We start from the raw sequence: 121,896 nt of genomic DNA on the forward strand, positions 1-121,896 counted from the left end.
ACCGGGTATGGATATTGGCCGGGATACATCATCGGCGGTTGCGGATATGGCTGACCGGGTGTTGGGTACCCCGGTTGAATGTAGTTCACCGGCTGTTGGGCGGCTGGGTATGTGTTGGATGGATGTGGTGGTGAGAGATTGAGGTTGAGGTCCATCGTCTGACCTTGTTGTTGTGTCGTCTGGTGGTCGGATGAGCTAGCTGCATCCGCCTGATCGTCGGCAAAGAGGTTTTGTGCCCACGGATACATTGTTGATGAAGGATCGGGTGCTCGTCAAGACGTTTGCTTTCTTGCAAGGGTCCCCACGGACGGCGCCAAAATGATACTGCTAATTACTACGTAAGCAACAATTAAACAAACACGAGACCAATTAAAGCAAGTAAATATCTTTATTGATCCCGGTGAAGGCCCTAAGTACAATCTACTTGGTTGCTCTGAGTACCGACTGACTGCGGTCGGGATTCTCTAACAACAACCTATCGATCGTCCAAAAGTCCCTCACACTGTAGCTACTGTGGGTATTTATAGCCGCTGCGCCGGAGACACAAATCCGGTCGTTCGGCATGCTCTCCACGTAGCCACCACGTGTCATCCTCCCGGGTGCCCTGTCTGTCATCGCAAGGAGCCGCCACGTGTCATTTATCAGCTCTCTCGCCAAAGGGCTACCGTTCGGTGGTCGACACTGCCGTTCGGGCGACTCCCGGTCGGACCCCGACCGGGTTCTTCACAAGAAGCCCGACCTGTTACCTGCAAAAACAAGAAGAAAAGACAAAGGCAGACCAGTCGAGGTAAATTTATGTCGGTTGGGATATTCCCTACCAATTATTATTTGTAATAACAATTTGAGACTGCGAACAACAACAAGGTGCTACTATTTGCAACCCCAAATTGTTGTTACGAATAGTAGTTCGCTATTAATTGGATAATTGTTTGCTCGAATTCAAGCGATGTTAACATCAGAAAACATAATCGATTCAACTCAATTCTTCAATTGCACTATATAATATTCGATGTTATAATTTACACAATTATATATCGATCCAAATATTCTTAAAATATTATAACAAATCTATTCCGTGCAATGCACGGGTGAAAATACTAGTTTTAGTTAAAAAGCAAAAAAAATTTCAGGTAAAGGAGAAGGCAACCAAACGCTGGAGAAAGCATCGAGCAGTTTTGGTCGGCCGTCGGCGGAGGAGAAGAGCGTGATAAGGCGCGAAAGTGTGCGCGGGGAAGATAAGGCGAAGCCGGGGTTTGCGGCGGGAGTTCCTTCCTTTGGGGTTTTGAATGATTGGATTGTGGAGTTGACGTAGATCGACTTGCGAGTAGTATTTGGATTCACAGGGAAAGCTCGCTCTGTCATCCACCATGGCGGCTGCCCTGAACATAAACAAAACACTGTATTAATGTTGTAATCTTACACCAAACAGTTCAAACTGTGTTAAAAATACACAAGCATGAATGCAATTAGTTAATACTTGTCCTTCCATGCCCATGCTGATATGATATGATACATCTATCATTTCTGTGCTTCCTGCAAATGCAATGCAATATCACTTACCAAAGCAGAGTGAAGTGATAAACAAGATCCTAACACTAGTATATTTAGATTTGGTATCCTCCCTCAGGCCTCAGCTCAAGTCCAGTTTCACAAGCATGTATCTCGAGAGAGCTGCACTCTCAAAATCATCTTTTCAAGAAGAAATATATAGCTGTGTGAAAGAAGAATGAAGCAACAAAGAGATTCCTCTGACCAAAACTGCATTTCATGGATGTGCAACAAAGAGATTCCTCTCTGCAACTCTTCTTCATGTTTGAACCATAAGGCAAAGGTGATGCAGGGTATTTTATTTCATACATAAAAGTAGTAATACAAAATTTTATCTGTAAACTGAATATCTCATTTTATTTCATACATAATGGGGAAGGACATTTGATGTAAAACAAAACTAGAATGACTACTTGAAATGAAAGTTGCATAACATACATAGGCCGGGACGTACAGTTTTGTAATTAAACTAGGAACTCTTATTATCTCACATACTCATCCTCTCCACTCTCCAAGCTCAAATTTATTCCGAATCAGAAAGGTATCTCAGTTTTTTATAAGAGTTCAAAGTACACATTAATTAGCATGTAAATATAAAATTAACATACCCACTCATAATATAAGCACCTTCCTGACTTCCATCCAGGTCAGGTTGTGACTCGAGGCTGCTTTAACTCTTTAAAAAATTTAATTGATGTAAGGAGCAATAAATTTTGAAGCAAATTAGGATACCATACACAATTACACATCCACTAATATATAATATTCAACTTGAAAGAAAATAATAGACTTACTGCTTCTAAATGTTGAATCACAAAAAAAATCATTTCTCTAGTTTTCCGACAAAGTTGTAGTTACATGTTGATGTTGATGATTACCCCACAATGAAAAGCTGTTCCACATTAACCTTGTTGGTTACTTAAGCAGCTGTCAAAAATTATACAGCCCAAGACGACGTGGTTTTGGAGCTGTATTATATATATATTATTTTTAATTTTCCTTATTTCAGATTTGAGATTGCACGCTCGTCACTCCTCGTCTCTGCTTCTCCTGTCTCTCGTCTCCGTTCATTGAATCGTCGCCTCTCGGCCTCTCTGCCGGCTTACCGCCTTACCGCCTCAACGCCTCTGCCCTCTCGTCTCCTCTGACTCCCAGGTTCTTATTTTTGCCCTAAATCCCTAATTTCTCCAATTTTATTTTTAATCAATTTAATATATGTGCTTAAGTGATTTGTTGAATTTGTTTATGAATAATGAATGTGAGCAGAGAGCAGTTCGCCAGTTTGGTATGGCCTAATGGCCGTATTTGGTATACGGTATATGGCAATTGGCAGATTGGCAGGTCATAATAATGAATCATGAATGTGCTGTTTGGTAGATTACTAGATTGTTGATTTGTTCAATTTGTGAGCAATTTGTTGATTTCTTGAATTTGTGATTTTGTGAATGAATGTGTGAGCAGTGAGGTAGTTATATCAATTAGAGATGATTTAAGCACCTAACATCAAATCTACACAATTTTGCAATGAATCATCAGCTCCGGCTCCAGGTGGCAAACCTGTAAATTCGACCAATGCCACCATTCCATCCTTCACTTATTCCATTCTCACTTGACACTTCAAAGCTTCCCGTACATGCAGTTATAGCTCAGATCACTGCTTTTAAGTAAAAAACTCTACTCTATATTGGAATTAATTATATAAATAAATAAACAAAAAATTCTTCTATGTATAAATGGGTGGGAGGGAAGAGTTGTACCTTTCATTTTTTAGGATCAAACTACACCTAATGTTATACTCCCTCCGTCCCATTTTGTTTGTCTGGTTCGTTTAACGAGGCTTGACTGAAGCTATTTTTACTTCATTTTTTCATAATATTAAATTTATTTTTAGTATATAAAATTTATATATTTAGAAACTACATTAAAAGTACTATTAAACATAAAAAATCAAATTTAAAAATAATTAAAAATTACTAAAGAAAATAAGCAATGAAGAAAGAGTTGGATTGACCAATGAATAGTAAACAGGACATGCAAAATGGGACAGAGGGAGTAACTATTTTATTGGATTAAAAAAAAAAAGGATGAAGTAAACAGTGTGTTTGATCAAGCTGCATTCAGATCATTTAACTTTTTTTTTTTAAAGGTACAAATAATATTTCTTGAATATAATATAAAATTTTTTAAAAAGGAAAAAAAGGGTTAAATAGGATTTCCAACTTTATACGAAAATGCAATTAGCCACTCAAACTTACAAAAAATGTAATAAAACATTCCAACATAGTAAAATGGGTTAATATATATGCCATCGTTGACCACCATCGGTTGCCTCGATCGCCATTGACCATAACAATCGGAGAAAAATTGACAATCGACAACCAACGATCGATCGTCGGTTGTCCTCTTTGAAAAAGGTGATCGGTTGGTCTCCCTATTTTGCGTAGAAGTGTCGCACTATCTGGCGGAGAAGGCAATCACTGCCTCACTGGTCGTCATCTCTAGGCAAAGGCCACCATTGCGGTTGCCTTCTGCTCGGATGAAGTATGTGACCATCGTTGACTGCCCGTCGTCGGAGTATCGTCTGAATTCTGGGTGACTTGTTATCACATTTCATTAATTAATTTTAAAATTTTAATGTACTAAAATAACAAGTTTATGAGTATAATTACATTTTTAAAAGTTTTAATAACACTTTTACAAAAGTTGGATGGTCTATTTTACCTTTTCTAAAGCAAAAAAAAAAAAAAAAAAAGACAGGATAAATTATAGTACTCCGGTCTTCGTATTTGTCTATTAACATGTTCTCTACAGAAACAATTGCCTTAGGACAAACGTGTCTCTCTTCGACATCTTCACTGTTCACGTCTTTTTCCCTTTCTTCCATTGCTCGTCTGTGTCTTTGTTCTTTTCCTGAATTATTATTTTTTTCCTAATTCCCTTCCCCTTCTGTTTCTTTCTTTAGCATGAGACAACAAACCCTCTAAGACAGACTTGAAGAACAAATCTATATCTCCTTTCACGCCCACCGGATCTCAGGTTTTGATCACATGCAATACTCTACTTATTGTCATTTATGCGTTAATCAATTTTATCAATTCCATTTCTCATTATCTTTGGTATTTAAATTGGGCATTATTAGATGCTAGTATAATAAATATAGATTGATGAACTTGTGATTCAGAGGTTGCCGGTCTTGTGGCAGGCCCAGTGAGAAGTTGTGAAGTGACAGGCTATAAGTATGTTGCGAGAGAGGGTCAGGCGAGCCATACTCCCTCCTGCTCAGGAGGTAAATAACCCATCCAATCTAATCCTACTCTCCTGTGATTCTCAATTTTCTAGACATTTTTCTTCTTCATTCTTAATTTGGTATTTTATGGTTTTTGCCATTGATTGGATATGTGGGAAACTTCATTTCTATTAGTTTAATTTTTTTTTTTTTTTTTTGGTGGAGATTGTAGAATATTGACAAGTTGGAGAAGGTTCTGAAAGATGGAAACTACTATGGAGCTCAGCAGATGTTTAAGTCTATTAGTGCCAGGTTCCATTGCTGACATTTCTCCTTTCTTTAGATTTTTTTTACTCTAATACTCTATTATTGATCACATCTTGAATTCCCGACATTTACTGGTTTGTTCCAGATATGTGGGCGCTGAGAGGTTTTCTGATGCATTGGATTTTCTTCAGTTTGGGGCCTGTGCACAATTGGAAAATGAACAGGTTATACTTTTCTCACTTACGTATTTGCTATCAGTTTGGTTAATAATTAGCACAAGCCTTTTGAAATGTGTAACCTCCAAGGGCCTTTATTGATTGGAAAAACAATTTTCTATAATGAAACTGATAATGAGGACTGGAGTTATCAACTTGATAAAATGGTTATTAGTTATTATACCTCAAGCACATCGTACACACATCCAGATATGAAGGTTTAGTTAGCTTTCTAGCATGGATATAATCGTTAGTATTAAACCTTTTAAGAACCGAATGTTGTGAAAAGCATTCAATTTAGGGGTGATTTTCACCATCTGAATAGCACAAGCTAGAGGAAAAGGTGCAGAAATCAGAAAACGAGTAGGATATGAAAAGAATCCTAACCCTACAAGTAACTTCTTTTCAAATGAATTGCATTTGGTTTCTTCATCATGTAGGTTACCTGTGGGGGGGAGCTTGCTGTTTTGTTTGTGGACACCCTCGTAAAAGGAAACTTCTCTTATGATGATGACACTCTTGGTTAGTATTTCTTATGTGAATCAAGCTAATGTAAATCTTTGTATTTTCTTTCACGCATTATACTTCCTATTTGTGTCTAATATGATTGTTCTGATTTATCATGGGCTAGTTGTCTCAACTGGTATTCTCTTAGTCCTTTAGAAGGGAAGAACAATGTATGATCCCCCCAACCCCATATACCATTGTGTCAAAAAGTATTCAAACTTGGCTTTTGTCCACTTGCAAGTTATAATTTTCCCTCAGCAATTTCTGAAAGAAAGTGAGGCAACAAAATTTTTTAACATGGGGGATTATTCTTTTAAAGAGTGGTACAAAGAAGAAATGCTCTAAAGTGAAGTTTTCTGCTTTCTGCGGACCTGTATTAGTTATAACATGAATATATTCCCTCGATTTGAGGAAGTAAGATTGTCACTGTAAATGTTCTTCACAAATTGTAACTGCAAAATCTATCCACAGTAAATAGTGCATCTATCAAGAGCCTTGCACTTTTTCTTTAATCAAACTCCTCTCCAAAATATTGTCACTTTTATTTATGTCTGAGCTACATATATCATATATTGAATTGATGTGGCTCTTGAAGAACTTCTAAGCGTTTTGGTTTTGCACTTGGTTATGACATATTTTAATCTTTAGACCGCATAAGGAAAATCTACAAGAAGTTTCCTAGAATTACAGTGCCACAAAATTTGGAGCTAGCTGATGATGATGACATGCAAAAAGTTGCAGAAGCCCTCACTGCAGCAAAAACACGAGTAGAGGCTTGTACATCCTTTTTGAAAGCTGCCCTCAAGTAAGACTCTAATTCTTTCTATGGATGCTTACATGAGTATCTATCAATAACATTTTGAGGCAGTTCATCAGAAACACTTGGGAAATACACCAAGGAATTTGCTTCTTCTTCTTTTCTGTGTGTGTGTGTGTGTGGGGGGGGGGGGGGGGGGGGGGGGTTGTAAATATCTGGTCTAACATTTTGAGGCAGTTCATCAGAAACACTGGGGAAATACATCAAGGAATTTGCTTATTCTTCTTCTTTTGTGTGTGTGTGTGTGTTGTTGGGGGGGGGGGGGGGGGGAGTTGTAAATATCTGGTTTATTATTATTATTATTATTATTATTATTTGTTGGAGGCTTGTATTACTGTCGTATACCCTGACACAAATATGGGTTAATGGATCAGGGTATGGTTCAAATGGTTGGTTTGGTGATGAATTGGGGCTGGGATTGGACCTACTTGTTGATTATTTCTTTTCTATAATGTATGCAAATGACTCTTTAAACTTTTGCCTCAGGTGGTCCCATGAATTTGGAGCACATAAGTATGGATCTCCAGAGCTTCATGACATGTTGGCTGAATATATATTCTCAGAGTCACCTGAGGTGGTGCGTTTCTACTTTCTAGTACTGGTTCATTTCCTCTTTTGCACTTCATTCTAATATATGCATACATTTGTATGCGTGTGTATATATGTATAATTGATTGATATACCATTGACATATTATGGTGATTCTGTTCTGTTAGCTATTGCTAATTTCTTTGATTAATGCTTCACTGGACATGCAAAATTAGTATGAAATACGGAGTAATATATTAATGCTTCGTGTTCATCTTGTATCTAACATATTTATGCTTCATAGGACATGGGTAAAGTATCTTTCCATTTTGTCAGAGGGAAGAATCCGAAGAAATTCACTTCAACTGTTATCAATTTCATGGGCAAGGTTAAACTTCATCTTCTTCAATTTAAAATTTCTTTTTATAGGTTCAACTGAGAAAATGCTATAAACTTCATAAAGTTGATGATATGTTATTTTGTTATATGCATAATTTCTCATTTTCTCTTAATGATTTGTTTGATGGACACGTGTGAATTGTATTTCTCGATTTGCAGTGTTACCCTGGAGAAGAGGATTTGGCTATTGCTCGGGCAGTTTTAATGTAAGTTTGAACATTACTTACTGATCTTGCTACTCTGGCTGCCGTATTTTGAACTTTGGTACCAGAGTTCTTAGGCATGAATTTCTGTATATTCTCAACTTTACGATTTACATTTTCAGTTTTTAAAATTTTAGAATGTTTGCATTGTACTTACGGAACTTTGTGTGCTGCTATTCCCTTTCATGTTTATTCTTACATCCAGTCTTGTGAAATGAGAGATGATGTTTGAGATTTGTGAAGAAAATGAGTATATATATTTTTTAAATCTTCCATAAATGTTAGATAGGACATGGTAATTTACTGTGAACTTTTGATGTTCTGTTTTACATGTTTAAAATATAGCAGGACCAATTTTGCCTATGGAAAACTAACTATGCAGTACTGCCATAGTGCCGTGTGTTGGGCATCATACTTGAGCCATAAGTATAAGTGTCAGTGAGAATGTAAGGATACAGAATATATGGAAGTGGCTCTATTCAAGAATCTCACAGCTATTATCCTATTATATTTATGGGAGCCATTTCCTTACTGATTTTGTAATAATGTCGGATAATAAAAATAGTAACGGTCTAACGGATGGGGTACATTTTGTAATTTGTCAAAAAATTTTAATTTTTTGTATCTGGCATTGTTAGTTTGTTATGGATTGGCATAGAAGAATTTTCTTGTATTTATATGCAATCAAGATTGGTTACTTGTGGTTTTTTCTTACTGCTAGGTATTTATCCCTGGGCAACCTACGAGATGCCAACTATATTATGGATGAGTTAAAAAAACAAGTCAGCTCTAAGGAGCTTGAGTTTCCTGAATTAGAATTAATGCAGTTCATCAGTTATCTTCTTCTGACGTAAGTTGATTACATTATCATTATTTTCTTCCAAATTGTTGAAACACAAAAGTTGTGTCTGTAGAAATATAGCTGTTGAAGTTGTGTAGGGTTGTGTCTATTAGGATTGTGTCTCTTAGTTTGTATATATATTTATCTATTGTCTCCTCATTGAGACAAGCAAGTAATAAAAACTTCTTCTACATCTTCTTTCTCAACATGGTATCAAGAGCCAAAAGTCAAAATTTGAAATTTTTTTTTCCGGTGAACAGTACATTTACTGTTCATTCGAAATTAATTTTTCAAATTACTTGCTATTGGTGAGATATTTTATCAAATTAGTACTACAGCCGCCTTACCCATCCTCCGGCGACCATTACCCATCAATTTCGGTCGCCGGAATCTCCTCCACGCGCCACCGTGTCGCCGGCGCTCCGACACCACGCGCCGGCGCGTGAGGCCATCTCCGGCGGCCTTTTCCGGCGAGATTTTCCAGTTCGTATCGTCGGCTCTCCTCCTTTCCTTCCGTGCAATCAGATTTATTTTTGGTCACGATGTCTTCCGACGGAAATTCTGATAATTCGGGTACTATTTCTCCTGCCAATAATTTATCTACTTCTTCGAGCTCTGTTTATGTGCCTAATCTGTCTGGAAACCCGGTAATCACTTCTGAAAGATTATGTGGTTCTCAAAATTACCACTCTTGGTCGGATGCCGTAGAATTATGGTTTATGGGCCAAGGTGTTGTTGACCACTTGCAAAAAGAAGTGGATATGATACCGGAAAAAGAAAAGACAGTTTGGCAAAGGTTAGATGCTCAACTTTGTAGTCTCCTTTGGCAGTCTCTTTCTCCACAATTGTTGCCTTTATTCCGGCCCTTTAAGACATGTGTCGGGGTGTGGAGTCAAGCTCAATCTCTGTACACTAATGATGTCTCTCAATTCTATAATGTTGTTGACAATTTGGTTAACTTGAAGAAAGATGGTATTGATATGGAAACTTTTCTTGGCAAAGCCCAAAGTTTGATTGCTGAGTTTGGTACACTCATGCCTATTGGTGGTACACCCGCAGAGCAACTTACCCAACGAGAGAAATTCTTTGTCATACTTCTCTTAACCAAATTAGGTCCAGAATTTGAAAGCATCCGGAATCAAGTTCTTGGAAGCAACATTGTCCCGGGGACCACCGAGTTGTTCAAACGGCTCTTGCAGGTCACCTCCATTCCGGGTACTCACACATCCACTACCGAACAATCTGCTCTAGTCACACAAGGTGGTCGTGGACGAACTAACAATCGTGGTGGACAGGAAAACACTAGAGTGTGTGATTATTGTAATAGAACTGGGCACACACGAGATCAGTGTTGGAAACTTCATGGGAGACCGGTACGTACGCAAGCAAGTGTTGCTCAATCTCAACCTGGGGAACCAAATTCTCGAACCATTTCTGCTGCTGAGTATGAAGAGTTTGTCCGATTTAAAGCCACTCCCAAAGCTTCTGGTTTAACTCCTGCAGCCTACACTGATGGAACTCATACTGCCCTTGTATCACAATCTGGCCTGAGCGGACCATGGGTTATCGATTCAGGTGCCTCTGAGCATATCTCTGGTAACTCATCTTTATTTTCTCATTTCACCAAGTCTAAGTCCCTTCCATCTATTGTTTTCGGTAATGGGTCCAAGAGTACGGCTACTGCAATTGGAAAGGCTTCCCCCCTTCCTACTTTGCCTCTCTCTTCAATTCTTTATATACCTAACTGTCCTTTCAATTTAATTTCTGTTCATCAACTTACAAAATCTTTGGACTGTACGGTCACTTTTTCTTCTGATTCTGTCATTATGCAGGACCGTCGTTCGGGGAAGATGATTGGCTCGGGGTATGAATCAGAAGGACTTTATCGATTATCTACCCCAAACCCTTCTACAGTTTGCACTGCTACCATTCCTCCTTCCCTTGCCCATGACCGACTAGGACATCCTAGCCTTAAAAAATTACGGCGACTTGTCCCTAGTTTGTCTCACTTATCTACCCTAGAGTGTGAAGCCTGTCAGCTTGGCAAACATTCTAGAACATCGTTTCCTAATCGTGTTAATAAAAGAGCTGCTTTCCCTTTTTCCTTAGTTCATACTGATGTTTGGGGACCTTTTCGTTATAATTCAATTCTTGGTTTTAAATATTTTGTTACCTTCACTGATGATTTTTCTCGTTGTACATGGGTCTTTTTAATGCAAAACCGTTCTGAAGTACTTAATGTTCTTCAAAAATTTGTTAATGAGATAAAAAATCAGTTTGGGGTGTCTATTAAAACTTTACGAAGTGATAATGCTGGAGAATACTTTACAACTCCTTTATCTAACTTTCTTGATTCAGCGGGCATCCTCCATGAGTCATCTTGTCCCGATACTCCACAACAAAATGGGGTATCTGAATGTAAAAACTGGCATCTCGTTGAAACAGCCCGCACCATGATTCTCCACTATAAAGTCCCTCCAGAATTCTGGGCAGATGCTATCCTTCATTCCTGTTATTTAATAAATCGTATGCCTTCATCTGTTTTACATGGTAAGATACCTTATAATATTTTATTTCCCGATAAGCCTCTTCATACTCTTCCTTTAAAAATTTTTGGGTGCACCTGTTTTGTCCGGGACACTACCCCACGGCGTGATAAATTTTCTCCAAAATCCTTAAAATGCATGTTTGTTGGGTACTCTAGGTTGCAAAAGGGTTTCAGATGTTATTCTCCTGATAAGCATCGATTTTATGTATCTTCTGATGTTACTTTCTTTGAATCAACACCTTTCTTTTCGTCTAGTTTACCGACCTCCATCTCTCATTTTCCTGATGTTTTTCCTGTTCCTACTTTTCAAGGAGGGACCGAGGTACATTTACCTCAAGATCCGTCATCACTTAGAAATCCTAGTCCCTCACCTACTGAACCTCCTTTACAAAACAACGGTGTTACCCCCTTTCCTTACACTTATCATCCCGCTCTCGACCACCCGCGACAGTTCAAATCGATGAAATCCCAACTGATTCATCTCTCGAGCTATCTATGCCCTCGAACCCGGTTCCGGCAACAAGCTCTCCTATTGCAAGTCGTGTAGGTAACAGGTCATCACGAAATCCCTTTCCCATATACAACTTTATTTCATATGATAATCTCTCACCTTCATATAATGCTTTTATCACATGTTTATCTTCTGTTTCTGCCCCTAAATCTGTTAAAGAAGCCCTTTCCCACCCTGGTTGGCGTCAGGCTATGATTGATGAAATGGCTGCTCTTCATTCATCGGGAACTTGGGAGTTAGTTTCATTACCCGAAGGTAAAACAACTGTTGGTTGCCGATGGATCTATACTGTGAAAGTTGGGCCCAATGGACAAGTTGATAGACTTAAAGCTCGACTGGTAGCTAAAGGATATACACAGGTTTTTGGGATTGATTACACTGACACCTTTTCACCAGTAGCTAAAATTGCTTCGGTCAGAATCTTTCTTTCTATGGCTGCCGTTCATCATTGGCCCTTGCATCAGTTAGATATTAAAAATGCCTTTCTGCATGGAGATTTAGAGGAAGAAGTCTACATGGAGCAACCTCCTGGGTTTGTTGCTCAGGGGGAGAGTAACTTGGTTTGTAAGCTCAAACGTTCTCTCTATGGTCTAAAACAATCTCCTCGTGCCTGGTTTGGACGGTTCAGCATAGTAGTGCAAAATTTTGGTTTAAATCGAAGCAAAGTTGACTATTCCGTCTTTTATAGACATCAACATGGTAAGAGCATTTATCTTGTTGTATATGTTGATGATATTGTCATTACAGGAGATGATGTTGAAGGAATACAATTGTTGAAACAACATCTATTCCAACATTTTGAAACAAAAGATCTGGGGAAGTTAAAATACTTTTTGGGAATTGAAGTAGCACAATCCAAGCAAGGAATTTGCATATCACAAAGAAAGTATGCATTGGATATACTAGAAGACACAGGTATGATGAATTGCAAACCTCTTGACACTCCTATGGATCCAAATATCAAACTCCTACCAGACCAGGGGGAGCTTATCCAAGATCCGGGAAAATATAGACGATTGGTTGGAAGATTACTTTATTTAACTGTAACTCGACCTGATATCTCTTTTGCGGTAAGTGTTGTTAGTCAGTTCTTGGCATCTCCACGTGAAAGTCATTGGGAAGCTGCCATTCGGATTTTACGATATATTAAAAAATCTCCAGGCACTGGTTTGTTATACAAAGACCATGGAAACCTTGAAATTATTGGGTACACAGATGCAGATTGGGCAGGTGCATGGGATAGAAAATCAACATCTGGATATTGTATCTTTCTTGGTGGCAACTTAATCTCTTGGAAAAGTAAAAAGCAAAATGTTGTTGCTCGATCAAGTGCAGAAGCCGAATATCGATCTATGGCCGTTGGAACATGTGAACTTGTGTGGTTGAAAAACCTCCTTACCGAACTGCAGATTTTTACAAAGGAGTCCATGAAGCTCATTTGTGATAACCAAGCAGCTTTGCATATTGCATCAAATCCAGTTTTTCATGAAAGGACGAAACACATTGAAATTGATTGCCATTTTGTTCGAGACAAAGTTACTTCTGGAGATATTACTACATCTTTTATAGGCTCAAATAATCAATTAGCTGATATATTTACTAAAGCTTTAAGAAGTCATAGGATTGAATACATTTGTAACAAGCTTGGTGCATATGATATACATGCTCCAGCTTGAGGGGGAGTGTTGAAACACAAAAGTTGTGTCTGTAGAAATATAGCTGTTGAAGTTGTGTAGGGTTGTGTCTATTAGGATTGTGTCTCTTAGTCTGTATATATATTTATCTATTGTCTCCTCATTGAGACAAGCAAGCAATAAAAACTTCTTCTACATCTTCTTTCTCAACACAAATATCTTATAAAACATTGGTTTCTTTCAAGACCTTGCAGAACTGTCTCAAATGCTATGCTTCATCCACTTAGAATTTGGTTTGAAGACAACTGCGTTAATTCTTTTAGTTTTTGTTTTTTGTTTTGTCATTTTTATGGTTGAATTCTTTTTAATTACCACCTATATTTGTTGCAAAATAGCATAGTAATTATAGAAATGTCCACTTAAAGGTGTCAGTTTGCTCTAGTACCATCTGATTATGAGAGCATTGTGGTTTTATGTAATGAATTAGACCATCAACTCCTTTTCCTCTCTGTATTTTGCAATTTAGAGTCTAAAGAGCTGTTTGCTACTGCATTTGAATTATAATTATAATGCAGGTTGCAGAGAGATGCAATCCCTCTGTTTAATAAGTTGAGGGTGGTCTACAAGCTGAGTATAGAAAGAGAACCAACATTTAATGAGGTCTGCAATATCTCCTACTTGAAATACTTTTCCATCTGTTAGATATTTTGGCTAAAACATGCTTGGGTCAGATGAAGCTTGCAGTTATTTGCCTCATTTGTCTTGATGCTATACTTGCTGTGTAGTTGTTAGATGAAATAGCAGAGAAGTTTTATGGATTACGACGCCAGAGCCCACTGCAGGGGATGTTTGGAGATATCTTTAAGGTAACATTCCTGTTGAAATGCTTTTATTCTCATTCTTGGGCTTTAAACCCGCGAAACAAACAGTATCCTAATGCTGATGAAAAATCTCCTTCAAATCCTAATTCATCACACGGTTTTCCTCTTCCCAGATGATGGGAGGCGATATGAGTGTTTGAGTTGCGTTTGCTAATGAGCTACAACAGCAGTTGGTTCCTTGAAATCATGTGCAGTGCAGTGCAATTGAGTTCAATATGTATATGCAGGGGGTGTCTGCATCAAAATAGTGGGCCATTTATGTATTGACTGTTTTGATGTTTCACTTGGCTTATTATAATTCTATGTGAAACGTCATTCTTTTTCTGCGTTTTATAATGCAAACATGCAATGCACTTTTCATTAACAGAAGAATTTGGTAACAATTGTGGTGGAGCTGGAGTGGATTTGGGGTTTTAAGTAACTTAGTTGTAGTTTTGTCTGTCTTTATGTCCTTTTGTTTGATTTCCAACTGCCACAAAAAAGCTTTTGATTATCTAAAATTTTGTGGCTATGTGCCCACCGAGTCACCTACGCTTGAATTTTTTTTTTTTTTTTTTTTTTTTTTTTGCTTTTTAACTAAAATTTATTAATGATGCTCGTCTAAGTGTATTGTCCAGTAAATATCTTTAGCCTTCATTTTTTTTTTTAAAGAATATTAGCACATGGAACAACTCGCAAAGTTAGACAGATGTACATATCAAAAGACAATGATGAATGTTAGCATGAAAACTAAAGCACTTATTTTATTTTATTTTATTTTTTAGGGTTATTGAAATAGAATTTCAATCGAAATTCATGTTTTTCAATTTTATTATTGTTTCTGTATACAGAGCATGTCATGAATTTTGACTATAATTTTATTGCATGCATTAAATTTGCTCCAATTTAATCTCTATCCACTCAGGGGGTGTTTAGTTCACGAAACGTTAGATACCTTAAGAAATATTAGATTGATAGGAATGTTAGATTATTGAAAATATGTAAATAAGACAATGGTAAAATTGAGAATTTTATATTCCAAAATAAATATAATTTTAGTTATCTTATTTAACTTGCACTAAAATCCCTTAAAACCCTCTGGAAGTGTTTGTCATTAGTGGATTGAAAATTAACATTCTTGTATTTGAGTCATCCTATTTGTTATTAGTGGATTGAAAATTAAGATTCTTGTATTCGAGTCATCCTATTGAAAATTGTAATTAACTAATTGGATTTGCATTTGCATTTATTACTGAAGGTATGTTTAATTAACTAAATTAAGGGTTTAAAAGTTAATTATTTACTGGACAGTTTAGTATGTAAAATTGACTAATTAACTAAATTATGTAGTGGTTTAGAATCCTCCTTCCTAGGATAGCTACTGGTTCTGTGAGAGTCAGACCATCTGGGCCAACCTGGGGAGGTTCAATTTGGGCTTGCCTCCCACTGGGCCAACCTGGGGAGGTTCAATTTGGGCTTGCCTCCCACTGCCAACCCTCCGCTTGAGCTGTGACACATGGAAGACCGGGTGGATTAAGGCTCCAGCTGGTAGTTTTAGTCTGTAAGCAACCTGCCCTGCTTTGTCCAATACTTCATAAGGTCCATAAAACTTAGAACTGAGCTTGATATTTTTCCTGATAGCCATGGTGACTTGTCTATAAGGTTGCAGCTTAAGGTAAACCATGTCCCCTACTGCAAATGCCCTCTCAGTTCTATTTCTGTCCGCATAGTGTTTCATTCTCTGCTGTGCTACCCTCAGATTTTCTTTAAGTACTCTCATCATATGCATTCTCTCTTGAACCCAACTCTCTACATTCTCATCTGCAACCCTTGTTGCATCATTTACAGCCAACTGTGGAGGTGGATACCCATACAGGGCCTGGAAGGGAGACATTCTCAATGAGCAGTGGTAGTTGGTGTTATACTAGTGTTCTGCCAAGGCAAGCCAATTCTCCCACTCTTTAGGTTTGTGAGACCTCATGCACCTTAGGTAAGTTTCCAAACACCTATTAATCCTTTCTGTTTGTCCATCTGACTTGGGGTGATAGGAGGAGCTCATGTGTTGCTGAGTCCCCATCCTTCTAAAGGCCCCTTTCCAAAACTTGCTGAGAAAGATCTTGTCCCTGTCTGACACAATCCCTTGTGGTATCCCATGCAACTTATACACATTTTCCATGTATAAGTTAGCCACTTTCTCTGCAGTGAAGGGGTGAGATAAGCTGATGAAATGAGCATACTTAGTGAATCTGTCCACCACCACCATTATAACATTTTTATTGTTGGACTTAGGTAACCCTTCAATAAAATCCATGGATACCTGTGCCCAAGCTTGATCAGGAATTGCGCTGCAAAAGACCAGGAGGGTGTATATTCTCAGTTTTGTTCCTTTGGCAATTATCACATTCCTTAACAAATTGCTTGACTTCCTTTTTCATGCCCTTCCAGTAGAAGAGTGCTTTCAGCCTGTAATAAGTCACTTGAATTCCAGAATGACCCCCTAGAGCAGAGTTGTGAAATTCATTGATCAATTTCTCCCTTAGTTCCCCATGAGAGCCAATCACCAGCCTGCCTTTATGTTTCATCAATCCATTTTCCATCCTCATAGTTGGAACAGAATTTGGGTCCAACAGAAGGGTAGTGGCTGCTTCTTGTACCCAATCATCCTTAGTGTAGCTTTGCAGTACCTCTTCTATCCAAGCAGGTTTTAAGCTAGATAAAGCATTGTAGTTTCCTAGTTCTTATTTTCTAGATAGTGCAGCAACTGCTGTATTGTCTTTTCCCTTCTTGTACACAATAAAATAGTCTAAGCCTAACAGATTAGTTAGCCCCCTTTGTTGAATGACTGTGGTGATTTTCTGTTCCAGTAGATACTTTAGGCTTTGGTGGTTAGTTTGGATGACAAAATGTCTTCCTTGAAGGTAAAGCCTCCACTTCTCCACTGCATTAAGTATGGCCAAGTATTCTTTTTCATAAATGGACCACCCAATGTGTTTAGGTCCCAACCCTTTACTGTAATAAGCTATTGGCTTTCCTTCCTGCATCAACACGACCCCAATTCCCCTACAAGATGCATCGGTTTCCACTACAAATTCCTTCTCAAAATTGGGCATAGCTAGGACTGGGGCTGAACACATGGCTGTCTTTAAGTGTTCAAAAGCTTGTTGTGACTCATTAGACCATGAAAATTCATTCTTCTTGAGCATATCTATCAATGGCTTGCAAATGGCCCCATACCCTCTGATAAATCTTCTATAATAGCCAGTGAGCCCCAAGAAGCCCCTTAATGCTTTAATAGTTGAAGGTTTTGGCCAAGACATCACAACTTCTACCTTGGTAGGATCAGTAGATAAACCCTCTCCTGACAGAATATGTCCCAAGTATTCCACTTGCTTCTGAGCAAAAAAACATTTACTTCTTTTGGCAAATAGGCTCAACGACTGCAGAGTAGTGGCAAGGTGTTCCAGCTGGGCCTCCAACCCTGGACTGTAAACTAAGATATCATCAAAAAATACCATGATAAACCTTCTCAAGTGGGGAAGAAATACCTCATTCATTAGGACTTGGAAGGAGGTTGGGGCATTAGTAAGACCAAATGACATTACCTTAAACTCGCACAAGCCTTGGTGTGTTTTAAATGCAGTCTTGAATTCTTCTCCTTCTTTCATTCTAATCTGATGGTAACCGGCGGCCCTCAAGTCTATTTTTGAAAAGTATATGGGACCTGATAGCTCTTGAGAATAAATCCTCTACCACTGGGATATGGTATTTATTCTTGATGGTGATCAAGTTCAATGTTCTATAATCCACACCGAATCTCTATGATCCATTTTTCTTTGGCACTAACAGTACTGGAGATGCAAAGGGGGAAGTAATGGGGCATACAATTCCAGCCTGCATCATTTCAGCAATCAGCCTCTCAATAATGTCTTTTTGATCATGAGTGTACCTGTAGGCTTTCAGATTAACAGGACTTGCATTAGCCACCAAGGGAATGGCATTTTCATGCAACCTAGCAGGGGGGTAATCTTATGGTTCATTAAAAACATCAGCATATTGAGATAGTAAGTCCTTCACCTTAGTGTCCATAATTTCAGTAGGGGACAAGGAGGACTCTATTGCATTGCAGGAACCTAATAGAACATTAGGTCTTTGTTCTGAGGCACAACAGTAGATTAAGAACCCCAAGGCCCATTTCTTAGCCCAATTAGTCCTCTCTTTGTTAGAGGCCTTTAAGATTTATCCTTCCAAAGATTCCTTGTAATGTGATTTCCCTTCCTTCTTTACAGAATGTGATTCCTAGGGGTCTAGTGTGCAGTTGGATGGGAGAAAATTGGTCCAGCCAGTCCATGCCCAACACCATATCACACCCACCCATTCTCAACAACATGAAATCCCTTTGGAACTCTTCTCCTTGCACTGTCCAAGTAAACTCACTGCAGGCTTCTTCACATGCCAAGGTCTGCCCATTGGCTACTGTAACATAGAGGGGATGGGTCTTGTAGGTGTGAGTTTTGAGTCCTTGGACCACCACAGGATCCAAGAAACTATGTGTACTACCTGTATCCACAAGAATAATCAATTTCTTTTTTCCCACTCTTCCCAACAACTTGATTGTACTCAGTCTTTGTCCTCCTAGCATAGCCAAGAGAGAAACCTCAGCGAGACCTTCATTCTCCTCACTCCTAATTTCAGTGCTTACTGGTGGCCCTCCTCAACACTCTCTCTTTGATCAAGGTGGCCCTCCTCAATCCCTATAATTACATTGAATGTCTTAGGTCAGCATTTGCGTCCATGTTTCCACTTTTCTCTGTAGTAGAAACACAGTTTCTGTTCTTTGAGTTTCTCTAATTCAGCCTGACTCAGTTGCACCATAGGCTTGCTTTTATTTACACTCATGGATCCGGTAGAAGATGCCCTAGGATTGATAGTTGTCGACTTGTTCTGCCCCTTCCCTAGCCCTTTAGTTCCCATCAGGCCTTCTTCAAACTGTCTAGCGTAGACATATGCATCTATCAAGGTTAATGGGTTGGCAGCCTTGACAAAGCATCTTATGTGCCCCTTTAGCCCACTGATCTAGTTTCTGATGAAGTAGACCTCTTTAATGTGGGGTGTGCAATCAACATCTGAATTTTTAGCTCATCATACCTGTGGTTGTACTCTTCCACCATACCAGTTTGCCTAAGCAATTTAAATTCTTCTTCCACATATTCCAGATCTAGAGAGCTGAATCTCTTGCATACATCCTCTGCAAATTCATCCCAAAATACTTTTCCCCCATGATCAATCACATACCTCTCAAACCAGGCATCAATTCCTCCCTTAATATAGAAAGAGACATATTCCATTTCCAATTCATCAGGAATACGGTATAACAAGAAGAATTTATTGCATCTCCTAATCCAACCCCTAGGGTTTGTACCATCAAATTCGTGGAAATCAATCCTAGGTTTAGGGAAATCGTTGCTACGCAATATGTTTCTAGGTTGATCCCAGTTATTAACTTGTATTCCAGATACAGCATCACTATAGGTAAGAACTGGACGGTTACCTCCATGTGCGCGATTCACAGATGCGCTTCCTCCTTCTGTGTGCTGCGTATGTGCCCTGGTCGGAGACGGAATTGTAGACGCTGGCGGTGGATTAGCCGCCGCTTGAATTGTCATCGCTACCATCCACTGTCTTACTTCCGCTTGGAATGCTTGGAAGGCTCCTAATGCCTCTGCGTTAGCCCTCTAGGTGTCATTCAATTGCGTTTGCACCGCTTGCATGTGCTCCTGCATCTCGGCGATTTGTCTGGCAGCTTCATCGTAGTCGCAGCGAGTGTTAGTCATCGGTTTGGAAGCTCTGATACCAGCTGTAATGGTTTTGCTTGAGTGGTAATAGAATACGGAAGAAGAAGAAGAGAAAGTGAATAAAAGTCGGTAGATTATTCAACGAAAGATCTCTCTGCTTACAAGAAGTGACAACAATATTCTAACTAATCAGGGGTACAATTGTCCTTGCATACTCTAACTGCCTCTAACTGTAAAACGCTGCGTTTGACAATGGGGTTTGTTACAAATTAGTAAAAAATCTAAAAATTAATAATTTCTTCCTTATCATTTGTAATCTTTGTATCACCCCTAACCCCAGTCGTCGATTCCATTTTATCATAAGAACGGAGAGGGCATATACATCTGCAAAAATGGTGGTTAGGCTGAGATTGTCGAGGTTCGGGTGCAAGAACAAGCCATTCTACAGAGTGATGGCTGCCGACGGCAGATCTCCCAGAGACGGCAAGCATTTGGAAGTCCTCGGTTACTATAACCCCCTACCAGGTAAATCCCTAGGCAACACCCGCTTTCAATTTCGCCGCACCTACCTATTTGCTGCTGTAAATTCTAGATTGCTTGTAGTTTCTTATGTAAAGCGACTAAATTTATTGGACGCGTGAAAATTATTTAGTTTATTTGCTTAAATATTGCTTTAAATTTGGCAAATCTATCAAGTAAACTTTGATTGTGAGACTAAGGAGGGAAATTTATATACATTACAAATTTTCATATTTTTGAGTGACAACCACCATAGCTGGCAAAAATACTAGGTAAATCAACCTAGGTCGCTCATAACTAACTCAAACCAGTAACACTAATAGACCGCTCCAGTTGAAAGTCAAACTTGTAATTTTGTGGTTATCAAGTCCAGTTGAGTTTTCAAAAAAAAAAAAAAAGTCATGGACCCTTACGTGTGCAGGTGGACTGTAGTCGCGCGCTGAGATTCCAAATTAAAGTATGTGCTCCATCTCAACTAAAAGTCATAGATGGATTGCACATTATTAATGGCTATATGTTCAACAAGCTGACAGGCTCAAACCAATAAGGCCAATAGACCGCTCCTAGTTGTGAGTCACTTGTAATTTTATGGTTATCAAGTCAAGTCAAGAGTCACTAATTTGATTGGGTTACCCCTAAATTTTCATTTTTTGGTTGACTAGGAGCAAGTAATGTGGCAATTGTCAATGTTATTGAAATTACCAGTATTTTGTTAACCCTCCTTTTTCAAAATCACCAAAGATTATAGTTTCATCTAGTTTTTTGGAAGAAGAAATTGAAATGGTGTTGAGGTTTTGAGTAAAAACCTGGTCTTTTTTCTTATTAATATTAGTTCTTTTGTTTGATGATTGGAAGGATTTTTTTGGTTGTGTTTTTGCATTTGAGCATTCTATTTGTTGGTTATGAGCTGAGCAGGAATGATAAGTTAGGCAGCCATCAGCCATGCTAGCTACCATTGTCATCATGCATTATTTCATCTCAACCCATGTTGATTATACATTGCGTTCTTCATCTTTGCATCTGTATTGACCTTTGAGGACATTGGAACTGCATAAATGATCAGTGATCACTAACCACTCATTTTGGATTTTGATCAGTTCTTGTATGATCTTTATTATTGCAATAGATTTTAAGTTTCTAACATTTCATTATATGATTTAATGATTTATTCAGGTCAAGATGGTGGGAAACAAATGGGTCTTAATTTTGAACGGGTGAAGTAAGTGGGTTTCCTTTTACTTGTTCACATGCTCTCTTTTTCTGACTTCTCAGTTCATCTAAGCTCGTGCATAGAAAGAGTAGGATCAGATATGAGAAATTAAATCACACTTACATTTTGAAGAAAACTAATGCAATCTTGCATAAAACCATTGATTTGGGAGGCATTAATATTAAAGTCAATGAGCTTTTATGCTATTTATGTATTCCTTGGAAACGGCTTATGTTTCATGTAGTTCATAGTTTTGTATCTGGTAATCGAGAACAAAGGAATTCCATCCTGATTGTAAATGGGACAATGTAAATAATTATGAATTTTGCAGTGACAGTGCTTGGCAGTCCTAAACAAACACACAAATATCCCGGTTTTATGTAGCTACTTGCTTGAGTTATTATCATCTGAGGTCCTCCGATTATAGTGGTTTTGCCACGTTTAGTCCTAAATTTTCAAATTGACCATTATTTTTGGTCCTTCGACTTTCAAATTTAACCATTCGTGGTCCAAGTTAACCCCCCATGGTCCTCCAACTTTCGAAATTTAACCAACCATGATCCTTTCAAGAGGATCACGGGTGGTTAAATTTTGAAAGTTGGAGGAGCATGAGTGGTTAACTTGGACGACGAATGGTTAAATTTGAAAGTTGAAGGACCACAAATGGTCAATTTGAAAGTTTAGGACTAAACGTGGCAAACCCACTATACTCGGAGGACCCCATGTGGCATTAACTCCTACTTGCTTTCTCTAAATGCAATTTCTGGTCTGTTCTTACATACTGGTGTCAAAACACAATGCAAAAATGGCAACTAGGTTATTCTTTGACCGCGTATAACTCTATGTTCTGCAAAATGCTTATTCCAAACATGTTGTTCTGTATTTTGAATCCTCATTATAATTAGAACGTGTTATTGTGGAATTTGCTAATTTTGGGCATATATAGATACTGGCTATCAGTTGGTGCACAGCCATCGGATCCAGTTGAGCGTCTTCTCTTTAGAGCAGGCTTGTTGCCACCACCACCAATGATGGCCATGGGACGAAAAGGTGGACCGCGAGACAATCGTCAGGTTGATCCTATGACGGGGCATGTCACATTTCAGAACTCTAAAAATGATCAAAAAGCTTAGCTTCCCATGTAGCGAATGAAGGTCTGTAATCTATTCCTGAAAATCAAAGTATTGGACTATCCTAAAAGATGTACTTCTCTTTTTAGAATTCAATTCCAGCTAGTGAATATCATTTTTCACCCTTTTGGTGTTTGTTTTCCTCTTCTTTTCTCATTTTGAATACAAAATCTGCAATACTGTGATGAGTTTTCATTTGAAGCAGGGATTGATGTCTTCCCTACATTTTAGCAGAAGTTAATGTTATTGCATTCTTGCATTTACAGCTTATTGCATGAAAAAATGACATGTCATCATAAAAGATGAAAACAGGACATTTTAGGCTCCTAGGCTCTCCTCACTTAAACCGGGAGATTGTGGAGGTTCGGGTGAAGTAAGTGGGTTTCCTTTTACTTGTTCATTGCTCTTTTTTTTTTTTTTTTTTTTTTTTTTTTTTTTTTTTTTTTTTTTTGACTTAGTTCATCTAAGCTCGTGCACAGAAGAAGTAGGATCAAATATGAGAAATTAAATTACACTTACATACTGAAGAAAACCAATGTAATCTTGCATAAAACCATTGATTTGGGAGGCATTAACATTAATGACTTATTTATGTAATATATACTTTTAAAATGTTTTACTCATCATCTATCTTCAAATTTTAAAAAAATACAAAAGTAAAGCATTTTATGTTCTTGTTTCTCTGGAGTACCCTTTTTTTTTTTTTTTTTTTTTTTGAAAATAAAGAGCTAATTCATTAATCATAAGTTGAAACAGTTACAATAAAGATCAATAGAATGATAAAACATTCTTTACCGTCAGACATAGAAACAACTCTTGAAGCTGAATTCATTGTAGGAACCTGAAGCTTCTTTGATGTTGGTAATGATCTGGCTATCCAAGATTGAATTTATTTGAGAAGTCTTGCATAACACCTGAGTAACTATTGCGGCTCTTCTGTCCGTAGACAATATCTTCATTAATTTGAACTGGATATCATGGTTCAGATCTCCTTCGTTGCTCAGGATAAGATAAACATACGCCATGATCAATTAAATCGTTTCACCTTAATGAAAAAAGAACTCGCCAAAGAAATGAGAGGGAATAACTCGCCAAAGAAGCGAGAGGAAATAACTTATCAAAATAATTGATGGAAAAAGTGAAAAACACATATATGTAGATAAAAAAAAAACAGAACTCCACGCCTTCTCCTGTCAAGAAAACACCACGCCTTCTTGTCCTTGATCAAAGCACAAAACTTCTTGTCCTTTTTCAGAACTCAAAGCCTTCATTGCCTAGATTCAAGAAAAAAATACTGACACAAAGTCTTCTTTTCCCTTTTTGTTGAAAAATAAGCGTTGACAATGGTGAGGGGCTTCTTGATTAGATATGGTGCTGGAAGTTGTGAAACTAAAAAACAAAATACAAAGGAACTATGAAAGTATGAGACCGCTGGCCAAGGACAGAGTCGGTCAGTGGACGACGGCCACACTATGAAGGAATGACAAGATGCAAGGTTTGGGAGGGCATAGAGGTTTTTTTTTGCAGTTTACGGGGGGCAGTTTATGAAGATAAAAAAAATAAAAAATTATAGTTTACAACAATACCATACTTATATATTGTAATATAGTGCAATTTTAATTAAATATGCACAATGAATAATAATGACATATGTAAAGGTAAATATAAAATTTTAACCATAACTGATTTTATAATAACATAAACTTTTTTACATTGTACATATACACATTACACACTACAAAGCCCCAAATTGATGCACTGCATCACATACAAACATATATATGATATGAACTTTCTCCCAAACAAAGGGTAAAAGTTGTTTGTTTTTAGGATCATATATATAATTATTACTATTATTTTTTTTTAAAGAAAATTATTATTATTATACAAAACAAAATGAAAGATCCGTTATATATTATGAAATGCGCTTGCTTCTTAGCTCTTAGAAGCGGACGCCGCCATACCTCGCCGCCGCCGCGGCGCTGTCAACGGTTCCATAGGATTCCCTCCGAGGCGGTGGCACGGTTCCCCACCTGCCGTACCGGCTCTTCGCCTCTTCGCTGTCAATGGTTTCTCGCCTACCGTAATACGGCGGCGGCGGCACCTCCACCCCGGCGGACGAATATTTCCCGGCCGGCGAGCCAAAGTGCAGAATCTGCTGAGTTGCCGTGGCGGCGGCGGAGGTAGCGGCAGCGTACTTACCGTGTTCCTGCATGGTGTTCCAGCTGCTACTCTTGGGGCGGCTCACTTCCCTCCTGATCTTCTCGAACAGATCTTGATCCTCGTCGCCGGCGACGTTGGAAGCATAGGCATGATGGCGGCCATGGCCGCCGCCCCTGATGAGATGCTCGCTCAATTGATCGATGCCGCCGCCTCCCTCGGCCGCCTTAACCACATAGCCCTGCAAGCCGTTCATGTTGCTCATGTATCCTAGAGGCGTTCTTCTCCCCTGAGCGTCCACTAGGACCGGGCGGCACACGTGATCGCCGCCGCCATTGCCGTTGCTTCCGCCTGTTCTGCAACTGCTGTAGTCATAATAACTAGCCATAATTTGATGAGCTACCAAAAGCTTTCTGTTTTATCTGCTCTGTTGTTTTGTCTTTTGAGTTCTGAGAGGGTAATATAAAAATCTATGTGCTTATATAGTACAACTGGAAAAGGGAGTCTCCAATCCTGACTAGACATATTTCAAAAGCATCCAACCATGTGTTCCACGTCGACTTATTCTCCTTTGATTTACCCACGCAGTATACACTTTGAGTTGTTAGGAATCTATAGTCGTAGTTATAGTCAGGCCTATTTTTATATTTTTGTTGTCCTGTTCGGATAAATAAATGAGGCCCTACAAAAATCAAAATTACTAATATCATATTTTTTTATTAAATTTATACTATTCTAATCAGATATCAACCAAGGAAAAGCATATTCGGAGAGACCGTTTCTCTCTAATGTAGAAACTGTCCCCATGTCCGTTTCTGCTCATACGAAAAATTTCAGTAGTGTTCTGCATTGATACGTATTCACACGTATTTGAATGAATATTTAACAAAATTTGAAAGGATTAAAGAAATAATAACAATTTTATTACTGATAGTGTTAATTGCCACGTAAGCGATAATTAACTAACACAAGACCAATTAAAGCAAATAATCTCTTTTATTGATCGAGGTGAAGGTCCTAAGTACAATCTAAATGGCTGCTCTGGTACCGACTGACTGCGGTCGGGATGCTCTGATAACAGCCTATCGATCGTCCAAAAGATCCTCACACTGTCGCAATGGCGGGTATTTATAGCCGCGGCGCCGGAGACACAAACCCGGCTTTCCGGCCAGCCCCACACATGGCAGACACGTGTCGTCCTCCCTGGCGCCCTGCTGTCAACGCCTAGCGTCGACACGTGTCACTCCTCAACTCTCTTGTCGAAGTGTTACCGCTCGGGATTGACCAGCTCGGTCGGGCAATGCCCGGTTGGGAACCGACCGGACCTTCCTTAAGCATTTCGCCCCGTGACCTGCAAAACGAGTAGAACAAATATAAAGGCATACCGGTCGGGAGGGCCAAGGTCGATCGGGGTATTCCCTATCAAGAGCCCCCCAGCCCGTGCCTTTTTGACCGTCCAGGAAAAAACGGGGCGGGATGAAGAAGCCCAACCGTCGGCCGCCAAACCGACCGGCCAGCTGTCATTCCCCCCCACGCCACGTGTCGACGACTACCGGCCTCTGCGACCGCAACGGTCACCTCGGAGTCAGGAACGGTCGCGTCACGCACGTGGGTTGGTTTCCCGCCTAAACGCTCTCCTATAAATAGGCCTTTGAGGCCCTCATTTGAACTTTCTTCAACCTACTGAATCGATCGGTATACTCAGAGAGCCCCGAGCGAAGCACTTCAGCAGAGCAGTCGAGCAAAGAGCTTCCAAGTTTTCTCATCCAAGCATCTTCAATCGGTATGTTCTCTAGTCCTTAGCTCTTACTTAATGCTTTATGTTTCGTAGAGCGGTTGGTAGGTTATAACTAACTGACCCAAACGTCCCGAGTCCCATACTAACCCCGACCGACCTTTAGGTAGATCGAAATGACAGATTCTGATAGTCAAAACGTCTCGGTCGCGGACTACGACGAGGAGGTCGAGTACATCAGCGACGAAGAGATAGACATCATATCTTATTCACCCGAGGTCGTCCAACGACCAGGAAAAACCCCCGAGCAGCGGGAGTCATCGAGCTCGTCCGGGACGTCGGGGTCTAGCTCGCGCGGGTCGGGAAGCTCAGACCGAGAAAGAGGGGAGACCTCAACGAGCGGGCGAGGTTCCCCGGCCGACGACGTTAGGGAAACGCCGACCCGGGTGATAGGGGATCACCCGAAAACCGTCCCTCGCGGGGGCGATCAAGAGAATGCTCCAGGGCCGACCGAGGAAGAAACGGCTGAGCCGGCTGCAGCGGCGGCCGATGAGTTCGAGTTCTTGAACAGCGAGAATGTCGAGCAGCAGATGAGCCGACTGACTAAGGGAGAAGCGGCCAGGATTGCCGAGAAACTCGGGGGTCGGGTGGAGTTTGACAGAAGCCGGAAGCTCGGGAACATCATCGACCGGCATCTGGGAAAGTGGATCGGGATGCACTACGACTCCCTGATGGCCCCGATCGCTATTCCCTTCCCACCTCTTCTGACGGCCTTCTTGGGGTATTACTGGGTCGTCCCGGCTCAAATCTGCCCCAACTCGCACAGGATCCTCGCTTGCTTCCCCCAGATCTGTGCTCGGCATGAAGCGGCTTGCACGATGGAGTTATTTAACTTCATCTATCAGGTAAAGGTTCTCCCGGCCAGCTATGGAGGTGGCTTCCTGATGCTACAGTCCCGGGCGGAAATGTGCTCGATCGAGGGGTTGCTCGGGAACAATAAAGGATGGAAGAACAGGATCTTCTCGGTCAAGTATGACCCTTGGATCCTCCCGGTTGAGAGAGTTTGGAGCACTCATTTCCGCAAGCAAGTTACGCCGGTCGAGACGCCGGCCCTCAAGGCCACCGTCACTCGGATCTCGAGCGAGATTCACGAGTACACCATTTTCCGGACGGCCAAAAGCTACGAAGCGGCCAAGCTCCCGCCCCCCGTGTATTACCTCACGGAGAAGTACTTGCCCGTGCCGATGGGCGTGACGGTCGCGAAAGCTCCCAAACGAAAGAAAAAAGGTCTAACATAAACTAATTTCTCCCGATCCTAACTCCCCGAAAGATACCTCGCTTCCCGATCCAACCAACTTCATTTTCTTTGTTTGCAGCAATGGCAGGTCTTGGAGATGATGAGGCCCCTCTTCCCCCGGTTGCCAAGATCTCGCTTGGCAAGAAGAAGCCGAAGACTAAGCCAACAGGGCAGAAGGAGGTCCCACTTGCCCGACCGATTGACACCTCGACCATCACTACGCCCGAGGGCGGCGTGGTCGAAACGTCGGACATCTTGGTTGCCCGGGCGGTGGTCCCCAAGGGCAAAGAGAAGGTGCCCGAGAAGGGCGTGGCGGAGAGCGGCGGTCTGAAGCGCCGCAGAGAGCAGTGCAGCCCGAACCCTTCGACCGGGGGAAGCAGGGGCAGTTCGTCCGTCCTCGCCCGGATCGGCAATGCCGGGCCAACTCGGGAAGACCTGAGCAAGCTGACCCCGACCCAAGTGGCCGAGAAGATTGGCCTCGACTTGGCCGAGGTAAAGCCCTTTCCCCCTTTTCTTCTTTATGCACCAAGTATTCTCAGTCGAGCTAACATAATGTGCCTTGCAGATTTCCCGAGCGGCCCAGCTCCTTCAAGGTCGGGCCATGCTGGCCGACGAGGCTGAGCGACACAAGAAGGCCGCCACCCGACGACTTCAAGAGGTCAAGGACATCCAGGCGGAGCTGGAGAAGGTCCAGAAAGACCTCAAGAAGAGCGGGGAGGATTGGGACCTAGCCGAGAAGGTCGCGCAGCGGGCGATCGGAGAGGCTGCCGAGTGGAAGACGGCGGCTGAGAAGGGGACCGGGGAGATCGCGGAATTGAAGGCCCGGTTGGACAACCCAGACGAGTTGGCCCGGTTCCTTTTTCAGGACAACGGATCGGGTACACAATTTCTCAAGGCGGTCCGGGGAACGACGGTCGGGGAAGAGCTGATGTTGTCGTTCGGTCGGTGGGCCTTCAAAGCCGGCCAGAGGAAGATGCTCGAGAAGACCCAAAAAAGGATGGAACAGGCGCTCGAAGGAGAAGACCTTCAGCTGGTCCTATCCGCACTTCCTCCGGATCTTCCCGACCCCGGTCCAGCTCCGTTCGACCCGAAGGAGAGAGCGGCTGAGCCGAGCGGGTCTGCTGCGGCCACCCCGGGCGAGAAGGAGCCTCCGAAGAAGTAGTAGGTTTAACTTCTTCATTTTGTAAGTGACTCTGATCGGGAGCCCGGTCCCGAATTTGTACCGGGCACCTTTTGTTATTAATGAAATTTGTTATTTGCTTAACTTGTGTCACTCGTCTTTATTTGCATGCTTATTCTCAACTTCAAACAATCCGAACGCTTAATGCTCGACCTTGCGGCCTTATGGCCTGGTCGTGCATCCCTCGACCCCTCTGTTGCCCGACCTCGTGGCCTTATGGCCTGATCGTGCATCCTTCGGTCGACTCGTTCCATGACCGACCTCGTGACCTTATGGCCTGATCGTTCATCTTCCAACTGGACCATCGACTTTAGAATGGCCTTCCCGTTCGGGGTTTACCCGATCTATTGGCCCTTGCCGATTTTATCCACTAAGCCTCTTCGATCGGGGTGTTCCCGAACGACGAGCTTACAACGCTTCACCGGACCGGAACATTGACGACTTGATGGCCCGCCCGATCGGGTTTATCCGACCTTATGGCCTTTGTCGATTTCGGAAAATATTAGGGCACTTTGCTCGGGGTGTTCCCGAGCGTGGGACCTATAATACTTCTCAAGGGCACATCGCTAGGGGTGTTCCCGAGCACGAGACCTATAATACTTCTCAAGGGCACGTCGCTAGGGGTGTTCCCGAGCGCGAGACCTATAATACTTCTCAAGGGCACGTCGCTAGGGGTGTTCCCGAGCGCGAGACCTTGCAACTCTTCCTTCATCCTAGCCCCCACACCATTGTGCGTTCGGGCACGAGTGGGGGCCTTAACGAAAAGAAGTTGGACGGATCGGGGGATTTTGCCGTAGCTTCGGCTTTCCCGATCGATGGCGTGACTTTAGTGTCCGCCGAAGAGGAGTGCCTTTGACCGGTCGATGACTTCGCCCGGTTGAGAGGATGCAAGGACGAACTTGGCCTACGTTTAACAAAGGTAAGGAAAGAACCGATCGGGCCGCCGTGTGCACACGGTCAAGCAATCACCGACCGTACATACATTACCAAAATTAATTTACAATCAAACGACGACCGAGGCCGACTCACAGGCCGAGCCCCTACTTCACCTAGTATTTACAAAAGGAAAATAGGATAATGCCTAAACAACACGAGGTGCTCAGAGTTCCAAGTCCCCTCGATTATCTGACCGGTTGTTGTCTCCAACCGGTACGTTCCCGGCCGCACAACAGCGTTGATAACGTACGGCCCTTCCCAATTCTGAGCTAGCTTCCCGCCTTCCAAAGGTTGACTGGCTTCCCGTCGGCGTAGGACATAATCTCCAACCTGGAAATACCAAGGGTTAACCCGAACATCCTTTGTACTCTTGACTCTTTTCTGGTATTCGGCCATACGCCGAACGGCTAGCTCCTTCTTCTCTTCGACCGCAATTAGATCCACGACCATCGCGTGTTCATTCTCCTCTACATTGTAGGTTCGCTCTCGGTCGGTCGGGATCCATGCCTCGATCGGGAGTCGGGCTTCGGCTCCATAGACAAGGGCGAATGGTGTCTCCGAAGTTGCTTCTCTCGGGGTTGTCCGATAGGTCCACAGAATATAGGGCAACTCATCGGCCCAACTGCGACCAGCCGAGTGTAGCTTCTTCTTCAGACCTTCCATGATTGTCCGATTGGCATTCTCCACTTGTCCATTTCCCTGTGGGTAAGCCACCGACGACCGGACGTGGGTCGTCCCGATCGTGGCTAAGAAATTCTGGAAGTATTGGCTCACGAATTGGCGGTCGTTGTCGCTGATGAGATGCATGGGCACGCCAAAGCGGGAAATCACATTGCGCCACAAGAACCGAGCACACTGCTGAGAGGTGATCGTGGCTAACGACTCGGCTTCGATCCACTTGGAAAAGTAGTCAATGGCGACAATGACGAACTTTCTTCGGCCGGTAATCTGAGGGAACGGTCCTAAAATATCCACCCCCACCTCGCGAAGGGAATCGCAGTCGTGACCGGCTGGTAGAAGGTAGCCGGTCGTCCGGGCATCCGGGCGAACAATTGGCACGTTTCGCACCCCCGAGCGAGCTTCTCACAGTCCAGCTGGAGGGACGGCCAATAATACCCGATCAACATGATTCGACGAGCCAATGATCGGCTTCCTTGATGCGATGAACAGATGCCCGAGTGCAATTCCTTCATCACAATATCGGCCTCGAATGCGGTCAAGCAGCGCATAAGAGGGCCTCCATACGATCGCCTGTACAGTCGTCCGTCCAAGACTTGGAACCTCGGGGCTCTAAGCTTAGCCTTCCGAGCGCGCTGAGGGTCGCTCGGGAGCCGACCGTGCTCAAGAAACTCCTTCAGATCGGTGATCCAGTCATCTTCTGCCGGTTGGATTGGATTGACCGGCAGCCGGTGGATGCTGTGCCTCGGGATCACCAAGATCCGAGCGATCTTTGACATATGTTCCGGGGCATCTTGGGCCAACTTGGACAAAATGTCCGCGTCGGCATTATCCAAACGGGGTATGTGCCGGACGGTGTACCCCCGGAACTGGGCAAGCTTCTCCAGGGCCAGGTCACGGTACTGCTGCAGTTGCTCGCCATTCACTTCATAATCACCGAGGACCTGCCCAACCACGAGCGCGGAGTCCGTCTGGGCCCGAATATACTCAGCCCCCAAGTCCCGAGCACATTGTAAGTCGTTAACAAAGGCTTCGTACTCGGCTTCGTTGTTGGTCGGGTGGAACTGATACATAAGGGCGAAGTAGACCTTGAAGCCCTCCGGGCTCGTGACTACCACTCCTCCTCCTGCCCCTTTCTTGCTGCTCGACCCATCGGTAGCTAGCGACCACCACTCGACCTCAGGGTCTGCGACCTCAGGGGGTCGGGTGTCCCGAGCGGTGCACTCGACCAAGAAGTCTGCAAGGGCCTGGCCTTTGATGGCCGGCCTTGGTCGGTACTCGATCGCGTACTGGGTCAACATTAACGCCCACTTGACTAGGCGACCGGATGATGCGGCGGTTCGGAGGACTGGCCCGATCGGCTGATCAGTCAATACGCGGATTGCTCAACCCTGGAAGTAGGGAGCCAACTTCTTCGCGGCGATGTATAGAGCGTAGACGACCTTCTCAAGCTGGGAATACCGGAGCTCGGGACCATGTAGCGCGTGGCTTACATAGTACACCGGTCGCTGGACCCCTTCCAGATCGGTTCGGCACAATACTGCGCTTACTGCTCAATCGAATACGGCGAGGTATACATCTAGCTCTTCCCCGAGCTCGGGCTTCGACAACACGATTGGTGACATGAGGTACTCCTTCAGCTCGTCGTAAGCCTCTCGGTACTCATCGTCCCAGACGAAACCAGTAACTTTGCGCAACATCTTGAAGAAGGGTAGAGCACGCTCGGCTAACTTGGAGAGGAACCGGCTGAGAGCGGCCAGCCGACCGGTCAATTGCTGGACTTCCCGAGTTGCATGTCCAGAATTGCTTGAACTTTGGCAGGATTGGGCTCGATCCCCCTCTTGGTCATCATATATCCGAGGAACTTCCCGGTCTGAACCGCAAATGTACACTTGGTTGGGTTCAGCCTCAACTGGTACCTCCTCATGATCTGGAAGCACTCCCGAAGATCCCGAGTGTGGTCGGATCGGTCCCGACTCTTGAACAGCATGTCATCAACGTATGCATGTCATCACTGACCTCAACGTTCGGCCTAGCAGATCGGCGAAGAACATATTGACCATCCTCTGATAGGTCGCTCCCGCGTTGCGGAGGCCGAACGACATCACTCGGTAGCAATACAGCCCGTCCGGGGTCACGAAGGCTGTTTTGCTCTCGTCTTCATGGTGCATCATTATTTGATGGTATCCTTTGAATGCATCCATGAAGCTCATCAGTTCGGATCCGGCCGTCTCGTCGACCATCTGATGGATACTCGGCAGCGGGTACGGGTCGAGCGGACAGGCTTTGTTGAGGTCAGTGAAGTCTATGCACATCCTCCAGGCTGGGGGCTTAGGAACGAGGACAACATTGGCCACCCAGTCGGGGTAAATCACCGGTCGGATGTGCTCGATCGCCGCCATTTTCTTGACCTCCTCTCTGACGTATTCGCGGCGATCGGATGAAAGATGCTGGGTCTTCTGAACGACCGGCTTCGCTGCGGGATCGACGGTCAGCCTATGACAAATCACCGTTCGGTCGATCTCGGGCATATCTTCAGGCCCCCACGCGAAGATGTCGGCGTACTCCCGAAGTACTGCCAAGGTTTTCGCTCGGAGCTCGGGGGTGAGGGCCCGGCCAATTTTAATCTTCCTGTCTGGTCGGTCCTCGGACAGGGGAACTTCTTCTATTTCCTCGGAAGGCTCGGGTTGTTCCTTCCGGTCTTTAGACACCTCCTTGGCGATCGTGTTCACCCGGAACGACGGACCGGAGTCATGCCTGTTGACCGCTCGGGTGTAACACTTCCGGGCGGATTGAACATCGCCACGGACCACACCGACCCCGTTGGGGGTGGGAAATTTCATGCACAGGTGGGGCATTGAAATAATCCCACCGATCTGCATAATCGCGGGTCGGCCCAAGATGATGTTGTGGACGCATTGCAGGTTGACCACAACAAATTCCATCTCAGTCTTGATCGACTTCGGTGGGGTGCCGATCTCGACTGGGAGCACAATCTTTCCTTCGGGGTAGACGAGGGCCCCAGTAAATCCCGACAAGGGTACGCTGACCGGAGTCAGTTCGCGCTTGTCAAGGTTGAGCTTTTCAAACACGTCCAAATAAAGGACGTTGACGTTGCTCCCAGTGTCCACCATAACCCTCTGGACGTCCGTCCCTTTGACATCAATAGTGACCACGAGCGCCTCCATGCCGTGGTCACCGCTAGCAGGTTGATCGTCGATGGAGAAGGTTATGGGCTCCATTTTCTGTCTCTTCCCTGTGTCTCGGGAGTCCACAATGGCGACCGGACGGTTCTCCCTCGGTCGGGAAGCGTCATCCAATCCACCAAAGATTAAGTGGATGGTCGGTTTTCCTGCTGGTCGGCTGCTGGTCGGGGGGTCCGGGTCCTGCCGGTCATCTATCCGGCCCTGACCCGACCGATCAGAGCGTCCTTCACGGTCAGAACGATTGGAGCGAAAAAGAGCACGCCAGTTGCTCCTTCGATCGGTGCTTTTCCCTGTTGTTTTCTCTCTCTTCCCCACACACTTGTCCAACTTCCCCCGGTTGAGAAGATCCTCTAATAGCTGGCGCAAGTGGGTACACTCATCGGTGTCATGCCCGACACAACGATGGTAAGCACAATGCTTACTCCGGTCGGGGCCGTCTCGATCGGGATGGGGGAGTTTGATGAGATTGCAGGACTGGGCGTACTGCATGGCCTCCGCTGCGGATCGATTTAAGGCCGTAAAGCCGCCAGGCCTGGTGCGGGGTCGGGGACGATCGTCACCCGATCGCTGCTCCGCCCGGCCGGCCGGTCTACGGGAGGATGACCCGACCTCTTGCGAGCGTTTAACGCCTCGCCAACGTTGGCATAATCAGTGACCCTTCGGAGGGCCTCTTCGTACGTGGACGGGGGGTGAAGGATGAAATCCTGATAAAGATAGCCCGCTCGGAGCGAGATATGGAGCATGTGAGTGGCGGTCGGGTCGTCCATTGGCTCGACTTCCCCGACCGCTGCCTTCCACTTGACAAGGAAGTCGGTCAAGCTCTCCCCTTCGAGCTGCTTGGCCTTCTCCAGGTACATATATGGCTTCCTCACCGCCTTGGAGGTGATAAACTTCCTCACGAACTTGATCGCCAGGGCATTGAAATCAGCGATAGAGCCCGGCTGCAACGTTCGAAACCACTCTGCCGCCCGACCGGTGTGCGTGGAATAGAAAGCCCTGCACATCACGGCGTCGGACACGCCTTTCAGCATCATGTTGCCGTAGAAATCGTTGAGGTGGGCCTCAGGGTCGGTGCGGCCATCATAACTCCTCTCCCCCGAGACCTTTAGGTCGAACGGGTATGGCTGGGCCATTACCTCTGCTGTAAAGGGCGTCCTCAACAAGGTCGATTGGTCGACCGGGGGTCGGACGGGATGCTCATTTCTGAATTGAGCAAACTCCACCTGGAGGTTGTGAAGCAATCCTCGGGTCTCGATGAGCTCGGCCGTCGGGGCTGGGTTTGCCTCCCGAGCGCGTCGTCGACGGTGAGGTCTCGACCCGCTATGCCCGGACGAAGCCTCCTGGCTGGCCTCCCGCATCTGTACCTCTTCCGGCCGCTGGCTCGGGTCTTGGGGTCCCAAGCATTGTCGCATCGCCGATCGGAGACAGTCGAAAGCTGTCGCTCGTGTAACTTCTTCGGGGTCCTCCTCTTGGATCGGAACCTCCGGTGCTTGCGGGACCTGCCGTGGTGCCTCCATCGCAACTGCACCCCCCGACCCCAACCGCGAACGAGCCGAGCGTCGAGCCCGGGAAGAGGGCTGATGCTGCGGCTCTACATGAGCGGTCGGGTAAACTGGAGGGGCGGCGGCTGGAGCCGTGAACGCAGGCGTGTAAGGTGGGTAGCCAACCGGCGGTGTATAGTACATCGGTTGACCAGGCCAGTACCCATACGGTTGAGGAGGGGTCGGGTATGGATACTGCCCGGGGAACTGGGGTTGTGGCTGGAACTGCTGACCGGGCGCATAGTATCCCGGTTGGATATAGTTCACCGGCTGCTGGGCGGCCGGGTATGAGGTAGATGGATGTGGTGGTGAAAGATTGAGGTTGAGGTCCATGGTGCGACCTTGTTGCTGGGTCTGCGGAGGATCGGATGAGCTGGCTTCATCCGCTTGATCGTCACCGACAATATTGTACGCCCACGGGTACATGGTTTAAAAGAGACCGGGTGCTCGTCAAACGATAGCTTGCTTGCACGGATCCCCACAGACGGCGCCAAAATGATAGTGTTAATTGCCACGTAAGCGATAATTAACTAACACAAGACCAATTAAAGCAAATAATCTCTTTTATTGATCGAGGTGAAGGTCCTAAGTACAATCTAAATGGCTGCTCGGGTACCGACTGACTGCGGTCGGGATGCTCTGATAACAGCCTATCGATCGTCCAAAAGATCCTCACACTGTCGCAATGGCGGGTATTTATAGCCGCGGCGCCGGAGACACAAACTCGGCTTTCCGGCCAGCCCCACACGTGGCAGACACGTGTCGTCCTCCCTGGCGCCCTGCTGTCAACGCCTAGCGTCGACACGTGTCACTCCTCAACTCTCTTGTCGAAGTGTTACCGCTCAGGATTGACCAGCTCGGTCGGGCAATGCCCGGTCGGGAACCGACCGGACCTTCCTTAAGCATTTCGCCCCGTGACCTGCAAAACGAGTAGAACAGAGATAAAGGCATACCGGTCGGGAGGGCCAAGGTCGATCGGGGTATTCCCTATCAATTACCTAAATATATAATAAAAAATTTTATCCGTGCATTGCACGGATAATTGGACAATTATTTGCTCGAATTCAAGCAAGGATAACATAAAAAAATATAATCGATACAACTCATTTCATCAATTGCACTATATAATATTCTTTGTTATAATATATATTTGTATATTGATCAAAATATTCTTAAAGATTATAACAAATCTATTCCGTACAACGCACGGGTAAAAATACTAGTAATAATAATAATAATAAGGAGATCACCAAGGATGAAGGAGAAAGAGGGAGGAAGCTAAGGGGGAGGTCAGAGGAGAGGAGAAAGACAATGTACTCTTCATTCCCAAAAGTGCTCTGCTCTGCTCTGGAAAGAATTAAGGAGAAAGAGAGAGGAAGGAGATTAGAGGAGAGGATTGGAGTCTTCATTCCAAGAATTGCCTTATCTTATGGTTTCCTTCTTTTGCTAGCTTTTGGAATTTCATTCCCAAATTAGGAGACAATCAATTCTGACCCGCAAATCATCAATGACTTATGTGTAATTTTTTTTTATTTTTTTTTTTTGAAAAGTGACTTATTTGTAATTTGTAAAGCAACTATTTCAACAATAATTATTGATAGAAAATTACAGCCTACAACTAATTAAGTTTAAAACAACAATTGTGAATGGACGAGGTAGAAGAACATAAATCAAGATGCCTAATGAAAAATTTAACAAAAAACAACTTTAATTTTATTATCTAAATATATAATAAAAAATTTATCCGTGCATCGCACGCGCACTGCACGGATAATTGGACAATTATTTGCTCGAATTCAAACAAGGATAACATCAAATCTAAGTTATACTACTCAAACCAAAAAAATAAAAAATAAAAATCAACTGAACTGTACTATTTAGCATGTGAAGCATTTATTATAAATGTATTGCATTACCAAAAAGGCAAGAAAGAACGCCATGTGAAACATTACGAAGAGAGGAAAGCAATACGAAGAGAGGAAGATAATTGCGGTGGTTAGTTCAGACATCAATTGTTGATGCCATCGCGGAGTAATTGATTATTGATTGATTTTTTTTTTTTTCCAGAACAAGGACACCATATGCAACTAGCAAACGGCGAGTACCTTATTTTTCGTCAATAAGAATGCATGAAATTCCTTGCTAATTACGAGTTTACGACATTTATATTGATGTTGACATATAACATATTCCTAGTCGTCCTAGTAAGTATAATGACAAAATTTGCAAAATTTCTATTTTGAGTATTCAAATCAAAATATTTTTTTTTAGTGTGAAAATGATAACAGACAATTTGGCCTTGTTTGGCAAATAGCGGTTAGCGGTTAGCGTTAGCAAATTGTGTTAGCGGTTAACAAATAGCGGATTGTGTTAGTGGGTTTGACCAGCGGATTATATCAGCGGTCTGTAAACAGATGTTTGGTAAAATTAGCGGTTTAAATTAGCGGTTAACATGTAAAATGACCAAAAGGGTATACATATTATAATAATAATAATAATAATTATTATTATTATTATTATTAATTAAGAATTAAGAATAATAATAATAATCAAAATTTTAAAATTAAAAAAAAAAAGAAAAAAAAAAGAGAGAGAAATGTGATGTGGAATCTGATCCCACATCGACAATAAATAAATAAAAAGGGTGTTGAGCTCCCTCATTAAAAGGGGAGCTCAACGCCCCAATTTGCATCCCAGGGCAGGGAATTAGAAGCCTCAGGCTTCATTATTAATGAAGCCTGAGGCTTCTCATTTTAATTAACAACAACAATGTTAATTTTTTTTTAATATATAAGGGCGTTTTGGGCTTTTGCCCAAAACGCCAAAGAGAAACGCTGCTATATGCAGCGTTTCTAAAATCAGCGGTTTGGAGCAATTTGTTGCTCCAAACCGCTGTTAACCAAACAATGGCTTTGGCGTTTTGACCGTGGTCAAATCGCCAAAGTCGATGGATCCGTCAAAATTTTGGCGGATCCGTCAATAACCAAACATGCCCAAGTTAAAGAGAAATTAATTATTGTTAAAAATCAGTTCTATTTATTACGCAAACCAATTTAAACAGAAACATAGCAAGATTGTTTTACTTGTTCTATTTGTTTAATATGATAGCATGTACGTGCAGTAGAGTGGGTGGAGATAAGAAAGGAAGAGAAAGGGAACAAAATGGAGTGGGTGGAATAGTAGATGAAAACAAAAATAAAGATAGAAAAATATATAGTTCCCATTTCTACATGATGCAATTTTGACGGATTTCAATCCAAGTAACAACCTGCTAGTAGAATTCCCGAATCCTGCCTCAACTATATATGTTACATCATTAAACCATCATATCATAAGTTGCTCATGACCGTACCAACTCAAACCAATAAAACTAATAGGTAATTCCCGTAAGAAATTAAACTTTACCAAATCGAAAAAAGTCAATAAATCGCTCTCAACTTGAAATGTTGTAGTTGTTAACGCGCAACTCCCCAACCAACTTGAAAATGATTAGTGTATTTACTAGCTCGACCGAGAAGGTGTTAGCTCAAACCAATATTGATCTCTTAAAACAAGAATTGCGTTCCACACAATTTTTATTTGTGAAAACTCATAATTATTATCCGATTGTGTGCCCTAGAATAAACCCAGTAATACCCATAAAATTTATCAAAAATTTAATTCTGATCTTAATCACTTTGAGTTAAGATTTCTAACAATATATAATATATTCCATTTAAATATATAAAGTAGTTCAAATCGCATATAGTTGGTATAAGTACATAAAAATATCTTGAGCTAATCTATACTCCATTTTAATTATTCATCCCTTTTGCCAATCTTTATCAGCAAGTAATCCCTCACTTCCTATAGCTTCACAGTTACATTTTAATCTTTTCTGATTCCAATGTAAAGATTACATATGGGAGAATCCTATCTGGATATAGATATCACATAATGCTTTATACACAACATTCCAAAACAGTATACATTCCACAATTTGGGTGTCAATGTAAAAGTACACCGTACAAAACTACAAAATAGTACATTTTTCTTGAATTATACATTTATATATCATAGTTTTTGAGTATAATATACTTTTTAAATATCACATGATGCACTTTGTAAAGTTGTGTGATATATATATATATATATATATATATATATATATATATATATATATATATATATATATATGATGTTACAACTATATATATTCATCAACTTTGGATTTATTCTATATATGTATAGTGAACTACTTGAAAGAACCATATTCTATGCCACTATGCATGCTGAGCCAATGAGCATACTGCAGCCTCTAGTGAGAAGCATAAAGTAGAATTCTAAGATATATGAAACAAATGATAATAAGCAGATTCAAAGTGTAGAGGGTTTTGTGGAATCTGATTGGATAATTAGTAATTGATTATTTTTATTTACAGAAAAGTTTGCAATTACGTTGCTACATGAAGATTTGTTTTAAAGTGAAGTATATATGTTTTGCGACTCTAGTCAGCAAATAATTAAAATGAGGTAAACTTGTCTATGTTGTCTGTTGAGCATGTAGCCATTACTGTGCAATTCAACTATCAGCTTAGGCTTTTAGTTGAGATAGAGCACATGCTTCAATTTGGTATCAGAGCCAGACCAAAGGTCATGGGCTCGAATCTCACTACTACCCGATAAGCGACTACATACGGTTCACGTGTTGCTTGGAACCCACCTCACACGTGAGGGGGCGTGTCGCACAGCTGATCAGTTCCAATCAATTAAGAAGGATAATAAATAACTTTTTATAGAAAGTCAAATTTGAAATCATGTAAGCCAACTATTATATTATTACTGGAATACTTGTACATGAAGAAACTTGAATAGTAGGAACCTGGCCTGATATTTTCCTGCTTTGATTCTTGGCCTTTCTATGCAACAAGTAGACACTTGACGCACATATGCATTATGGCTACTTAAGTTTAAGAGAATAACTCATTCCAAAAAACAACTTTAATAGGTAGTGGGGATCAGAGAACTCAGATAACTCTAAGCCACAATGCTCACACACTTATCAATATATGATAGGTATTCAAGGCGTAATCCCACTGCACACAAATTGGTTAAGTTGTTGACTTGGTAATATAATCACAATATTACAAGTCCCAAATTGATTAAGTTGTTGATTTGGTAACCACAATGTTACAAGTTTAATTCCTAGCGGACTGACTACTTATTAGCTTTTTTGATTTAATTTGAGCTAGTCAGCTACTTAGCTATAGGCCGGCAACTTAAAGCCTTTTATCTCTTTGTGATTGTCAACTTACACACTTGAATAGTAACTACAAATTTTCTTCATCATTCAAAAAAGAAAAAAAAAAAAAAAAGAAGAAGAAAATAGGTATTTGATCCCAACAAACGCGTGAGTTTATCCTAATATACTTATATAATAATGGTGAAGTGCTACTCAAACTTAAATATGACTCCGTAATTTTTTGTGGAGCCAATACCATACTACATGTCTCCATGTAATAGTAATGGTTCGTTGGATTCTCGGGGGGCATTTGTAGATTAATGCATGACATGCATATATTACCACACTAGCATTGGACTTTAAAACTTTGAGGAATCCCTAGAGGAGTTGAGCCCTTGTCTCTCAATCATTATTGTGTGGACGTGGTCCACACAGCTGTGTAGATCATGATCTAAAAACACATAAAAATAATATTATTATAACTCATAAAATATATTATTCTAACTCATAAAATACATTATTTTACCTTAAAAATTTCATTATTTAAATACATAGTACATTACAAAATGTTAGATATATTAAATATAATATATTTAATATAATGTATATTAAATATAATATAATATATCTATAATATATATTAAATATAATATATCAATATATTATATTTATATATTGAGAGAGAAGAGAGAGGAATGAATAATGTTATTTGAAGGGATGATTAACAAATGAATACAAACCACATATTTATACTAAATGAAAGCTACTAATCAGGAAGCTAATGCTCCATGTACTAATGCTATAATTTAGGCCACTCTTCACATACAATGCATGACCCACACCCATTACTTTCATTATTTCCAACAAATTAACTAATTATTAATTACTTGCTTGGTTTAATAATTATAATAATAATATTATTATAACATTGCCTCCTTTAAACCAAGTTGGATATATTGGTCATTCCAATTTCCTTCTTCAATTTGAGAAATGTCTCTGTCTTCAGCGGCTTCGTAAAGATATCTGCAACTTGACATTCACTTGAACAATACTCAATGTTGATTTGCTTTTCAGCAACCAACTCTCTAATTTTGTGATACTTGATATCAATGTGTTTGCTGCGACCATGAAAGACTGGATTTTTGGACAACGATATTGCTGATTTGTTGTCACCAGAATCCGTGCATTTGACATACAAAGTGTGTTCATGAGGACATCTCACAAAACCACTTTCAACAAAATATGAGTCAATGCAACCATACCACGCCCTAGGCGCTTGCTTTAAGCCATACAAGGCTTTTCTCAACCTGTACACTTTATTTTCCTCCCCTTTCTTCAGAAATCCTGCAGGTTGCTCAACATATATTTCTTCTTCAAGAAAACCATTCAAAAAAGCAGACTTGACATCCATTTGATGCAATTTCCAATCATTTTGAGCAGCAAGAGAAATAACCATTCGAACTATATCAAGTCTACTTACAGGAGCAAAAACCTCAAAATAATCAATACCTGGTTTCTGCTTGTAACCCTTTGCTACTAACCGTGCCTTAAAACGGTCAATTTCTCCATTTGACTTGTACTTCTTCTGTAAACCCACTTCACTCCAATTGGCTTCTTTCCAGGAGGTAAATATGTTAACTCCCAGGTACCATTCTTTTCAATGGCACGGATCTCCTCATCCATCGCCTTAAGCCAATGAGTTTCTGTAGCAGCCTCCTCAAAAGTTAAAGGATCACAATCTGCAAAGAGAGCAAATTGAACAATTTCTTCATCAGACAGGTCATTATCATGACCCAAAACATAATCTTGCAAGCGAGCTGGTAAGTGGCGCTCGCGCTGAGATCGTCGAACTGACGACTCTGGCTGTGAAGGAGACTGGACATTATCTGGAATCGGTTGCTCTTCAACAATATTTTCAATAGCAGGAATAACAACTGAACTTTCATCTTTAGCTAACCAATCCCAGGCACCATATTCATCAAAAGTGACATCACGACTTATAACAACCTTTTTAGTTTCAGGATTGTATAGTTTATAAGCCTTTGAAGCGTCACTATAACCAATGAATATGCACTTCTCACCTTTATCATCCAACTTCTTTCTCAATGGATTCGGCACGTGGGCATATGCCAAACATCCAAAAACCTTGAGATATTTGATAGAGGGTTTTCTCCCACTCCAAGCTTCTTCAGGCGTCTTATCACGGACACTCTTAGTTGGACACCTATTCAACACATAGACAGCACAAGCAACAGCTTCTGCCCAAAAAGGCTTAGGCAGATCCTTAGATTTCAACATGCACCTCACCATATCCATGATTGACCTATTCTTCCTCTCAGCCACTCCGTTTTGTTGTGGAGTGTATCTAGCTGTCATTTGGTGCTGAATACCCTTTTCTTTCAGAAAATTATCACAAGCAATATATTCTGTACCTCTATCAGTTCTCAAGATTTTAACTTCATAACCACTTTGCTTTTCAACAAAAGCCTTAAATTGTTTGAAAACATCACATGCTTCAGACTTTTGCTTCAGAAAGTAAACCCATGTTTTCCTACTGAAATCATCAATGAAAGTAATAAAGTACTTACAACCTCCATATGAGGGAACCTCCAACGAACACAGGTCTGAGTGAACAATCTCCAACTGTTTTGTGGCTCTCCTTGACTTGCCCACGGGAAAGGGATCTCTATGCTTCTTCCCAATCACACAAATCTCACAGATACGATTAGGGACATTCACAACAGGTAAATCAGAAACAAGTTCCTTTCTCGCAAGATAGTTTAACCCAGAAAAATGAAAATGCCCAAACCGCATATGCCATAACCAATTATCCTCACAAACTTCAGAATTAAAGCAAGCAAGGAGAGTATGCTTAATTTTCAAAGGAAATAGTCGATTTTGGGACATATTTACCTTTGCAATCAAAACTCCTTTAGCATATGCAATGGTACAACACCTCTGAGCAATATGTATCTTATATCCTTTTTCTGACAACTGACCCATACTCAACAAATTTTGGTGTAGTTCAGGAACATAGAACACATCGGATATAAAATTGTGAGTACCATCCTTCAACTGAATAGAGATTTTACCTTTTCCCAAAATTGGCACCTTTGACTTATTGCCAAACGTTACTTCAGACCGGACTGATTCATCTAGTTCGGAAAACAATTCTTTCTTCCCACACATATGGTTACTACACCCAGTATCCAAGAACCATATGTTCTTATCTGCAGAAAAACTATCGCTGGCCAAAAGTAAAGTTTCAGAACTCTCACCAGACTTTTCAGCAATGTTTGCTTGATTTCCACGATTGTTGTCCTCATTATACCAACAATCTGCAATCTTGTGCCCATACTTGCCACAATTGTAGCAATGAAATGGAAATTTACCTTGTTTGGTATTACCTCCACCTCTTCCTTGGTTGGAGTTACCACGTCCTCCTCCTTGGTTGAAGTTACCACGACCTCTTCCACTAGAACCTCCTCTTCCTCTTCCACGACCTCTACCAGATCCTCCACCTCTTTGATTAGTGCCAGTCACATTAAGGGTGACTTGACTCTTCAAAGCATCTTCTGCTAGTGGTTCCGATTTTGACGCAATCCTGTCAATATGACTTTCTACCATACCTTTCAGCTCTGCAATTGATAAGAGCTCGGTTTTGTGTGACTCTGTTATTGAAGCCACCACATGGTCATACTTCATCGGCATAGTTCGAAGAACTTTTTCAACCACTGCACCATCTTCAATCGTATCTCCATATAGCCTCATCTTATTCACCATATCAATAAGACGAGTGAAATACGCATCTACTGTTTCTGTAGAGGTCATCTCACAATTATCGTACAACCTTCTCAACGACTGCAACTTAGACTTCTGCGCCCGATCGACTCCTTTGTGTGACACCTTTAAGATGTCCCAAGCTTGTTTTGCTGTTTGAGCACGAGCTAATTGCCCAAAAATGGAATAATGAACACCTTGGTGAATCTGACCCAAGGCCAATTTATCTCGCCGTATAGCGCCTGCATCAGCTCCTTCGGGTAGACCGGGATCAACAAAGCTCCAAAGATTTTGAGCTTGCAAATGTGTGGACATCATAATTTGCCAATAATTGTAATCGAGGTTCCCGTCCAATTTGGGACCCGACCATACAATATTGAAATTTGTGGCCATAATTCACTATGAAAAATACCTCGGGGTTGAAAGGTTGACTGGCTCTGATACCAAATGTTAGATATATTAAATATAATATATTTAATATAATGTATATTAAATATAATATAATATATCTATAATATATATTAAATATAATATATCAATATATTATATTTATATATTGAGAGAGAAGAGAGAGGAATGAATAATGTTATTTGAAGGGATGATTAACAAATGAATACAAACCACATATTTATACTAAATGAAAGCTACTAATCAGGAAGCTAATGCTCCATGTACTAATGCTATAATTTAGGCCACTCTTCACATACAATGCATGACCCACACCCATTACTTTCATTATTTCCAACAAATTAACTAATTATTAATTACTTGCTTGGTTTAATAATTATAATAATAATATTATTATAACACAAAATAATATACTTTTTATTTACGGTCTATACAACTAATAGTTATGCCATGGATCCAGGTCCACCTTGCAAGGTAGACCCGGATCAAAATACACAATTTATATACTGAATATTCACAATTTACATACTGAATATTCACAATTCAAATTGTGAACATTCAATATGTAAAGTGTGAACTTTCAATATGTAAATTGTGAACATTCAGTATATAAATTGTGTATTTTTTGACTCAAGTCCACCTTGCACGGTGGACCCAAGTCCACGGCATAATTTGCCCCATACCGCTATGTAGACCATATAATGATGACAAATTATAGCATGCACCAGGGCACACAATGCATTGTGCACCCTGACCTAAAACAACGCTGTTTTTAGGGATGGCAATAGGGCGGGGTGGGTGCGGGGGATATATCCCCCGCCCCCGCACCCGCACCCGCATTCCCAACCCACTCCCCATAGCCGCACCCGTCCCCGCTGGGATTTTGCGGGTGCGGGTAATACCCAACCCGCAACTCTAATTCTTCATATTACACTTAAATCTAATAAAAATTTTATACTACAACTCTAATTATTACATGAATTTTTTATAAGTTTGAACATATACCCGTTGAACATAAATTAATTATTACATGGATTTTTTATGGTCCTTCCGTTAAACTTGATCATCTAATGCCGTTTTCTCAAGGATAATTCAGTCCTTTCATAATTAATTTAGTAATTATTATGTTTGTCGAGTCATACCGAGATATCCCGACGTCGTTTTGGCACAACCTTCGTACCAGCTTTTGTACGCCATTTTGATTCACGAGCTGGTTTTGTACACGCTCATAGCTGGGGAAACCATTGTTTGACTATTCTGATGAGGAAATTAAGCATAATAATTAATAAATTAATTATGAAATGACTGAATTATCTTTTAGAAAACGACATTAGATGGTCAAGTTTAACGAAAGGACCATAGATGGCTAGAAACAAAAAGTAAGATGACTAAAAGTGGTTAATATAAAAGTTGAGGACTAAAAGTGACAGTGCCACCAAAGTCGGAGGACTTCCACCGGTATTTACTCAAAATTTAATAAGAGCCAATGAAGTTAATCCTTGGACCTAAAATTGTGTTGGTAGTATAAATTGTATTAAGTGTTTACTCATTATATTATTTGTGTTGTTCTTATTCAATTTTAATTAATAAAAAACTAAGAAGTTTAATTTATTATGCATTTTTAATTATAAAATATGCATAAACTTATATAATAAATGAATACTAATAACAAAATATATAAGTGCAGGTGCGGGTGCGGGTGCGGGGCGGGGATACCTCCCCGGCACCCGCCCCCATACCCGCGCGGGTATACAAAATTCTCCCCATACCCGCACCCATTACCCAAATTGTGCGGGTATTTTAAAATCCGTAGGGGCGGGGATGCGGGGAACCCATTGAGTGCGGGTAGAATTGCCATCCCTAGTCGTTTTGTATTTGTTTCTCCTTTCTGTTGTTAACTTTTAAAAAAAATAATTAAATCTTTGTTTCGTATGTACAGAATTGTATAGTAGAATACACATAAACTCCTAACATAATACACATAATCTAACATAATACATAATGCACATAAACTCTTAACATAATACACATAAACTCTTAATATAATACACAAACTCTTAACATAATATACATAAACACAAGTGTTAAAAAAAAAAAAAAACTATAACGAAATTAAACAGACAGAACGGTGTCCGTCGCATCAATTTCTCACCAACTTATAGAAACATCGTCGTTTTGTGTGCCTTGTTGAGCATATAACCATTAATGTGCAATCCAACTATGAGCTTAAACTTTTAGTTGAGATGGAGCACATGCTTCAATTTGGTATCAGAGCCAGACCAAAGGTCATGGGTCCACGTGTTGCTTGGAACCCACCGCACACGTGAGGGGGCGTGTTGTGCAAATTATGCTGTGCAACCGTGTGCACTATGTATGGTGCACACGGTTGCAAAAACGACGTCGTTTTGACTAAAAACGCGCGTTCCACTTTAAAAAAATTCAGGTTCGATTCCCGACAATATCATTTTTTTGTGTATAATTTGAATTATATATCCACAAATTCAGAACTATATATCCACAAATTCATAACTATATATCCACAGTAAATGAATAACACAAAATCCAGAATGAATGAACTAAATATCCAGAATGAATGAACTAAATATCCACACTAAATGAACTAAATATCCACAATAAATGAACTAAATATCCATAAATTCATAACTATATATCCACAAATTCATAACTATATATCCACAAATTTATAACTATATATCCACAATAATAATGTTGAGGGGAATCAAAAATGATTTTTTTTTTTTAAATGGGACGCACGTTTTTAGTCAAAACGACGTCGTTTTGCAACTGTATGCATGATGCATGGTGCACACAATTGCACAGCATAACTATTGAGCGTGTTGAAACTTTTAGTTGAGATGGAGCACATGCTTCAATTCGGATTGTGTACGACGATTGTATAATGATCGACATCAATTGCTAATTCTCCAAAAGAACAAATTGCACTTTTGGTCCTGTGAGTATTAGGGTACTGACAATTTGAGTACGTGACTTTCAAAAGTTCCAATTTAAACCTTTAACTATGCAATTTCTGACAGATTTGGTCCTCCGGGCCAAATTGCCGGTCAATTTTGGCCGGAAAAATTAAAACTATTTTTAATTATTTAATTATGAGGGCAAATTGGTCATTTTAGAGTCTTCTTCATTCACCCCTTCTTCTTCATTCTTCTTCTTCTTCGTTCTTCTTCTTCTTCTTTATCCTTGCACTGGGAGCCAAATTAATCTCCGATCCGATCCGATCCTCCTCTTGGACTCATTAGAACAACCAGACACCATAATATCATCCATTTTTCGGGGATTATGAAATCAAAGTGTAAAAAGCATCAAATCCAATAACCGGTGAGATTACCTGTTACACATCTCTCTGACTGTGAGCGTGAAGATCCTTTCGCCGCAAGATTTCAATGTGCGACGCAAGTCACCATCAGTAAATGTGCCCAGCAGATGATAATCATGATCAATAACGAGGAGGCATCCACATCCTTTGCTCGTTAATTCTACTAACTGGTCCATAATGAGATCTCCTTCATTGCAAATTGGAAGTTCTTCTTTCTTCTTCATTACATCTTTCACCTGCAAAAGAGTATCTTCTGTCAAGTCTAGTTTTTCCTTCCTATAGATACACAGAATTCTTCAATCTGTGTTCGTTTATTCATCAATTCAAGTATTCAACAGAACAAAATTCTAAATGTATTTCAATAGCAATCAAATCTATAGAATCATAAACTAACTCTTCATGTGATTAAACTTCCCTGTTAACTTTCTTCCATATAATTTAATGAACTGGATTGAAAAGATTTCATTTCTAAGGTTTATTGCAAAACTTAACCCTATATCAAATAATCAGAATTTCTAAGCACAAATATGAACAGGATTCTATCAAAGAAACCAAATCCAAACAGGCAAATCAATAGATAAGAGAATTCCGATCAAATCTTATGTTCACATTTCATAAGCGATGAAGGTTTGAGAAAAATTGTCTCACCTTGAAGATCAAGCTCTTGCCAATCCTGCCAGAGGGGTGGTTAGAGGCGTACTCGTCGCGGCTCAAATTTTTCGGGGGCCATCAACGCAATCGCCACCGTGTCTCCGAACACCATCTGGATAGCGGTGGAGGTGACGGGGGCCAAATCGAAGGGGCACAATTCTCTCTATCCACCACCGGGCTCCCAGTGCAAGGATGAAGAAGAAGAAGAACGAAGAAGAAGGGGTGGATGAAGAAGAAGACTCTAAAATGACCAATTTGTCCTCATAATTAAAAAATTAAAAATAATTTTAATTTTTCCGACCAAAATTGGCCGGCAATTTGGCCCGGAGGACCAAATCTGCCAAAAATTGCATAGTTAAAGATTTAAATTGGGAATTTTGAAAGTCACGTACTCAAATTGTCAGTACCCTAATACTCACAGGACCAAAAGTGCAATTTGTTCTTCTCCAAAATTCATACGGAGTACTTGCTTAGTTCTATTGGGCCCAGTATTTTTTGTTAAAAATCATTAGTTTGGAAGCCCAAAATTTAGATTTTGTTTGTTCTGAAATAGGCTTAGGCCCAACAACAACTCATCGAAGTAGAGCTCCGTTCCCATCTCTAATGGCAAATTATATTATGCACCGCGCGTCTTTTTTTTTAAATAAAAATTAACGCCGTTTCGCACCCTTTTACAAAAAGTAACTCTGTTATTCAGTGTCATTTTGTATATACTGCAGTTTCAGTTGAACACAACTACAGTTTCATTTCAATATAACTATAGTTTCATTCGATATTTATAGACTCAAATATGTGAAAATGTTATTTAATTTTATTTTATATACACTATAGTTTTATTAAAACACAACTACATGATCATTTTGATATAATTACAGCTTCATTGTATAATATACACTCAAATATGTGAAATGTTATTCAGTTTCAGTTTATATACACTGCAGTTTCATTTCACTATAACTACAGTATCATTTTGATATAACTGCAGTGTCGGTTTGAATATACTGTAGTGTCAGTTGGTGTTTAATACATCAAACAAACGGACTCCGTTAACTCTAACGGCGGGCCGTTTCTTTACTTAAAGAAACGGCGCCGTATATGGGCCGCGGTGCATAATCGATTATGCACCGCGGTCTAGAATATAACAACTGATCTCTAATTCTCTACTCCAACTTCTCCGGTCGTCACTTGCCTCCCCGCCACCACCCCCAACCACCGCGATCCTGGAGGTAACTCAATACTTCTACTAGCTTAACTTTTGCATTTCGATTTTTTCACAAACGACATCTTCTGTTAGAAATCTTAACTCACGACAGAGTGAATACTGAAATCTACAAGTTATTTCATTGGCTGAACTTAGAGTAATCGAGTTTTGGTCCAGAACGAAGGAGACGATCAATCGTTATGCTCTAAATTGTGGATTTGTCAGTTTTATTTGTTGATATATTCCCTTGCTGTGAGAATTGTAGCTTGAACAGCAAACGAAATTTGATTTCAGTCAATGTCTGCTCAAGCGTTTTTCAAAACTGTGAAACAAGTTTTCCCCAAGAAATCTGATGCAGAAATTGCCAGTTCCATCTCCAAAACCCTAATAAAATCTACCTGGAATGGCCTAGATATCAACCCCTCTCTAATTTCCAGTATCAATCCCCAAGTGGCCCGCATTGTTCTCTCCAACCCCCATGTCCCACACCTTTCTTGCTTAAACTTCTTCAAATTCCTCCAAAAGAACCAGTCTTTGACAGTCAGCAAACCTGATCTTCAAGCACACATAATCCTTGTTTTGCGGTTGTTTAGAGCCAGAAAGTTCAATCATGGGAAGGATATATTGAATGCTGTTGCTGCTGATGATAGTCTTAGGCGCCCGGTGTCAGAAATAGCAGATTTAGCGAGGGAGAATAATGGAAATCCAAAGATGGTTGTAAAACTGATGGATATGTTGCTTCGGGTTTATGTTGATAACATGAGGTTTAAGGAAGCTGAGGAGGTTTTTGACTATTTGAAGAATAATGAGTTTGAGATTGATGACAGATCTTGTATGGTTTACTTGCTTGCAGTTAAAAGATCTAATCAATTTCACTCCATGTTTGAGTTTTTCCAGAAGATGGTGGAGGCAAATGTGAAGATTACAGTTTATTCAATGACGATGGTGATTGATGGATTGTGTAAAAGGGGAGAAGTGGATAAAGCAAGAAAATTGATGGATGACATGCTTTGTAGAGGTGTAAAACCTAATGAATATACTTATAATACATTGTTGGATGGGTATGTGAAGAATTCAGACCTTGGGGCTGTAAAAGAAATGTTAAATGAGATGGAGAAGGAAGGAATGGAGCTCAATGCAACAAGCTACACGGTTCTAATAGAAGGTTATTCAAACTTGGGGAATTTTGAAGAGGCTGAGAAATTGTTCGAGAAAATGCAGCAGAAAAACATAGAGCCAGATGTTCATCTGTACACTTGCATGATTAGTAGTTACAGTAAGTCGGGTAATCTTAAAAAGGCGTTTTTGCTGTTCGACCAATTGGTTGAGAGAGGCCTTGTTCCTAATGCTCACACGTATGGATCTCTGATAAATGGCCTGTGCAAAAATGGGCAAATGGATGCTGTGAAAATTTTGCTTAATGAGATGCATTGCAAAGGAATCAGCATAAACCAGATCATATTTAATACAACAATGGATGGGTATTGTAAGAAAGGAATGATAGATGAAGCATGGAAACTGCTAGAAATTATGGAAAGCAAAGGACTTAAAGCTGATGCTTACGTATATAATATAATAGCCACAGGGTTGTGTAAACTGGGTCGGCAAGAGGAAGCTAAGACTTGGTTGTTTTCAATGGTGGAAAGAGGTGTGAATTCCAACGTCGTTACTTATACAACTTTGATTGATATTTATTGCAAGGAAGGAAATTTTGTTGAAGCGAAAAGGATGCTTCGCGAGATGGAAAATAAAGGGGTGAAACCCAATACCGTGACATACAATGCTCTGATAGATGGGTATTGCAAGAAAGGTCTGATGAAGGAAGCTTATAAGATTAGAGATGATATGGTAAGTAAGGGACTGAAGCCCGAAGTTTATGCGTACACCTCACTTCTTCATGGGGAATGTATATCTGGAAATGCAGATGCTGCTTTGAAACTCTTCAATGAGATGAGTGCAAAGGGTTTGGTCCCAACAGTAGTGTCTTACACAGCACTGATTTCAGGTTTGTCAAAAGAGGGCAGATCAGAAGAAGCTTTCAGATTGTACGATGAAATGATAGAGGCAGGCCTTACACCTGATGACACCGTATACTCTTCTCTTGTGGGTAGCCTTCATAGTTCTGGACAAATCTCATCTTTGAGGACCACTTGATGTTACCTTTAGCAAACCAAAAAGGAAACACTTAAACCACCTTTGTTTGCTTAAGCCTTGAGCTCTTGCATGGAGACAAAGACACCATCGTTCCTGTAACTCATGGAGGATTCAATCTGTGTCACTTCCATACTTAAACTCAAAACACAATTTGCCATATCTTGACGATTTCAACAGGCACTTATAAAAGCCTGGCACTCAACTGTTCAGCTGAACTGCAGGCTAAACACTTCATTGCATCATAGGGCCCTTATGCTTAAACAACAGGATGATTTATTAGGGGTTTTGTGCTTACATGTTGACCATCCTCATTGAGTTTTGAGTACATTTTATGAAAGAAACTATGGTGTACTAGTTTGTGCCATTAGCTGTAGTCTTCTTTTTGACGTTTATTGTAATTCTCTGCTGAGTATAGAATACCCGAGCTGTGAATGTAGGTTACTGGTTTTTGTTCATATATCTACACTGGATAGGGCGGCTTATAGTCGAGAGATGATGACATTGTCATATCATACGTCATAAAAATGTATACAGGTGCAATTATATGATGCAGCAATTTGACAAGTCAATCAAGATCAAAAGTGGGAACTTGATCAAAAGGAGCAGAGAATGCCCTATATGCAGTCCGGTCAGCAAGGCTTCTGTAAGGATCTTCCTCTCTCTTCTTAAGTAAATACGCCATACTATTTTCAACCTCTGATTTTATCCGCAAGTATAATTCACTCGCCTTTTCCCTGTCCTTCAACATTTCCCGCTTCCCCTTTGTTGATATAGGCTTTCCAAACAAGTAGTACAAGCGGCCAGGGATCTTCGGCAACAAGCCCGGGACATACAAAGTTTGGTTGGCAACCTCCCCGGTCTTATCAGCCCTGCATAAAGACAAAGATTAGGTACGTAGATCACAAGAATTATTGTAGAGAGCTTGGAGGAAACAAGAACAAGTAGTCAGCAAAGGACAACTACCTTAGTGCAATACCCATTTCCTTAGCTTGTTCATTCTCATTCCTTATCCGGTCATTTAATACAGGGATTTTCATCAGATCATCATAGTCGAGAACTAACTGCAGATATCACGAGCACATCAAAATATTAAGTTGCGGTTCACTTTACATAACATAAAGACACATAGACAGAAGAGTACCATACTTGTACAATATCATCTTCTCCAACAACACCAAATGGCACAATTGTAGCCCCAAACCTCGCTGCCATTCTTACAAATTCTGGTTGATCTGGCCATATCAACTTGTACTCTTCTCCCTGGTAGTAAAACAAAGCAAGAACTAGAACATTTTATGAAATTTTTATAGTCTTTACATCCAAATTTGCACAATGAGACATGATAATTTGTTTGCCAATATGCTAAATTGTGAATAAACTGCAATGCTAGAATCTAAGGGATAACTACTTTGAGGGGGTAAGTATCATTTACAGACCTGCAGATGAGCAGTTCTTCTTTTCCATCATGAATACCAAACTATATTAAGAAATGAACATTTGAACAGACTAGAAATGTATATAACTGTAATAGGTTTCCCATAATGCAGAGAAGAACAAGAGGGAGAAAATTCACCTTTCGATGTAAGGCCTCACGAGCACCCCCGGGATAAAGAAGCACATGCGATTTAGTTTGGAGCAACTTAAAGAGGTTGCTAGGCGAGACAGGTAGTCCCCCGAATAGTCTTATCAAATCCACGAACGAGTCTTCGTTAGCACTTCCGCCCTCAACTAGCTGAGAAAATAGTGTAGGATGTGCAATACCGCGAACTAATATCTTTTTCACCCTCAAAAACTCCTCAATTAAGGGCACGAGTTCTAACCCCATAAGCATATGATAACCAACTAACAACACTGGGCCTTCGTCAGGAACCCCTGCTATCCCTCTTACAATTCTCCCATCTTCCATTGTGGAGAACATCACCGGACCAGTAAAATTGCGGTAATTCCTAAAATTGAAATTATATGAAACATTACTTAGACCCCATAGAATTAAGTATAAAACACAACATTTACCAAATCCCTAGCATCAAATCATATAAACTAAAAAGGAAATGGAAAACCGGTAAAACAGCAAGCAGAATTATTCTGAAAGAATGACAGCATGGTTGCTTACTTATTGTTATCAATTGCTTTCTTGCATTCTGACCCACTAGGTGGCAGAAAATCCAAGACAAAGTCGTGCTTCTTTGAACGACGATATTTGCCTGTACGTTTTATGATACTTAATAGATTGACATTATCTTCCTGCACAAGTTGAAATGGCAACAAAGTGGGTATTAAAATTTGTTCACCCTCTGAGATTCACATAAAGAGTTATGAATGCTAATAGCATAAAATTATAGACTCTAAATATAATGACTATGATAAGGCTTGGATTTCTCAAGAGACTTTGAATTGATGATAATCCATCCAAGCAACGGATTCTTTTGGGGTGTGTTAAGAGTCCCATATTGAAAAATAAGAGAGAAGCATATGTGCTTATAAGGCCATGTGTTAGACTAAAAGTAATTGATTGGATTCAAGCTTTTAGTATGGTTTGGTCTGTGTGCACAGCCCAATTGAGTAAACTCAACTCAATCTTAGATTCTAACATGATATCAGAGCTGCCACAAAGTTCTGTTTTTGAGGAGCGTCTAATCCCAAGCTTATTCGGTCCACTTTTGAGGGTCCAATCCAATTGAAAGTGGTTTACCAGTTAGATTCAGAATGGCAACCATGGGTTTTAGAGTGGTTTGGCCTATGTGCATTATAGCCTGCCTAGTCGAGTGACCTCAACCCAATCTTAGATTCTAACATAGGGGAACTAAAACAAGGCTATCATTATCAAATCTAGAGAGCATAAACATAACTTAGGGATAATAAGTGTTATAGTAGGACATGGGAAAAGGAAACAAAATAATCACGCTAGAAGCACCATAATATTCAGAAAGACATTAAATATAGTGTCACCTACCAACAAAATGGTATGTCCATTGTTCTTAAAATATCGTACTTTGCAGTTTCTTAATGTCCTTGCTAGCCTCCCGCCTTCATTTTCACTTGGAAGCATGCCGTCTTTTCCACTGCAATTGAATCACATTTTCAGCATATTTTACAATGAAATACTCCATAGTTGTTAGAACAGCATAATCTATGCCTCATATATTCAAAGGATATTGGCAACAGACAGTGTATGTCTTACATTTGAAGATCAACAAGGCTCAATGTCGAAAAGTATAACATAGTATATTATTTTTCAGCACGTACAGATTATAATCGAACGCCTATCTGCAGAATATGGTTTCAAACACGTACCGAGATGCAAAGGTTAATGTGCTTGTTATCTGTTTAACCACTTTCTTATAAAGAGAAATTATGCAGTTTATATATAGAATGGTTGGTGAATGGTGGCAGACATGTTAAAAGCTTAACGGCATGGAATGAATATGGAAATCTTTAAAACTAAACAAGATAGGGTAAGTAAAGGCTGCACAACATGGTGGCAGACATGAATTTAGTTTTAAAAAAATCAAATGAATATAGACAACCTTAAACAAAACAACATAGATGCCAGACCTTGCAAGCACAAGCACTTCTGCTGTGACAGCATGTAGACGAGAATTGGCATATGCAGATCCATGTTTAAGCAGCTTCAGCTTCCACATAAGAGTTTCTTTCGGTATGATATCAGCCAAGCCCTAAAAAACGAGAAAAAACAGACACCCCTTATTTGTGCATCATCTTAAGCAGTAAGCGGTCTACATAGCAGCCGTGCACCCTTGTCCCTTAAGAGAGGTCGGGAGTTCGAACTGGAAAAAACCAATTTTGGCCAGCACTTTGCCCCTTAATTGGGCCGGCCCGGTGCGAACGGGAATTAGTCTGAGTATGGTACGGGCTTAAAGGTGCCTCCTATAGTTAGGGCTTGCTCAGGACACCTCGTGGTCTGACCAAAAAAAAAAACGGTCTACATAGCACTTCTCCAGATAATTTCACAAATGTTCAACAGAGAGAAAGAACGAAGAATAAAGGTTAAAACATATACTTCAACAAAATATATTAAAAGCATATAATTTGAATAAACACTTCTCATGGAAATGGAAATGGAAAACTAAGACGCAGAAAATGTGTACAAACTGCAAGCATGACTCACAGAAAGAAGGGGCAGTAAAGCGGTAAGGTTGCTCGACAGTTGTTCAAGAACTACGGTAGGAGGAAGTTCAGTATCGATGCCAACCATTGCCATTTTCATCGGTTCACCTAATGCAACCAAAACACGCAGCTTAAAGATGGACAAAAAGAAAGAAAATCACTACAAAACCTCATTGAATAACATAAACATCATATATTGGCAACTCTTTGAGCAAAAACCAACCAGTTCATTTTGATCGGGCCAGTTTCAACACCGACCACTATAATGCCCCCAATTTTATTTTATATTTTTAACACTGTAAAAACCAACCATCATGAGCTATAACTTTGAATAGGAAGCTGTGGTTTGGAAAAACCAAAATATGCAAAAGACGAGAAAACATACCCATAACTGAGCTCAGAAGATAAGGGATTGTAAACTGGAGTTCACCAGGCAAAGCTTCTAGGAAAGGAAACAAGGGTTGCAGCTGTGATCGGCCAAATGAAGTCGCTAAAAATAATAGTAGAAAACATCAGAACATAATAAGATTTGGTTTGTACTATAATTACCAAAACTAAGTTTATTGTAACCTGGATTAGCTAATATCACGACAAGATCAATCTTAGGATTACGAGCAGCAACAGCAAGAGCTAAGCATCCTCCAAATGATTCTCCTAGGAGATAAATTGGCTTGTTTGGAGACGAAGCATGCTTCATCCTCACAGTTTGTTCGACAAGTTTTATCAACCCTAAAAAACCAAAGTAATAGAACCCGCATTACAATTTCTACACTTACAGCTGAACATGAAATGTATTAACCTCTTCAGATTACTATGCTCTGAAAGATTTTGATGATTTAGGATTTAGCGAGGTTATTTCAGTGACTGCCGGGAGGGGCGAGACAGTTTTAAGATCATTATTGTTTTAGAAGGCTCAGCTTTGTCTAAGCTAAATCTACCACTAAAAAATAAAATAATCCTACAGAACGCACTACTCAATGAAAGAAAAGTATCAAGACCTTCAAATGGAGTTCGATCACGCACAGGAATATGAAAGCACCAGAGTTCAAAAACTCTGCAACAGAGAATTTTACGATTTAAATCAGTCAAGCATAAGCAAAATAAGTTCAATTTGTCAAAGGAAAACAAAATTCAATTCTGAGAAAAGAGAAAATATGACATATATATTGTGGGTAGAAGACCATAACTTTCTAATTTGATCTTCTGTTTATGTGAACATGTATAATATCCATGTTATCGATAAGTAATATTAAATATAAGACATCTGTAAAATAGTAGAAAAACAGAAGTCATAGAGAGTTTCAAAAGAAACTTTCACAACCAAACGTCCCATTTGTGAAGAGACTACAAACTTAGGTTCATTCTGCTTATCGACAAAAATAGCATTTATTCATTAACGTGAAATCAACATTAGTAGTTCTCTGTCTTCCATTTCAAATAAGACATTGTGACATAGTGTAATAGAACCAAAAATCCACAATATGAGTTCCAAAATTAAGAGATAATGGTTAACCCAAGTAAACTAATAAGACTAGTCTAATTAGAACTAGAAGCAGTTCAGTTTCTCCTAGTGCTAGACTAACTGCAACTACTATATCATCGAGAGCATATCATTACTGACACAGAGACACGGAGATATATAATTTCATAAAAAAAATGTCAGAAACATACTTCCCAAGTGCCTTATGGTGCAATGTGAGACCTAATCCTGTTCCATCGGCTCCTGCAAAAATAGAATGAAAATTTAGGATGCTAACAAAACTACAGTATATACTAAACCTAGAACAGTCAACTTGAAAACTTGTGTAACCCATGGGGATTTTGAGCATAACAATTGCACCATAAAACAGTAGACTGAAGAGAACAAATATTGTATAAAAATGTAAGTTTTTGTTTGGTACATGTTTCAGTCTAAAGTCTTACCAGGTAAGAAGAACAGAGCAGGTGAGTCTTTTAAATGAGGAGCACAAGAGACTGGTGCAAACCACCTTGGAGGTCCACCATCAGGCTCAATAATCTCTTTGGCTAATTCAAGATAATCCTTCACAGTTTGAGTCCCATATCCATCATCCCAGTAAACCTCCAACTTTTCTTGACCACAATCCTTCTTCTTCTTCTCCTCCCTAACACTAACACCTGACCTCAAATACCCATTTCCCACATCAATTGAAGCCCTACCACTTCTCCCCTTCTCCCCCACAGGTGAAACACCATTTACTCCAACAGAATCAGACAACAAATCTGCTGAATCCCCCCGGCTCGCTATACACTGAATACTAGTTCTAGGTTGCAGCTTAGACTCCAAATTCAAAGAAAAACAAGGTGATATCTTGAAGCTCTGCACAACTAAAGCCATGATTTTTGAAAACCAATCTTTTCAAACTGAAGATAAAATGGGAGAGGATGAACTCTCAAGAATGAAATCATGAATATGCCAAAATTGAAGCAAGCTCTCAACCAGAGCCTTTCGAAAATGTGATTTTCTGTCTGAACTAAATTAGAAAGTCAGGGCTGCCCAGCACATGGAACTTTTTTCTCAAGTGTTTTAAACCACAAAAAGAAAGGTGAAAGTGAAATCCCAGAATTTTGTGATACCTCAAAGTTTAAAGATTTATAGGAATATGAACAAGCAAGAAACAGACTGTGTTTGTGTGTGGATTCAAAACTTACAACAATCACAGGCAAACTTGGGATTGCGCGAGAGTTATGTTGAAATACTAAAGTTGTGTCTGTACAAATATAACTGTTAGGGGGCGTTTGGTTCAGGTTATATAACATAACTAAGGGAATGTGACATTTCAAAGCTCACATTCCTATGTTTGGTTCACATTATCTCAGGGAATCTAACATTCCCCAGGAATGTCACATTCCCTCCACATAGGATTTTGAAGGGAATGTGATTCCCTTCAATTTCTAAGGTTATGTAAGATAACCTTGGTTATGTTAGTTTATTACACACACACACACACACATATATATATATATATATAATTATTTTTGTAACAAGCTTGGTGCATATGATATACATGCTCCAGCTTGAGGGGGAGTGTTGAAACACAAAAGTTGTGTCTGTAGAAATATAACTGTTAAAGTTATGTAGGGTTGTGTCTGTAGGATTGTGTCTCTTAGTCTGTATATATTTATCTGTTGTCTCCCCATTGAGACAAGCAAGTAATACAAACTTCTTCTACATCTTTCTCAACAAGTTATATGTGCGGACAGGCGAGCATTAGAGCATTATGGCCACTGAAACTGCAGTATAAACATGCTCGTTGTTAAGTATTACGGAGTATAATACTCGTACTATCCACTATTACATTACATATGCGGATATGCCCAACTCCATTCATTTCTATACATGTCAATTTCCGGATAACTTGTACTGTAAATAATTAATAAATAAATAAATAAATAAATAAATAAAAACTCTGTTTCTCTTCAGATATGAATGAACTCTCAAACATCAATTGATAATCATGATCTAATATGCATATTTTAATCTATTGTTTCTTGAAAATTTATATTTAGATTAATACTATGAACTATTATGTTTAAATATAAAATTTGCAAAATAAAAACACGCATCAAATATAAATAAGAACAAATGGTGATAATAACAAACGTAATAACCTGTTTGATGAAATGATTGAATCAATGATATGGTGATAATGCTGTAATTGTAATGTATGGCATAACAAAACATATCCATAAATCTAATCTAGAAGTATGATGATTGATAAGATTTTAAAGTAGATTACCTGTGAAAAGGATTGCTCTTATTATCATTATTACAGTGCTCAAAAAGAAATGTTTAATGCAAAAGGGAAACGCCACCCATTAATGTGGAATGACTGATTGCGTCCCTGGCCTAAAAGGCAAAGCCTCATCCTTTGTTTATAAAATTTTCATCACATTTAATGACTTATTTTGATCCTATAGCCAAGCCTCATCTTTTGTTTATTTATATATAAAAAACAAAGGATTCAGGTAAAACTGTAAAAATATAGAATAGCTCTCATTTTTTATTAAAATTCTCAATTATTGTTATTAATAAACTTAATAGATGATTACATTATGACCAGATGAATAAACATACTACAACATTACAATTCTCTTTTTTTTTTTTGTCTTTTTAGTGCATTTTTCCTTCTTCCAGTGCACAATTTCCTTCTTCGAGTACAGAGTGCACATTGTTATCTCTTATAGAGCATGCAATTTCTCCTTTTGAGTGCACATTGTTCTACCTTTCACTGCACATTGTTGTGTTTGACACTTGACAATGCACATTGTTAAGCGTAGGTGTCAATTTAAAAAAAAAAAAAAAAAAAACAGTTGAACTTGAAAAAATCACTAATTATTAATTTGAGTTGATTGTGTATTGTTCGTTTATGATTTGTGTTAATAATCCTATATTAAATTTAATCTTTTCAATAATTATCTTCCGCACATTTTTGAAAATCATAAAATGACAATTTTTTTTTTAAAGAGTAATTGATCTTAAATAAATCAATGATTAAAAATTTATTCACATTTTCACCTAAAAACTCCTTTACACCTAATCCTAAGCCTATACATATACACACACATTATGGTGAGATGAGTAAATTTACTTACGTTACAACTCTCATTACCAAATTTGTTGAGATTTTAAAGATTATAATAAGATGAAATTGTACAAAATGTCGTAGAGAATATATAATATATAGATAGATTTTTTTAAATAACAAACATTAAAGTAAATCACTTGAAATAAATAAAGGCTATGATTATAAATAGAAGGAATAAAGTTCAAATTGGCCACTGAACGTAACCTGAAAGTGCAATTAGGCCACTGAACGAAAAAAAAGTGCGATTAGGCCACTGAACACTCCAAAAATGTGCAATTTCACCTGATAGCAGGTTACCCTCAATTTTAACAGGTTATCTGCTTACGTGGCAGCTGAGTTGGCATTTTTAATAAATTTTAATAATAACTTTTTATTAAAAAAAAATTAAAAAATAAAAACGACTTTATTTTATTTTTTATTTAATTTTTTCCAATTTTTTATAAAATTTATTATTAAAATTAATTATTAAAAATTATTTAAAAATTATTAAAAATGCCAACTAAGCTGCCACATAAGCAGGTAACCTGCTAAAATTGATGGTAACCTGCTATCCGGTAAAATTGCATACGTTTGGAGAGTTCAGTGACCTAATTGCACATTTTTTGAGTGTTTAATGGCCTAATTGCACTTTTTTTTCGTTCAGTGGTCTAATTGCATTTTCAGGTTACGTTCAGTGGCCAATTTGAACCTTATTCCTAAATAGAATTTACAGCACAACTTTTTTTCCTGTATCTTTAAAAAAAAAAAAAAAATATAAGATACATATGATGAACTAGTCTGGCAATGAAAGGGGGAAAATATTTTTATTTGGAAGAGGAGAAATTAAACAAACTTCAGTACAGTGTGGTCCTTGCAACACAAATATACCCACCCACCCTTCACCTCCTCGTTTGGAAATATGTGAAATTAACCCACGTTTGAAGAACTTCTGCCTCATTCTTTTTATCTTTATTTTCTTGATGGTATTATAGACGAAAAAGCAAGCAGATAATAACAGCAAAAATTCAAAACTAGAACTAACACCTGCGAGTGAGGAGGGAGGAGAGGATGATTTAAATTGACATGAATGAAAGCTAAGCGTATAGTAATGCATTATGTTTATTATATATAATTTATATATATACTCTTAAATTACTTACCAATAATAGTTGATAGTTGCTTGATAGTGAGCTTACCATCATCCCTTGCATGAGAAGAGAAGTAAAAGAAATTAAATGCATGCACGCATGCCCAAGTTAGGCCAACAAATTAAACATTTATAGATAGAGATAGATCAGATAGAGAATATATAAATTAATTAGTATGTATGTAGCATACCTTGACATCCATTTTCAAATAAGGATTCCCTTCTTTCGAATTTATGCAGTAACATCCCCACTTTCGAAATGCAGTTCCTTTATCTCCATAAAGGCAGGTGTATGAGGAGGATAGAGACAATTGCAAGTAGTCGTGTAGGATGCTCCACCCCCACATGACCGTAACAACTACATCTTCTTGCCAGCTACCCGGTGAGCTATTAGGGAACCAATCATTATTAACAATGAAGGCATAGTTGCTGACATTATTATTATTAGATGCTCAGTTTTACATCATCATCGCTGTGTAAATGAGCTTAGCAATAGTTTATGTCATTGCAAGGTTGTTGAAGTTGCGTGGTTTTGCCATCACACAATGACGTGCAACCGCCTAGTATACGTTGACCATGCGAAAAAGTAGAAGTGAGGAGAGCGTTGCCACAACCGAAAAGCATGAACCTGTTGTAACTAGTAGAGTAATAGAATGGGGTTGCAGATAAATTAGTGTAACCCCCAATTAGGGAGAATGAATTATTGTCTCCCACCATGAAAGGAGTGATTGACTCTTCTAAAACACACAATTTTTTTCTTTGAGTGCACATTGTTCTACTTTCTATTGCAATTTTTTCCTTCTTCCAGTGTACATTTTTATTTCTTCAAGTGCACATTGTTATTTCTTCTAAAGCACACAATTTTTCCTTTTGAGTGCACATTGTTATTTCTACCCATGCACATTTTTAAACACAGTAGGTGTCAAAAAAAAAAATTTAAAATCATGTATTAAATTTAGTCTTTTGTATTGAATTTAATCTTTTCAATTATTGCTTCACATCTTTGTACTTTCCAATATATATATATATATATATATATATATATATATATATATATATACACACGCGCACACACACATATTACGCATTTACTTACATGGTTAGATGAATGCATTTACTTACGTTACAACTCTCATTACCAAATTTGTTGAATGAAATTGTACAAAATGTCATAGATAATATATAATTTATAGATTTTTTTAAATAACAAACATTAAAATAAATAAAGGCTATGATTATAAATAGAATTTACAGCACAACTTTTTTTTTCCTGTATCTTTAAAAAATAATAAAAATATAAGATACATATGATGAACTAGTGTGGCAATGAAAGGGGAAAATGTTTTTATTTGGAAGAGGAGAAATTAAACAAACTTCAGTACAGTGTGGTCCTTGCAACACAAATATACCCACCCACCCACCCTTCCCCTCCTCCAGCCCCTCTCTTTCTCTCTCTTTTTCATGCACAAATCTACATCACCAACAACAAGCTTGAATCGTTGAAAATTTCCTCCATCCTTAAAACACAAATTCTTTCCACCACCAAAACCAAGCCCGGGCTTATAAAACTACTAGTAGAATAATCTTGTAATGGCATCACCGCACCTCCAAAAAACAGAAACTAATGTTCTAATATCCAATTATTCATATCAAGGGAACTGCATGTAAAAATATATTGCCAATCAAAGCAAATATATGGTTCCCATTTCTACAGGATGCAATTTTCACGGATTTGAACCTGCTAGTAGAATTCCCGAATCCTGCCTCAACTATGTTACATCATATCATTAAAACTACCCCTCCTTGGCCCTACACAATAGAGGGAAGTTGATTAAAAACAAACACACGACCAAACATTAGTGAATAATATATATAATACATCAAGAAAATAGAATAATAAAAAGAAAATGCTACCCGACATTCAAATACCTCTAGGCTAGGTCACCTGACTGGTGTCAGCCGATAGTTGAGAACAAGGTCTTCAGGTTTCTTCCATATATAAGCCCGAACTGTGGCTAAGCTCATATCAGGAGATAATACCTAAGAAAGGACAAGTATGTTTTATTAGGAAAGAAAGGGATTGTCCAGCCATCTCTAAACAGCTCATTGAGAACATAATAATAATAATATTAAAACATAAAAACAAATAAACAGAGAAGATGAAGAAAGAACTCTGCACATAAACAACATTACATTCTTGAATGACCTAGAAATACAACATAAATGTCATTCATTCCCTAAGGTAGATGATAGTATAAAAGCAAGCCCGTTCAGTCAGTAGCATCATATTATAAAACAGTAAGAATAGAAGCTATATTAACTTAACATGTTTACATTATGTAAACGTGTTCTCATTTAAGTCCTTTAAATTACTTGACAATATTCTAAGATTTCAACTAGCTTTGGTTCCATGCATGAAAGATGCAACTGAGTTTATGAATTGAGGAATAATATTACTGTTCCATGCCTGAAACGACATCTAAATCTATGAATTGATGAATAAAATTAATTAAAATTTTGGGATGTAACTTTGCTCAATGGTACGGTATCTCAATCAAAGGTTGCATAAACTTGCCTGGCTATTGCACAAGACCTCAATAGAAGGCTTAAGCTTTTGCCAAGGTTTAAGGCCAGACCGAAATTCTCCAACACCTAAGGCAGGTCCCCCAGGAGCAAAAGTCCCGTCTGAATTCAAACTATCCAATGGCGGCTTATCAAGAACCATCTTTTCAATGACATAGTTGATAACCTTTAAAGAGAAGGGAAAAAAAGTGCAACACATTAAATCTAAGATTAAAAAAAATGTTGCGCGTCTATTATCTACTTTGAGACAATTTTATTTAAAATTAATGTTCTCCCATAAATTAATAAGAATTTCTCTCTAAAATAAGGGAGGTCTATGCAATTAAAAATTGACAAGAATTAGGTACAAAATGTGAATCTCATGAATTAAATGCTCAATTTGAACATAAATAGAAAATGTTGACCCTATATATGAATTATGAAAAATACTGAGGTTCCCCTTAATGTTCTTCAAATGTATCTTAATGTATATGAGATGTCCAATGGGTGTGTAATAGAAAGGACAGAACCACATGAATGATATAGGTGTCTCATCTCCATCTTTTAGGTTGGCAAAATCCCTTTTAAGTAATCACCTGTTCCTCCAAATTATACCAACCATATCCTTACTCTCCATTCAATGCATTCCATTGTGATTATCAAAATTCGTATTATTCAACAATTTTCTGAGCTAAATTTTGATTCATACAAATTAAAGTGCATTGAGTAGAAGCTCTTACTTTATGTATTCTCAAGATACGAGGAGCGCTCAATTTTCCTTGAGTAAGTATCTGAACAGTAGAACCTTCACATGGATGCAAATAAAAGCTGCATCTGCAGAAAATAAAAAAATAAAATTAGGAGAAATAAATTCTCAAAATGAGAACCACAAGATGAAAAATGAACTGCTGTGTATTCATGCTGATACCAAAATAGAATCATTCGTCAACTAATTTCTCAAATTGGTCAATTTAACAAACATTTGACTGGGAGAAATTAAGAGATAACAAAAACATTTTTCAGTGTTCAGTTTCAAAAACATTGCTAAATTTGTATGTACATAATGCAGATAACAACAAAGGAAAGCAATCAGATTTCCAGTAGTAAGAAAAAAAGTATTTGATAGGTTACTAAATCTTTAAAATGCATTGCCATAGTGGAAACTAACTGTCTAACTCCTTACTTTCTAGTGTCCTTGCAACATGGAAATCAAAGAAATCTGAAAGTAAGTTACAAAGACAATTAGAAACAAAACATACTTGGTATTTTCCCTTGGAGGAAGCCGATTATTCAACACGCAGTCCAGAACCCACCAGGGGAAATCCTTCTCATCTTCCGTTCCATCTAAGTCTGTAATTTTCTTTCTCCATGGCCCACCTTGAGAGCCCTCCGTAATGATAGATGGAGGGGAAACTGCTGAAAACTCAAATGGTGGATATACAGCAGAATCGTTATCTGCATTACTATCTACCTCAACTCTTGATACAGCTAAATTCCTAGAAGAGATGTCCTTTCCAGGTGGGACCTCCCCATTTCCTGACACCTGGGATCCAAATCTCTGCCTTCTTTTGGTTAACCAATGAGCCAAAAGACCTTTAAGGGTTTCTCGTGCCAAATTAATCTATTACATAATTCAGGAGATTATGAATCAGTTCTATTTATTACGCAAACCAATTTAAACAGAAACATAGCAAGCTGTTTTACTGAAAACCATCAGCAATAAAACACACCACTTTAAAAGTTTGCCAACCAATAGAATGCCCAAAGATGCAAAAACTGTGATTAGTAATAACTTGTTGAATTGAGGACAATTGCAATAGTCTTTATCTGAGCCATACTTGCATTAGAAGTTTAGTTACCAATACTTTCTTGATTTGGGTATGTTTTTGTTTTAATTCTATGGTTATTTTACAATTATTTCAATAATACTTATGTAACCTCATCTCAAAAGACTTTATTATATATCTCAAATTTTATACCCTAATCCAAGTTATTAGTACAATTTCTTGCTAGGCAGATTTTCCTTGGAAGTATCATATGGAAAATAAACAAAAATTATCACAATGGTTATATAGGTACTATTAATCAAGAACTGAAGCACAGAAATTCACAGTAAATACCTTGTCATCCTCAGGCTTCCCAGCAATGTTAAGGTCCACAGAATACATCTCAGCAGAGAAGCATTGGGGTGTATCCAAATGTACAGACAAGTTTCCAAGCCTTGTATCCACAGTAAACCATGCAGGTATGCTTACCTGAAGAAGCAAACAAAGGTTAAAGGAAAATCAAGAAGAAAGCTGGGAAATTACTACAATTAGAATATCAGTTCCTACCATCTCAAAAAGTTCTTCTTTCTTCTTCTCAAATGAGACCTAATAGTCAGGAGATAGAAATCACAAGTTAGAGAAAAGATTTTTTTAAAACAGGATTGAAATAAATAAATAAGGCCCCGGAGATTCCCCAGATGAGGAGAAAACACAGAATAACTGTCAGATTGCTTTCTGAAGGGAGTCCAAATCATTTAATACTAACCTCACCATAGTTTTCAATCACAGAGCCTCTTGTAATCTCCCACAATTTCACTGCACCAGCAGTATCCTTGGAAAGGCACAGTCCAGTATCAGATAACACAACCGAATTTAGTGTCACAACGCTAAGCCTCATAGAAATTGAACAGCGAGGACTAATGACCAAATGTAGGAAGTTAATACTAACTACTAAGTGTGCTCTTTATTACCTTAGTAAGGACATGCCTTCTGTTGTTTAGGATCTCATGTTTAACTATTCCTGGAGTCCCAGGAATGCTAAAGGATGGTTCTCTATAAACAGGCACCTGCATGATTGCTTAACAGTCATTTTCGTACTCTCAAACAAAGATTATACCTCATACCCCAGAGTAGGAGAGAGCCTACAGGGATGATGGATGAAGGGATGAGGAGAACCCATGGCAATAGAAAGATAAACACGAGTAATTTGATAATGATTTATATGGAACATATCTGCTCATCAAATTGAGTTTCCCCACCAATGAAAAGAGACATAATAAAACAAGTTGATTATAACATAGAAGAGAAAAGATCTACAAACAGTAGAACACTTGTAGCCATTTAGTGCTTAAAATCCAAAAAAAATGAGAAGATAGTGGAACACATGCTAGCAAAGCATGTTACATATCATGCCAGATCTGAAAAATCCTAAAGATGGTTCAGGTGTTGTATTTAAGCCCAAAAAAGTAAACAAATGAATAAAAAGATAAAAGGTTAAAGCAAGCATAGTCCAATCTATTTGTACAATTTTAGTCCCTTCTCTTTGTTTCTTTTCTTTTCTTCCCCGCCCTTTTTAGCACACCAAAGGCACCCAAAAAAAAAAAAAAAAAAAAGAGAGAGAGAGGAAAGGAGCGATTTCCCATATCTTTCGTTAAATAACGTATTCAACAATTATTTAATTTTATTTAGAAAGGTAAAAATGAAACAAAGTTGTTCAGAAGAACAAATGATGCCAAAATAATTTATGGTGTGCTCTGTTGACAAAAGATAATACAAGTCCCTGAAGATCAATTTATATATATACCAACCCCTTTCTAAAATCTAGAAGCAAATTTGAAACCTCATAAATGCACAACAGCACAAGCACATGAAGTCTGACTTCTGAGCAATTAGCAGCCATAGTCAGCCAAGAAACTTAAGAAGAAGAAATTTGACTTACAGGTGTTGATCCCTCTAATGAAATCCTTGCTCTAGAAAATGACAAATTTCCAGCCAAGAATGAACCTCCTCTTTGGAAAACTTTCAGGGGATTCTGCACTTCTGCCGGCCATCTATGTACAGAAGAATCAGTTGTTGCTACCCATATTCCATCATCATGCAATGCCAATTGCACAATTGGGTGTTCCTTTGTACATAGTAGTACACTCTCTCTTGTTGCCAGGTCTGTCAAGTATAACTGCAAGAACAAAGTGCAGTCAAAGGAGATGGACAGAAAAAGGGTAGGATCTAGGAAAAAGATAAAAATGTGATGTACTGTGGTTAAGCCACAATTCCACATACAGAGAGGTCTCTTCCACCACTGTAGACATGACTAAATGATGGAGTGCTAGCAAGTGCCCAAACAGAATCTGTATGCACAGCATAGGAGTGTACACATCGCTGTTGGCCAAGATCCCATAGCCTACAGAATTGAAACATTTCAAGTCAACTATGTGATTGGATAAGACAAACAGATGAGGGTGAGGTATAATTGATGTCACTTTCTCAAACTATTACGAAATCCACAAGAATAGACTAAACAGTCAAATCCAGGCAGTTGAGAAATGGAAATTTCTTCAATCACTTGCCAACTTCCTACTTTACTGGCTATGTGATGGGTCAAAACTCAAAACTCATTTGAGGCAAGTGTAGTTACTGCAACTAATCAAGGAAAGCATCCAAAATCACAAGAGACTTTATGAACAAATTAAAAAAGATCTATTTATGGTAAGTATAGACAAACATATCTCTTACTCTTTGCTGAAGTTTATGACTAATTATGATGTGGATTGTGAATAATCCATAATCTACTCCAAGTCACTGATGAATTAGTTTAATAAGCAAAAATATATTGAACAATCCATACCCGTAAGTCTTTACCAAACATGTAAAATGTAGAATACTTTATCTATAATTTCAATAATCTGATTAATAATTTTTAACAAAAAGGTACAATGTAAATTTGAAAAAATAAAATAAAAATTGCAAACCATAGTTGAATAACACAGTTACACAGATATACAAAAATTCAAGAAAACAACACAAAACTGTATATTATTCTCCCTTTTTTTTTGTTTAAAGACAACAAGAAACCATTATGACCACATAAATAAAATTAACTCGGACTCCACTGGAAATCACTCTTTCCCAGCCACATAATGCAGAATGGAAAGAGAAAACTGCACTTTATTTCACAGAATACAGAAATAAAAATTCAACCAAGAAATATGTTTTGAGTCCCTTTTTGTTATTATGTTAATTAGTGATGAGTTACCTGATCATGGAGTCAGAGGATCCTGATAGGCAGAACCTGAAATTGGTTGTAGATAAAAGTTTATCACTCAGAGACACTAGAATAGTCAAGCATGAAAGACATTGACAACCAAAAAGAATACATCAAATAATTTTAGCAACTACTAGTGGCATGCTTTTGATTACCTAAGCTAAAAAGTACCGTGTTCCCAATGCAATGACAAACTGCTTTTAATATTTTTTTTTAAAAATGTTAAAAAGAGCTAAGCACCTTCAAGTAGCACTTCTGACTCCTTAATACACATCTTAGACTATTGGAACAAAGAAAATGTTTCAACATTGTGATACATCAAGTAAATTCCTATCACCTCCATTCATAAAAAAAAAAATTACATGTTCAACTAAAAAAAAAGTTAAATCCTAAATTAGCTGAAGTCTACAAGAATTCCCTTTTTCATTCTCTTTTTTGAGAGTGGGTGGAGATGGGGACTTAGCCATGAATGAGCCAACTAAATAACTGTATTATTGTACTCTAGCATCTACAAATTTTCCTTCCAACACAATTTACGATATTATAGTGCAAGCATAATTTGATACCGCCAGATCATAGATACATAGACAACCAAAAGTCAATGTCCAACAAACCTGCCAGTAGAATCCAGTAGCAGTGCTCGAATGTTATCTGTATGCCCTCTAAGTTTCATAGTCTTTGAGCCAGTTCTTGGATCCCAAACACGTATAACCTATGAGAAACCAAAATATTGTGACACAGAGAATTACAAATTTATTAACCACCAAACAATGAATAAAGCAAAAAAGGAGGCATTATTCAACTGCAGCTCTGGAATAGAGGAGCCCAAACTTTAAAAGATCTTAGAATTCCAAAAGTATTAAGTAATCATGCAAGGAAATGTATAAGAAAGAGAAGAAATATATCTTTCAACTGCTACTCTGGTATAGAGGAGCGAAAACTTGAAAGATTACAATGAGCAACCGCTTCAGAAACTAGAATTAGCTAGCCTACCAGAATATACCTTCTCAGTTCCACCAGAAACAAGTAGGGTCCCACTTTCATTCATTCCCAATGCATAAACTGATTCCTTGTGTCCTTTTGCAGCAGTAGGAGCATATACTTGGGACTGAGTAGGATGCAAGGAAATATTGTTGCTTGAGCTAATAGGTCGAAGACTTGTAACTGGCAATGAATTTGCTGTGCCATTGACACCATTAGAACATTCATCTTCAGTCCCATCACTTGACTTAGAGACAGGAGCAAGTGCAGCTTCAAGATCCCATACGAAAACCTCTCCACCAAGGCCAGCAGATGCAAAGATATTGTTCTATCATTGATGATTACGTAAGGGGGGTCAGAAATTGATGGTAATTAAATTCACAATTTGCCTCGAGATTGATGTGTAAGTTTAGACTGAAGCAACTAAATATCTAAATGCAATAATCAATTAATCATAGACCATAGTTAACTATCAAAGAAAGACTTCCTGATTTGAATTTACATTTGCTTCAGCTGCAGCAAGGCATGTGACATAGTCAGAATGCTGACGAAGTGTCCTAGCACAAACCCCATCAGATAAGCTATTCCACACCTAAACATCCAGTAAAATTGAAAACATAAATAGAACTGATGAGATATAGATAATCCATGGTTCATGAAATAGTTCAGGAATAGAATATCATTCTACGGAATAAACCTATTTCTCCATTTGGTTCGTTTTCTATTCAGCAGAATTAGTTATTCCCTTTGCAAAGAAAATAACCATTCAAAGGGGCCTTGGTATTAACTTTTCCTGACATTTCTAGAATAACTCAATTTTCATAATGTCAAAAATGCACCTTTTGTACATATACACATAACTAAACACACACACACAAAATTCTAGATATGGGTATTTTACCATTTGACTGTTTATTCCTTTTTCATTCCTTCAACCAACCAAACACTGAAATATAAACCCTTTTGTACTGTTTTCTGTAAACCAAATAATGGAATAGTATACATTCCATCCTATTCCTTGATTTCCTTCTGGAACCCTATTTGGATTCCCTTTAGTTTCATTCCATGAACCAAATACCACATTACCACATAAGAATTTTATAGAGAAGGTGGGAGTAGGGGAAAGCAGATAATTTTATAAGGGAGGAATATACCTTGACTGTAGTGTCGGAGGAACATGACACTAATGTGTTACCACTTGTTAGAACAGCATCATTTACCTGCACAATTAGTGAACCAAAAATATAAAATGCAAAATATATATATATATATATATATATATATATATATATATATATATATGAATTCAAAAAACACTTAAAATAGAAAAAGAAGCCGGGGATAAAGGGGTGAAAAGAAGACTGACTTAACAGAAATATCTGCAAGAATGTATAGAAATAATGAAGAAAAAAAAAAAAAAAGTTTCATAGTTTCACATGACTAAATCGCTTATTCTCATCACCAGCAAGCAATGAAAAGAAAATTAAATAACTACAGGTGCAAGCTTCCAAATGAATCTATATATTGTGATATGTTGATTTGTTGGTTCAAAATTACTTTTCACCACCAATCAGGACCATTAGCGGGTGATATTTAAGTTTAAATAACACTTTGATAAAAGCAAATGAAATGTATTAATCTCTATTCACTAAAGGTATAGCCAAGTTTGTGAAAACATATAAGTAACATCAGATTTGACAAAGTTTAACAAAACACATACAAATGCAAGGTAATAAATTTAACAGTAAATAAAAAAGGGCAATACCCAATCAACATGGGACTCAAACGTCGCAGAGCAAGTGGCACCATCTTCAGCCAATGCCCATCTTTTTAATGTGCCATCACGGCTACCAGTAAATAGGTAGTCACATCCATCAGGCACAGATGACTTCGATACAGCCAAGCAATTCACACCAGCACAATGCTACATAAAACCAGAATGAATAACGATAAAGTTTGCACTTATCTGGCAGCATAATGGAGTCACTTATACTCAACAACATATGAAGATTCATTAAAATCAGAGAATAAAATAAACAAGGTTCAAAACCCATTTGGCTAACTTGCATTTCATTTTTCCACATCAAACTAGTTTTCAGTGACAACTTTAGAACTTCAGCATAATGCAACGTAAAAATTGTAGACAAAGAAGAAGAAGGAGGAAAAAAAAAAAAAGCAATGCTGTTTTTTTATGGCAGGCTTCAAGGAATCAAGCTTATATACCCTAACACTAATTCCAACAAGCATCAGCTTCAAGTTAATACTATCAAGCCATGCCTAGGTTAACAACAATAGAAAGGAATTGGATCGGGTACCATGTATAGGATACCAACATCCAAGTACATGTGAAGATGCAAAACATACAAAAACTTTCTCATCAGAGAGTTTTTGGTCAAGTGAGGGGAAAAAAATAAACTAGCGGAACTCAACTTAAAATGAACTGCAATGATAGCACAACATTCATAAAGAAGTTGTGCATGCCTTTCCTCTTTCATTTTCTACATCAACTTCATTTATTATATTGCTGAAAAGTCAGTCCTCTGGATATATATGCAGGAGTATGTTTCTCAAGATCCTATACGAGAATTTCTTTTTTGTATACTATCCTATACATTAAGGAATCATTAAGGATAGGTGTCAGCAGCAAGAACGAAGAAGCACCAGTCTAAGCCTTTTCTTTAAGCAAGTTTTTCCTATTAACAAGTGATTTCAAAATTGGAAAGTTTTCAGTTCTATTTAAATGCACCTGTACTTGTTTGTCATTTTTCTTCTCCCACCACAAGAATGACTTGAAGACTTTAAAAACTGCATAACTCCTCTAACCCCACTCTACATTTTTGCCACTTTTAGGTAGTTCTTCTCACATATTCTTCTCACTTTTTTGAATGATTGCAAAGGTTTCCTCAATATAATTCAGTGTTCCTCTCTGCTAGAGATTTTTTTTTATAGAAATGAAGGCCTTTGTTGATGAGAAGTAGAAGGAATCAATCAATTCAGATCATATATGAGGATATTTTCCTTCATTGTTCAATGGTGCTAACATTTGCACTTGTTAACTTTGGGCCAAGATTCTTACAGACAACTTTTTTGACAAAACAAAGGCTTCCAAACCACCAAACAAACAAACAAAAATGAGGAGTTAGAATCACAGCTCAAAATGAACTTATAGAATACCTTGGTATCATCTGCATCATTCAACACATACGTCAACCTCTTCTCCTTGCGAGGCCTACTTGAGTTGGATGTGTTGCCTACACTCGCTACACGGTGCATTGCACAAATCCCTATAGAAACACTCCTATTAATTATCCAAAAAATATAATTTATATACTCCACAGACATAACAAACCACATATAAATATATAACAGATCAATACATAACAGGTCATGCTAAGATCCAAACCAGAAACAATAAATGAAATAATAGTGTTTTTTTGAGACAATTGGTGCCAATAATGGTCCTAATGGATGCCAGTGGCATCACATTTCATCTGGCTGTATTTAGTTCACATTACATATGGTAGCAAATTTGTTACCCGTATAGTCAATCAGTGTTATGTAACAGATAACATTTCATATAGCTGTAATTGGTGCAACATCATTACAGAATATTATTTCTAACTTCTAAGAAAATTATAATCAATCATAGGTATTAAAAAAAAAAAAAAAAAAAAAAACATTGGTAACTGCAACGAACTGGAAATTAAAAGTCTAATAGACTGTAGGAATTCATTTCTGTAGAAAAGCGATATTAATTTCACATATTAATTACAGTTTTATGAAAAGACTAGTCAAATTTCCAACCATTCAAAAAGGCTTCTAAAACCACTTATATATATGCCATAAAATCAAACCATCAAAGCAATTCAATCCATTGGGAGTTATGTTTCTCATCGCATCCGTTCCTATCAGACATGATTCAAGAACGGCAGAGCATGTAGGTTGAGTTTGAATGCACAACACAATTATCCTCAAATCTCACTAACCCAAAAGTTGAGCGAATCTTTAAACACTTGCGATACAATAATACACTCAAATCTCCAGGATTTATCTGCTTCATCAGTTACTAACACAACCCTCAGATTTCAAATCTCCATAAACAACTTCCGCCGGCACTTAATACAGAATTGAACTATTGAATAACGAAAGATGAAATCAGCTCCAGAAATTGACACACCCCGAGATCATCTCCACAAAATTTAGTCAACTCTGCTGGAAGAAAAATCAAAAAATTGTGCATGAATACCTTCATATAGAGTCGATTTCAGAGCTTTTTATCTACGATCTTGAAGCAAGAAGGGTCATCATCCACAAGAATTTGAGCAAGCAACGTCGTATGTGAGAGTTTGAGAAATGGGAGTGAATGACGTTATCGAGGGAGAGAGAGAGAATATTAGGGTTCGTCTCTTTCGTTTTTCTTTTTTATTTCGTGTTATTACAGCTAGTCAGCTACTAAGGTTCGTTAAATTACAAAACCACCCTCTATTCCTCATATAAACACATGCCCAAACGGTTAACGGGAATTTTTTTTTTGTTTAAACATAAAAAATTGTCTGGGTGTCTTTTATCTTTAATCACCATTGTTTATTAGATATAAATTTTTATTTCACATATTTATCTATTTATGTCATTAAATTATTCATAATAGTGGAGATATTTTGTGATTTTTTAGAAGTTTTTGTAAGTGTGATTAAGAAATATAATAGAGGAGGGAAGAGGAAAAATATTTAAAAAAATAAAAAACAAAATAAAATTGATTTAAAAAAATGTCAATGCGCCCACTGGGCACACTTTGTGATAGTTACGCAAGACTGTTACGAGTTGTCTATTTTTACTGTGGGTTCCACATTTCTGCTAATATCTCCCTTCTTTACTGATAAACCTCAACTCTCTCTCTTTTGCTTCTCTCTTCGGCAACATGACTCTTTTTTTTTTGGAAATTGTACATTATTCCTAGATGTGGATGACCTTAGTATAATTCACTTCCAATTTGAAATTCACAGTTCAAAGTTTGGAATTAATTAATTAGATATATTCAAATTTAAACTTTATGAAAAATGTTTAGTTCTATTTCAAATCAATTCTTCCTTCCACCCTCAATTTTTATTATTATTGAAATCATCCAAGTTCAACTCCCTAAAACACAAAATTTCTAACTTCAATCCAGCTTTGAAGTTAGAACATTTTAAATTAAACAATAATTTTGTGTTTAAATTTAATTTTATCTAGACTAAGATACCAATATATTATAAATATTTCGTGAATGATTAAAGTTCATGAAGTTCTCTACATAGTTTCTCCTTTGATTGCACATTTTTGTCTCTTTGAGTACACACTATTGGTCTTTGAGTCAGGGTTGTAAAAATCAGTCTAGGCGCCCGCCTAGGCCCCTCTAGACCGTGGCGATTTCCCCCCTAGGCGCCCGCCTAGGTTACCGGCCGCCTAGCGCCTAACTCGGCCGATTTGGCCGCCTAGTGTCTAAGTTAGTCGAGTTAACTCGTTCATTTCGGTCGAGTTAACCCGATCGGCTCGGCCTATTTTTTTATTATATATATGTGTGTGTGTGTGTGTGTGTGTGCGGGCGCGCATACATATATATAATATGACATATATACACTCGTAAACTAGTTTGATACTTTGAATATTTGGATGATTGAAGTATTTGAGTATTTTTAATATTTAATATTGTTTTAATGTTTTTTTTTAAACTATTGTTTTGATGTTATGACTTATGAATTATCATTAATTCATTTATTTGGATGTGTTATTTGATTAAATGTTGAAAAAAACTTCATTAAAATCTAGCGCCGCCTAGGCGCTGTCCGGGCGCCCGACTAGCGCCTAACACCTACTGCAACCATGCTTTGAGTACACATTTTTGTGTATTTAAGTGCACTTTTTTCTCTTTTAAGTGCATTATTATGGGTCAATGTTTATTATAGCAATTGTTTTCTTTTCAACAACGTATAACTATATTTCTATTAAAATTTGTGAGATTTACAAATGATTTGTAAAAATTACAATTCAGATTGCATTTGTCTTCGGTGTGTGTAGAGTAAAATACATGTATAGAACGATAATTTGAAAGAAGAACAAAAAACTTGTGGGCTTTTGTGAATTTTGGGCTTGTAAGCTTAGGTTTTTGGATTAATTTATTCCATTGTTATACCCCGCACCATGACGCGCGTAATAATGTGCGCTCCGCGCTTCCCAAAATGATGTCATTTTGAGAGTCGGAGAAGGGAGTTAACGTGATTATGTGTATTTGTTTATATCATTATGTGTATTTGTTTATACAATTATGTATATTTTATATACAATTATGTGTGTTTGTTTATACAATTATGTGTATTTGTTTATATAATTAGATATATTTTTTTATACAGTTATGTAAAACGACGTCGTTTTGTATCAGGGCGCACAATGCAATGCGCGCCCTGATGCACGATATAAATTGCCTAATTTGTTGAGCCTTTTTCTATGGGCTTTTGTTAGTTGTGTTTGAGATGTGGGCTTTGATTTATTGGGCCAAAGTTTTGTTGGATTAACTTTCACATAGTGTTGTGTTTTGTTTTGTTTTTTTTTTTTTTGGGAAATTCACATAGTGTTGTTTTATTAATGGAAAATGTTCTTTTTCACCTCTTATATTTCTCTTCCGAACATTTATTTCTTGACGAGACTTTCTTTTATTGGGTGTCAATTAATTGACTGACTCTATCACTAATTAAAAATTAAATTTAGCTACTAATAAGATAATGGTCCTATTTGGTAGATGACTATCAGCTAATTGGGTTATTTAGAGGATATAACTAGTTGATAACATTAGTTGATTGTAGAAAATTGTTTGATAAATTAGTTGTTAGTTGTTAGCTGTTTGGTATAATTTTTTTTCAAAAAATTAATTGAAAAAGTTGTTTTAAGCAGCTTTTTAAATTTTAGCATTTTAAATTTTTAAATTATAAACAGATAAATTAACCAAATACTTATATTATTTTTAATCAAGGTAAACAATTAATAATGGTTAAATAAGTCAAAATTGACTGATAAACTAATTATTTAATTAAACAGGACCAGTGTCGTATTCAAATGGAAAGGTAGAGAAAATACAGAAAGGTTTATAACATTGTTCTTTATGAATTATTTAGTGAGATGTCGCGCAAAGCTTGCCTCATGTCAGGCTTTTAAATTTCTAATTCACGTTGAGTTAATGATTTTAAATTAGTGAATTACATCAAGACAAAATAATACTCGGTAATAATTATTGGTGTTTTTTTTTTTGAGGAAAATTATTGGTGGCTTAGATAATGGAAGATGCACAGATAATTTGTCTTAAAGAAACTAAAATAAATACTTATTATGTCATATATAATATTTCTCACATACCAATGATACCATACTATTTACACTTTTGTTGTTTATTATTTATATTCAATATTTAAATTTTAGAAAAGTCACATTCTAATTTTTTTTTTCTATATATTTAACTACTAAAATAGTACTAATTTTCGTTGGGGTAAAATGAACCCCATGGTTGCAATGTGGCTATGTCATTGCCCTGCTCTACTTGCAATGTGACGTTTGATTGGAATGAATGAATTTAAAAAGAAATGAAATAAATTTTGTGTAAAAAAATAATGTGAAAATTCAAATTTCATTGTTTGGTATGTATGAATCATATTAATGGAAATTGAACGGAAACAAGTGAACAAAGAATAAAATGTCTTTATGTACTAATAATAACAACAACAATAAGAATAAGAATGGTAGAATTACCATTTGCTGTGAAATTCCAAATCCATAGGTTGTGGAATTTCAATTCTGATGAACCATAAAAATTGCCATTCGTCCAATCAAATAATGAAATTTTAAATTTCATAAAATTTGATGAGAATGAAATTACAATTATATCATAATGAACATCCCATTAAGGTAGTACCCTAACATATTAATTAAGTTACAAGTCGAAATAAATACTAATGAAATAATTATTGAAAGCTATGATGGGAATTGTAGAGCAGCCACACTATTTATTTATTTATTTATTTTTATTATTGCTGTTTTCCATCTATTGAAAGTCTTTCAATTTTTGAACGACCTGTAAGACTTGCAAATGTGACTTTTGCATGCTTTGCCATCTTTTAGGCTTTTTAATTATATATATATATATATATATATATATATATATAATAAATTTTAAATTTATTGTATTATATTTTGAAGATAAGTTAAAGATAGCCTTCGAAATCTCAAAGCAATGATGTCACAATTGCATGAATTGAGGCCCTTAGTGTGTAATATAATAAAAGAGTTACATCAATCCTGCATATAAATGGGGGCATTTTTTGTCATAATGAAAGAGTATTGATTGAAGTTTTCAATTATCCTTTGAACTTGTTGTGGAATTCTAGTCATGGTTGGTGCATAGGCCCAGAGCCCCAGACCCTTATTTGGTCAAACTTCTATTATTATATATGGGTATAATGTTATGTACTTTTTTTTTCCTTTTATTTATTTTTATCTGATCAAGAGGTGTTCTGTCAAGCAGATTCTAATTGTAGGAGGAGCTCGTTAGGGCAAATTATATCGTGCACCGTGGTGCATAATCGATTATGCACAGCGCATCAAAACGACATCGTTTTATTTAATGAAGAGAAACAGAATCCGTTTTGCGCTGTTCTACACCGTTCCGTAAAAAATAACTCTGTTCTTTAGTTGCATTTTGTATACACTGCAGTTTCAGTTCAACACAACTACAATTTCATTTTGATATAACTACAGTTTCATTTTGATATAACTACAGTTTCATTTCGATATAACTACAGTTTCATTCAATATTTATACATTCAAATATGTGAAAATATTATTTAATTTTATTTTATATACACTATAGTTTCATTAAAACACAACTACATGATCATTTCGATATAATTACAGCTTCATTGTACAATATACACTCGAATATGTAAAATGTTATTTCAGTTTCATTTTATATATACTGCAGTTTCATTTCACCACAACTACAGTATCTTTTTAATATAACTGCAGTTTCATTTGATAATACAAAAACAATACGTGAGGCAGTGTCGGTTTAGATACACTGTAGTGTCACTCAGTTAACACTAACAACGCGTCGTTTCTTTACTTAAAGAAACGGCGCCGTTTTGATGCACGGTGCATAATCGATTATGCACCGCGGTCCATGATATAACGACTGGCTCGTTAGTCATACTATACTCATATTAATCTATGTTCGCATCGGGCCGGCCCAATTAAGGAAAAAAAATGCTTTACATAATGAAAGGTTCCTTGTTTACTTGCTTTCCTAGATCTTGTAGATCGACGGTTTGGAATTGCCAAGGGAAAACCTGTGGACAAATTCAAATCATCGATCTACCAGATCTGATAGATAAGAAGGCAAGTAAGATAGGAGCGATGTCATTTTCACAAATACTACGGACTTTTAAAATTTGAAATATTTATGAAAATGACTAAGGAAAAATGTGTTGTCATTTATGTAATTACGAGTGTGCATTTGAAAATGCTTGATATTGCATTCACGGATAACTGATAGTGTACTCAAAATCAATAATAGTGCACTCACGTGTGTACATTATTAGTTATCCATAGATAAACTATCAAGCATTTTCAAGTGCATTATTATAAGCTTTATCTTTTCTATCTTCTTTATATATATAATAAAGCAGAATCTATCCACAAAATTCTCCCTCCAAAGTGTTAATGCATTTTGATAGAAACAAGATTAGCAAGTATGAATGCATTAATTGTGTGGGTAGATGTGTTTATACATATTTGTTTTGAAGTTATTATGTGCATTTATATTTATTATATCTCTATCTCTATCTCTATATCTCTATATATATTAAAGCAAAATGAAGTAGGGAAAAAGTTTATTGTGTTCAAATTTATTGGTGAAGTTAAACATAGTTCTTTACATAAATAATCTTTTTCAAATGATTAAGTTTTTGGTGAAGATTTTTGACAAATATTGCATGTTATTTTATTTACAAATTTTATTTAAATACGTTAGTTATATAATTAAAGTAGTTATTTCAAATTCAAATTTAAATTCAAATAATAATAGAAATAACAATAAACTTTAAAATCAACATAATAATAACATAATTAAGCTTTTACAAATATTAAATATTACATTTTTAATAAAACTAATTATGAGTTGAAGAACTCAAGTACGTTTTACTGTTTCCACAACCATTACTTTGCTAATTTAGAGGATGTCAAAATTTTAATTAATAAATTTATTAAATTAATAATAGTCCGTGCATCGCACGAGACAACTACTAGTTACAAAAATATCAAAGCATTTTTTTATTTTGTCATTAATTTTAAGCCATTGATCATTATAAATGGATGAACGAAACCATTCTAAATACAATTTTAAAAAGCATAAAATGATAGAATTCACCCAATTTAATGAGTTCTACTATATGTATTATCATATCTTATTCTATGATGTGGCGAACATTGATAGATTATTTTTTTCATGTAGATCCATGTAAATGTGTCTACATCAAAATTGGAAGTGTGAGAGTAAAAATTGAGATTATAATGAAAATACATATACTATTTCCCCAGTTTAATAGATAAATTAATTCACCTAACTTTTTGTACTGTTGTGATATAAATTTGTACTTCGCATTTAAATTTGACTAGTGTAAAATTAAAAGGATTGACCATTTCCCACATTTATTAGTCCTAGTGACGAAGTATTCCTCCCAAATGTAAACAATAATGTAACATTTACAAATTAAATATGGTAAACAATAATGTTCATAATAGTAGTCATTGTTATGAAAGGGATAATTATAAGCAACAACAAGAGAGATTGCACAAGGATAGAATGGAGAGAGTAGGGAGAGAATTTTATTAATATCTTCAATGGTGTCTCTTATATATTTACATATATATGAAATATATGAGTCTTTACAAATTTAACCCTTAAGTACTCCATAGTACACTTGACCCTTCATTTATATAGAAATACAATAACTGGAATAATGACTACACAATAATAAAATATTCAAAACAATCATAGATATTTTATACAACCATCCACCAAAAAAAATAGATATTTTATACAACCAGGCTGATTGTTTTCTTCTTCTTCTTCAGTCTTTAGATAATAGTGTGATTAATTATGTTCATAACAGATCAAGACTATGTGGTCTAATGGTACCTGAATTGGATTTTTATTTGGAAGGTTATGAGTTTGAGCCTTAGTGGAGGTGTTATTGGTTTGTTTTTTTTTTTTTTTGTTTTTTTTTTTGTTTTTTTTTTTCAGTAGGTTGAGAAAGTATATGAACAGATACTACAATGTAATAGAGCCAGTAACATTAAAAAAAAATGTTCGTAGCAATGAATGATATAATTTACCCTGACTTTCTGATTTCTTTAATCTAAGATATGAGTTGATTTGCTTTTCAAAAAAAAAATGTATACAAAATATTTTCACACATAAACAGTTAAAACTCATAATAAAATTTAAAATAGTTATCTTTATTTTTTTAAAAAAAGAAAAATACAAAATTAGACTAATTTAATATATACTCCGTATATTTTTATTAAAGAGTTAATTTCATTTTTAGTCATATATTTATATGTGACAATCCATTTTTAGTTTTTTTTTTTCAAAACATCAACTTTTTATCCTAGTATTATTGTGGCATGACCATTTTTATCCTCCATCAGCAAAAAAAAGTTTAAATTTTGTCAAATACAAGAGCATTAGACTTCAATTTTGATTTTTTTCAAAAAATAAACATAAAAAATAACGGGTCAACCTACTTTGTATAAAAAAAATCAAAATGTCCTTGTATTTAACGATATTTCAATGATTTTCTTGACCGAAGACAAAAAATGGTCATCTCATAATAATACTAGGATCAAAAATAAATATTCAAATAAAAAAGGACTAAAAGTCAAATGTCACCATAAAAAATAAAATTAACTCTTTTATTAAATAATAATGAGTAAGAAACGTGTAAAAATTCCAAAGTGTAATAATAACACCTTTATGGGGCTGTCTCCGCTCCTCAGTCCTCTCTGTCCTGCCTGGAAAACACTTTTATTACTACAATTCTTGTTTTTGTTTTCTCAATCTCTCCATTGCGCCATAGATAGATCTGAGTACCAAATAGAAAGCAACGTATTCTAAAGATAAAAGATTCTTTCTCTCCCAACAAGAGAAGTCAATTAATTTATTGCTTGCCAAGGCAACCTCCCCAACTGTCAAAGAAAAAGCTTTTCCACCTTCGAATCAGAGTCCTCATGAAGTGATCAATCATTGACATTAAAAAAAAAAAAAAACTAGTTAAAATCACCATTCATTACCCTTTACAAATCTAGGAAAACCCATTTTCTCATGCTTTTTTTCTTTGCCATAAAAAATTGAAAACACATATATCATTTCCTTCCCCCTCTTGGCCCCTTCTCTCTCTCTCTCTCTCTCTTTATTGTGCCATGGCTTCAGTTTTACTCCACTCCATGTAGATTGTATTTAATGTAATATTTTATAGGCCAGGGAGTCAGAAACTGCCCTTTGTTAGTTGATCTTGCAGTTTCTTCATGTGCTTTTCTTAGGATACTGTTAAGCACTCCAAGAAAATGCTCTTAACTGCTCAAGAAGGGTCCTCCTTTGCAGAATTCCTGGTGTTTTTTTCCACAAAAGACCAGTATTTTGGATTTGGGTATCTGGGTTTTTTCTAAGGATTCCAAATTCTTTCAAAATACACAAGATTTTTTTTTTTTTTTTTTTTTTTCTCTCCTGTTGGGGTTTGTGTTTGGTGGGTCTTGAAGAATGCTTATTGCCACTGAGGAGGAGAAGATCTCATTGCCTGTGGCAAATGGTGAAGAAGTGGTGAAAATGAAATCACCTCTGATGGAGTCAAATCTGGGCTCCATTAATGGTATGCCTGAAGCTTCTGAGGAGTCTCCTGCAACTTCCATTGATGTGAATGTAGTTCCAGAGGATGATAAGCATAAGCTTGAGCAGAGAATCTTTACTTTAGAAGGTTACTTTCATTGGGTTTTTATATATATATATTTTTAATGATTTTCTGGATCTGGATGGGTGGTAATGTTCTATAGTCTTGCAGGGGAAATTGTGAATTTGAGACTAAAACAAAGATCTTTGGATGAAAGAAGAAGAGAAGCATTGAATAAGATAATAGACATCAAAGGTGAACTCAGTTTGATACTTGTGTTTTTAAATCCTTCCTGCTTATATATATTTGATATCTGAGTTGCTAAAAGCCAATAATCATGGGAAATGTAGGCTGCATTAGGCTATTTTGTAGAGTTAGGCCATGTTTACCAACAGATAAGAGGAGAAATCATCAACCCCTTTCAGTTGAATCAGAGAGGATTGTGGTTAGATCTGGTTCAAGTAGGAAGGAGTTTGGATTTGATAAGGTTTTCCCCCAGGAATCAAGCCAAGGTTAGTGATATTATCTTTGAATTCCATTGTTGAACCACGTAAATCTTGTCTTCTTTACTTTCTGCCATTATTTTCGATTGTTTATCTCAAGACTAGTATATTTTGTACATTCTGTAGAGGATGTGTTTGTTGAGGTTGAGCCAATTCTACGATCTGCGCTTGATGGACATAATGTGTGTATATTAGCTTATGGACAGACTGGGACAGGAAAGACATACACAATGGTCAGTGAAAACGCTAATTTTAACTCGTTTCCCATAATTCGTCTTTCGTTATCAGTGACACAATATAATGCACTTTTGGTGTAATGTTTAGGATGGAACTAGCGAGGCTCCTGGGATCATACCTCGTGTTCTTGAAGAGCTGTTTCGCCAAGCCTCTTTGGATGGCTCTACTGATTATACGTTTTCGATTAGCATGCTGGAGGTTTACTTGGGTAATCTCCGCGATTTGCTTGCTCCGAGGCCTTCCTCCAGAGTATATGCTGCATCGAGATGGTAATTCCCCCCCACCTCTTCACAGAAAAGAATCGAAGAAAAATAAAAAAGAAACCTTTAGTTGACTTGTTTTGTGGTTTGTGGTTTGTGGTTTGCCTTACTCCACTACAGCATTCTGAATATTCAAACAGATTCGAAAGGATCGGTTGATATTGATGGCCTCACAGAAGTGCAAATATCGAACTTCACCAAAGCAAATTGGTGGTACAACAAAGGGAGGCGGGTGAGATCCACTTCGTGGACCAACGTCAATGAAGCATCTAGCAGATCACATTGGTGGGTATAAAAAACGTCGGTTTTATACTCCGTTTTTCAGTGTGGTGGTTACATATCTCTTTAGTTTTATGTGTGTAGCTTAACAAGGATCACCATATATCGCCCCCGTGATGCACAAGTAACCAAACTGTGGATGATTGATCTCGGGGGCAGTGAACGCTTACTTAAAACTGGAGCAACTGGACAAACTCTCGATGAGGGAAGGGCCATTAATCTCTCCCTCTCAGCTCTAGGCGACGTAATTGCAGCCTTACGAAGAAAGAAAGGCCACGTTCCTTACAGGTTATTATATGATTGAAAAGTTACTTATCATAGCTTCTCGATGTGTTGTGTTGTGTTCTTTTGACCAACCAAACGACAATCTTGTTATTGCAGAAATAGCAAATTGACTCAAATTCTCAAGGATTCTCTAGGTACATTTACATTCTTTGATTTATTTTTCCAAGATTGAGAACTGTCATTGTGGTTGCAAAAATCTGATCTTTGAACTAAATTGAGCTAGGAAACGGTTCGAAAGTGTTGATGTTAGTCCATGTAAGTCCATATGAAGACGACATTGTTGAGACCGTCTGTTCGTTTAGTTTCGCAAAGAGAGCAAGGGCGGTGGAGTGCAACCGAGACCTTTCAGAAGTAATCATCTTTGTGTTTGTAATACAAATAAATTGTTTATCATGAAACCATGAATTATCGATATGTCACCTCGTTTTAGGAATCCAAGAAGAAGAAGGAGAAGAGGATTGCTGAGCTCGAGGAGCAGATGATGGAAGTTGAGGAAGAATGCGAGAACCTAAGACACCAAATAGAAAATGTCCAACTTTTACTAAACGAAAGCAAAAAAACTTTCTCGGTGTACTATGAACTTCCTGAGGATGGTGAAAAGAGCCCGAATAGCCCAGAACAGCAAGACTTTGGTGAAATCATGGAAACCCCGAAAGCATCAGAGAAAGCGACGAGAAGAAGCTCTGCAAACTCGATGCCTCGGTTCATGACCTCTACCATGGCCAGTCGCCAAAGAGAGAGCGCTGCAGAGAGGCAAATAATTAACAGCAAACCGAAAAGTCTGAGATCTTGGGCTAAAAGTTCAGTACAAATCTCGGGTTCCCACTCAATCAGCTATTCAGATCCCACCTCGAAACACTTTCTGAGAAACGCACACAAGAAGACTGGATTAGGCGAGACGAACAGTATTATTCCTATGGAGGATATGGAAACAAAACCGCGAGGCAAGGCTACTGCTGCTGCTTCGAATCCCAACTCGAGAGTTATGGTTTGTCACCATAGAAGAAGGATGTCTGATTGCCTCTAGCTAACATAACATAGTGCATAGAATTCACAAACTTAGTATTAACAACTTTTAGATGGTTTTGGTTTTTTCCACAGTAAATTAAGGTTTGTTCTTAGGATTGGTGTGTGGTTTTGGTCAAGGATGTTGAATTATTTGCTATATTTCACTGGTTTTGTTTCTCTGGCCTCATACAGATTTCAGTCATGGTTTTTTTTTTTGTGATTGTTGTAACTTACATCAGACATTGTGTAGTGTGTATAACAATGTTTTTTTTTTTAATTGTATATTTACTATTTCATTTTTGTATGGAATTGAATATTGATTATTTTATTTTAAATCTTTATTGTATCTGGTAGTGCTCTGCACAAATGTCTACAAGTATCTCATATAACGTGCACTCATTCTTGAGTTTGATGGATGCACGTTGTTTAGTTTGATCGCACATATAATGAGCATTTTCCTTTTTACAATGATGAACATGATAAGCGACTTATCAATCTTCACTTGTTATCAGAATTGTAGGTGATAGGGATTATACTTGACCATATCATATCGTATACGAGGTTGGTACCGGAGCGTTTCATTATGTGAAGTCACTACTGACCACGCTCGTAGGACCGAGTGGGTATTCCCTCGCCAACAGTGCTTGGACTTTATTATTCCACCCCGACCATATTAGGTTGTGACCGTCTACCCGACCTACACCACTTAGAGCTTTAAGCTCGCTACACTTCATTAGCCAAACGCAGTAACAGTGGGTCCAAGAGAGTTAGGAATCTCAAGACACACGGAGGGACTAACGAAGCCTCTGACCCTCACCTATGCATGCGTTTCACGTGCCACACGTGCCGAAAGACCGATATGTGTTCCCTCGCATCTCTTATAAATAGCGCATTAAATGCAATGAATATGAGACTTTTGGACATTTCTATCTAGCCCTATTTAGAGCATCATTATCAATTGAGATATTAGATGAGAGAATGTAAGAGTGATTAGGAAAGAGAAGATAGGAGGGGAAAGAAAAAAGCAAAATTGAATTAAAAATAAAATAAAATAAAATAATTAGCACTCTCAGGCGCGCTTGAAGCGCCATAGGACGACTGCAGTGCACGTGCCCGGCTTTTGACAAGCTGTGCGCGAAACGCGCTCAGCCTTTCCTTTTCTCCTTTATTTATTTATTTATTAAAATTTTGACATTATTTTGACATTTGCAGGAGTATTCTTTTTGAATTATCACATTCCCACATCAGCTTTGCTCTTACCCGTCTTATTCCAAACTTAAATATTAAACCAACAAGCAAACTAATTGTACCATTCCCACATCATCCTCTCGTTGATCTTCGTTTTGTGCCTCGTAGTCGTAATATGATTGCTCACTACTTAGCTAGACATGCTTTAAGCTTTATGGGCGAGGACAGAATTGAGTTTTTGACTCTATTTTCCGTTTTATTTCTGCTCACGTGTGTATGAATAATTTGATTTCTTAATATATGTGTTGGTTTTTGATTTTCAAAAAAAAAAAAACAAAAAACCAACAAGCAAACTAAATAATGATCCACCTACGATCCAATCTCATAACTTGTACATATTCGTGGAAACCATCCTATTTACCACATCAAATGTTCAAATTTGACCGCCGCCCATCATAAGCTTGATGTATACATATAATTCATGTCTTATACTCTCTTATATGAGTTTATTCCCGAGACAATATATATATATATTAATCAAATATTATGAAATTGTAATATTTTTAAAAGAGAAAATGTACTCGTAATAATTTAGACGGAAGTTTTTGCCATAATTCATAAGCTTCCCAAACCTCAAAAACCCCTCCCTTTTTCATTCTCTCCTACTCCGTATTTCAGTCTTCCGATTCTTAGGAGCAAACGCATTGATATATATATATATCTATACGTATATATGCTTCGGCCTCGAATCTGTTTGCTGTACTCAGGCTACCGTCAGTGCCGCCATCTGGCTCCGCCGCAGCAGCGGTGGATCTCCTCCACGCCGCAGCTAGCTTCATGGATGGACAAAGTCAAATCCGTCTTCACTGGTCAAAAACCCTCAAAGGACTTCACTCTCCTATGTATAATCCCATCCCTTCTGCCAAACCAAGACGAAGAATATCAATTATTTAAGCTTTCATTTTCATTTTATAAACCGTATTTACCGCAGAACTGCGGAGGTATTGAATTCGAAACTTATTTTGAAATTTTATGAATGTTCAGCGTTTGCAAATGAGCTGAGCAATGCGAGGAAGTTATCAAATTGGAAGCAGTATGTCGTTGGGAGAAGTAGTGATGCTACCTTCGCAGATGCTTTTGCTAGGCAGGAAGCCATTCTTAGATGTCTTGGTGGATTTGATCCCACTGGAGAGGTTTGCTACCATTCTTTTGCTTCTTTTCTTGTTACAAATCGTTGTTAAAGTGAATTGAAAAGCATTCAAGTAGATCATGCCTAATTCAAATCCTGTGGGTGCGAAATGGCTGCATTATTGTTCATTTTCAAAATCTTTGATATTTTGGGTTTTATTTAGCTGCATAATTCTGTTCGCATAAATAATATTGCCAATACTTTGGTGGAAAATGTACAATTAGGTTCAAAAAAGTAAATATGGACTAGAGAACAGTAAGGCAAGTCCTAGACTCCTAGATGTTCAATGGCTTACAGTGTGCTGCCCTGATATCAGCATTTGGAAACAAACTAGTTCGTTCTTTATATTTTTGCTTGTAGAATCTTCAAACTAGTCACAAGCAAGAGGCAGCAAAACTTTGTAAGTGCACGATAACAGAAGTTGAGAATGCCTTGGCAAAATATACTTGGGCGAAAGAAGCACAAAAGAAGCTTGAGAGGTTGAAGGAAGAAGGAAAGCCCATGCCAAAGAGTATGGCTGAGGTAAAATGCATTGAAATTTTAAATACCACTTTGATGCTTTTGTTTTCTTAGATCTAATGTTATGTAGCTGGTTGATACATGGTTATTGCCCTCCAGTTTCTTCTTCAATTTAGTTGCATTTGGAATGCATGTTAAAATGAGCTTATGCCACATTTCTTCATAAAATTTCCAATTGGTCTACAAACATTCAAGCTACTTAAATGGAATTTGAGATTCCCCACTGTATGTATAAAACTATTTAAGTTAACTGTATGCTGAAGAAACTCTTGATTGATTATAATGCCATCGGTTAACCATTTCTTCTCTATTGTTTCCTCTCAATTGGTGTACTCTCATGCAAGGTTGATTTTATGATGAATGACGTTTGATATCAACAGGTTCAACAGTTGATGGGATCAAGTCCATTGGATCTTGCACGATCAAACTTGGCCAAGAGTGGGCAAATTAGTAGGAATGCACTATGCCCTTGTGGTTCAAAGAAAAGATATAAGCGGTAATTTAAAATTTATATTTTTGTGTTTTTAACTTCTACACAGGATGCCATTACTTCTGTTCACTGAGTAAATAGTTAAATTCATCATTAGTGAGTAAAACGTTATTTCCTATTACTAGGTTGGATAGAATATTTGGCTATTTGCTACACATAACACGTGGAAAATAAATTCCACTTTTGGGTTTGTCTTACCTCATAGTCTAAGATTGGGTGACTGCCCAAGACCGTAATTGCAAAAGTGAGGCTAATTTCCTTGTTTGTCTTGTCTAAATACACTAAACTGCTTGCAAATTTGAAATGTTGACATTATACTTAACCTACTAACTATGGCATCATCAATCTGGATAAGCATTGACTAGGCTATTGTACCAAAGACCGTTGCATAGTTACTTTATGCACTCTGCAATTAATGGTGCCTTTTTAAAAAAAAAAAAAAATGGTGATAAAGGAGTTGACCATTTAGGAACAAGCATGGACTCTGAGTTCCTTCATCCTCACTAGTAATATCTACCAGAATAACATAGTCTTGTGACTATGTTGTGTAGAGAAATTGTTTAGACTTTTCCTTGTCAGATCCTGTTGCATAACAAGTCCCACTCCCCCTCCCCCACACCCAACCACCTGCAAACTACACCGGTAATAATAATCACTCTCCCATTTTGTATGTCTTATTTACTATTCATTAAGAAAATGAACTTTTTTGGTTTGATTATTTTCTTTAACAAATTCTAATAATTTTCAAAATTTGTTTTTTGTGTGTTTATGTTAAGCCTTGTTATCCAAACAAGACATACAAAATGGGATAGGATAGAGGGAGTAATAGTGAATAATCTAATTAGGAAAACAAGCACATGTACATAAAAGAAATGCTATATATATATATATATATATATATATATATATATATATATATATATATATATATATTTTTTGACAATCATGCCAGTTGTTGTGTTGTGTGTAGGTGTTGTGGGAAGGATTAGAGCATTGAAGGCAGCAAAGAATAAGTCTTACGGCTACACATACTTGGGATCCTTTGAATGAATTAGAATAGCATTGTGGATTTATATAAGTATTGTGTTCATTGGGGGTTGAGATCATTTGGAGAGTGGCTCAGCTAATAACCAACCCATTCTCAGCTGCAGAAAAACGCCATCTGACTTTTGTGTTGTCCTAATGCTAATTTGGAGGATTCCAGTTTTCTCTAGGGAAGGTCAGTTGGTGTGCTAATTTTGGAACAAAACTTCTTTTGGATTTGTTATTGACCTAAAAAGAGTTTTGGTTGGTACTTGAGAATAATAATCATTTGCTATGGATGGGTGAAAAAAGTTAAAACTGAATGAATATTGATAGTTTTTATGCTTCCATGATGCCTAAATTGAAATTCTAGCTACGACTTATTCTTTTAATAATGCAATGAATCGATGTATAATAATTTGGATTTGCAAAATTAGTCAATCAGTTTAAAAGGGGTGTCGAGTTGACGACTGTATGTGTATGTATCATTGTTGCAGAAATCTATTTAGGCGTTCCTAGGCCGTGAGCGATTTCTCTCTTAGCATCTGAGTTAACTTGTCCATTTTAACTAAGTTAACTCAGCCAACTTTGTCTTGTTAATTTTTTTCATTAAATATATACATTCACACCGTGCACTATTTTTTTTAGTTAGTTGTCTAGATACCTATCTACGTACTACTCTACCGTCCGACTAGCACTTACTGCCTAATGCTGGTATGTATATATGGTAAAATATATTTCAAAATTCATTCATTCTTAATAATGTTATTACCACAAGCCTCAAACGGAAGATGGAAAAGCAGACGTTACGCATGAAGAACAAAAAGAGAAATAGACATACTGCCTTGCCTGGGTTTGGGCGGAATACCAAAACTTCCTTAGCCGCAAGATTTAGCCAACACAGTAAAGTTTTACAGGTTTAAAAATCACACGTACCCAAACTTATATGCAGCAGCAGCATCCCACTATACAAGAAACACAACTAATATGCACCTTTCTACACTTATATTTGATTGATTGAGCTACACCCTCCCATCCTTCCTCCACGAATGACCTACTTCTCGTTTCTCAGCTTTGCATAGGGAGATGAAAATGATCCCTCTTTCTATAAAGAACAAATGATGCCGGCCGCCTTTTTATTGACATAAGAAGACAATCATCAGGGTGTAGAATTTACAGATATTTCTTGTGGCAAAGCTGAACTTGGCTGGTCCACATGTGAAGGAATCACAAGCCGCTGCAATGGCCTTAATGCCACTGTTAACTGTGCAAATGATGGCCGCAAATTTGGTTCCCTGATCATCAAATCAAATCAAACATATTATATATCAAACCACCTCTAATTTTCTATGGAGAAACTAAAATATTACACCAATTAATTCTTATGGCAGTGCATATTTACTCACATCTGCCAACATTCCCATATTATCCTTGCCACAAGTGGATCGACTTCTTTTGGGATTTCAAGACGCCGATTCTGGAAACCAACAGCCCCTACAACTTGCATAGGGTTCATCCCACTCCAAGGTAATCTCAGTGTTGCAAGTTCCCACAGAATAACACCAAAGCTATAAACATCACACCTGTTGAAGTAGCAATTTGGTAAATGTAATGTACTTAGCAGGAAAGTAACATTCATCACTTAAGCTGTGCAAACTATCACTCTTATTCAAGATTCAATATACAGCGACTCAATTGGTTTTTTATTGCAATATTGTTTCCTTGATGAATTTCCTATTTCTTACCACATTTATATGAGAACGCATAAACAGCCCTAATTAAACACACATGAACGCTTGACAGAAGAAAACGCCAGTAGAAAAGAAAAATTACTACACTATAACAAACAATTCTGTACTATGCTTCATGGGTAGTGTATATCACATCACTTCCATATCCAATTACAGCACATAAGGTACAGTCTTTAGTTATTAAATTGTATTTCAAATCCATGCAATGCCAAATAAAACAATAGGTGGGAAGAGGCAACAAAAATGTTAATGCTAGTAAAATGATAGCTAAAGAACATGAACATAAATTGGCACATAATAAGGTCAATACCGGATAAAGTAACAGATATTGCAATCAATAGAGAGCCTGGAAAGACAAGTAATTTTAACTCACTTTTCATTTGAAGGTTCATTACGTAGAACTTCAGGAGCCATCCACTCAGGCTACATAGGTCAAAATTGTGAACAGAATGATATGTTCAAAGCTTGGATATAAAGAAGAAAATAACCATATCAAATAAAAGAATATAGGAAATTCTTACCGTTCCAGCTGTTGATTTGGATGACAAGAAAGTGTTGTGTTTTAAGCGTGACAAACCAAAATCACACACCTATATATTAGATTGAAAGTTTTTGAGTTACTACATATACAAAATAAAACATAAAGCATATACATATTAATGAAGAAGAACAAACTAACATGGTCTATAGGCCTTTTGAGAAAAACCACATGGTATTATGTATCATGCAAGGCATCAACAAAGACCAACATTTGGAATACGCACCTTGACATTCCAATCATTATCAACCAATAGATTAGGGGACTTCAGATCACGATGAACAATAGTCGGTGTGCTTGTATGTAAGCAATTCATGCCCATTGTCTGCACAGAGAAAGTCTAATTTAAAACTAAGAAAAGAGAGACCAGTAAAAAGAATCATAGCTGACTGACTATCTGAAGTGGTTCAAAGAAAATGGTCTGGGCAATAATCCTTTACCACATCAAGAGCCATTTTGATTCTGCGTTTTTCATCTATTTGACTCTGAGGACGATGAATTATCCGGTACAAACTTCCTCTGAAAAAGAAATTACAATAATAATACTAATATTAGTAATCTCACATAAAGCATAGCAGCTTAGCACCATGAACAGAAATGATGAACAACAGCACTAATACACATTAAAAGCCAACATTAGAAAGCCTAGCTTCATTGTCAAATTATACTATGTTTCTCAGGAGTAGGTAATAACCAATTGCCAAGGAACCCCTTTACAAACAATCATGCTTTTGCTTTTATCCTACAGGGCTCTATCTATACCTACTAAATCATAATGTATAGCAGAAGGGTGAAAATACCGGGGGAGAAACTCAGTGATGATCGAAAGATTTGGAGGCCTTGTTACTGCACCCATGAAAAGAACTACATTTGGATGTCGTAGACGTTGCATGATCCGTACCTACCATGAGAAAAAATTGGGCCATTAAGTTTTTTATTCTAAAAGAAAAAAATGTTTAGAACACAGCAGTTAAAATGATGAAGATCTATCCCTTTAGAATATATAAGAACCAAATGAAGAGAAATTAGGCAGGGAAGAAGAAGAAGAAAGCAGCACAGGCACAGAGTTCCATACTTCTCTCTTAAACTCAGCCAAAGCAGCACCAGAGAAATCCTGGTCAAGGAACTTCTTGACAGCAACCTCCTGTTCTTTTGAATAAACCAAAACAGAAATGGATAAATATAATGATGTTCTATTATTCTTAGGAGATGTTAAGTCTGAGAAAAGAATCACACAAAACTAAGAATAATCATACTTGCAAACTGAAGACTTAGAACCCACTTGGGTGCTTTATTAGCTTCAGCAATAAAGTGCACCAGAAGTGCCTAGACTTAGAATCAGACCAGTGCAATTTTCTTAAAAAACAAAAATTAGAATATTCGATATCACTTATCTCACAATGTAAGATAAATAAAAAGAAAAAGAAGTTCCTGTTTCCAATGAAATAATGAGTATTGAATTCCGGCCATTGACATTATTTGAACTGCACCTTATAATTAAAAAATGGGTTGTCATGAACTTTTAGATAGTTTATTTTTATTTCTTTCTACCAACTGTAGCTTTAAGCATTTTACAAGTGACAAGAAAGAAGCAAGAGTAGTTAGGTTTTTAAGAAAAGGAAATGAGGAAAAATTAAAAAAAAAAATAAAAACAAAAACAAGATGAACGTACAGTGCCATTCCAATCAGCACGGTAGACCTCTCCATATGAACCTGAAAGCATATAGAGAATATACATAAAAACCAATAAAACAACCTAATACAGAAACCTTATCAAAAGATAAATACTGAAACAGCCTTTCCCGAAAGAATGAGTAGAACAATTGTTGACAATAAAAATAGACATGATGATTGTTGCAAAGGAAACTATGATTGCAGTTCAAGCTTTAGTTTTTATTCAAGAAAGATAAGTCACTTTGGAAGAGTGATGTTAAACTATTTGGGTTAAAGAATGGTACTTGTAAAGGTAAAGAGTAGGAAACCAAAAAAAAAAAAAAAAAAAAAAGGCCCTCCTTTCCACTTGGTAAACAGAAACTGGGCTTTACACTGCAACGCCCTTTTTTTTTTCTTTCTTCAGAACGGAAACACATGAAAGGAAGACGAGAGATTAAAAGCAGGTAGGAGCTACAAGACATTTTTTAAGGGTTATGACACTTGAAAACGGAATTAAGTGCAGAGAATTGAAATTTTGTTTGTGTTGTGTAAAGGTAAGTCCATAGAGGTGTTTAGTGGAATTTACAGCCTTTAAAGCTCCGACTAAGCATGCAGCTCCTCATGCTCTTTTCATGTCACCAGTTTCATGTTGTTTTCACAGCAAAGACATTTAATCAGAGAAAAAGACAACTTTATGCAGATTAGGTTGATATTCCGGGTTTTCAAAAAAAAAAAAAAGGTTGATATTCCGAATATATACATACATAGTATAACACTGTCATTAGATTTCATTAATAGACTATAGTTCATTTATGGCACTATTGATAGTATCTGTTTATTCATTGCAGATATATCAAAATTACCTAGTCCAATCCTTTCACCAAGAACAAGATCTTCCCATGGAATTTCACATTCATTCACATCATCAAGTACTGGATCAATCCAAGATGGACTCAACCCCCTTTTAGTGTTTGAATGTTCTGGCTCCTTCAATTTCAAATTTGTCCCAGTTAATTTATATTGTGTAATCTTTTTACCGTCATTCTGCATAGTAACATCCTTCACATGAGCTCTGGGTCTGTCTGTGTCATTACTTTCCAAGACCCCTTCCCTGTCATATGTTTGCTTATGATTGCTGCTTTGATTATCCTCAAGAGAGAACTTCCTAAACTCAGATTGAGTTGATGCCAACATTGAAGTGCTACCAGCACCAGGCATCATTGAGGTATCAGAGAGAACTTTCTGCGGTGTAGTTGAGCTGGAAGAAGCCATTGATGATGCATTATAATCATTAGCACCACGGTTGTTCTTTGGCAAAAGGCCTGGAGCCTCATTGCACGCATAGCGGTTTTTCCAATTCATGGGGACAGGAGGCCGACCTGCATTATTTTTAGGAAACTGCAACCCATTTTTATTATGAGCCAAGCCAGATCCTTTTATTCGAAATGGGTTAAGATCAGCAAAAAGATTTTTTGGGTCATCACTATATGGAACCACATTCACATTCACCCTTGAGCCATCACCGGCAGCATTAGGTCCACGACCTTTGTACAAGGACTTCCCAATTACCAATGACGGAATATGATCCAACTGGCTAGGACCTCTGCTGCCTAATCCTGATGAACAAGCGCCAACACCTGTATTTGAAACTAAAGGATTTGATTCTGGCTTCACTGGCCTCGTAATAGTAGAAAAATCATTTTCCATCTTATCACCCGAGGAGTTGGGTCTAGAGTAATAATCTCCAGAACCACTAGTTGACTGGACACTGGGAAGATTGTTCACATTTGGATTGTGTGGCTTGAAAGAAGTATCCTTTGCACTCAGAACCTCTGCTGGTATAAGTGTCCCAGGTGCACCCATGAGATCAACCAAAAACTCACTGGCAAAGAATAAATGTTGAGGATGTATAGAACACTATATAGCATAGATCAATGAAGCATATACATTCAAAAGATAGCATGTTGGTACATAACGTGAATTTTAAAAAATTAACAGGCATGCAGGCAACAACTAAGATTGCATCTCAGACACATCAAAAAATTCTCCCGCAAACAATTTAACATTGCTTTTTAATATACAACCTCTAAGCAAAGTGACAATACACGTGATTTCCTATGTGAAACCTGGATCTAAAACCAATCTAGGCAGACTTCTCAAGAAGTAATGCTTCAAATAAAAAAGGAATGTTAAAGGTAAGGCATTCAGAAACTCAACCAAAACAGGGATTAAAATGAGAGGGAGATGGTTTTGTGAGTTGTGATGTTGAAAAAACATATTCATAATGTGGTATAACACAAATTTCAACGCAGAATAGAAGAATGTGAATTTTGCAATTTACCTCCCATTAGGTAACTTTATGATGTTGATAACATCATCCTCAACACCCGTGTAACCTCTAACTAGTCTACAAGGAATTCCAACATGGTCAGCCAAAACCTGCCATTAAAAAAAAAAAAAAGTATTAAAAATTAGGTGTAACCGGGGACCTATTAGTATCCATAGCTCTAGGACTAAGAAACTAGCTCACTTAACCCAAGAACCAACATAAATTTTGGTTCCCACCCAGAGCTGAAGTTATTTTCTATGCAATTGTGGGGAAAAGCCTAGAGCAGTTGGCCCTTCACCTAAGACTATTTTTTATACCATCATAGTTGAGCTTGCCTGTTTAAAATCAGTAAATCACTACCAATATATGGCCATTGTGAGCTTTTAATTCGTGCATTGGCCAGTGTTGGAACCTCTTGAATTTAATGCAAAAATAACTAAAGAAACTTTTGCTGATATTATAACCGCTTTAATGTCACTGAATGTAGTTGAGGCATGGTATCTTTTTGGTTATGCATTTCATTTTTAAAAATTAGACAATTTCACCAAAAACCTTTTAGTCTAGTGGTATTAGCTTGTAACTCTAAGTAGAAGATCACAAGCTCAATCCCCACCCTCTCAATAATCTCCTGAACTCAGTGCACTTAGAAAATACCTCTTTATTTACTCTCACTTGATAATTAGGTAATCAATGACATAATGGTCCCATTCTTTAACAGTTTAACCTGACCACTATACAAAGAATCAGTTACTTGTATTTGCACTTCTTTGTGAATCTGAAGCGAGGAAATATGTCATAATTTGATGGCAAATACCCTCTAACAGTGTTAATTCATCAAGGTTACAACAAGAAAGTTTCATTCCTCAATGACTTTCTCATGCAGGTTTCTTTAGCATGTTAAAATAAATGAAAGCTAAATCTGACGATTCTGTTTGAAAAAAATATATATATCAATCAATACAAACTAATATAGTAATCACCTTGAAAAGCAAAGCACGATGACGTGACAGCCCAATATTTAGGGATCCTATAGGCAGCACACTGGTATGAAGAGAAGTTCTCAACTCCATGCTTCTTTCCATCCATCTAGTCAGTATGATATTTGCATCTTTCACTGGCCCACCCAACTGTTCTGTTACAAGTTCAGCAAGTCTCTGAACTAGCAGACCAACCTCACTGGCAGGGGAGTCTAACGCAATGCAATGTGCAATCTGCATAAGCTCCTCCAAGGAAGGGTCAATTTTCCGATTAACTATCACAACTTCGAAGTCAGAACTCCCACCATTTGTTTCCAGTTCAGATAGAGATGGCATTTTCCCTCGACTTGCAGAATTGTTGAAGAGGCTATATACATCATAGAAGCCATCAACAACTTTTTCCTCATAGTCAAGAACACTGTAATCCTAGTGAATAAAAGCAAACCCAGTTTTAAACAAATGGCTAGGGGTAAACAAATAACTAATGTGTAGCTAACAATCACTTGAAAATTAGAAACACAATGAAAATTATTTGAATCATAATACTAAAGGAGCAGTATAACTAAATTATTCACAATTCTCAACCTAATGATCACTAGATGTATTAAGATCCTTAACATCATAACTCATGAAGCAAAAAATTAATTTTACAAAATTAAAATTTCATAAAGAAGCCATTTACTTATCATTCTTGTACATACCATTCTAGAAATGTGCAATTGCCAATTATTAGTCAGCATATGTAGAATCCAAAATCCGTCATTTCAGAATACTGATAATATGAAGTTCCAATGGTTACTACTTTTTCTCTAATATATGGCAGTTTCTACTAAGCCTTAATCCCGTATCTACAATTAACAGATAACAAAAACCCCACTAGTAATCAATAGCTAAGGAAATTTAATACTCACCCAATACTGCCTCGACAGCAAGTCCGCAGTCGCTTCCTCCCTTTCCCGAGCCGAGTCGGCACCATATCTCCCTCCACCGAGGATTTGACCTTTGCCGGAGTCAACATCGCACCGAAAAGACTCCTCAGCCTGCGACGAGGAGACACTCAGGGCTAAGGCAAGTTGTATCTGGTAATCCTCCTCCGAGGCAAAGTAATCCTGCTGCCGATTGACCGGCGGCGCTCCTCCACCGGCAAGCGGCGCGGCGACAGTTAAAGCCGGCGGCGGCGTTGTTGAAGGACTCTGCGGCGACTGCGAGTGTGTAGAAGCGCGGTGATCGGAGGCACAAGACTGCGACGATGATGACGTCAACGCGGTCGAAGAAGAGGAGGAGGAGGAGGAAGAAGATTGAGTAGTCTCGTTCGATCGATTGGGGTGGTGAGGAGGCTTCTTCTTGAAAATATGCTTCATAGTTGTTTCCACTTTCTCTCTCTCTCTATTTCTCTATCACTCGGCTCTTCCTTTCTCTCTCTATATCTATATTGTATGTGTGTAAGACCAGGCACAGTAGAACTCTAATTCACTCTCTCTCTCTCTCTAACTTGACGGTGAAAATGGCATCTAAAAATTCTAAAGAGAGAGAGGGAGGGAAAACGTAAGGAAGTGGATTAGGGGCGGTTTAGGAAATGGGCACGGAGTTTAACGAAATTACAGTAATGACATCAGTCCCTCGTTGTCTGACGTCATCAGAGCTCCAGTCTCTGGTAACTGGTAAATGAGCACGCGTTTCTCCTTTTCTATTTCTTCTCTTCCCATTTTACACTACTTTGTATGTTTATTGGTCGATAATTGAGTGAGTTTTCTTTTTGTTCCATTTTTATCTCATCAATTCTATACTAAAATCATTTTTATTTTGGTCCATTTTTATACCTGGCTACCAATTTTTTAATTTCTTTTATCCATCCGGTCATTAATAATCAAGTCAAAATACGTTAAACAGCATCTGATGTGATGTAATTTTTCTTGAGTTCATGCTATATGAAGTCTTTCGAGTATAGTGATTTTATTACAAAGAACCATGTTAAAGACCCTTACCTTTATAAATATCACTCTATATTAGTCACTTCTCGACATGTATATTTTTATTGCATATGTAAATTTCTTATTAACTTCTAAAAATAAATAACTTTCTTTTTTCAATCTAATACTGGTTAATAGGGAATGATAATTGTAGGGCGGAAGCATTTTCCTATTACAAAATACCATTAAAAAGAAAAACATAAAAACTTAACACTAACCAACACTAGGAATTAATGGCTTCATTTGGTAAGACCTACTATTTTTGAGTATTATTATTGTTATGATTTCTAATTATAAAATTTGTATAAAATCAGAATCACAATAAAGTTGTCCCCTCTCAAATGTTTTGGTCATTGTTATATATAATATCATTATACACTATTTTCTTTAGAAAAATGTATTGTGACAAGTTCTTTTAATAAACTTTTTAGGTTTTTGGCCAGAGTACAGAAAGATTGAAGGTTTAGAACCATAATAGGCACAGACAACCTGATTGATCTTCTAATGAATCTGTGGGTTTCTGGACCACCATACTTTCTCAACTATATATCAAGCTTTGCCAACGAACTCGACATCAAACAAAAGAACTGAATCAGGCGGAATAATGCATGAACCTACATCATATATAACCAGGCAGTACGAGATTAGAAAACAACATAGAACAGATCCTTCATTGTATACGCAGAAGCATGTAATTTAAACATCTCATCCATTACCTCCTCTACAGCCAGCCCCTCGCATTCCATATCCAAGCTCAGGAGGAATCTTCAGTTTACGTTTTCCTCCTAACGTTTTATTGAGATAGAAATGCGTGTTTAGCTTTATTTCTCTTATGTTTAGTACAGGTTAAGAATATGATGTTTCCACCTTACCAGCTAACATGGGAGGAATACCATCACCTCCTAGAATTCCCTGATCCCAGCCTTTAATGACCTATCACATAAGGTATACCAATTAGGAATGCAGTCATCACTGAATGTTACAACAACTCAACTGGCTAATAGAGAGAGTATGCATCTGATCTCCTTAGCCCAACAGCTACAATGGCTACTAATAAGTTTGAATGCAAGAGGAATAAGTTTGGCTATTAATAGGGTTTCACATGAAAAAGTCACCGGAAGGACCAAAAGTGTCCAAAATATGATAGTCTACTCTAGGTTGTTAAATGGCAAAAACGATTATCTTGACCAACAAAGATAGAGGACCTTCGATGGAATTCACTCTTTCATAAATTCATAGCCAAAACCCTCACTTTAGCAATAAAGAACTAATTTAGTGCACAAAATAAGGGTTTGTATGATTCCATATTTGCAAGTGGATTAATCAAAAGTTTGGTACTATTTAATCCCACCTGAACCACCTCCCCACTCCCTCTTTTGTTTTTAGTCCAAAGTTTTGGAATTGGACGGCGCAGTGGGGGGCCATTGCCTAATCCAAATACGTAAACTGATCATATGATTTAAGGGCATTGTTAGTCCAATCCCTGAAGCCCAATTAACCAAAATGCCGTTAAGTGTAGTGTGGATAGAAAGCAAACTTCATACTCCTTAACTGATTTCTAAGAAACTGTTAGCTCATACCAGTCCATTTGTTCATTGCTCTAAGGGTACTAGACTTTTGTTCTAGTCTTGTAGAAAATATAAGAATACAACTGCTTTAGAAGATAAATATCACGGATCCTACTCACTGCCAGTTTGATCCTCAACTATCCAATCCCTATATATATCAACCACAATGGCCATATCATAACCAAACAAACATCTGGATACTTTCAGCATTAATAAGTAAATCCTTGAATTGACACAATTAAAATGCTGCAATATAATTCACTCGGTAATTTATGGTACAAATTATGGGAATAATCTGGCATGTACTCGCCTACTCCTCAATGGCCATATCATAACCAAACAAACATCTGGATACTTTCAGCATTAATAAGTAAATCCTTGAATTGACACAATTAAAATGCTGCAATATAATTCACTCGGTAATTTATGGTACAAATTATGGGAATAATCTGGCATGTACTCGCCTACTCCTGACTAGGCTCCACGTGTGAATTAAAAGATGTGTAGATATTGAATTCCAAATAACTGGCAAATTAAAGTCAGGGCAGCCATTGTCCAACTGTTACTGTTACTGTAACACAACCCATATCATAGTACTGGTACGACTAGGATTCGAGGACGGGCATGCTATACATCCTGATCCAAACAAGATGGGATAGATGTAGCTAGCAAGAAGACACCTAAATAAAGGAAACTACTTATGAAGGTGGGAGGTGGTCAAGTCCACACTCCACAGGAAACAATTATCTCAACTAAGGACTCAAAATTCTTTCCTAAGAGGACTCATGCCTATGAGTAAGTACCTCTCCTAAGATGATTCCAATCGTGAATCGTGCAAACATATTTTTATGCATTGTAGTTCTAACTAGTACTATACCGATAGCCTGTTTGGGCACATTCAACTCGACCAACAGCTCTAAGCCTCTAATTGCTGATTCACAAACACATAAATTCACCACATCATTAACAAAGAGCAGCAAGTTGAGTATGAAGTAACAATATAATATACCTCACCAACACCAACGCGAAACGTGAGAGGCTTCCCCCGGTTGTAGCTGCTGTCAAAGACCTTCCCATTCTCCAACTTACCTGTATAGTGTGCCTGATGTGTAATCCAAATTAAATTCTTCATCCATTAATAACAACATAAATGTATGTTGAGAGGAGATTAACGAGAACATACATACATGAAACGGTAATAATGGCCTGGTAAAAAATAAAGAAGACAAAATGGTCCATGTCCCTAAGTCCACGGCACAAATTTAAATATGGGCCATGTTTGGTAAAATAGTTAGCCTATTAGCTAATTTTGGCTTATTTGATCACTATTAGTTGTTTGACTTGGTTATACAATCAATATGCGTATTTGATTAATTAGCTTTTTGTAACAACTTATAGCTCCAAAATGCTAAAATTCAAAAAAACTGTTCAAAGTAACTTTTTTCGACGAGCTTTTGTATGTAATCTGCTAACAACTAATTTACCAAACACTTTTCTACAATCACCTAATGCTATCAACTAGTCAAACACACCAATCCAATCAGAAAACAACTATTTACCAAACACCCTGATTATATCTCTGGTTGTTTGATCACTAAGTACAGTCAATAAAAACACGTACAGCTAACTTGATCCCGTGGATATAGCTAGGCACATTACCAAACCACTTAAATCTTTTATTCTTTATTTTGTGCCATTGTCATAATCTCAACAATAAATCATCACAATCCCTAATTACATTACAGAGGATGATCGAGTATTAGCTAACCTTAATGAGCTGGCCTTTTTCAGCCTGAGGACCAAACCCCAAAACCTTATCGCAATAGGCAAGCCCAGAAGGCGCGGCCGTGAACTCACACGCCGACGTTGTTTCTTCAGCAGCTGCGGATTGCCGCAATCCAACAGCCCCCAAACACAATCCTAACACCCCAATCGCCTCTCTCCTCCCCAGCACAACTGGCCGCCGCTGTTCCTCCCTCGCCGGAGATCCGGAACTGCAAATCTTCGGCGTGCTGCAGCCAGTGTGGACTGACGGCGAGACTACTGTTGAGAAGGGTGCGGTGGGCAGTGAGTTGGTGATGAGAGTGCAATGCTTTGTGGAGTTGAAGAAGGAAGATGGGAGAGAGTGAGAGTACATCTCCACAGGGATATGATGATACAAATTCAGAGCTTATATTAGTTTAAGGTGTTGTGGCCATTTCTGATGGGCAGCCTTATATTTCCCCTTTCAGATTCTCATTATCTTTTTGTGTGTTGGGAAAACGGTTAAGTGGTTAACACAGCCTCACAGAGGACAGCCCGCTTAGTGCATTTTCTTTTTTAAAATACAATTTAAAAAATGTTATTCCTAGTAAAAAAAAAAAAAAAAATTGTGGAATTGACCCCTAATACGAAAAGTTAATTAGACACTTAAATTTTTATAAAGTACAATTTAGCTCATCAATATATTATTTTTTTGCGCTGAAGCCCACCAACCATTTATACAATCATTATTTCATGAACCATGGTCCACACAGTTGTGTGAACTATAAATACGAATGCATTTTAATATATTAAATGTACATTATTTGAGTATTGAAAATACATTATTTTGCTTATTATCAAATAATGTACATTCATTACACAAATAATATATTTTTAGTATATTAAACATGTACTTTTTATTCATGGTCCACACAGTTGTATGGACCGTGGTCCACATAAAAATTTGCCATGGTTATAGACATGTCATAGTTGGTTACTATCTCTTCGGCAAAAATTCGACAAACATTGACAGTCGTTGTTATGGCGACAATTTTTTGTCGTATTCTTTGGGATCTGGTCGCCTCCTCCAGATAAGGCAAACCTTTATGGTCGCCTTCTCCAAAAAAAGGCGAACATTTCTCGTCGCATTCTCTTGGAAAAGGCAAGTTGTTATGGTTTCCTGCTCAATGAGAAGGCGACTAATTCTAGTTAGAAGGGGGATTATCGATAAAAAAAAAAAGACAACAGTCAAAGACATAATTTTATCGGTAACATGTTTTACCTGTAAATTGAATTTATTTGACCGAATTTAATGCGTCTTATAGTTTAATTGCACATTTTAAAAGTTCATAGACATAATTGCTCTATCATGTCAAGTTTAATGGCCTATTTGATCTCCCCCTCCCCCTCCCCCTCCCCTCCAACAAAAATAAAATATATTTTGTGATAATGATTAAGGTGTTAATTCAGTTAATAACTTATTCGAATTAACTGAATTTGTAAAATATATTACCCGTTAATTGAACTAAACTTTATATTTATGAATAATTATAACTGATTTTTTTTTCCAAATAACCAAATTATTTTAGTAAAATTTAAAAGTTCTTAAAACTTATAATCTATACTATATATAAAAACAAAATCCTGAAATTTTAACTTCCCGCCCAATTCCTAAAAAATCTCTCTTCCTACTAAAATATATTGATTTCTACTTTCTCATTCGTACAATAATTCAACGTTAAAATTCTATTCTAATATTATAAAATAGTGTAATACAATCTATATCTATACTATAAATAAAAACAAAATCCTGAAATTTTAACTTCCCGCCCAATTCCTAAAAAATCTCTCTTCCTAATAAAATATATTGATTTCTACTTTCCCATTCGTACAATAATTCTGCGTATTCTAATATTATAAAATAGTGTAATACAATCTATATCTATACTATATATAAAAACAAAATCCTGAAATTTTAACTTCCCACCCAATTCCTAAAAAATCTCTCTTCCTAATAAAATATATTGATTTCTACTTTCTCATCCGTACAATAATTCTGCGTTAAAATTCTATTCAAATATTATAAAATAGTGCAATACAATCCATACTATATATAAAAACAAAATCCTAAAATTTTAACTTCACCCCAATTCCTAAAAAATATCTCTTCCTCATAAAATATATTGATTTCTATTTTCCCATTCGTACAATAATTCTGTGTTAAAATTGTATTCTAATATTATAAAATAGTGTAATACAATCTATATCTATAATCTATAATCTATAATATATATAAAAACAAAATCCTGAAATTTTAACTTCCCGCCCAATCCCTAAAAAATCTCTCCTCCTAATAAAATATATTGATTTCTACTTTCACATTCATACAATAATTCTGCGTTAAAATTCTATACTAATATTATAAAATAGTTTAATACAATCTATACTATAAATAAAAACAAAATCTTGAAATTTTAACTTCCCGCCCAATTCCTAAAAAATCTCTCTTCCTAATAAAATATATTGATTTCTACTTTCCCATTCGTACAATAATTCTGCGCATTCGAATATTATAAAATAGTGTAATACATTCGATACTATATATTAAAACAAAATCCTGAAATTTTAACTTTCCGCCCAATTCCTAAAAAATCTCACTTCCTAATAAAATATATTGATTTCTACTTTCTCATTCGTACAATAATTCTGTGTTAAAATTCTATTCAAATATTATAAAATAGTGTAATACAATCTATACTATATATAAAAACAAAATCTTGAAATTTTAACTTCACGCCCAATTCCTAAAAAATCTCTTCCTAATAAAATATATTGATTTCTACTTTCCCATTCATAAAATAATTCTGCGTTAAAATTCTATTCTAATATTATAAAATAGTGTAATACAATCTATATCTATACTATAAATAAAAACAAAATCCTGAAATTTTAACTTCCCGCCCAATTCCTAGAAAATCTCTCTTCCTAATAAAATATATTGATTTCTACTTTCCCATTCGTACAATAATTCTGCGTATTCTAATATTATAAAATAGTGTAATACAATCTATACTATATATAAAAACAAAATCCTGAAATTTTAACTTTCCGCCCAATTCCTAAAAAATATCTCTTCCTAATAAAATATATTGATTTCTACTTTCTCATTCGTACAATAATTCTGCGTTAAAATTCTATTAAAATATTATAAAATATTGTAATACAATCTATACTATATATAAAAACAAAATCCTGAAATTTTAACTTCACGCCCAATTCCTAAAAAATCCCTCTTCCTAATAAAATATATTGATTTCTATTTTCTCATTCGTACAATAATTCTGTGTATTCTAATATTATAAAATAGTGTAATACAATCTATACTATATATAAAAACAAAATCCTAAAATTTTAACTTCAGCCCAATTCCTAAAAAATCTCCCTTCCTAATAAAATATATTGATTTCTACTTTCCCATTCGTACAATAATTCTGCGTTAAAATTCTATTCTAATATTATAAAATAGTGTAATACAATCTATATCAATACTATAAATAAAAACAAAATCCTGAAATTTTAACTTCCCCCCAATTCCTAAAAAATCTCTCTTCCTAATAAAAAATATTGATTTCTACTTTCACATTCGTACAATAATTCTGTGTTAAAATTCTATTCTAATATTATAAAATAGTGTAATACAATCTATACTATATATAAATACAAAATCCTGAAATTTTAACTTCCCGCCCAATTCCTAAAAAATCTCTATTCCTAATAAAATATATTGATTTTTACAATAATTATGGGTTAAAATTTTATTGTAATATTATAAAATTGTGTAATACTATTCCGATTCTAATTTATATCTATTTTATATATCAGTGTTGCAAAAATCGTGTCGCGGGCCGCGGCGAGAAAGGCCGGAATCGGCCTCCTCAGCGGCCGCCTCGCCGGTTGAACCGGCTTTTAATTTTTTTTTAATTTTTTTTTTTTAAGTTGTAAAGTGTCAAAAGTTCGGCAATGCATAACTTTCGACTCTGTTGTCCGTTTTGGACAAATGTTTTTTTGAAATCGCGTATTTTGGCCCACCAATTTCTAAAAAAAATACTTTATTAAAGAGTTTCTAAGAAAAAACTATGAGAACTTTATGTTTTATTAATGAATTTTTAAATTTTTTAATTAAACAATTGTCCCGTGCATTATTTAATAATCTTTCTTTATAATTGGTCAAATTATTTAATTATGGTAAATTTGGGAATAATTAATGATGGTAATAGAAATCCTAGAAGAATATATAATTGAACAATATTTAATTATTGTTATATTATTATTGTGACTCACGGAATACAAGAGTTAATGCCATTTTTTGTCCTAGACTTATTGGGGCATTGACACTTTTCATCCTCCATAATAAAAATTGCCACTGTTATTGATCGTTGGACAGTTTTGATCCTCCGTCAATGACGCCGTTTGTTGACCGTGAATTAGAAGGGTTTTTCTGTCTTTTTATGTTATAATCCTTGTATTTCTCCATCCATTGGTCACTGCTACATCCATTTCTTCAAACTGAGGTTATCCGCTTCAGTCCTTTCTAACATTAAGAAACCATCTTCACCCAACTAACAATCACGAATTTTACATTTGACATCAATCTCTAGATAATGGAATCAAGTGCATTTGGGATAGAAAGGGCGTTATTCCATGCCTGTGGAAATTTTGTCGAGCATACAACATAACTAGCATAGGTATGCCCCTACTCTTTGCCTCCTGCACTACAATCAAAGCAGTCTCATGCAGCCTTCCATCTAAGTAGACAATATTTACTCCAAGCGCTGAAGACAATTTTGATTTGGGTATGTAGACCCTCAGATATCATGGGTGGATATCCTGGAGTGAAAATGCACGTGTGAGTTTCCTTTGGACACCACCATAAAAGATGTATCAACACCATCCCTTTCAAGCTCATCAAGTATTCTTTCGCCATGCGAGTCATCATCAACCTTAGATATGACCCTTGGATTTAGACCAAGACGAATTTTATCATCCGGGTTTTATCAAAGCATTGCCAGTGTTACCACCTCCTTGAACCTCAAAGCTGGTGCCCCGAATTTTATCATCCGGGTTGGGGAATGAAGCTACAGCAGCCAGGAAGTCAACACCGGCCATTCCAACACCTCAGACAATGCGATTTTTGGGGAGCGGCGGATTCCGCATTTTCAGCTTGAAACTTCAATAAATTTCAGGTAGAATAACAGAGTTTTTGAGGTTGTGCACCAAGTAGTTGTGGTCAGAGAGAGAGAGAGAAAGAGATGGGAAGGATATTTGTGGTCAATATGGAAGGGAGGACTTACAGGTGCAAATTCTACATCACGCCATCTACAACTACAACTGCTATTTACCATAGGAGGGTTCGCCGACCTGCTGGCCTCTCTGCTTCGCCGGAACCAAAAACCACCGGTGAAGGCCCCAACCTCGCCGGATCTGTTGCTGCACCGCCAGATCTGCCTTACTGGTCCGTCGCCGGAAGGAGTTACTGCCTCGTATGCTCGCCGCCGTACCTACAACTCGCCGGAGAAGAACCTCGCTGCTACTCACTACCGACGGTTACTACTTAGCCGCCAAGTCTCGCCATCTCGCCTCACAGGAGTCACAGCAGCGCTAGTCTAAACAAGATTAGAAGAATAAGACATAAAAAGACAGAAAGCCCTTATAATTCACGGTCAACAAACGGCTTCATTGACGGAGGATCAAAACTGTCCAACGACCAATAACAGTGTTTACTAACTGGCAATTTTTATTATGGAGGATGAAAAGTGTCAATGCCTCAATAAGTCTAGGACCAAAAATGGCATTAACTCCGGAATACAATACAAGCATATTTAATTATGGTTATATTATTATTGTGCCTCACGACCATTATATACTAACAGTACTTGAAAAGAAACTAATAATAATAATAATAATATAATAATAATAATAAAATAAGTGGTAATAATAATATCTAAAAGTAATTAAGTGTTAATAATAATAGTAAGAATATTAACGTAAGAGTTGTAACATAGAATAAATTGTAATAATTAATAACTATAGTCTAGGATTAAATTTGGAATTGTCAGGAAAAATAAACGACCTCTGGTGAAATTAACTCTTAAATAATTATATATCGATTTAAATATTATTAATATATTACAACAATTCCATTCCGTGTATCGCACGGGTGAAAATACTAGTAATAATCTAAAAACATAATCGATGAGTATTGATGTAGATAATTGACCCATGTAGTTTATGTGTACTTTATTGTGTATAGAACATGCATGAACATGTATGAAAATCTAGAGAGAAGATAGAGCAAAAATGGACTAGAATAAGCTTCTTTTATTCATGTTTAGAGCTAGAGAGAGGGTCTAGTTAAGTGAGAATGAAAGAGGAGAGGAAAATGGAAGAATAATAGCTCAAAGAACTCTTTTATTAAATGATGTTCTTGAATGTTTAGAGAGAATAGAGAGGATTTTATGTTTTAGAGAGAGAGATGAGAGAAGAAGCTTATTCTAGTCCATTTTTGCTCCATATTCTCTCTACATTTTCATACATGTTCATGCATGTTCTATACACAATAGAGTACACATAAACTACACGGATCAATTATCTACATCAAGTACAACCGCATCAACTATAATTCAAATGGTACGAAGACTTCTCGGCTCCGATTATTCCTCTTTCCTTCAAATTCCGACACGATGTCGTCAATCAGGTCGTTTCTCGAGAGCTCAACCAAGTCCGAAGACTGGTTTCTCAACGCGCTTAATGGAGCTACTTCAACTTCCACAAAAGTCCTGTCCAAATCTTCATCGGTGAATTGCCTTCTCGGACTCGACGATGATATCGGAAACGAGAATTCTACTGGAAAAGATGCGGAGCCTCTGCCAGATGGTCCGGTTAACATTAAAAACGGCGGTGTAAACCACAGAAAGTGAATGCTCAAGACGTTCACTCGGTGTCGGATTCGCGTATGTTGCCAATGGCATCGAGGAGCATTTCTGCCGGATTCTTGACATCATCCTCTCCTCCGCTAGGGAATTTACTGGCGATTAGAGTGCGCGTGAAGGATAATCACAGAGTGGGAATCGAGGAGCATTTATGGTCACAATTCGCCGGTATCGGTGGAGGATAATCACAGAGTGGGAAAGGCGGGTGGGTTTTAATTTTGGTCAACAAGTCGTTTTCCCAAATCAGAAGGAACAAGAAAAGACTATTTTGCCCCTTCCAATTCAGTACATCCGTTGACTTAAGTTTTTTCGGTCACAATTCGCCGGTAATTTGATCGGCGTGACCAAAATTGATAGAAATTGCATAGTCAAGGTACTAAATTAACATTTTATTTTATAGTCAAGTGTTGCAATTAACACAACTCCAATAGTCAGTGGACCAAAATTGAAATTTTATCTTAAATAAACAAATTCAACATTCAAGTACATATGCATGAACATCTCCTATATAATTTATAATCATTGAGCATTATTTCATTAACGCGTAAAAAACTAATTTGATAATATGGTCCACACAATAATGATTGACCTCTACAAGTGAACTAGCTATGAATAAGTTCATTATTCTCAGTTCTCAATCACACTACCCAAGTTCACAAATTTTATTTTTATCATCACTCAATTTAATTAAACTTTTACAAAATATTTTTAGTGTAATTTAGCATGTGCACACCATCAAAATTTCCTATATCGAATTTATAATATGAGACCCAAATTGTACTGGAATGAATTTGCTTTGCCCACGACTTATTGGCCCGTGGTTTGGTTAATTGGTTATACAATAAATAACGTCATTTGAGATCAGGGAAAGATTTATATAAATTGTTTGGGCGCTAAATTTGATTTCGGCGGGAGTGTTCCCACCGCTCTTTCATGGATGAACACCACCACCAGATGGATCTCCCGGAAACTGAATCCACCGCTTGCCTATCTCGTCTTCTCGGTAAGAGCATTTGCCTCCGGGAATCCACTTCCTTCATCATCCCAAGCGAAGCCTTGCGTCGACAATGCAATAGGAATAAGCTTCCTCCTCTCCTCTTGTGGGAGAGAAGGCAATCTTCGTTTGGGAAGTTGCATTCATGCCTTCACTATCAAGAATCCCGGACCCTTTGACTCCCAGGATCAAACCGCCATTCGAGTTCTGAACTCTCTCCTCACAATGTATGCTAGATGCGGTAAATTGCTTGACGCAGTTAAGGTGTTCGAGGATATGCCTGCAAGAGACACCGTTTCCTGGAACTCAATAATTTCAGGGTTCATAAACAATGGGGAGTTTGAAATGGGACTTGGGTATTTTAAAGAATTGCTGAGTTTGGGGTTTGGCTGGTTTGATCATGCTAGTTTGACTACCATTTTATCGGCATGTGATAGGGCTCAGTTTCTTATGATCACTAAAGTGATGCATGGATTGGTGTTTCTGAGTGGCCATGAGAGAGAGGTTTCCGTGGGGAATGCTTTGGTTACTTCATATTTTAGATGCGGGAGTCCAGATTCAGGGAGGCGGGTTTTTGATGAGATGGTTCAGAGGAATGTTATCACTTGGACAGCTATTATATCTGGGCTTGCTCAAAATGAATTTTATGAGGAAAGCTTGAAACTGTTTGATAAGTTTCGGTGTGGATCTGATGTCCCTAATCATTTAACCTATTTGAGCGCAATATTGGCATGTAGTGGCATGCAAGCACTCAAAAAGGGTTGTCAGATTCATGCTATTGTTTGGAAATTGGGATTTCAATCAAATTTGTGTATGGAGAGTGCACTTATGGATATGTATTCGAAGTGTGGCAGTATAGAGGATGCTTGGCAAATCTTTGAGTCTGCTGAGGTACTCGACACAGTTTCATTGACCGTCATCCTTGTAGGTTTTTCCCAAAATGGATTTGAAGAAGAGGCTTTGCAAATTTTCATCAAAATCATCAAATCAGGAATTGACATTGACCCAAATGTGGTGTCAGCCATTCTTGGGGTTTTTGGTAGTGATACACTGTTAGGGCTTGGAAAACAAGTTCACTCACTAATTATCAAGAAAGGGTTCCTTCTCAATCCATTCGTTAGCAATGGGCTAATTAACATGTACTCCAAGTGCGGTGAATTGCAGGAATCTGTCAAAGTCTTTGACCAGATGCCTCAAAGGAATCCAGTTTCATGGAACTCGTTGATTGCAGCTTTTGCCCGGCATGGTAATGGTTTTAGAGCACTTGAGTTATATGAAGAAATGAGATCAAATGGCGTTGAGCCAACAGATGTTACCTTTCTCTCTTTGCTTCATGCTTGTAGTCATGTAGGCTTGGTGGAGAAAGGAATGCAGTTCTTTGAATCCATGCAGACAGTTTATGGAATGATTCCCAGGATGGAACACTATGCTTCTGTTGTTGACATGCTTGGAAGATCAGGGCTTCTAAATGAAGCAAAATGCTTTATTGAGGGGCTACCAACAAAGCCTGATGTACTAGTTTGGCAGGCACTACTTGGTGCTTGTAGCATTCATGGAGATACTGATATGGGAAAATATGCAGCTGAACAGTGGCTTTTGGCTTCACCTGATAGCCCAATTCCATATGTCCTACTGGCTAATATGCATTCTTCCAAAAGGCAATGGAAAGAGAGAGCGATAATTATCAAGAAAATGAAAGAGACAGGGATAGCAAAAGAGACTGGGATAAGTTGGATTGAAATTGAAAAGAAAGTTCACAACTTTGTAGTTGCTGATCAGATGCATCCACAGTGTGATACTATTTATGGTACCTTGTTGGAGTTATATAGACACATTGGAGATGAAGGATATGTTCCAGATAAGAGAAAATTGTGCTATATGGATCATGATGAGTAGGAAATGTAAAGGATTTGTAAGACCTCACACTATTCACAAGCCTGGTAAAATGGAACCTTAAACTCTTGAATCCCCAAACTTTAGTTGCTTTGCCTGCAGTATCGAATTTATTTGTTTTCGGTCAGTTATCTATTTGAGTTCTTTAATTGCAGAGAGTTGGTTCTCTGAAGGAGCAATTACTAAATTGTGGCAGTAAAGCTACAAAGAATGAAATGAGTTTTGGTATTGAAAGCCTGCTTGTCCCTCAAGATCTTTACTTTTCTGAATGGATATAATTCTAATGGAAAAGAAATGTGGAACTTGGCCAACATCAACTTTAAAAACTTCTACAGAATGTAACAGCTCACTCTGTAAAACATATCGAGTGGTAGAGAAAATGCCAAACCTCTCTGCTGCAGATTTCTCTTTTTTTCTGGCTCAAGTGCTCCTATCAAAGGGATCAAATACTCAATTGAGTAGTTTGTACATGTAAGATTCATTGGTTGATTTTTATGTCCAGTTTATCAGACAAACAATTCCTCGGAAATGTAGCAGATCAGATTTGGCATGATTGCATGAAGTGTCTGAATCCTTTCTTAGTTCTAATTTCTACAAATATGTAAGAGATTTTCTGTAGCCCACCATGATGCCTAAAATGCAAAGCTCTTCACTAGATGTTTAGCCGGGTTTCACCACCTGTATTCATTGAAGACAAAAAACTTCTTGAAATGACTTTAAGAGAATCTGGTGAAGAAAAATTCTAACTGGTTGATCAAACATATGTTTCATTTGGTTTATTAGTGTCTATATGCCCATTATCCTGTTCACATAAAAAATACCAAAATCCATTTCACAAACTGCAATCTCATTCCCACAGTACTAGTCCAATTATGGTAGTTTAGTTTGCATATGTTGAGCTATGCAGTTAATGTTGTTTCTTTCTAAAACTTATACAGAGTACACATTTAATTTGGTTTGTAATATGAAAAATCTTCATCTCCTTCTAATTCATGTGGAGAAAATTCAAAAAACAATATTTCGAATGATGCTTTTCAGTAGTAGACTAGTAGATATCATTACTTCTATAGTTTCTCTAGGCTCCATTGTTTAACATTATTTTAGTTGAACAGCAGCCAGGCGCTGGCTCTATACACCTCCACTACTTGGCTGGTCTGAACTTTACATATTAAATACTGGTTATATGGAGCTAGACAGATACGAGGTATTTACAGTAATGAAGTTGTGTGAACTGTGAAGTGATTAAAAGCTGATTTTCTGACAAGTGCAGGAAGAGTTCAGTAGTGTTTGGATATTGGATAACTTCAATAAGGTAAGCAACTTCTTTGATGTGGTTTGTTATTTAGTGACTAAACACATGTTCTTACAGTTTGAGCCCGTTTCAGATATATACAGCTGCACCAGTATGTACATCCTGCCTGGCTGTTTCTCAAGGATTTCAGGAACTCTTGTTGACGAAAGCATGACATGACGGTATGAACCTTTCTGTATTTTAACTCTGTGTTTCTTTGTATTTTAGAGACGTCTAAAGTGTCCAAAAAGATGAACACACATTGAGCTTATGAATGCATGAATTGTGTTATGGTTACTGTAACCGTACTGCTTTGCCATTTCTGGTAGACACTTGTTATAAAAGCTTCAGGTCCAAACAAAAATTTCTACTTTTAATCCAAAATAAAATTACTGTAAAATAGAAAATTACTGTATGTAGTTAACTATCCACTAGAGGAGTCCTACTTGAAAATGTAGAAGGAAAAGAATCATGTAAGGAAACTTCTTCTTGGATCTTTCACTGGAATTTTCCAGTGTCCATCAGCAAAACTGGCATTTTTAGCATTCTCCCTCCACATTCTTACCTCGGCTTCCACCTGTGGATCAAGAGCACAATAATGCTGCAAATTCTTAGGCATTTTCTCATAAATTTTCCACCACATTGTGTGAGCCATGTCGCTTGCAAAACGTTGGTTTTCCAAGCTATCCCAGTTACAATCATAATCTCGATAACACTTCCATGGTTTCATCCCTAGAAAATGCACAGTGTACACATTCTTTGGTACTTCACGTTTTTCATCCGGAACTGCTAGGTAATCCTTTAGAAAATTTAAGCCAGCTGGCCACCGGTGCCACCATGAGAAAACTTCATTCAAGAACCCTTGATCACCCCCATTGTATGAGCCAGTGGTCTTTGTTTTCTGCATTAGGGTTTTGAAGGTACATTCTGAGGGTTCTACTATCATTAGACCGGAGTTGAACACATGTCTGCTATTCCCAACTGCTGATAATTGTGGGTACGTGAAAAACTTGTCCAAATTTCTCAGGACAATGAAATCTGAGTCTATGAAGATAAGTTTATCATACTCCACAAGTTGCCATATCCGAAGTTTGCTGTAGTTCCATTCATTGTATGCATTTTTCTCTGCATGTGGGCTTCGAATCCTCTTTATTTTCTTAGTTTTCCATCCCGCTGCTCTGAGACCACTGAGGGATTTTTGAGAGATAGTTTCATCCATTAGGAGGATGAGGTCTTTTGTCGATGTGAATTGCTTGATGCTTTGAGCCAAAGCTATTGCACCACAGACGTAGGCTTCTGATGAATGGATGATAGTTACATAAGCCTCTCTTGGCTGGCGTAGGGTCTTGTTAGAGGCTCTTCCCTGTAATTCTTGACCTGATTTACACAAGATATACATTAAGATGAGGTATTATATGGATTTTAATGAAGAAGCTAAGGGTCATTTGTTGTTAAAATTCTTATGCCATTTAATCCCTCTGGGTATTGTTTTGCTTGTGGGATAAGGGGAATTACTAACAACCTACTATTATCCCTCTAGGCATTAGTTTTAGGATCATAGTCTTGTAATAATTATGTGAAGTATGCATAAAGAGAACTTCAGTAAAAAAAAATAAAGTTTATTGTAATACAATATGCATATGCTAATTGGGCAGTTCACCCCTGCCAGTAGATTTTTCACTTCATCTAGTTCTGCACCCTTAATGCAAGTTGTGCTTGGCATTTAACCTTGTCCTGCTTCTACTAGATATTTTGTTACAGAATTCTAGAGTCAGTGGTTGGATCCTGCTTTTGTTGACATTTTTAGTTTTATACTCACCTCAACAAAATTTCTTATCTATACCCTATATTAATGGTATCCCAGTAGGCTACATTTTAATTTAGATCTGGAATATCATATCCTGAAATTAGCACCCCCCCCCCCCCCCCCCCCCCCCAATTCCCATGGGAAGCTCTACCTAAACAATTAAACCTTTTTTTTTTTTTTAAATGATGATGAGGGAAATCTGCAGCCACTACGGTGTGCACTAGATAAATTATCCAGCCAACTGTGTGACCAACTTGGCTGGAGTTGCTCCAATTAAACAATTTTCTTTTATCAATAGTTGGTGCCTAATTATTATGGCTCTTCAAGTATTCATTTTGCATTCCTAATAGGTGAATATCTAGTTGTCAGCATGTCAGGTTCTTACCCTCCATTGTGGATCCACTCAAATGCTTTTATCAATAGTTAATGCCTAATTATTATGGCTCTCTAAGAGTGTGTTTGAAAACCGGAGAAATGACTTTTTAAAAATGTTTTTTGGAAAATAATAAAATAGTTTCATTTTTAGTGTTTGGTTGCATTCTGGAAAGCTGGATTGATGTGTTTGGTTCGTTTTCTGAAAAATGAGTAAAATTGTATAATTAAACATTTTAATTGGTTTATTTAAAATATAAAAATATTTATAATAATATTAAAATAATGTTATTTATTAAAAAATATTTTTTTTTAAAAAAAAACTCTAATTTCTGGCAGAAATCATAGCTGCTCTGGTCCGCTGCGGAAACCAGACCTATGGTTTTCGCCGGAAACCAAGTTTGGAAACATTAGTGGTCATTTTTGGTCGGTGGAAAAGGACTTCCGTCAAATTTTGACGGAAGTCATTTTCCTCCAAAATAGTCATATTTTTCCAAGTCAACGAAAAATGATTTTTGAATAATTCGTGCCAGTAGGTGAATATCTAGTTGTGAGGTTCTTACCCTCCATTTTGGATCCACACAAATGCTTAACTTTTCTAATAGTTAAAAGCAAATTTAACATAGCAATTAAAGAAAGAAGTAAAACTCACTTGGTTCATGAAATGGATGAGCAAGTTGGCAAGTTCCAACTGGCATGGCCACCTTCTGCCTCAGCTTTCTCAAGTCAGGCTTATACACCCATGCATAATTTCTTTCATGCCATAACAGATCATCACACCTGAACATCTCCAACATAGGCTCACAAGACCCAATGAAAACAACATACATTTCATTATAACTTCTCCCATTTCTCACCAGAAGATTAGCAACCACTAAGTTCACTTGTAACCTAAACACATCTGTTGAATCCCTGCATGGAACCCTAGCCACAACAACATTTACATCCTTGTAGTCTTCAAACCTCGGCATTGGTATTTCCGGGCACTTTCGAGGTCTTTCTTCGTTTATCCATTCCGGGAATAAGTCTTTCCATCGAACGCTCCCATTCACAGGACGAAACTTTACACTAATCGCCTTTGCTTCTTCCCGTAAACCCTTAATCTCCTTCTCCACACTATACACATTCACTAGACCAATCTTCATTCTTGTAACATCTATTCTGCTTTTCAATACTTGGTGCCAACTAGGCTTTTGGACTGGTATAGGGAGGATCCATTTTGGGTGTTTTTCATAGGTTCCTTCTAGGAATTTGATAGTTGTAACAAGAATGAGAGTTAGACAAACAGATATGAGAGCAAAGGTGAAAATCTTGGGACTTGAAAGGGAAGGCTTGGCTGCCATGGTTCAGCTATTCTCTTCTGCTATGCTTTTGGGTGTTACATATATATACAAGGAATGTAGTATAGGATAGGATATCTGTATATACATGTCTCCTTTGCTCCAGAATGGAGTTATTCAGAGTATATACACACAAGGAAAGAGAAAATAGTGATGCTAAATTTGTAAGTTCCATTAGTGTAATCATTCAGAATACTCTTCTATCAAATCTTAAAACGATTAATGTAACCAAATTTTTTTGTTATATACTCCCTATATGGAAATACTGTTCAAATACTACTCCCAATATGGAAATACTATTCAAATACTAGGAACCTGACCAAAAAGTAAGAAATTCTTAATCACAACTTACCTTACCGATAGCCCCAATGATTAACTTGTCCATAAAAGGCGAAATTCTCTCAATCTCAGACCCACATATCCCGGCCCCACAGAATAGTGGACAATCAATATACGTGGACCACTGACACCCCGACCCCATAGAATAGTGGATAATCATTATACCATGAACCATGGTCCACTTTGCAAGGTAGACTATTGACACAAAGTTTGCAAGGTGGACCATTGACATAAATTTTTTTTTTTTTTTTTTTTTTTTTGTACTGGATGTTCATTTTTGAAGGTTCTTTTATCGTGAACTGAAAGTTCATTTTTAGATATACTACTTTAAAATGAACCTTCAATATACTAGTACTAAAAATGAATATTTATTCGTGGTCTACAATATAATTTGCTAATAGTTGAGAGGTAAAATTCTCGTGACTGGTAGAATTCGGTCATGTGTCTTTGTCCATAATTAATGTCTAAAAATCAAATTGAGTTGTCGGTGTGGTAACTCTATTGATCAACTACCTTCTCATTAGAAATTCATATGAATGAATTCTAGCCTAGCATAAAAACATCCTTCTATGTGCTCATGCATCTATTCACATCCTATACTTGTTTTTTTATTATTATTATTATTAGGCAGAAGTGTCAAATAGGTCCATCTACTATTTCGAAGTGTTCAATTCCCCCCACCATCTAAAATATATGCTAATCAGGCACATTTACCTTCTAAATTTGTTCGATTAGCTTTAATTACAGGTTATCATCAGGTTGCCCATCCAGCTAGTTGACGTGGAAAATATATTTGGTGTCGTTTGGTGTCGTTTCATCATACTTGGCAGAGTGGTCTTTGGTGTCGGCGTCTCCCTCAATTCCTTCACGGCATCTCCCTCAATTCCATCAATTTCATCATACTAGGCAGAAGTGTCAATCACTAACAGCTTGGAGAAAAATTAGGCATATTAACATTATTAAATCAAGAAATTAAAATTAAAGATGATTAATTATGGTTTAATGTTTTACCAAAATTAAAGCTGCATAATGAATCTCCGCCGGAGACGGAATTGCTGCTGCATAACGAAAGAAATGGCGGCGGAGACGGTATGCTGTTGCATGTGTTGGTTTTGACCCTCTCCATATGTGTGGCCCCTCACATTGCCGAACACCTCCAGTTCCCGCCTCACCACCGACTCGCTCACATCGGAGGGAACCATGCTCACCAGTAGCGTTCGCGTCGGAATTGAACTCTGCGGCGGCAGCAACGGAGCTGGCAGTGCGGGTTGAGGGTACGCCAGAACTTTGCCGTACTGCGGCGGCGGGGGATGGGATCTAGGAAAATTCTTGGGAAGAATTCTTGACCTCTGGGATCAAGATTCCCCGGAAACGGTATAAAATAAGTGTAATTGAAATCAGAAAATCAGGTTTTTAATTCTTAATTTAGAATTCGCCCAATCATTAGCGTAATTGAAATCGGAAAATCAGGTTTTTAATTCTTAATTCAGAATTCGCCCAATCACTTTTTTTTTTTTTTTTTGTTATTTTTATGCCATGTAAACAATGACACCTAAGCATAATCGGCCACGTCATCGCAAACAGGTGGGTAACCTGCAAAAAAAGCTAATCGAACAAATTTAGAAGGTAAATGTGCCTGATTAGCATATATATTAGATGGTGGGGGGAATTGAACACTTTGAAATAGTAGATGGGCCTATTTGACACTTCTGCCTTATTATTATTATTATTATTATTATTATTATTATTATTATTATTATTATTATTATTGTTGTTGTTGTTGTTGTTGTTGTTGTTGTTGTTGTTGTTGTTGTTGTTTTTATTTTTGTTTTTGTTTTTATTTCCCACTTATAGTGCTCCATTTTAAACTTATTACAAAACTGTTAATTAATTAATTTTTAAATATTTAGACTATTTATATTTAAACTAGTTTTTTACGCGCATTGCGCGATTGGGATAATGCCCAATGTTTGTTTTTTTTTTTTTTTTTTTTTAAATAAGTACTTTAAAGTATATTAAGGCAAGATTATATTGAAATTGTTCATGCATAGATAATTGAAGGTTGAATTTGCGTATTTAAATAGGTAATTCTTCTCCCAAAGGTTGAGTCCCCAACCCCAAGGGTCCCCACACTCCGACCCGACAGAGCATTGTGGGAAGTTGTAAATCACGGTGACTCAATGATTTAGCAGACAGGACCAAATGCAGGTGCGCACAAGCAATCTGCCCACTTTGGACACAATTCCCGCACTGTCGCCGCCGAGGTTCAAACCTTGGTCTCTTCTCCCAAATACTGCCCACTAAATTAACCATTGAGCTAAGCCCGTGCGGGTTAAATAGGTAATTCTAAGTTTACAAATGCAAGATAAAATAGTCAAGATTGATTATAATTGTCAATAAAATAATTGTATAGGTATGGTTGAAACCAAATACGGGACATAAGGAAGAACAAATAAAAATTAGGGCATAAAATATTAAATATATACTAATATTGTTTGAGGAGATTTCGACATTAGGATTTGTGGTTAAGTTTTATTAAGACTTTAATATTAGAATTAGATTGATGGTGTAGTTATAATTCTATATTAGACTTTAATATTAGAATTAGACTAACGATGAATTAACGGTATTTAACGGAAAAGTTAAATGGATAATCATATAATTAAGGATAAATTAGAAAAACTTAAAAGAAAAAAATTAAAACTTGAACAATCTGAACCATTCATTTGATTTAATAATTTGGCGGTCATTTTTTCTACCCAATGTTAATAATTAAATAAATTCGTTGGTCAAATCTGCTAATATAATCCACTAACGCTAACCGCTAACTGCTAATTGTCAAACAAGGACATTGTAAGGTAGTTCTCACTTCAATTTGTTGTGTGATTTGAATACACTCTTTGTCACAAAATCTCTCTAGTTAATATGGTTGGCTTTATTAATTATATTTTTTTTAATTTTTTCATGGTATTAATAAAATACTTGGTAAATAAATATATAGCATTATTTTGTATTATAACTTTGATATTTAATTAGAAAAATAGTGCACAAAAAAGATAATAGACAATGTAGTGAATATAATCAATTGATGAATTTGAATGTAAAAATTTTTACATTTGAGAAAAATAAGGACAATATAATTAATGAAAATATTTATCTTAATTAATTTGTTGATAATGAATAATTTTTTTTCACTGAAATAAGACATTTTAAGGACAATGTAGCGAATATAATCAATTAATAAATTTGAATATAAAGAATTTTTATATTGTAGAAAAATAAAGACAATATAACTAATAAAATTATTTCTCTTATTTTTTTTGAATGTTACTGGCCCTATTACATTGTAGTATCTGTTCATATACTTTCTCAACCTACTGAAACACAAAGAACCAATAACGCCTCCACTGAGGCTCGAACTCATAACCTTCCAAATGGAAGTCCAACCCGGGTACCATTAGACCACATAGTCTTGGTCTCTTATTTAATTTATTGATAATGAATATTTTTTTTTGAATAAAGACATTGTGGACACATAATTCTAAATTAAAGAAATGCATATCTATAATTTTTTGTTGTAGCTACTAAGTTATTATTTATATATAATTTAATAAGAGTAAAATAGAGTACTAATTATGCCAACTTTGTTTGGGATGAGGTTCGAACCTAAGACCTTTTTTTTTTTTTATTGAAATCAATGAGTAAGTTA

At 37.5% G+C, this 121,896-nt stretch overlaps 12 protein-coding genes and 1 long non-coding RNA gene across 26 annotated transcripts; 6 read left to right on the forward strand and 7 right to left on the reverse strand.

Annotated features, from left to right (window-relative positions):
- Window positions 1-1,607: 1,607 nt before the first annotated feature.
- Window positions 1,608-20,305, reverse strand: LOC109191430. Its single transcript, XR_002055919.1, has 3 exons — window positions 20,225-20,305; window positions 9,129-9,136; window positions 1,608-1,618 (listed from the first exon to the last, which is right to left on the reverse strand). It is a non-coding gene; the product is annotated as an uncharacterized LOC109191430 (long non-coding RNA).
- Window positions 2,560-14,542, forward strand: LOC109191426 (Golgi to ER traffic protein 4 homolog). Of its 6 annotated transcripts, none has more exons than XM_019342085.1 (14): window positions 2,560-2,703; window positions 4,511-4,584; window positions 4,730-4,834; window positions 5,007-5,086; window positions 5,187-5,265; window positions 5,697-5,778; window positions 6,412-6,568; window positions 7,067-7,157; window positions 7,413-7,496; window positions 7,667-7,713; window positions 8,432-8,560; window positions 13,820-13,904; window positions 14,030-14,110; window positions 14,239-14,542. In XM_019342085.1, the coding sequence occupies exons 3-14, from the start codon at window positions 4,787-4,789 to the stop codon at window positions 14,263-14,265; spliced, it is 990 nt and encodes a 329-aa protein (XP_019197630.1). In that variant the 5' UTR covers window positions 2,560-2,703; window positions 4,511-4,584; window positions 4,730-4,786; the 3' UTR covers window positions 14,266-14,542. The 6 variants fall into 6 exon arrangements, with proteins under 6 accessions (XP_019197630.1, XP_019197627.1, XP_019197631.1 ...); XM_019342082.1 differs by having other exon boundaries at window positions 4,751-4,834; XM_019342086.1 differs by lacking the exon at window positions 2,560-2,703 and adding an exon at window positions 4,376-4,411.
- On the forward strand, window positions 15,744-23,029 carry LOC109191429 (30S ribosomal protein S16-2, chloroplastic/mitochondrial-like). 2 transcript variants are annotated; one of them, XM_019342088.1, is made up of 5 exons: window positions 15,744-15,779; window positions 15,953-16,044; window positions 20,261-20,421; window positions 21,589-21,634; window positions 22,572-23,029. In XM_019342088.1, exons 2-5 carry the CDS (start codon window positions 16,004-16,006, stop codon window positions 22,756-22,758), a joined length of 435 nt encoding a protein of 144 aa, XP_019197633.1. In that variant the 5' UTR covers window positions 15,744-15,779; window positions 15,953-16,003; the 3' UTR covers window positions 22,759-23,029. The 2 variants fall into 2 exon arrangements, with proteins under 2 accessions (XP_019197633.1, XP_019197634.1); XM_019342089.1 differs by lacking the exon at window positions 15,744-15,779 and having other exon boundaries at window positions 16,006-16,094.
- Window positions 23,030-24,422: 1,393 nt separating this feature from the next.
- On the reverse strand, window positions 24,423-25,374 carry LOC109191427. The gene is made up of 2 exons (XM_019342087.1): window positions 24,636-25,374; window positions 24,423-24,598 (listed from the first exon to the last, which is right to left on the reverse strand). The coding sequence occupies exon 1, from the start codon at window positions 25,301-25,303 to the stop codon at window positions 24,698-24,700; it is 606 nt and encodes a 201-aa protein (XP_019197632.1). The 5' UTR covers window positions 25,304-25,374; the 3' UTR covers window positions 24,423-24,598; window positions 24,636-24,697.
- Window positions 25,375-38,710: 13,336 nt separating this feature from the next.
- LOC109191411 (WD repeat-containing protein 48) lies at window positions 38,711-75,106 on the reverse strand. 7 transcript variants are annotated; one of them, XR_002055915.1, is made up of 20 exons: window positions 74,937-75,106; window positions 73,865-73,974; window positions 72,456-72,614; window positions 71,845-71,910; window positions 71,193-71,282; window positions 70,713-71,018; window positions 70,324-70,421; window positions 69,701-69,736; window positions 68,728-68,848; window positions 68,387-68,623; window positions 67,419-67,514; window positions 67,214-67,279; window positions 67,015-67,053; window positions 66,802-66,936; window positions 65,941-66,302; window positions 65,422-65,515; window positions 64,695-64,868; window positions 64,039-64,159; window positions 63,858-63,928; window positions 38,711-38,756 (listed from the first exon to the last, which is right to left on the reverse strand). XR_002055915.1 is itself a non-coding variant. In XM_019342062.1 (20 exons), exons 2-18 carry the CDS (start codon window positions 73,961-73,963, stop codon window positions 64,061-64,063), a joined length of 2,277 nt encoding a protein of 758 aa, XP_019197607.1. In that variant the 5' UTR covers window positions 73,964-73,974; window positions 74,937-75,106; the 3' UTR covers window positions 53,492-53,503; window positions 53,975-53,981; window positions 64,034-64,060. The 7 variants fall into 7 exon arrangements, 4 of the variants coding, with proteins under 4 accessions (XP_019197607.1, XP_019197605.1, XP_019197604.1 ...); XR_002055914.1 differs by having other exon boundaries at window positions 64,024-64,159; XM_019342062.1 differs by lacking the exons at window positions 38,711-38,756; window positions 63,858-63,928 and adding exons at window positions 53,492-53,503; window positions 53,975-53,981 and having other exon boundaries at window positions 64,034-64,159.
- LOC109191414 (pentatricopeptide repeat-containing protein At2g32630) lies at window positions 50,061-52,713 on the forward strand. Its single transcript, XM_019342064.1, has 2 exons — window positions 50,061-50,129; window positions 50,261-52,713. The coding sequence occupies exon 2, from the start codon at window positions 50,402-50,404 to the stop codon at window positions 52,256-52,258; it is 1,857 nt and encodes a 618-aa protein (XP_019197609.1). The 5' UTR covers window positions 50,061-50,129; window positions 50,261-50,401; the 3' UTR covers window positions 52,259-52,713.
- Window positions 52,644-59,088, reverse strand: LOC109191413 (acyltransferase-like protein At1g54570, chloroplastic). The gene is made up of 13 exons (XM_019342063.1): window positions 58,310-59,088; window positions 58,058-58,109; window positions 57,385-57,440; window positions 56,957-57,115; window positions 56,772-56,876; window positions 56,388-56,494; window positions 55,814-55,935; window positions 55,212-55,320; window positions 54,372-54,502; window positions 53,832-54,204; window positions 53,405-53,518; window positions 53,222-53,319; window positions 52,644-53,127 (listed from the first exon to the last, which is right to left on the reverse strand). The coding sequence occupies exons 1-13, from the start codon at window positions 58,740-58,742 to the stop codon at window positions 52,824-52,826; spliced, it is 2,163 nt and encodes a 720-aa protein (XP_019197608.1). The 5' UTR covers window positions 58,743-59,088; the 3' UTR covers window positions 52,644-52,823.
- Window positions 75,107-82,797: 7,691 nt separating the features above from the next.
- LOC109191407 (kinesin-like protein KIN-14U) lies at window positions 82,798-86,506 on the forward strand. The gene is made up of 10 exons (XM_019342055.1): window positions 82,798-83,739; window positions 83,824-83,907; window positions 84,003-84,164; window positions 84,282-84,388; window positions 84,480-84,661; window positions 84,773-84,937; window positions 85,016-85,219; window positions 85,313-85,350; window positions 85,440-85,567; window positions 85,647-86,506. The coding sequence occupies exons 1-10, from the start codon at window positions 83,526-83,528 to the stop codon at window positions 86,241-86,243; spliced, it is 1,881 nt and encodes a 626-aa protein (XP_019197600.1). The 5' UTR covers window positions 82,798-83,525; the 3' UTR covers window positions 86,244-86,506.
- Window positions 86,507-87,992: 1,486 nt separating this feature from the next.
- LOC109191410 (protein translocase subunit SecA) lies at window positions 87,993-90,932 on the forward strand. 2 transcript variants are annotated; one of them, XR_002055912.1, is made up of 6 exons: window positions 87,993-88,314; window positions 88,457-88,605; window positions 88,962-89,123; window positions 89,501-89,616; window positions 90,581-90,677; window positions 90,756-90,932. XR_002055912.1 is itself a non-coding variant. In XM_019342058.1 (5 exons), the coding sequence occupies exons 1-5, from the start codon at window positions 88,146-88,148 to the stop codon at window positions 90,597-90,599; spliced, it is 615 nt and encodes a 204-aa protein (XP_019197603.1). In that variant the 5' UTR covers window positions 87,993-88,145; the 3' UTR covers window positions 90,600-90,932. The 2 variants fall into 2 exon arrangements, 1 of the variants encoding a protein (XP_019197603.1); XM_019342058.1 differs by having other exon boundaries at window positions 90,581-90,932.
- A 555-nt stretch (window positions 90,933-91,487) lies between these two features.
- On the reverse strand, window positions 91,488-99,409 carry LOC109191404 (serine/threonine-protein kinase EDR1). The gene is made up of 13 exons (XM_019342053.1): window positions 98,793-99,409; window positions 97,885-98,307; window positions 96,917-97,014; window positions 95,439-96,457; window positions 94,595-94,635; window positions 93,998-94,066; window positions 93,723-93,823; window positions 93,363-93,441; window positions 93,149-93,247; window positions 92,906-92,974; window positions 92,758-92,807; window positions 92,040-92,216; window positions 91,488-91,928 (listed from the first exon to the last, which is right to left on the reverse strand). Exons 1-13 carry the CDS (start codon window positions 99,240-99,242, stop codon window positions 91,793-91,795), a joined length of 2,811 nt encoding a protein of 936 aa, XP_019197598.1. The 5' UTR covers window positions 99,243-99,409; the 3' UTR covers window positions 91,488-91,792.
- Window positions 99,410-100,119: 710 nt separating this feature from the next.
- On the reverse strand, window positions 100,120-103,656 carry LOC109191409 (peptidyl-prolyl cis-trans isomerase FKBP13, chloroplastic-like). The gene is made up of 5 exons (XM_019342057.1): window positions 103,188-103,656; window positions 102,429-102,521; window positions 100,724-100,784; window positions 100,568-100,636; window positions 100,120-100,465 (listed from the first exon to the last, which is right to left on the reverse strand). Exons 1-5 carry the CDS (start codon window positions 103,554-103,556, stop codon window positions 100,401-100,403), a joined length of 657 nt encoding a protein of 218 aa, XP_019197602.1. The 5' UTR covers window positions 103,557-103,656; the 3' UTR covers window positions 100,120-100,400.
- Window positions 103,657-110,962: 7,306 nt separating this feature from the next.
- On the forward strand, window positions 110,963-113,656 carry LOC109191406 (pentatricopeptide repeat-containing protein At3g05340). The gene has a single exon (XM_019342054.1). The coding sequence runs from the start codon at window positions 111,089-111,091 to the stop codon at window positions 113,039-113,041; it is 1,953 nt and encodes a 650-aa protein (XP_019197599.1). The 5' UTR covers window positions 110,963-111,088; the 3' UTR covers window positions 113,042-113,656.
- A 767-nt stretch (window positions 113,657-114,423) lies between these two features.
- LOC109191408 (putative UDP-glucuronate:xylan alpha-glucuronosyltransferase 4) lies at window positions 114,424-119,537 on the reverse strand. The gene is made up of 3 exons (XM_019342056.1): window positions 119,199-119,537; window positions 117,161-119,116; window positions 114,424-115,706 (listed from the first exon to the last, which is right to left on the reverse strand). The coding sequence occupies exons 2-3, from the start codon at window positions 117,849-117,851 to the stop codon at window positions 114,799-114,801; spliced, it is 1,599 nt and encodes a 532-aa protein (XP_019197601.1). The 5' UTR covers window positions 117,852-119,116; window positions 119,199-119,537; the 3' UTR covers window positions 114,424-114,798.
- Window positions 119,538-121,896: the final 2,359 nt, after the last annotated feature.

The sequence above is a fragment of the Ipomoea nil genome, unplaced genomic scaffold (assembly GCF_001879475.1).
Source record: "Ipomoea nil cultivar Tokyo-kokei standard unplaced genomic scaffold, Asagao_1.1 scaffold1622, whole genome shotgun sequence".
Classification (NCBI taxonomy): domain Eukaryota; kingdom Viridiplantae; phylum Streptophyta; class Magnoliopsida; order Solanales; family Convolvulaceae; genus Ipomoea; species Ipomoea nil.

Coding starts and splice junctions, on each gene's coding strand:
- LOC109191426 (XM_019342085.1), top strand. CDS start 4,787: ATGTTGCGAGAGAGGGTCAGGCGAGCCATACTCCCTCCTGCTCAGGAG. Junction 5,266..5,696: donor CACAATTGGAAAATGAACAG/GTTATACTTTTC, acceptor TTCATCATGTAG/GTTACCTGTGGGGGGGAGCT. Junction 5,779..6,411: donor TTATGATGATGACACTCTTG/GTTAGTATTTCT, acceptor TTTAATCTTTAG/ACCGCATAAGGAAAATCTAC.
- LOC109191429 (XM_019342088.1), top strand. CDS start 16,004: ATGAGCAGTGGTAGTTGGTGTTATACTAGTGTTCTGCCAAG. Junction 16,045..20,260: donor TATACTAGTGTTCTGCCAAG/GCAAGCCAATTC, acceptor TTTTATCATAAG/AACGGAGAGGGCATATACAT. Junction 21,635..22,571: donor CTTAATTTTGAACGGGTGAA/GTAAGTGGGTTT, acceptor GGGCATATATAG/ATACTGGCTATCAGTTGGTG.
- LOC109191427 (XM_019342087.1), bottom strand. CDS start 25,303: ATGGCTAGTTATTATGACTACAGCAGTTGCAGAACAGGCGGAAGCAAC.
- LOC109191414 (XM_019342064.1), top strand. CDS start 50,402: ATGTCTGCTCAAGCGTTTTTCAAAACTGTGAAACAAGTTTTCCCCAAG.
- LOC109191413 (XM_019342063.1), bottom strand. CDS start 58,742: ATGGCTTTAGTTGTGCAGAGCTTCAAGATATCACCTTGTTTTTCTTTG. Junction 53,320..53,404: donor GAGAAGATGATATTGTACAA/GTATGGTACTCT, acceptor TGATATCTGCAG/TTAGTTCTCGACTATGATGA. Junction 53,128..53,221: donor GAAATGGGTATTGCACTAAG/GTAGTTGTCCTT, acceptor GTCTTTATGCAG/GGCTGATAAGACCGGGGAGG.
- LOC109191411 (XM_019342062.1), bottom strand. CDS start 73,963: ATGCACCGTGTAGCGAGTGTAGGCAACACATCCAACTCAAGTAGGCCT. Junction 70,422..70,712: donor TTTCTGGTGGAACTGAGAAG/GTATATTCTGGT, acceptor GGTTTCTCATAG/GTTATACGTGTTTGGGATCC. Junction 67,280..67,418: donor GAAGGCATGTCCTTACTAAG/GTAATAAAGAGC, acceptor TGCCTTTCCAAG/GATACTGCTGGTGCAGTGAA.
- LOC109191407 (XM_019342055.1), top strand. CDS start 83,526: ATGCTTATTGCCACTGAGGAGGAGAAGATCTCATTGCCTGTGGCAAAT. Junction 83,908..84,002: donor TAAGATAATAGACATCAAAG/GTGAACTCAGTT, acceptor TGGGAAATGTAG/GCTGCATTAGGCTATTTTGT. Junction 84,938..85,015: donor GCATCTAGCAGATCACATTG/GTGGGTATAAAA, acceptor TTATGTGTGTAG/CTTAACAAGGATCACCATAT.
- LOC109191410 (XM_019342058.1), top strand. CDS start 88,146: ATGCTTCGGCCTCGAATCTGTTTGCTGTACTCAGGCTACCGTCAGTGC. Junction 88,606..88,961: donor GATTTGATCCCACTGGAGAG/GTTTGCTACCAT, acceptor TTTTGCTTGTAG/AATCTTCAAACTAGTCACAA. Junction 89,124..89,500: donor TGCCAAAGAGTATGGCTGAG/GTAAAATGCATT, acceptor TGATATCAACAG/GTTCAACAGTTGATGGGATC.
- LOC109191404 (XM_019342053.1), bottom strand. CDS start 99,242: ATGAAGCATATTTTCAAGAAGAAGCCTCCTCACCACCCCAATCGATCG. Junction 94,636..95,438: donor TGGTGAAAGGATTGGACTAG/GTAATTTTGATA, acceptor ATATGCTTTCAG/GTTCATATGGAGAGGTCTAC. Junction 93,442..93,722: donor ATCACTGAGTTTCTCCCCCG/GTATTTTCACCC, acceptor TTTCTTTTTCAG/AGGAAGTTTGTACCGGATAA.
- LOC109191409 (XM_019342057.1), bottom strand. CDS start 103,556: ATGTACTCTCACTCTCTCCCATCTTCCTTCTTCAACTCCACAAAGCAT. Junction 100,785..102,428: donor TTCGCGTTGGTGTTGGTGAG/GTATATTATATT, acceptor CTTATGTGATAG/GTCATTAAAGGCTGGGATCA. Junction 100,637..100,723: donor TATTCCTCCCATGTTAGCTG/GTAAGGTGGAAA, acceptor ATAAAACGTTAG/GAGGAAAACGTAAACTGAAG.
- LOC109191406 (XM_019342054.1), top strand. CDS start 111,089: ATGAACACCACCACCAGATGGATCTCCCGGAAACTGAATCCACCGCTT.
- LOC109191408 (XM_019342056.1), bottom strand. CDS start 117,851: ATGGCAGCCAAGCCTTCCCTTTCAAGTCCCAAGATTTTCACCTTTGCT. Junction 115,707..117,160: donor TCATCCATTTCATGAACCAA/GTGAGTTTTACT, acceptor TGTGTAAATCAG/GTCAAGAATTACAGGGAAGA.